The 119,123-nt window shown below is 42.5% G+C and overlaps 1 protein-coding gene across 1 annotated transcript; it reads right to left on the bottom strand.

Moving 5' to 3' along the window:
- Positions 1-8,243: 8,243 nt before the first annotated feature.
- On the bottom strand, positions 8,244-87,057 carry CATSPERB (cation channel sperm associated auxiliary subunit beta). Its single transcript, XM_066276665.1, has 26 exons — positions 86,969-87,057; positions 84,013-84,145; positions 79,755-79,895; positions 78,091-78,151; positions 75,614-75,709; positions 71,183-71,332; positions 69,062-69,157; positions 68,830-68,951; positions 67,646-67,678; positions 64,264-64,330; positions 63,585-63,631; positions 63,040-63,204; positions 60,935-61,081; positions 55,909-56,053; positions 47,022-47,176; positions 43,836-43,990; positions 37,060-37,247; positions 34,399-34,731; positions 27,566-27,705; positions 24,688-24,885; positions 23,373-23,483; positions 19,536-19,646; positions 17,398-17,533; positions 15,536-15,636; positions 14,736-14,810; positions 8,244-8,432 (listed from the first exon to the last, which is right to left on the bottom strand). The coding sequence occupies exons 1-26, from the start codon at positions 87,055-87,057 to the stop codon at positions 8,244-8,246; spliced, it is 3,384 nt and encodes a 1,127-aa protein (XP_066132762.1).
- Between the last annotated feature and the right edge of the window lie 32,066 nt (positions 87,058-119,123).

The following is a 119,123-nucleotide window of genomic DNA, read 5'->3' as shown; positions in this document are numbered from 1 at the left end:
CATTCACACAGCAAACCACTCACTCAGGGCCTCTCGGGTGTTTGCAGGCCGCTTTCCACTCACACACTAATTAACAAAGCCTGAGACCTCCACAAACACCTGATGAACACAAAGAAGATGTGTCTGGGAGTCCCTGGCAAGATCAATTAACCTGGTTAATTCAGTTTCCTCTAATGCAGGGGTCCCCAAACTTTTTACACAGGGGGCCAGTTCACTGTCCCTCAGACCGTTGGAGGGCCGGACTATAAAAAAAAAAAACTACGAACAAATTCCTATGCACACTGCACATATCTTATTTTAAAGTAAAAAAACAAAACAGGAACAAATACAATATTTAAAATAAAGAACAAGTAAATTTAAATCAACAAACTGACCAATATTTCAATGGGAACTATGCTCCTCTCACTGACCACCAATGAAAGAGGTGCCCTTCCAGAAGTGCGGCGGGGGCCGGATAAATGGCCTCAGGGGGCCGCAGTTTGGGGATCCCTGCTCTAATGCCTCCCGAGACCATGAACAAAGTCTCCACTATGCCTTCCTCTAAGAGCGCATCTAGATGCCTCTGGAAATCCTGGGCAAGACGAAGTCTCCCCTCCTTTCTTCCCCATAGTGCAACCAGACGTCCCCCAGAGAAGTCCAAGGCAAGTCCTAAACCCCCCCTACCGACGTCTCAGTCTTCCAGGGGCCCAATGTGAGAGTGTGACTGCGTCCAGTCCTCTACACACTGGTCCAAGCTGACTAGTCCAAAACATAAACCCTCGGAGTCCCAAATCAGCAAAGTAAAAAAATCAACCCTGCCTACAATCTCCAAGGTCCAAAATTTCACACTCTTTGATTTCTTTGCCAAATTGTTAAATTTAGGGACCAGAAATGGTGTCTGCCGAGAGACTGACCCCACCGGAGAACCGGAGCCCTGAAATGTTTCAGGAGGTGCCCCTCCTAGTAAGCCAGGGGGGTCAGGCAGTCCCCCGGAGAGGCCAGCCGATCCGAGTGTCTCTACTCATGGTAACACAGAATACCGCATCCGGGGATGAGCCCCCAAATGTTATAAAGTACTGTACCTCATTTCTGCGGTTCATGTAGAGACACCAAGTCCAATATGAATTTTGAGGAGCTTTATTATGTAAAGCCGGCGGCATACACGGGGCAATCCTCCTACCTAAATCATGCAGCCCTGATTACCTTTCAGAGGCTGCTTATATACTCTTTGACCACATACAGGTGGGGGAGGCATAACATCATGACACAAGCTTACCACTACATACAGGTGGGGATTCATAAAACATACATTTCACAGATTTCTCCAATGTCTCTCCCCTCCCTCCATTGACTAAGGGGCATGCTATTCCTAGGATTCAAAGAGGGGGAGAAAGAAAGCAATATACAAATTCTATCTCTATTGAAAGAGCAAGGAAGTTCTTCAAATACCTTACCACAACATATTTACTTATTATGAATAAAAAAATATGTGAGAGTCAGTATATATGAATGCTTTCAAATTAGGAAAGAAAACAAAGAGAAAATGATCTCTACCAAATTAAAACAAACTCTTAGAACCTGGAAGTTTTGTTACTTCATGATGTATATCCCATTTCCACTCTGAAATGAAAGAAAATGAGCATTTCAAAGCTGAAATACACTGCTCACAAAAATTAGGGGATCACGGCACATGATCCGATACTCCATGACTTTCAGCCTTTTGTACAGTGCATTTTCACCAATGAAATAGAAGTTGGTTTTAGATTCATTTGCATAATCAAACAACTTTCTTTGACTTGTCATTTGCTTTTCCGATGTTCTTAATTTAAGAAAATCAAATGCTTTTTTTAATTGCTTCATTTTCATTTTGAAATATCCTCTAATTTTTGTGAGCAGTATATATCACTGTATTAGGAAAAATGAGAAGCATCTTCAGTACGGAATAAAAATAAAAGTAAAAACAGAAGTACCACGACGAAACCTATCTGTTCTAATATAAAACAGGGTTCAACTAAGAAACAAAATGTCAATTCCATCACCGAGGAAAAAGGATCTACTGGCGAAGGGAAAAATCTGCCCCTTATCCCTTAGAAAGATCTATACAGATTAGTGGGTGCCCAGAACAATGCCTGATCCTTAATAAATATTTGTCAAATAAGTGAATAATATCAGATCAAGAAACTAAATTAAAAAAAAGAAAAAGAGGAAAGTCGTTTGGCCCTGGGTGGGTAGCTCCGGTGCAGAGCATCCTCCCTGTATGGCCACGGTCCAGGTTCCACCCACTGACCAGTCACATGCAGAATAAGGAATGTATAAATAAGTGGAACAAATTGATGACTCTCTCTTTCTAAGAAAATCAATATTTTTTTAAAAAAAGAAACTCAATTTATGGGGATAAATGGTCAAATTGATAACTGAAAAAGCAAGCAAGCTGAACAACAATGAGAAGACAGGTTTTTAGAAGGAACCGGGGTAGAAAATGAGAATGAAAAAGAGTACTCAGTAAAATTAAAAATAAGTATATCCAAGAGGCTGGGGGAAGTGAGGAGGAGAGTGAAGCCCAGGGTGGCCTACTGTCTGTGCTTTTACCAGTGGGTGTGTAAACTCGTGCCGGTGCAGACGTCCATGCCCTAAGTGATCGCTTCCATAAAAGAGAAGAGGGAGAGCGGCCAGATTCATTTCATGAGTGAACTACTTTTATGCCAAAACCAGATACAGACAGTACCAGAAAAGAAAATTACAGGATCATTTCAGTTACATTCACAGTCATAAAAGTCCAGAATAAATGACTAGCTAGCCAGACTCAACAGTCTATTAGAAAAATAAAACATCCACGGTCAATTAGGGTTTATTCTAGGAATGAAAGAATGTTCAAGGAAGGTCAAATTACAAGTCTAGAAGGCAGAAAGGCTATGGTTATAACTTTCCTTTGCCAGAAAAGTTCTTTTCCATCAGAAAAAGAAACCTTTACTTCAACACGTCCAAAAGCCTTGAGTCAGCACAGTGAAGGAGTAACTTTTCCAGGGTCGGAGAGGAGGCCTCTTCATTATGGACCCTGGCCAGCATGCAGCACAGCAGTCACCTGAGGGCCACTCCCTGCTACGCTGACCCTCCTGAATCCATGAGTGTGTTTGCTAGGTCTTGATTGACGAGGGGAAAATGTTTGCCATTCCTGTTGCCACAGAGTAAGGTCAGCAGCCATCATCACAATGAAGGGCTTTACAGTGTTACTGTGATTACCCTGAAGTTTTGCCAATATGCCCCAAATGTAAATGTCTCTAAATACCAGGCATTTGTCTTTGTTTCTTGTAGTCTTAAAGGTGTTTCTAGGATGCCAGTATCTTTTAACTGGAATGACGTGTATGACAACAAAAAACTGTGCATGAAAATAACCCGGTTTTGAATATGGAACTAACCAAAATTTACCTATAGAGCCTAGCTAAGCAACTCTTCACAGGCAAGGGCTGCTGTCTCTGTTCTCTGGTTTTCCCTACAGATTTCAAGACGGTGTAGCTGCATGGAGCTGATAAGTACCCGTTAAAACTGATTTGAACTGATTTGAGGTTGAGGGTAAATATGAACGTTCCTATGACTAGAAGAACAGCCACTTCATAGAAAGTTTAAAGGCATAGGTCCTACTAAAAATGTGGAAGTCAGAATCTCCTACCCCAAGTGAACATTTGAAGATTTAAGGTCAATCTAACTGACACTTCATAGAAACGTTTAAAGGCATAGGTCCTACTAAAAATGTGGAAGTCAGAATCTCCTACCCCAAGTGAACATTTGAAGATTTAAGGTCAATCTAACTGATGTAGCATAATTTTTTTTATTCACATGAAATAAGTACCAGATCATTCAGAATAGAACCTGTAATCACTCATCTCCTTGCTTCCAGAATCAATCTTTCCATGGCCATTCAGCTAATTTATAGTGGGGTTATACATGAACTGAAAGGAAGGTATAGATGAGGACTCTTCACAAGGTTGTTTACATTTATGATGGGGGCAAGGGACAGCGAGGAGCGGGCTGGCGCGCGAAGAAGGGGCCGGGGAGGAGAGGAGCGGGCTGGGCAGGAGGAAGAGCGGGCCAGGGAGTGGGAGGAACGGAGGAACGGGCTGCAGAGGAGGAGCAGCCGGGCGGGGGCGGAGTGGGCTGGCAGGTGAGGAGTGGGCCGGGGAGGGGAGGAGCGGGCTGGGCAGGGGAGGAGGGTGATTTGGAATCCCTTTCAAGCAAGCCGTGGGCTGTGGGACTGGCTGCAGACTTCATGGCAGGCAGAGGTTCTAATGACACTGCCTGATGTCTACTACCAGACCGGCTCAGAACTCACAACATGTTCAGTATTTGTTCCTCACACCAGTGGGGGAGGGGGACAACCAGGGGGAGGTGGGCAAACCATGGTGCTGAGCTGAGGTGACTGGCAGCACCCCTTCCTCAGCTGCTCCTGGGCTATAGCCGCCCACCTGGAACCACACGGGGAAAGGCCTAATGCGTGGATGGGGCCACCGGGGAGAGCGCACTACATTGGAGGTGGAAGGAGGGATGCCTGCACCCCTACGGGCCTTATCCACCAACCCCAGCTCTCCCTCTCCATCTGTGGGCACTGCGGTTGGCCCAGTGCTTCCAGGGCTCACAGCCCCTGACACCATCTCAGCCGTCCTCTCTGCTCTCTGCAGCCTGCATCCAACCTCCTGTTTGCACGGACCGCAGCCCTTGACAAGCTGAAAAGGGCTTTTTCTTCTCCTTTGGGAACGCTCCCATTGAACAGAAGAGCGAGGTCTGAGTCGTGTGACCCTGTCTCCTGCCGAGCTGATAGGTCTATGGATAACCATCTGATTTAGACCCTCAGCCAGTTCTTGCTGAGGGTTTTTAACTTGAGTCGGGGACCCCGAGATGGAAGTCGTGGTCGGGCGGGGCCCAGGCGCACAGTGACAGTGTGGGTGGATGTCTGGCCAGGAACGACCGCTGCCGCAGCCTGGAGCTGCCTGGGCAGCGGGGGTCACAGCCCACTGAGTGTGACCCGAGATGGGGGTGGGCCGGGAGGACAGGGGTAGATACTAGTTGACTACTGCAAGAGGAATGTTGGTGTTTCTGGTTTGATGGCCGCTTCTGATGGTGCTGAGAAACTCAAACTTCAAAATTATTGGTCTAAGGAGCCTTAGAACTATTTTGTGGCTCTCTTGAATGAAGCATTTGTTGCCCATGGCCAAAGCTGAGGCGCTGAGAAGCTGGCACAGAACTGATATTGGGGGTTTCTCAGGTAGACTACTGGTTCAGTTCACAGCCCAAGGACATTTCTTTGCTGAACATCAGAGTGGCAGGTTACATTTCCAAGCATGACTGCAACAATGTCTCCTGACCCGTGCGCTCTGCTTTGGTGTCAGCTGGACACCCAGAAGAGGTGGAGTGTCTGTCTTCCCTTTGAATCTGAACTGGGCCTGGGACTACCTTCACCAATAGAATGAAGCAGAGGTGATCATTTGAGACTTTCAAGTCCCAGTATTAAAACCCAGCAGCTCCCATTTTTGTGTTCTGGGGGAAGCCAACCTCCAAGTAAATAGGTACCACAAGTATGTGAGGACGCCTCCGCTAGCTCTGTGGACAGGCCATGTGGAGAGACAGGTGCCTGGAGAGCCCCCAGCTGTTCTGTCCAAACTGACTGTGGAACCAGATAGGGAGTTGGGAAGTCACCTTGGACATTGCAGCCCTAGCATACAAAGGAGCCTAGACTTGCTGAAGAGGGTTTCTGGTGGTCTGTTGCATTGGTGGCCTTCAGTGAATCTCACCTCTCAGTATTCACGGTCATGCACAGTTCTCCTCCCTTGAATCTGGGCTAGCCATCTTTTAGCCAATAGGATGTGGATGTTGTTGTGGCAGTAGTAGGCCTAGGTATGGCAGTTTCCCCTTTTGGGTTTTTAGGAGCTTTGAGCTGCCATATAAGGGGTCCAGCTACCCTGGAAGATAAGCCACACAGAGAGGCCATGTGGAGAGGTCTTTTGAAAAGGGGAGGCCCTGAGATCACAAAAAAGAAAAAAGCTCAGATATCAAGTGCTCAACTAAGCCCAGCCCACAGCCAACCTTCCTGCTGAAGGCTAAGCACAGATGACCAGTGGCAAGACCAGCAGAATCACCCAGCTAAGCTCCATCCAGACCACACCATCTTGAGTGAAACAAATGGTTGTTGTTTTAAGTCACCAAATTGCAGAGTTGGCCCTGGCCGGTTGGCTCAGTGGTAGAGCGTCAGCCTGGCGTGCAGAAGTCCCGGGTTTGATTCCCGGCCAGGGCACACAGGAGAAGCGCCCATCTGCTTCTCCACCCCTCCCCCTCTCCTTCCTCTCTGTCTCTCTCTTTCCCTCCTGCAGCCAAGGCTCCATTGGAGCAAAGATGGCCTGGGCGCTGGGGATGGCTCCTTGGCCTCTGCCCCAGGCACTAGAGTGGCTCTGGTCGCAACAGAGCGACGCCCCGGATGGGCAGAGCATCCCCCCCTGGTGGGCAGAGCGTCGCCCCCTGGTGGGCGTGCCGGGTGGATCCCGGTCGGGCGCATGCGGGAGTCTGTCTGACTGTCTCTCCCAGTTTCCAGCTTCAGAAAAATACAAAAAAAAAAAAAAAATGCAGAGTTGGTCACACAGCAATAGATAACGAGCAACCAGGTAAGAGTAGGGTCCTAAAAGTTCACACTTAGAATGAGAGTAGTGTAGCTCTCTGTCCACAGGTCTTGGGCTTGGCCACGTGATCTGATCTGGCTAATGGAATGCAAGCAGGGCATGCTGTGTATTCTGTGCTTCAGACAGTTCAGATGGTTTGGCTGTATCTCATGTATCTGGTCCTGTGCCATGAGAAGAGCTGCCATGTGACTCTGGCTCTCCAGCCTGTGTTCCAGAGTACAAACATGTTGGGCAGACCTGCTCAGAGCAGAACCAGCACAGCCAATGCACGGATCAATGAGCAACAAACATGTTAATTGTCATAAGCCACTGAGAGCTAAGATTTGAGGTTGCTGCTGCTGTAAAAATGGACTAAATGCTTGGTCAACCAAATATCTAAATCCTTCCTTCACTGAAACCGCTGCCACTTCCTGATGTGCCTCCCTTGCAGCTAAATTTCAAAATCCCTCTTTTGCCCCACTTTTAGTTGAAAGGTGGATTCTGACTCAAAACAAACTGGATAGTGTTAAGCATAATCAGAATAGAAAGGAGTTACATTATTGAATGCAAATGATAGAAATGTGTTCATCTTATTGCCAAATCTCTGAGGAAATTTTTGTGGGCTGGGAGTTTTGAGATGTTTGATCAGAGACTGAAGAATGTAACATGTTGTCAGTTTATTGTCATAGTGATACTGTATTCGGTATGCTAGCTAAGGCCGCTAGCTGGGGTTCTAAGGGATTGGATTGACTAATATAAATACTGCCCAATATCTGTACCATGCTAGGTGACAGTGAAGGGGCATATTGGAGAGGTCTGGCTCCTGAGTCTGATTCTTGTATCTACCTTCTTCTCAGACTTCTCAGAAGACCTTTCATGGTACACAGCAGCATGGCCATGATTTTCTGCTCTCCGAACAGATACCTTCTTCTCCTTATGTTGTCAAAGCAGTGTGCTGCTCCTTGCTCTTCCGGGACCATGGCTGATCTCGGAATGGACTGGCCATCTTCTGACGACTCAGGAACAGGTGCTCGGGCAGAGCACACAGAGGCACATCTTTGGAATTCTACATGCCGCATGGAGGTTTGTAAAGCAATACCTAATCCAGACACCATGTCCTTCCAACACCCCGTGATGGTGGCCACATCTCCCTCTCTTTAGGTACTACAGTGTTCTTGTGAAGTTGCTTTGAGAAACCCAAATGGCTCCAGTTTTCATTCTCATGAAGCTCTACAAGCAGCTCTGCAGGTGAGCCCCTCACTGCCTGTCTTATCCTGGCGGGACCGCGTTCCATGCATGCTCCCAGTGAAAAGAGCAAGGCTTACTGAAAGAGGGAAATGTTAGTAAAGCTGAAATTCCCAGAAAGCCCAATTTACACAGAGATGGTTATCATTTTATATTTTTCTAAGATCCTCAAGGAAAACCCTTTACATCATAAGGATTGACATAAGAATTTAAAATAAGGGAATAGAATGGTAAACATATTGACTCATTTGAGTTCAGTGGTAATTCAGGAGTATTTTATCTAGTGTTTATTAACATTTAAATACATTGTTCTAGGAACTGATAAAACTAGGAAATAAAGGGAAAATTTGGATAATCCTATGTTCGCTATTCAGATTTTCATGATTTAGCCAGTGGAGTGGCACCAACGTTGGCTTCAGTACTGAATGTTTGGCCGTTAGCCGTTGGGTGGGTATGACGTATTTTATACACAAATACTATAAAAATTAATCCCCCTAGCACCACAGCGGCTGCGATGGCAATAAGTGTGTGTCCTGGAAATGGTAGTGGCACTTGGTCGACATAAATCTGCAACAGAAAAAACAAAGTCTAAATCGAGTAAGTCAAAACACTGAACTTTATATGATTCCCACATGGTGGGGATCCTGTTTCTCATTTAGCAAAATCCTGCCCAGACTTATTCAGCATCCACAAAGCTTGGAAACAGTCTCTTTGACAATTTGGTAAGAAACAATTTGGTTACAATAGGCAGGGAATAAGAATTCTATCTATTATCCTGTACTGTTATCTAGTGGCAGAGGTAGGCAGCTGGAATCCTTAGATGGCAGGAAAACGTGCTGCATTGTTCTAGACCAGGGGTCCCCAAACTTTTTACACAGGGGGCCAGTTCACCGTCCCTCAGACCGTTGGAGGGCCGGGCTACAAAAAAAAAAAACTATGAACAAATCCCTATGCACACTGCACATATCTTATTTTAAAGTAAAAAAACAAAATGGGAAGAAATACAATATTTAAAATAACAAACAAGTAAATTTAAATCAACAAACTGACCAGTATTTCAATGGGAACTATGCTCCTCCACTGACCACCTATGAAAGAGGTGCCCCTTCCAGAAGTGCGGCGGGGGCCAGATAAATGGCCTCAGGGGGCCGCATGTGGCCCATAGGCCGTAGTTTGGGGACCCCTGTTCTAGAAGAATGGGCTGTGGGAACAGGGTTAGGGAATGGTCAGCAGGGAAGGTACTTCCTGAGCAGGAGCTTGAAAAATAAAGGGCTTCACAGAAGAAAAGGAGGAAAGGGACATTCCAGTTAGAGGGAATGAGCTGTGCTCTCTGGCTCTCACCACTTTAGAGAGTCCTCTAAGTGCTGACATATAGGAGAAAGTTCCCCTCTGCCTGAGTGGATAGTTAGTAAAATAGGGCCCTGGAGGAGAGGATTATTGACAGGGAGGCACAGAGATGTCTTTTGCTCTGAGACCTTGGGTAAGGGTGGGTCCCATTTATGCTAAACGTAGAAGTTGGGACATGTGGAGACCAGTGGCTTGTGTTTTCTCAGTGAAGCAGGAGGCAAGATCATCTTTTGAGATAGAAAAAAGTGAAGGTAAGTGGAAATAGAAGAATGGAGAATGTGGGGAAAACACTAATTGATAAAAGAAAGGATTGATATGGGTATAACTCCGATTAAAGGTACCACCGTCCTCCCAGGGACCCAAGGAGGTAAGTGTTTCTTAGAAACAGTCCCTATAGACTGTCATTTCCTTTACAACTCCTTTCCGATTCATTATTTCCAGTCCACTTTCAATACTGTGACTGTGAGCTTTACTACCTCCCTCTGTATAAATGAGCTGCTCTAATAGCTGCCTTTCCAAGCTGTCATCCATATGGACATACTAACATTGCCAGAATAATCATTTTAAATACCAGCCTGTCTATAAAACACTTTTTTTTAAAAGTGAGGTTGCTTTATTTGCAACTAAAAGAATCTTGACGATATAGAATTGGTACCAGAAGTAGGTGTTATGAGCAACAGAATTTAAAAGGTAGATCTGGCCAAGTGGTGTGGAAAGCAGAGAAACCATTCTTTTCAATCTTGAAATATAATTATCCTCATGGTAATAGATTAGCTGGTTTAACCATCTCCTGTTGTATGCTAGGGCTCAGATTATGTGTCCAAGGGTACTGGAATGTTAGGGACTTGATAGGAAAATGCTAGATATTGAATGTGATCTACTGCTTGTGGTCTTTGCTGTGGAACTTCAAGACAAAAATCTTCTAACCTGGATCATCAGAGGAGATTGTATAATTAGTTTTATTAAGAAAGATCTGGTTTGTTTGTGACCGATGAAGGAGACAATTGTGTGCCACATGTAATTGCAAACGTGAATTTTCTTTTCTATGCCAAGGTTAGGGAGGGAACTGTTCATTGTAATTATAATATCCCCCCCATCCCTCTGTCCTGTTTCCTCAAGGTTGGATATGGCCCCTCCTAGTCCAACAGCCCTAATGGCTGACAGTAGCTCCTGGAGCTACAAGCTCCCTTGTTTAATATGTTCAGGAAAGAGCAAGTCCATGTCCCAGACTCATGAAGAAAAGTCCTGTAATTCACTCTCATTGGACTGCTGTAGACCACCTCCCCATTCCTGAACACCTTTTTAAAAAAACAAACAAACAAAAAACATTTAATAGCTTCTCATTGATGACAGGAATGTTGGAAGGTTCTTATTCTGACATTCAGCGTCTTCCACAATTTGACCCTAACCTACCTGCTTTCTTGTATATAATCTTACAGTCCAGCCAAACAAATATAAGCTATTTAAGAGATGAGCTTTATGCTTTCCCACATGTGTCTTTGCTTCTGCTGTTCTCTCTACCCAGAATGCTTTTTAGTACCGTACCAGATGATCCAAAAATTTCATTTGCTCAATTAAGCCATCCATTATACTTTAAGAGTAGAAATCTCCAGCACTTCTGAATCCTGCTTTCTCCGGTGAAACTACTACCTCTAGAGTTCTGGAATACAGTTTTTCTTCAGATGTTTCCCCTCCAATCTTCTTTGTCCAATTATTCCACTCCATGTTGGAAAAAAGGTTATATCCCAGTGCCATAAAGGAGTATGTTTTAGACACCCTGTACTTCTGCCAAAATCGTTCAATTTGTACTTTTTTTTTTTTTTTTTTGTATTTTTCTGAAGTTGGAAACGGGGAGGCAGTCAGACAGACTCCTGCATGTGCCCAACCGGGATCCACCCGGCACGCCCACCAGGGGGCGATGCTCTGCCCATCTGGGGCGATGCTCTGTTGCAACCAAAGCCATTCTAGTGCCTGAGGCAGAGGTCACAGAGCCATCGTCAGCGCCCGGGCAAACTTTGCTCTAATGGAGCCTCGGCTGCGGGAGGGGAAGAGAGAGACAGAGAGGAAGGAGAGGGGGAGGGGTGGAGAAGCAGATGGGCGCTTCTCCTGTGTGCCCTGGCCGGCAATCGAACCCAGGACTCCTGCATGCCAGGCCAACGCTCTACCACTGAGCCAACCGGCCAGGGCCAATTTGTACTTCTTACAAAGAATTTATTTAAGTAATCATAGTGCAGTTAGCAAGATCAAGAATTAACACTGAGACAATGCTATTATCACATCTACAGATCTTATTCAAAACTTGTCAATTATCCCCAAAATGTCCAAGATCATGCTTTGTATTCTGTTGTCTCAGGATACTTTCAAAACCAGCTTTCAACTGTCATAAGAAATTTTTCACTTTTAAAAAATTATTTCTTAATGATTATCTTCCTTTATTAACTGTGCAATTACTTTCTTTTTACTTTTACTCATTTTTGTGGTTCTTCCTTTGTACTTGAAGCTTCATTTTCCTTTGTTTATACTTTTTTTTAGCTGGAAGAACTTTCTTAAGCATTTTTAAAGTTTTGTCTACAATGGATTATCTTAGTTTCCTTTATCTGAGAATGCCTTTATTTTTCTTTCATTCCTGAAGAATATTTTCTTTTTTCTCAAAAAAAAATTTTAAATTGAATTTAGAGAGAGAGAGGAAGGGAGAAAGACAGAATCATCGATTTGTTGTTCTACTTATTTATACATTCACTGGTTAATTCTTTCATGCACCCCGACACGGGGCTGAACCCTTAATATTGACATATGGATACAATGCTCCAAACAAGTGAACTACCTGGCCAGGGCCAAGGATATTTTCACTAGGTATAAAATCCTGGGTTGACAGTCCTTTCTCTCCCCTAGTCCCCTTCCCCCAGCACATTAAAGATGTTATACAACTTTCTTCTAGCGTTTTTGGTTTCTGATGAGAAATCTCTTCTGTGTAGTGTTGCTTTTCTCTGGCTGCTTTTGAAATGTTTTTTTTTTTTTATCTTTGATTTTTAGTAGTTTGATTATGATGTGTTTAGGCATACTTTCTTTGAATTTATCTTGTTCAGGATTCATTAAGCTTCTTGAATATGTAAATATATGCCCTCACCAATTTTCAGCCTATATTTCTTCAAATACATATTTTTTAAAAACAGGAATTTATTGTCTCACAGCTTTGGAGGCCAGAAGCCTGATATCAAGATGTCATTTGGCAGGGTTGGTTTCTCTTTGGGACTCGGAGGGAGATGCTGCTTCATGCTCTTAGCTGCTGGCGGTCACTGGCCATCCCTGGTGCTCCCTAGTGTGGCAGCATCACTCCAGCCTCTGCCTCTGTCCAACAGACACGAGCCATTCTCCCTGGAGCTATTCAAATATCCTCTTCTGCACCAATCTCTTCTTTCCTCTCCTTCATGGATTCTGGTGACATAAATGCTAGACCTTTGATATTATCACATAGGTCTCCAGGGCTAATCTCTTAAAAATCATTTTTCTTCGGGCTAGAATTCTACTGGTTTATTTTCAAACACAATTTTTTTTTTTTTTTTGTGTGTGTGTGTGTGTGTGTGTGTGACAGGGCCAGAGAGAGAGGCAGAGATACGGATAGACAAGGACAGACACACAGAAAGGGAGAGAGATGAGAAGCATCAATTCTTCGTTGTGGCACCTTAGTTGTTTATTAATTGCTTTCTCATATGTGTCTTGATTGGGGGCTACAGCAGAGCAAGTGACCCCAGCTCAAGCCAGCGACCTTGGGCTTCAAGCTAGCAAATTTTGGGCTCAAGCCAGCGACCATAGGGTCATGTCTATGATCCCACGCTCAAGCCAATGACCCCATGCTCAAGCTGGTGAGCCCGCACTCAAGCTGGCAACCTCGGAGTTTCGAACCTGGGCCCTCTGCATCCCAGTCCAATGCTCTATCCACTATGTTGTTGCCTGGGCAGGCGCAATTATTTTATTTTCTCTGCCATATCCATTCTGCTGTTGAGTCCATCCAGTGACTTAAACATTTTTAAATATATTTTCAGCTCTAAAATTTCCATTTGGTTCTTTTTTATAGAGCTTCAATTTCTCTGCTGAAAATATCTCCCCTTTCATTTACTTGAAAATGGTGCATGGTTATAATAGTCATTGTGCTGGTTTAAAATATCTGATAATTCCATTTGTTGTCATTTGCTGATTGTCTCGTCTATTCAGAATTGTTTATATTTTCTTAGATCATGGTATATTGAGTAATTTTGGATTGTATCCAGACATTTAAGATACTGTGTTGTGAGGCCCTGGTTCTGTTAAGAATTCTCTGGAAAATGTTGCTTTTCTGTTTGTTTTAGCAGTCAATAGCACTAGTTGCACTGCGATCACAAGTTATGCTCATCCTCTGAGGGTGGTGGCTCCAAGGTCAGTTCAGTGTCAAAGCCTCTGCTATTCTGTGTCTTCCTGGTTCCTGTGCCTCTCAGGTGATTCTGGAGCATAAGTGGTGTCTCTGTGATGCTTTTATTTTGAAGCCTGTGCTGTGCATCTTCAGGTGCATGCTGCCCGTGTGCTGTGTGGTACCTGTGCTAGTTCACATACAGAATCGGGGCTCTCCTTCTCCAGCGCTCTTCTCTCAGCGACCCCCACACCCACTTCTGCTCCCAGAGGCCCTTTCCATGTCCTCTGGAAAGAGAGCCAGGAGTCTATGAGGATTTTAGCCCCCTGTACTATTGTGTCATTCCCTGAAATGGGGGCTGCCTTTGGAACAGAAAGGCAAGAAAGAGAAGAGGGAGGAAAATAATGGGGGTTTCCTCTGACACTCTTCATATGGCAGGTGCCTCTTCCCCTAATTCCTTATCCGGTGGGATGGACTTCCTCAGCACTGCCCCGTGGCTGCCCAGCACCGTAGGTGTGAGACCCAGCACTGGGTGGCCCTGGGGCAGGGCCCCGGGGAGCAAACGGAAAGGAAGATGGGGGAGGGGGAGATTGCTTTTGTTATCAATAATGTGGTGTGAGTATTTGACATTGATCGATTTAATCAAATCCTCATTTCGTCCCATTTGCCCCAGGCAGATGAGCCAAGGCACATGGTGGGGTGATTCGGGGAAGCTGATTTTGATTGGATTCATTATTTCAAGCTTTTCGAGTATTTGAGACTTGATGATGGCAGCTCACCTAACCAAAGGTAGGACGACATGGGGAACTCCAATGCTACAGACGTAGGTGTCTGTGGGAAGGTGAGGGGGAGAGTAAAGGCATTAAAAGCCAGACAACTGAGCTCAATATGGAAGGCAGAGAGGGACAAAAATAAATACAGGTGCTCATTAGAATTTCCCTGGCATTGTCGGTCCTGCCAGCTGTCATGCGCCCTGCCTGCATCATTGTGACAGCATCACCACCCTTCTTCAGGACCCCTGTCTCCAAGCCTTGTCTAGCACACAAATTCTGCCATTTGTTAATCTTCAGTGTCATTTGGACAGAGGCTTGTCATGTTACTTCCTCAGCCCCCCCTTGATACCCGTGCGTTCACTGTACCTGAAATTCTTCTTCTAAGTTACAAAAGGTGAACCCCGAAACAATGGACACTCTGAAGTGAAAAAGCTCAGAGCCCTGTGGAAAAAACACACCCGGTCATTAGCAGTCTCGACCCGTGTGTTCCTTGAAATAAATATATACACCACTGGGGCCACTTCCCCGATAGATGGGGCATTAAAAAGCTCGATCCCCTGAAGGCTCTGGGCATATACTGCATTTTTCAAAATAAAAACGGAAGGCGAAGGACAAGAGTTTGCAGCAGGGGGATTCGATAGTTGCTACTGTACTTTATATTTAGGGTGAAGAAACAGAGATATGAAACCTAACATGTCCTTGACTCATGTTGAGCTAATCCTCATATTCATGGTTATGTCCTCGTGATATGTCCCCTCACTTTCACTGGCTTTCTCAACAGTTCCCTAGATTCTCTCAGCTGCGTTCTTAGGGGCAGCTGGAACCAGAGGGTGTGTCTGTCCGTGCATATGCAGGTGAAGGATACTGAGCCCATTTTCCCCTAACTTTTGGAAACACACTTTCTGCTTCACCTTAATAGATAATGTATTTGTTTTGCCTGCTAGCTCAAAAAAAGAAATCATAAGTGAATGCTAAATTCAACTTTCAGATACCTTTAGAAATGATAACATCGAAGGAAATGGAGGAAAAGTGAACACTCTCCATTATACTTTCAGGATGCTATTTCGACCATTCATGAATGCCTATACTTTAAAACCAGTCTTAGTTTGGACATAGACATTTTATCTCAACTCAAGCCAGAAAAAACAAAAATACTGCCCACTTACCGTTATACTTAAGTTGAGGCCTAAAGGATTATACACTGAAGTATGAAGAAGAGATTCTAGGTAAGTCTTCAGTTTTCTTATATTTGCTGGGACAGTGTGTTCTAAAAGTACACGAAGCATATTTTAAGCACACGTATGCTATTTTCTCACTTTCTATACAATTTTTTACATCCATTAAGGTGCAGTGACAGGTTCCACTCTGACATGACTAAGCTGTCCTATGCTTTTAGTTCTGCTTGTCTTTGTGGAGGATAAATTTAGGGGAGATTAGGCCTGTTTTTCACATTGCATCTTCTCCGGGGTATCATCAAAAAGGACAAGACCTCTGACCACCTTAATTTGGGCTGACTTTTCTTCCAGCTCCGTGCTCATGACCAGTCCTGACCTGCACATACTTTGTGTCTTTGGCAATGAGATAATTTCAGAACCACCTAAGTGGTTAGTAAGTGATTTTAAATTAGGTGGCAGAAAAGTTTCACAATAGGATCACTGAAACCTTTTCTCAAAAAAGTGATCAGTTACTTCTGCTTTTCTTATAATTCTTTCTAAACTGAGATGCATAGTGTGGGGGCTGGAGATTGCAGTGGTGTAATGGTATACAGGATCTAAAGGAGTAAAAAGAAAAGCTCTCATCATAGCATTTACGAATTCTTGTGGTGTAAATACTCTTACTATGGCTAATATCAAGTTACCAATGGTTTAACAACCAGTATGCAAAATGCTTGAAGGTTTAAGAATCAGTGCTCAAGAGCCAGTAACAGCAGGCTACATAAAATGGGATGTTAGTTAAAACAAAATAATAGTAGTTTTCTTTACCGATTTTTCATTCCAAAAATGCATATGTTGGGCAGAGTAAGATACACTGAATATCAAATGTCTGGATATTTGGTAACATTAATAACTGATCAAAATTTCACTTAATTCTATTGATCTATCTGTTTCCTTAAAGTGTTCATATATAAACAAACACAAAACATGCAGTAAAAGACTACATATTTGAGGTAAAATTGAGTTGTGGAAAATTTCACTTTTCTTATTTAAAAATATTTGTATATTTTTTCAATTATTTTACTATAAAATCTTTTTTCCCCCTTCTTTTCCAAGTGAGAGGAGGGGAAATAGAAAGACAGATTCTTGCATGCACCTCAAGGGATCTACCCAGCAACCCTTGTCTGGGGCTGATGATCTGCCCATCTGGGGCCATAATCACAATTGAACTATTTTTAGTGCTTGAGGCAGAGGTTCCACAGAACCATCTTCAGCACCCAGGGCTGATGTGCTCAAACCAATAGAGCCACAGCAGTGGGAGGGGAAGAGAGAGAAAGAAAGAGAAGGGGGAAGGGGAGGGGTGGAGAAGCAGACGGTCACTTTGTGTGCCCTGACCGGGAATTGAACCTGGGACTTCCACACACCTGGCCAGTGCTCTCCCACTGAGCCAACTGGCCAAGGCTATTTTACCATAAAATCTTTAAGAAATGTCCTCATATAAATAGAAGGTAAATCCAATAGAAGGTAAATCCAAAAGGCAACACCTTTTGTAGCCTCTGTAACATTGCATGCACAGTGATAGGAGACACTTAGGCCAACATATAGCACAAATTCAATCAGTCAGTTTTGCTGCTAATCTACAAGATAGCTTTCAAATACTTTACAGTTCAAATTCTTCAAAAATGCTTTTATGCCGTAGAATCCAGGTCACTGGAAGTGATGGTGAAATAAGTGGGAGACAACAGAATGAACAGCAATGTGCCAACTGATTTAAATTCTTTTCAAGCACTCGTGGCTGCCTAGTAAACCACTCATCTAGGTAATAGCAATATCACTTACAAGATAAAATAATTATAGAAAAAAAGCAAACCTACGGAGTTTCCAGTTTTCCCTCTTATTCACTTCCGTCACAGTGACCAGGTGGTGAGTTTTTATGGGGATGTGTCCATCCTCACTGGAAATATGCAAAGCAATTGGATATTCTGTCACTGGAAACTTATAACGAGGAACCTAAAGTGCAAATGCCAAGAATGAATGTCAAGTTGGAAAATTCAATACTAACTTGATTTCCTGGTAAAGAATACATAGCTTCATTCCCCAGAGTCTGGCTACTCTAAATGAAATGGGCTTCTCAGGGTTTCTGACAACAAAAATCTGCCTTACAGCAGAATCAATGTGAACTCCAAAAGTAATACAGAAACACTGTGGCAACAAAACTCCTAACTTTCTATGGGCCTTTTCCATAGGACTTTACTATGAGGATATGCAAACATTTTGGCTAACCCATATCCCATAAGGCACTGCATGACCTGGATCCTGTCTGGTTCCCTTACACCTCTCTCCCTGCTGGTCATGGTCTTTCAGCCACTCTTTAAACTCAGGCTTTGTAAGCAAGTTCAAATCTAACTCCAACTATATGAATGATGTGATCTTTGGCAAAGTACCTGGCTTTGCTGTGCCTCAAATGAAATCGTGGAGAAGGCTTAGAGCAGTATTTGGTAGATAGTAAATGTTCAAGAAATACTGTAATTCAGCAAGGGGGTAGTTTGTAGAGGTATATAATAATAACCCTCAAAATTTATCGATTGTGACTCTGTCCAATATTGTATTGTGATTTTATCTTTACATAAAAGATACCTTTCATATAAAATCACTTAATATACTGCTATGTATAGTCTTACAAGGCATTTGAGGTAGGCACACTTGAAAGATACGAAGTATACAGTTAACTTGGTTAATGCAAACCCCATCATGAACCTGATACATCTTTGAATTCTTTTAGACTAATAGGAGGAAACACTTGACACACTCTTTACCAACATATTACAGTGTCTGTATTTTGTCACTACTACCAGACTGAGCTTTTTAATAATAAGGATTTCAACTCCTATTATACTAGAACTTGATAGACATTAGATACTAAATTTTCTTTTTAGCAACAGAGACAGAGGGACAGATAGGGACAGACAGACAGGAAGGGAGAGAGATAAGAAACATCAATTCTTTGTTGCGGCACCTTAGTTGTTCACTGATTGCTTTCTCATATGTGCCTTGATGGGGGGGGGGAAGGGCTACAGCAGACCGAGTGACCCCTTGCTCAAGCCAGCGACCTTGGGCTCAAGCTGGTGAGCCCACGCTCAAGTCACATGAACCCATGCTCAAGCCAGATGAACCCATGCTCAAGCCAGTGACCTTGGGGTTTCAAACTTAGGTCCTCTGCATCCCAGGCTGATGCTCTATCCACTGTGCCACCACCTGGTCAGGCAACACTAAGTTTTCTTTAATCAATGTTTACCATATTGTAGTCAAGTGTTTGACAAGTTACAAATTGTTTTCACATAGATATGAAAACTATAAGAACTATAAGGTTCTTTATAAGAACCTGTGGCATGGGCAGGGAAGTGCAGGCATTCTCTTTTATAGATCATGTTAATTGACTTGTCTGGGGACATTTAAATCCAGGTCCTTTTAGCTCTGCATCAATATTTAGTTTTATGATATAATAAGACATTATTTCTATGGCTTAGTTTTCATATTTAACCAAAATCTTATTAATATGAAAGTACTGCCCTGGCCGGTTGGCTCAGCGGTAGAGCGTCGGCCTAGCGTGCGGAGGACCCGGGTTCGATTCCCGGCCAGGGCACATAGGAGAAGCGCCCATTTGCTTCTCCACCCCTCCGCCGCGCTTTCCTCTCTGTCTCTCTCTTCCCCTCCCGCAGCCAAGGCTCCATTGGAGCAAAGATGGCCCGGGCGCTGGGCATGGCTCTGTGGCCTCTGCCTCAGGCGCTAGAGTGGCTCTGGTCGCAATATGGCGACGCCCAGGATGGGCAGAGCATCGCCCCCTGGGGGGCAGAGCACCGCCCCTGGTGGGCGTGCCGGGTGGATCCCGGTCGGGCGCATGCGGGAGTCTGTCTGACTGTCTCTCCCTGTTTCCAGCTTCAGAAAAATGAAAAAAAAAAAAAAAAAAAAAAAAGAAAGTACTCTGTCTTCAAGTAATTAAAAGTGATCTTACCTTTTCTCTGCAGTCTGAGAAAGCAACATCATATGAAAACTTTTGTTCCTGTGAGCAGTTACACTTCGCCCGAGAAGACATGTTAGCACACTGTTTGAATTTACCATGTTTCTGCAAACAGAATTAATAAAGGTTGACTTTTTTCCCTCCGTGGCAGGATTTCTACCAAGTAAATCTTCAATAAATATTTGTTCCCTGAATAAATAAAATCCCTGAGAAAGTGGAAAAAGTCCATCAAGAATAAAGTACAGTATTTCTGAATTTTGTCCCCTTGCTTGATAATGTGAACCCAGTGTCACTCAGCTGCTTCCCCGTTTATAGATTGTCGAAGCTACCCTGACGGGTGTGAAGTGGTATCTCACGGTGGTTCTGATTTATATTGCCCTAATAACTAGTGACGTTGAGCAAAGGCGAGGAGCCCCCCTCCACCTCTGCCCTGTGTGCGTAGTATTTCCCGCTCCTGGAATGCTTGGTCTCCCTTTTACCCTAGTCTGTGCTGCTCCTGCGTCTCCCCTTGTCTGGCTAACCCCTACTCATCTTCCAGTGTGACTCCCTCGGACTAAGGGAGCATCCCTGAGCCACAGTCGTCTGGTGCGTTTTGTGTCTGTCTCTACTACTCGTCCATCTTCAACGTTAGGGTAAGCAAGGATCAACAGGAAGATGTTTTAAATATTCAGATTTCAGGACTGCACCCTATAGTGTCTGATCCAGTAGCTGCGAGATGAGCATGGGAAAGCTGCCCTGGAGAAACATTCCCAGGTGACGCTGGCTCAGGTGGCGCAGGGCCACGTGGTTCACACACTGAGCCGGATGACGCTATTTCATTTGTACAACTTTCTGTTTGATGCCTGTTCTCCCCCGTTAGAGTGAAGATCCATGGAGGTATCGTGTTTACCAAGCTCACTGCTATGTCCTCAGAGAATGGCTGCCAGTGCCTGATAACACTAGGACTACTGCAGTGGACATTATTGGATTTCAGAAGATGCATAAAAAACTTTCATCTATTTAGAGGTATATTATATACATTTCCTATTAATTGTCCCTCCACACAAAAAAACCTTAAAACCCCCTCAAAACCCCAAATCCTGAAGATCCCTACATAAAGCCGGAGTTCTACAGAGGAGGCTTGGCTGTGTGATACAACAAGGTTTATCTTTGTGACAAGCTGGAGTTGAACTTAGTATTATAGCTGCTCATTGCCTGGGACAGAGCTTCTTACCTTGATTTCCAAGGTTCGACAAGAAGTCAACCTCCGTGTGTGTGTGTGTGTGTGTGTGTGTGTGTGTAACAATATGTGTGTAAATGTGTAGTATTAGTTTGTTCAATATATTTTTTTGTATTTTTCTGAAGTGAAAAGTAGGGAGACAGAGAGACAGATTCCCACATGTGCCTGACTGGGATCCACCCAGCATGCCCATCTTGGGTGTTGCTCTGCTGTAACCAGAGCCATTCTAGCACCTCAGGAAGAGGCCATGGAGCCATCCTCAGTGCCTGGATCAACTTTGCTCCAATGGAGCCTTGGCTGTGGGAGGGGAAGAGAGAGAGAAAGAAAAGGGGGAGTGGTGGAGAAGCAGATGGGCACTTCTCCTGTGTGCCCTGGCCAGGAATTGAACCCGGGACTTCCACATGCTGGGCCGATGCTCTACCGCTGAGCCAACCTGCCAGGGCTGTTCAATAATTTTTAATTGTTCCCCATACCTGGCACTGTTCTTGGTACTAAAGATATAGTAGAGAACAAAACAGATTAAAAACAACAGCCCTGCCTTATGTAGCTTATCTTTTTTATGAAGTACAATGAGTAAAATATGTAAAACTGTATAAGTGCAATAGGGAAAAATAAGGCAGGGAAGGGGGTTAGGAGGTAATAGTGGAGATGGGAATAACAATTCTAAATAGAGTGGTTAAGGAAAAACCTAAGGACAGTGACAAAGTGTGCCATGTCATATCTGTCAGAAGAGAATTCCAGAGAAATTTTTTGAAAGTGTGAAGGTCCTGTGGTAGAAATATGTCTGGCATAGTTGAAGAACAGTAAGGAGGCCAGTGTGGCTAAAGCAGATTGACCTGGGGAAAGTCAGGCCAGGTGTAATGCCAAGCCATATCATGGAGGACCTTGATCCAGTGTGAGAATGTGTTTTTTACTCTGAATGAGATGGGAAGGCAATGCAGAGTTTTGAACAAAAGCAATAATTTTATGTCATTGTTTGTGCATGTTCATGAATGGATATGAATGTCTGTACACTTATATAGGCATGTAAGTACATTTCTCTAGAGGGAGCTTGCATAGGCATCTATGACGTTTCCTCAAGAAGCTACCCCTTAATGTACTTTTCTCTACCTGGTTCACTCCTTACTCTGGAGAGACAGAGTGCTGTTGGGCTATCTTCTAGGCAAAACCTTGGCCGGAGTTTGTGCCTGTGTTGAAGCAAACATAATTCTTTCCTTTTGGACACTGTTTTTTTCCCAGGGCTGGAGATGTGAGATGGGCCTGGGGATACTTTTCATTTGTGAAAGGATACTTTCACCCTATTTATCCCATTTGAAATTCAAATGGGAGTGAGGGAGAGGTCAGGGTTAAAGGGTCCATTTAGATTTCTTGATTCTAAAACTGTACCCAGGAGTATCAGTAAAATGAGAGGAGAGGGACTAAAATAGTAAGAGAAATGAGTAACAGTAGTAGTAGTAGTAGTAGTAATTACCATCACTACCATTACCACCACCATCACCACCATGACCATCATCACCACCACCACCACCACCACCACGATCATCACCATGACCACCATCACCACCACCACCACCACGATCATCACCACCACCACCATCACCACCATCACCACCACCATCGCCACCATCACCACCACCACCATCACCACCACCACCACCACCATCACCACCATCACCACCACCACCACCATCACCACTACCATCACCACCATCACCACCATCACCATCACCACCACCACCACCATCACCATCACCACCACCACCACCATCACCATCACCACCACCATCACCACCATCACCACCACCACCACCATCACCACCACCACCACCATCACCATCACCACCACCATCACCACCATCACCACCACCACCATCACCACCATCACCACCACCACCATCACCATCACCACCATCACCATCACCATCACCACCACCACCACCATCACCATCACCACCACCATCACCACCACCACCATCACCACCACCATCACCACCATCACCACCACCACCATCACCATCACCATCACCATCACCACCATCACCACCACCATCACCACCACCACCACCATCATCATCACCACCACCACCACCATCATCATCACCACCACCACCATCATCATCACCACCACCACCATCACCACCATGATCATTGCCATCACCACCACCACCATTACCACCACCACCATCACCATCACCACCACCACCATCGCCACCATCACCATCGCCACCATCACCATCACCACCACCATCACCACCATCACCATCACCACCACCACCATCACCACCACCACGATCATCACCAACACCATCACCACGATCATCACCACCACCACCATCACCATCACCTTCACCACCACCATCACCACCATCACTACCATCACCATAATTACCACCATCACCACCATGACCACCACCATCATCACCATCACCATCACCACCATGACCACCACCACCATCATCATCATCCCCATCACTATCATCCCCAACAAGGGGAGATGTGGTATTGTACTAAATGCACCTTCTCATTTAATCCTTGTAGCTATGTTCTGTAATTTTATTCAGTGATTTCTTGAATTCAGATAAATACTGGTTTATTTGTAGAAAAGTACTTACCTTTGACTTGTAAAATAGATTTCTTGGTATAGGTTTGCTAGGATCTGCATTATAAAAATTGTCTGTAATTGGTATGGCAATTCCCATGTTAGATGGAGGCCTGTAGTTTGTCTGCAGGTGATTAAACAAAGAAAATGTACAATTATTTATTATATCTTCATTTAAATATTTTGATTTTCCAAAAAAATCAATCAAAGCAAATATCTTGTTTTTAGATCCAGGTGTTACAGTACATTTTTATTCACTTTACATTCCCAACCCAATATTTTCTGAAATTTCTACAACCTCAATCCATGTTAATATCACTTGGACATTGTAAATAAGTGAAACACTTTTTAGTACCTAAAATAGTGGCCATAAAGTCAATGCAAAAAAGTTAAACACCTTATAAAAACTCCTAGTGATGTATTTAGTAAATAATTTTTCAAGTTTGGTTATTTGCTTTTTTATCACAAGGAAAAGAATAAGTAATAAGTTAATAGAGTAATGATTTAAGAAAAAATTTTTTCTTTTTTTCCAATGAGAGCAGGGGAGATAGAGAGACAGATTGCCACATGTGCCCCGACCGGGATCCATCCGGAAACTCCATCTGGGGCTGATGCTCTGCTCATCTGGGGCCATGCTCACAACTGAGCTATTTTTAGTACCTGAGGCGGAGGCTCTACTGAGCCATCCTCAGTGCCCAGGGCCAATGCGCTAGAACCAATCGGGCCATGGCTGCAGGAGGGGAAGAGAGAGTGAGAGAGAGAAGAGGAAGGGGAATGAGTGGAGAAGCAGATGGCTGCCTCTCCTGGGTGCCCTGACAGGTAATCAAACCTGGGACATCCACACATCAGACCAATGCTCTACCACTGAGCCAACTGGCCAGGGTCTAGAGTAATAATTTATATGTTAAAAAGAGTCAGATTCTGACAAGGCAAAACTTAAAACTGTTACTACATTGAAACAGGGCCTGTAATATACGTGTGTGTGCATGTGTGTGTAAGCTCAGGACAGGTCAACATAAGGGCAAATAACTTTATATATTGCAAAATCCCAAGATTATACCACCATTAATGTACATAAATTATATTAGTAATGATGAAACTAAGTTACTAAGAAAAATCATTATTTCAGAAAGATTTTACATTTTAGAAATAAATCATCACCACATCTTTGAAATGACAGGAGGACTGAAAAATAACTGGAGTGTTTTGAACATCTTAGGAAAGAAATACTAAGACCAAATGGTTAGTCAGTTATACAAAGTAATATATCACTGGTAGCCTTAAAACAATCTGCTTAGGTTTATTTATTTATTTATTTATTTTTTTACCGGCAAAGTTTTGATCCTATTGAAACCCTGGCTGTCTTTGTGGATTCCACTGATCCAGTCTTTCAATGGGATAAGTATACTAGGAATGTGATGCATAGTTTTGAGATAACTACAGCTGCTTTTCAGTGTTGCCACAAATGTTGTCACAAAGCAGTTAGTTGATGCTCTCCACATAACAAATGCCAGTGAAGTTGAACCCTGGAAATAGCCAAATATATAAATGAAGGTTATTTAAAGTATTATAGATGCACTATGTTTACTCAAAATTCATATGCTGATATCTTAACCCCTAGTGTCTCAGAATGTGACTGCATTTGGAAATAGGACCTTTAAAAAAGTAACTGAGTTAAAAGGAGGTCAATAGACTAGGCCCTAATTCAATATGATGAACGTCCTTATAACAAGAGTAAATTTGAACACAGATACACACAGAAGGACGATGATTTGAAGACATAGGGAAAAGGCAAAGAAAGAGGCCTTAGAACAGGGGTCCCCAAACTATGGCCCGCGGGCCATGTGTGGCCCCCTGAGGCCATTTATCCCGCCCCCGCTGCACTTCTGGAAGGGGCACCTCTTTCATTGGTGGTCAATGAAAGGAGCATATTGACCATCTCATTAGCCAAAAGCAGGCCCATAGTTCCCATTGAAATACTGGTCAGTTTCTTGATTTAAACTTACTTGTTTTTTATTTTAAATATTGTATTTGTTCCCATTTTGTTTTTTACTTTAAAATAAGATATGTGCAGTGTGCATAGGGATTTGTTCATAGTTTTTTTTATAGTCCGGCCCTCCAACGGTCTGAGGGACAGTGAATTGGCCCCCTGTGTAAAAGGTTTGGGGACCCCTGCCTTAGAAGAAATCAGCCCTGCTGAAACCTTTATCTTAGACTTCCATCCTCTAGACCAGGGGTCTCAAACTCGCGGCCCGCGGGCCGCATGCGGCCCACCGAACAATTTTGTGCAGCCCGCAGACTAATCCACGAAGTTCAAAATATTTTGGATAAAATTAAGTAAGCCTAGGGGCCTACTTGTATTTTTCATTTCTCTAGCATCCTAGCTAGATATTAGCTTAGTTAACAGCAGTTGTGATGCGAACTATAGTTTCTGGTCGTTTTGTGACACTGAGTAAACTGCATGTACGATTGTGCTTGTTGTACTGATTTTTTTTTGTTTTCAACTGCAGTGAGAAAAGTGTTGCGTAACAGTTGCCTTTTGTAGACCTAGAGCGGCCCGCCGAATGGCTGTGATCTTGCTCTGCGGCCCATATGCTGAGTTGAGTTTGAGACCCTTGCTCTAGACCCATGAGAAAATAAATTTCTCTTGTTTTAGCCACTCAGTCTGTGGTATTTTTTATGGCAGCCCTAGCAAAATAACACAGTAATCAACTAAAGAATATAGAAAAGGAAAAGAGATAGAAAAAGAGCCATATAAAAAACAGAAATAGAGTGATAAAGTTGATAGACCATAACAGAAAACACACTCCTTTCCAGGAAGAAATACATTGCAATCTAATGGAATGTGGACATTTGGAAATGAGCAAGAATCAGGAAGGATTTATGAAATAAACACCATAGTTACATCTAACTCACATCAATGGGGTTCCCCCCACCCAGTGAGCACCTGGACATTTGCTTTGATAATATGAAGACAATAACTTCAATTGGTACACATTTTGAGAATAAGCTATTCACTTAGCAATCACTGTATTTCACAAAGATCTGTTTTTGGTAAGAATTTATGCACAGTAAATGTATTTGAACCTGGAACAGTATTAAACATTTAGCAAAATTTGATAAATTCTGCTTGAAATTTTAAAGTATTTTGCAATTTTAAGAATGTAGAAATAACTAATAACTAGTGGTATCGTAGATTCTGGTGGTGGTAGTCTTGCTCCTATTCCTGTATTCTGTAGCCATTTAAAACGATCTATTTTAAATGAATTTTAGCCAAAACACATTGAACGAGAATCCAAGCAGGGTTATACTATTAAGGGAAATTTGGGGGAGGGAAGCACATGTTAGAGACAAGGAAGTGAACAGAACAAGCCAGAATGTTGGATGTTCTATAAGACAATGGACCCAATCCATAATGCAACAGCAGGGGAAGAAATGAAATAGTACCTTTCAACTAAGAGAGACTTTAGAGATAAAATCATCACTTACTGTATGAATCTTGTTGGGATCCCAGTTTAAATAAACCAACTATAAATTTTTTTGAGACAATTGGGGACATTGGATTAGAGACTGAGTTTTATAGTACAGAGATAAACACACATTAGAGATGTCTATTGAAGCATACAGGAGTGAAAGGACATGATGCTTGTTGTTCATTTAAAAATGTCAGACTATAAACCAAAAAATTAAACAGGGATGAGAAAACAAAAGTAGCAAAATCTTGACTATTGTTTGAGTGTTAAGAGATACATGGAAATTCTACTTTATATCTTAAAATTTTCATGATAAAAAACTTTAGAATATATAGAAAAGACTGTGTGGATGTGAAAGAATAAATTTCTTAAAGTGTATATATGATACTCTACCAGTTTTAGGGGGAGTAATGGGGGAAATATTGCAAGTTCCTAGTGATTGAGCATTTTCTATGTTTTAGATGCCCTACTTGAATTATCACATTTAATTCTCAAAACTACCCTGTGAGGTAGAAATTATTATTATGATCTCCATTTTATAGATAAGGGAATTTAGCCCAGTAAAGTAACTTTCCCAAGTTCATGTAGAAAGTGTCAGAAGTGAGATCTAACTCAGGTAGTCGTTTTCAGAGCTTACTTTTTTAACCCTTAACCCTAACCCTTCTTTTCCTTAGTGGACATTCTAAATTTTCTATAATTAATACTTCTTTTTGTAATTGAAATAAAATCTTACCTGAGTTAAAGTCTTGCTAGTTATAGAAATGTCTAATATGTAACTATCAGTATAATCAAAAATGCCTTCAGCTTGAACGTCCAACAAATTTGGGTTTCCAACAATTATTTTTAGGAGTGGCACTTCACGTATTCGAATACCTGTAAAAACAAGGCTAACGGTTAATGGTAAATCATAAAAACTTAAAACAATTTAATAATGATTGGCTAATCAGGATTCTAAAACATCTACAGAATCTATTACAAAGACTTCATAATGCCTGGGAATACAGTTAAAAATTTATGTAGAGTTAACTTTTATAGTTATCAGAAAAATTTCACTGTGCAAGTATTTTCTCCAAATTTCTCACAGAAATACTGCTCTGGTGCGCACCCCTATTCCTTAGCCAGGTTCTCCAGTATAAAGGTCAGTTGGTTGGCACTGGCTGCACCAAGTTGGATAACTCGGTATAGAAACTGAAGGGTAGGCTCAATTTGAAGGGCTGTCAGTCAATTTTTCCCCAAGAGGAAACTTCTAAGACAATTAACACAATATGGCACCGGGGCAATTTCTACCTACAGGCCACTTGTTTGCAAACTCTCCATATTGAGAAATTTAATGGAAAAAGAGATTTGAAAAACTGTAGTCTAACTGCTATCTTTACTCATGAATAAATCCTAAATGAGAAGTAATTTTAAATGATTTGTCTAAAGTCTCATTTGCAGTTCTCCTTAAACCAAGGTGACCTGACCAGTGCTTCCTGAACTATGAAGTGGTCATTTTGTTAAAATGCAGATTCTGATTTAGCAGGTCTGTGGAGGGGGCTGATAACTCACATTCCACCCTCTAGTTTTATTGAGGTAAACTGACAATCAAATTGTATATTTTATAAGTATGTAATGTGATGATTTGAGATATGTATACATTGTGAAATGATTATCACAACACATTTACCACTTCACATGTAGTTGTCTTTTTTTTTTTTTTTGTATTTTTCTGAAGCTGGAAACGGGGAGAGACAGTCAGACAGACTCTCGCATGCGCCCGACGGGGACCCACCCGGCACGCCCACCAGGGGCGAGGCTCTGCCCACCAGGGGGCGATGCTCTGCCCCTCTGGGGCGTCGCTCTGCCGCGACCAGAGCCACTCTAGCGCCTGGGGCAGAGGCCAAGGAGCCATCCCCAGCGCCCGGGCCATCTTTGCTCCAATGGAGCCTTGGCTGCGGGAGGGGAAAAGAGAGACAGAGAGGAAGGAAGGGGTGGGGGTGGAGAAGCAGATGGGCGCTTCTCCTATGTGCCCTGGCCGGGAATCGAAGCCGGGTCCCCCGCATGCTAGGCCGACGTTCTACCATTGAGCCAACCGGCCAGGGCTGTAGTTGTCTTTTTATGTGTGGTTAGAATGTTTAAAATCTCTCTTATCAAATTTCAAGTACACAATACAGTATTATTAACTAGAATCACCAGGCTGTATATAACATTCCCAGAACTTAGTCCTTTGTAACTAGAAGTTTGTACTACTCTCTATTTCTATGAATTAGACTTTATTCTTTTTTTAGATGCTACATATGAGTAATACCATACAGAATTTGTCTTTCTTTGTCTGGCTTATTTCACTTAGCACAATATCCTCCTGGCTCAGCCATGCTGTTGCAAGTAACAGGATAACTTTCCTTTTTACGGGTGAACAAGATTCTGTTGTGTAAATATACCACATTTTCTTTGTCAGCGGACGTTTATATTGTTTGTATATCTTGGCTATTATAATACCGCAAGGAACATTGGACTGCAGATATCTCATCAAGATAGTGATTTCATTTCCTTCATATATATACACCCAGAAGTGGGATTACTGGATCATATGGTAGTTCTATTTTAAATTTTTTTTGTGTAATTCCCATACTGTTTTCCAAAGTGGCTAAATTAATTTACACTCCTACCAACAGTGCACAAGAGTTACCTTTTCTCCATATCCTCACCAACATTTGTTTTATCTTTTTGATAACAACCCTTCTAACAGCTGTGAGATGATATCTCACCATGGTTTTTTAATTAATTAATTTATTTATTCATTATTAGAGAGGAGAAACAGAGGGAGAGAGAGGAGAGAGACAGAGAGAGAGAAGGGGGGAGGAGCTGGAAGCATCAACTCCCATATGTGCCTTGACCAGGCAAGCCCAGGGTTTTGAACTTGCGATCTCAGCATTTCCAGGTAGATGCTTTATCCACTGCGCCACCACAGGTCAGGCTCACCATGGTTTTGATTTGCATTTCTCTGATGGTTAGAGATGTCAACCATCGTTTCATGTACCTGTTGGTCATTTGTGACTTCTTGGAAAAATGTCCAGGTCCTTTGCCCATTTTTTAAAAATTTTTTATTTTTTTTTTATTTTTTACAGAGACAGTAAGTCAGAGAGAGAGAGATAGACAAGGACAGACAGACAGGAATGGAGAGAGATGAGAAGCATCAATCATTAGTTTTTCATTGCGCATTGCAACACCTTACTTGTTCATTGATTGCTTTCTCATATGTGCCTTGACCGCGAGTCTTCAGCAGACTGAGTAACCCCTTGCTGGAGCCAGCAACCTTGGGTTCAAGCTGGTAGGCTTTTGCTCAAACCAGATGAGCCCACGCTCAAGCTGGCGACCTCCGGGTCTCGAATCTGGGTCCTCTGCATCCCAGTCTGACGCTCTATCCACTGAGCTACTGCCTGGTCAGGCGTCCTTTGCCCATTTTTAAATTAAATTATTTGGGCTTTTTTTTTTCTATTCAATGTATGAGTTCCTTATTTTTTTTAGATATGAATTCCTTTTCAGGTACACAATTTGCAAATATTTGCTTTCATTCCACAGATTGCTTTTTCATTTCATTACTTATTGTTTTTTATTATTATCAATATTTCTTTTCGCTGTACAGAAGCATTTTAATTTGATGTAGTCCCACTTGTTTATTTTTGTTTTTGTTGCCTGTGCTTTGGGTGGCATTTCTTAAAAAAGAAAAATCATTGCCAAGACCAATGTCAAGGAGCTATTCCCTTATTTTTTTTATTTACTTTTTTATTTTTATGTTTTTACAGAGACAGAGTCAGAGAGAGGGATAGACAGGGCTAGACAGACAGGAATGGAGAGATGAGAAGCATCAATCATTAGTTTTTCGTTGCGCATTGCGACTCCTTAGTTGTTCATTGATTACTTTCTCATATGTGCCTTGATCGCGGGCTTTCAGCAGATGAGTAACCCCTTGCTCAAGCCAGCGACCTTGGGCTCAAGCTGGTGAGCTTTTGCTCAAACCAGATAAGCCCACGCTCAAGCTGGCGACCTTGGGGTCTTGAACCTGGGTCCTTGGCATCCCAGTTCGATGCTCTATCCACTGCGCCACCGCCTGGTCAGGCCCTTTGTGTTTTTGTGTAGGAATGTTATGCTTTCAAGTCTTACATTTAGTCTTTAATCCATTTTGAGTTTATTTTCTGAATGATGTAAGACAACAGTCCTGTTTTATTCATGTGATTACCCAGTTTTCCCAGCACCATTTAATAGGGACTATTTTTCCCCTAGTGTATGTTCTTGACTCCCTTGTCAAAGGTTAGCTGACTAGAAATGTATGGGTTTATTTCTGGGCACTCTATTCTGTTCCACTGGTCTGTATTTATGTCAGTGTGTTTTAATTAACATAGCTTTGTAATATTGTTTGAAATCAGGAAATACAATGCCTCCAGCTTTGTTTTTTCTCAAGATTACTTTGGCAGCTGAAACCTATATAATTATGGTAACCAGTATCACCCCAATAAATTCAATTTAAAAAAGATCACTGGCTATTCAGGGTCTTTAATGTGACATACCATGATAACAGAATAAAGAATAAAAATTATTAATCATCTCGATCGAAGCAGAAAAGGTATTTGAGAAAGTTCAACATCTATACCTGATAAAGCCTCTCAAAAAATTAGATAAATAAGGAATATACTTCCGTTCAGTAAAGGCCATATATGACAAGCCCATAGCTAAAATCAGATTCAAACCCATAGCTAACACACACACACGTCATCATATTCATCGTGCTCAAAGCATAGTGCTTTCCTTCTAAGATCAGGAACTAAACAAAGATGCCCACTCTTACCGCTTCAGTTCGGCACAGGTCAGGAAGTTCTGCCAGAGCAAGTAGGCAATAAAAAGAAATAAAAGGCATCCAAATCAGAAAGGGAGGAGTGAACTTGCAGTTTGCAGATGATAGGATCTTATATACAGTACAGGAAACCCTAATGACTTTACCAAAAAACTGTTCGAATAAACAAGTTTGATAAAGTTTCAGGAAACAAAATCAAAAAACAAAAAGTTGCATTTCTACGCAGTAACAGTGACCTATCTGAGAGAGAAATTGAGGAAGCAATCACATTTATAATAACATCAAAAAGAATAAAATACCTAGGAATAAGTTTAAACAAAGAGGTGAAAGACCTGTCCACTGAAAACTATAAAACATCAGTGAAAGACATTGAAGAAGATGCAGTAAGTGGAAAGAGATTGTGATATTGTGATTTATAATAGGAAATATATATGTATCTTTGGTCTTCTGTCCCATTTCTAGCACAAGGCTTTTTTTTCTTTTCTTTTTTCTTTTGTGTGTGTGACAGAGACAGAGAGAGGGACAGATAGGGACAGATAGGAAGGGAGAGAGATGAGAAACATCAATTATTTGCTGTGGCACTTTAGTTCATTGATTGTGTTTTCATATGTGCCTCGACCGGGGGAGCTACAGCAGACCGAGTGACCCCTTGCTCAAGCCAGTGACCTTGGGCTCAAGCTGGTGAACCTTGCTCAAACCAGATGAGCCCGCACTCAAGCTGGCGACCCTGGGGTTTCAAACCTGGGTCCTCCACATCCCAGTCTGACGCTCTATCCATTGTGCCGCCTGGCCTGGTCAGGCTAGCACAAAGCTTCTGAAACCTTTGGGAGAGCAGCAAAGCTGCCTTTTGTTATGTTAATAAGGTGACTTTTGGATCACACCTGATGATGGAAACCACTTGCCAGGAGAACTAACCACTGACTACAGGGTTGGAATTTTCAGTCCCTGCCCCCACCCCACACCTAGGATGCATCAATCCGATGGCCAAAGATTTAATCAATTATGCTTCTATAATCAAGCCTCCATAAACAGTCAGAAGGTCAGGATTCGGAGAGTCTCTGGGTTGGAGCACGTTGGGGGCTGGGAGGGGAGTGTGCCTGAAGAGGGGATGGAAACTGCACCCTCCCCCCATCCTCTGAACTCTGCACCTGCTCTGTCGGGTGTTCCCCTGTCCTTCAGCATATCCTTTTGTAATAAACGTAATCCAATCCATAAAACCTTTGAGTTCTGCGAGGTGCTCTAGCGAATTAACTGAACCCAAGGAGGAGGCCCTGAGAACCTCCCACCTGCAGCCAATCAGTCCAGGGCGCAGGGAAAGGTCTGGGCTTGCAACCGTGTCTCCAGTTGAGTGGGACCATTTGGCGGGACTGGACTCTTGTGGAATCTGATTCCGTCTCTGGGAAGACAGGGTCAGACCTGAGTTAAATTGTAGGGCAGCCAGCTCACGTCCGGAGCAACGTTCCATTCATAAAAATTAGATTTGGTTCTGTTTTACAAATAAGCGTTTTTTAAAGATTGTGGTTTTCCCCCTTTCATTATGGTTCATATATCTCCTTTTATCTCTCTAAGAGTTTTACATACGCTTAGTTTGTCGTGTCTTCTTGATATTTCTATTTTACAAGTACTTGGAGGTTAACATTTTCCATTTCCTGTGCCTGTTGATCCCCTCCTTGTGCTGCATCATGTCTTTGCATAGCTTCAAAATTCTTTTCCTCAATCCATGTTTAATGAAGGTTGATGTTTTTCCCCATGGAAGTCCATGTTGCCTGGGTTATGAAAATACTCTTACAAAGAGTTTTGTGCTAGCTTACACTGGTTCTCTGGGGTGATAATGATTTCTCAGCTTAAGATGCCTGCATCTGGTGGGCAGTCTGGCGTTTCTCGGTCTTGGACTTAGGGTTTTTACAGATCGTCTTTTTTCTCCACTCTGAGCCCCATGGAAATGACAGTCTCCCTGGCTCCTCTTTTGGGTTGGTGGTATGTAGAGTTTCCCTAATCCGAACTTTATGGTTTAACAGCCTGAGTTCCAATTTCCTAACGCAAAGTAGAAAGGCCCGAAGACCCATCTGCTAAGGCTCTGGCATTAAAATCCACCCCACTGTATATCTAGCCTGTATCTGAACCTCCTGCCCCGCAGGAAACCACACATGAGTTCATTTTTTTTTTGGCTGTGAGATCCCTCTTCATTTCTAGTGACAGGCTTTTCTTCTCTTTCTCTCTCTTCCTTCCATCTTTCTCTGCTCTCTTTCTAGCTCAGTTAATACTAAATTTTTAATTTTTTTCCAGAGTGCCATTTCTCCATCATTGTTACTGTTTTGTTCTTTCTTTCGTAATAAATAAATGCCTGGAAAAGTATAGAATTTTATATAAAAGCCATTGTTTGGTTTTAAATAAACACTAGGAATAGTTATAATAATCCATGGTAGTTAAAAGGGTTTCTTTATAGAGGAAAGGAAAAATCTAAACTAAAATTCCACGTCAACTTGGATTGTAAAATAAGGATTATAGTCGGCTTTTAGGGCTGTTATAGACATTAAATTTTAAAATGTATTAAAAGTCATTTAAAACAGAGCCTTGCACATAGTAAGTGCTCAACAATTAGAAGTTAATACTGCTATGAGTAGAATGCCAGCCATTACAGAGACCAAAGATAAAGGAACCTATCAGAGTGTATTTCACATTCAAGGTAAACAAAACCACTTTCTTCTGATGCTCCTCAGTAAAAATAAACTTACCTCTTGTATTAGGTATGACCTTGAGTTTTAAATTCTTAGTTTGCCCCAGATCAATGTATTTCAGGACACTGAGGGACAAGGAATCATCATGTTGTTCAAACCAGTAATTACACGGTTTTGCCTTTATCTTCCATAATCGTCCATTCTTTTGCCCAAAGTTGTATAAAAACCAGGAGTCTTTTAGAAAAGTCTTATAATTGGGTATGATTCCAAGCATGGTAGGAATAGCTAGAGCATTGGTGTCGTCTAGGACTTCTATGATCAGGAAGCTGCAGTACCCAGGAATCACCACCGTCTTCTCAAAGTCCGTATCTTTAAACCTGGAATCGACACCTGGAGCTGAAAGAGGATGATCTGATGTAAAATAAAACAGCCGACGTTCTGCAAGCACACTGCTGGATGTCGCTGATAGACACACTGAGTTTTTTAACTATGGTCTTAACCATAAAGCACATTTGCCAGATTTCAGGTTATAAATGAAATTATTATATAGAAAGTGTATCACGAATATGTCAAGCACAAACCTATACTATGAAATGGATTTTATAAAATTATCAGCTGGGGGGGAAAAAAACCCTGTAAAGCTAAGTAATGATTTTTAAAAAGCTAATTTCTTTACTATAAAAGTATCAAGAGCCTTAAGAACCTAGATTCTTTATTGTGATTCTAAAGAGAAGGGTAGTGTTGCCATGTTTCACCTAAAGGTCTGCCTGTTACATAGAAGGTGCTCAATTAAGGTTTGTTGAATGGATGGATAATTAATGGTCTAAGGAGAGCATGAAGATTCAGAAGCAAAGAAGGCTCCAGGGCAGGACCATAAGGAACGCCATCATGTAAGGAATGGAGACTCCACAGAGCAGACGAAGAAGAAATGGCTGGAGAAAAGCCATCGGAGGGAATAGGGGGGAAGCCAAAAAAGGCTGTTTCAAGGAGAGGGAGGCCGTCATTATCAAATGTTTCTCTTTGTTTTCATTATCAAATGTTTCTGATAGGTCTCAAAAATAAAAATACTGGCCTCATTATGAAAAAATAAATAGAAGTAGAAGAAAACCTCAAAATTCCCATTGTTATGCACACATCTATAGTTTCTTCCATTTTAGACACAGCAACAAAATTCTTTCCCGGGTCCCCTCCCCCACCAACTGCCCTGTAAGTTCTCACCTTCCCTTCAGAGTGAAATTTCCTCAGTGGCCTTCATTCATGGTCTTCAGTTCCTCTCCCCTCATAAGTTTTTTAATTTAATCCAATTCAACTTTGGTCTATACTATGCCCAACAACAGCTTTTGTCAAGGTTACCAATGACTTTCACACAGATCCATGGCCCAGTTTTCTTTCCTCATCTTACCTGACCTGTTGGTAGCATCTGAACTCACCCTCACTCAGCCCTCCTCTGAGCAGACCTTCCAATCGCCTTTCCAATGCTTCCCCGTCTCCTGGACTACTAATTGTTGGAATGCCAGGGATTGGACCTCAGACCCTCTCCTCTCTGCAGCAGCAATCATTTTCCGGGCGATGTCCTCTGGTCTCATAGCCTTCATTGACTATCATAGGTATGCTGACTGCTCAAATGTATCTCTCCGGTTTAGGTGTTTTTACTAAACACCAGGCTTGTCTTTCCAGATAACCAGCTTATCTCTCCCCTTGGATGAGGACAGGCATCTTAAATTTCCTCTGACCCTCCCCTGGTTACCGGAGCAGCCTCCTGTTGTCTCCGCCTTCCTTCTTGCCCTTCTCCATCACCTGCCCAGTCTGTTCCCAACACAGCAGCCAAAGTGATTATGTTCAACTGTAAGTCCAGTCTTTTCATTTTCTGCTCAAAACCTCCAACGGCTTTCCATTTACTCAGGGTACAACCCAAATCCTTACAATAAATTATACCAAGTTTTGCTATGTAGCTATCATATAACCCTTTGAAATAAAAAAGACCCTACATAGTAGTCAAAGTTGTTTCATTATGGAGGTCAAAATCTACATGAACTACCTACTTTCCTTCTTTTTTCCTGAATACTGTTAATATAAAAATAACATCATAGAAATAGTAGATACTGCTATTGATGTAATATCAATAAAGTTATAGCTAGGTTCTGTTATACTAGAAATAAAAAAAAAATTACTCCAGAAAACTACATAGATGCATACTTCTGTAGATTGCCAATTGGACTAAATTTTGAAATTTCCTGATCTATAGATGAGCATGAACAGTTTCAAGAGAACTTTTTTTTTGTAGGTTTTTTTTTTGGGGGGGGGTATTTTTCCGAAGTTAGAAGCGGGGAGGCAATCAGACTCCTGCATGCGCCCAACCGGGATCCACCCAGCATGCCCACCAGGAGGCGATTTTCTGCCAATCTGGGGCATTGCTCCATTTCAGCCGGAGCCATTCTAGCGCCTGAGGTGGAGGCCATGGAGTCGTCCTCAGCGTCCGGGTCAACTTTGCTCCCATGAAGCCTTGGCTGCGGGAGGGTGAGAGAGAGCTAGAGAGGAAGGAGAGGGAGAAGGGTGGAGAAGCAGGTGGGTGCTTCTCCTGTGTGCCCTGGCCGGGAATCAAACCTGGAATTTCCACACGCCGGGCCGAAGCTCTACCACTGAGCCAAGTGGCCAGGGTCTTAAGGTAACTTTTCATTTTTATTAGCCATAAGAGCTATATTACATTACTATACTTACGTGGTGTTTGAAGATTAAGTTTATAGAACTTTCTCTCTTGACTAATGTAAAGGGAACTCAATATAGCAGAGCTCCATTTCTCATTTTCTACTGCAAAAGGGTCTATTATTTCCACAATAGCTGCAGACAGAAATCTTTCAGGAAGGTCATGGTATACTACATTTTTTACATAAGCCATTCCAAATTTCCTAAACCAAAACACATGAAGAAATTGAGATAAAACTGTGGCCTAAATAGACAAGTTTATGAACATATATAATTTATAAACAAAATATACCACACATAAAATAGCTAACAAATGAACATTTAATTAGTATTTCTTCAACTTCATTAGTTAATTAATAAAATGTCAATTACAGCAATGGGAATATAGTATTTCACCTATCAAATTAGCAAAGATATTTAGTGACGGTTCAGGAGTGGTAAGAATTGAGCGGAGAAAGGCATTAATCCACTACTGATCGAATTATATGTTGGTATAAACTTCCCAGAAAGAAGTTTGATATTATTCATCAAGAGCTATATAGCATTTCCCTGGCTGGATAGTTCAGGTGGTTAGAGCATCGTCTGAAGCACAGAGGTTGTGGGTTCGATACCCGGTTGGGGCACATACAGGAACAGATCAATGTTGCCATCTCTCTCTCTTTCTCCCTTCCTCTCTCACTAAAAATCAATAATAATAAAAAAGAGCTATAGCATTATTTGTTTCCTCCCTGATTCCATGAGATAAAAGACGGATCAACACTAGAAAACAAAGTGTTTTTTTTAACGTGTGTCACACTTATACACAGGAGAAAGTCAGTGATAAGTAAGTCAAAAGGGCCATTAGAACCTGCAGCTTACCCAGCACCTCAGTAAAGATGGTTGAAAATCTAATGCCCAAGGTGATGGTATAAGGAGATGAGGTTTTTGGGAGGTGATTTACGTCAGGGGCGTAGAGCTGAACGGACTAAGACACCCATGATCTTCCTTTCTATTAAACAAGGTACTATAGACACTGTAACAGAAAAAAAAGGTACAAGATGCTAAGAAATATTAAGGCAGAAACAAAGCAAATTATTTGCAGAGGATGTGATTATCTACTTAGAAAAAAAAATTCTACTCGGAAAACCCAAAGGAATATATAGAAAAAGTACTGGAATTAGCCCTGGCCGGTTGGCTCAGCGGTAGAGCGTCGGCCTAGCGTGCGGAGGACCCGGGTTCGATTCCCGGCCAGGGCACACAGGAGAAGCACCCATTTGCTTCTCCACCCCTCCGCCGCGCCTTCCTCTCTGTCTCTCTCTTCCCCTCCCGCAGCCAAGGCTCCTTTGGAGCAAAGATGGCCCGGGCGCTGGGGATGGCTCTGTGGCCTCTGCCTCAGGCGCTAGAGTGGCTCTGGTCGCACCATGGCGACGCCCAGGATGGGCAGAGCATCGCCCCCTGATGGGCGTGCTGGTGGATCCCGGTCGGGCGCATGCGGGAGTCTGTCTGACTGTCTCTCCCTGTTTCCAGCTTCAGAAAAATGCAAAAAAAAAAAAAAAAAAAAAAAAAAGAAAGAAAAAGTACTGGAATTATTAAAAGAATTTAGCAATTTTGAAAAAATTTAATATACAAAAGTCAATTGCAAGATTTCTGCTTTTGCTTTAAATGCAGAAAGACACAACCCAACAAGAAAAAAAAACAGATAAAGCACAAAGTCATCCCTTTTCTTAAGCCCACTAGAGAGCCAAGGCCACAGATAACCCACTAACCGGAAGTCCAGGGGAAGAAGCTATTCAAGGAGAGTCTGGACACTGGGCCAGTCTTACCTACTATGTAAAGGCATGGTCGGCAGAAGCACAGCGTGGGCCACAACACAAGAGGTAAGATTTAGCTGAAGTTGTAAAAAACCGCCAAAGGCCGAGTTTGTGCTGGCACACCAGTCTGGAAATGCTGAGGCACCTTTAAGTGACGTAAGTCAGAGAAACACAGTACCATATGATTTCACTTATATGTGGAATCTAATGAACAGAATACAGCAACCAACAAAATAGAAACAGACTCAAAGATACAGAGAACAGACTGAGGGTTACCAGAGGGGAGGGGCTCCGGGGGGGCTGATAAAGGTGAAGGGGTTGGGAAGTAGAGATTGGCGGTTACAAAACAGTCATGGGGGTGAAAAGTACAGGGTAGGAAATCCAGTCCATAACACCATTAATAATTATGCATGGTGCGAGGTGGGTACTAGGCTTACGGGGCAGGGGTCACTTTGTAACTTATATATCTAACCACTATGCTGTACACCTGAAACGAATATAAAATAATATTTAATGTCAACAGTAATGAAAAAGAAAAGAAAAAAAGAGGAAGCTTGAAAAGGGGAGTCTGCTCCTTCCCCTGGGTCTCCCTGGAGGCTCAGGGGAAAGATCAGTACCGGATAAAGACAGGAGGGAGCACCGGGAGGCAGGCAGCACAGAAAGTCAAGAGGACAGGGAAACAGGCAGAAGCATCACCCGCTTTCCTGAACACCCTTTCCTAGAAAGCAGAAGCCTAAAGCCACAGCGGGGCTGGGCATTAAACACTCTTGCAAATAGGCCTCAAAAGAGGCTCTCAGTGCTGGGGTACAGTGCCTGCAGGGTGCTGGCACTGAGCACCCCTCCATTCTCCCTGGAAAGCAAAAGCTGTAAGCTACCGGGAGGGAGGAAGCGAAGCCACTCCACCACAGGGCAGAGGCAAAGAAACAGTACGGATGCGGGCAGGATGAAATAACCTCTACCCCTGAAGGAGGGTCAGGATGCTGTCTTGGTCCTAAACTTCTAAGAGAATGAAGTAGAACTGTCCTCCTGCTAGGAGAAGAGCAAGAAATGGCCACCCAAGATCTAACTGCAGATGTAAGGCAGAATTTGGCTGCAAAAAGTCATTTCTATGAACAATTCTTGTGAGTTTTTTCTTGATGAACTTGACATGCTGAATCTCACATTTCAGTGCAAGAACAAAGGCCAAGGAAAACCAGGAGTGTGTGCTATTAACGTGTTATATAGTTAGAGAAATGTAGTGTGACACAGAGAAGACCAATATAGCAATGAAATAGAACAGGGACCAGAAAGAGAACAATGCATATATGGAACTACGACATATCACGTGGTGAAACTGCAGATCAGAGAGGATCCATCAGATGATTGACTGTGTGCGTGTGTGTGTGTGTGCGTGTGTGTGTAGAGAGAGAAAGAGAAAGAGGAAGAAAGGAAGGAAGGGAGGGAGGGAGGGAGGGAGGGAGGGAGGGAGGGAGGAAAAGAAACCAGGTTTCCACTTCCCACTATACACATCAATTCTAGACCAAGTAAAATCTTAAGAATAAATAGCAAAAGTTAAACACTACTATCAGACAACACAGGAGAATAGGCAAATAAATTGTGATATGTTCATGAAAGTGAACTGCAGATGCATGTATCGATATCGAGTAATTTGTGAAGCATATGAAAAATTTAAAAGCATAGTGTATGAAAAAGGCAAATCCCAGGAGGTGTGCGTAACTAAAGAATACATTTAGTAAACCTGAACAATACATTTTGATGCATATGCCTGTGTGAAAGCTATAAAGAAAATATGTTTTAATAGCTCACAACAAATTTCAAGACATGCTATCTCTGGGGGCTGGCATAGTCTTGGGGGCAGGGGAGAGGCAGGGCGGAAGAGAAATGCTGCCCAGCCGGACTGTGAAAGGGGCCCAGACAGTTGCCGGCTCCCAGAGCTGTGGCGGTGATCAGGCGGTTGTCACCGGTTAGAAGAGTGGCATTGTCCCCTTCAAAGGATTCTGGAGGTCTCCATCAGGAGGACCTCTTGCCCCCTTTTTTGACCTCTTTTCTTTCATGCAAACAAGAAGGGCTAGAAATCATAGGAGAGAGGATGATGTGAACCAGAAAATAAGAAACGCTCTATGTTCCTACCCTGCGGCTTCCCAGTTTGGGCCAGGTTCCAAATAGAGTTTGGGAAACAAATTTAAAGTGGTTAAGAGGGCCAAGTTTATTAAATTTATTTTTATTATGCATTTATTTAGTGAGAGAGAGAGAGAGAGGGAGGGAGGGAGAGAGAGAGAGAGAGAGCCAGACAGGAAGGGAGAGAGATGAGAGCATCAACTTGTAGTTACAGTCACTTTAGTTCACTGATTACCTCTCATACAGGCCTTGACCAGGGGGCTCCAGCTGAGCCAGTGAGCCCTTGCTCAAGCTAGTGATCTTGGGCTCAAGCCAGCAACTTTGGACTTCAAGTCAGTGATCACTGGGTTCATGCCAGTGACCATGGGTCATGTCTATGATCCCATGCTCAAGCGAACCGAAACTCTGTGCTCAAGCTGGACGAGCCTGTGCTCAAGCCAGTGACCTCAGGGTTTCGAATCTGGATCCTCAGTGTCCCAGGTCGACAGTCCATCTGCTGCACCACTGGTCGGGCTGTAAAGTTTTGTTTGTTTGTTTGTTTTTGTTTTTTTAAACAGACAGGAATGGAGTCATGTGATTACTTTTTTAAGTCAAGGAAATATTTATTTACTTTCTCGGAGAAAAGCTCTGGTTCTTGCCTGATATGGAGGTAGTAGGAAGCAAATGCACAGAGGGGATTTGAAAAGACACAGTAGAAAGAAAAACGAAGTTGGTTTCTCTAGCTTATTCAGAGAACGAGTCGCACATAAATCATCCAGTTGTCCACCTCGTTAGAAGTGTCTGATGCTTCCTTCTCTCTTAGAATAAAGCCCAAGTTCCTGCTTGGGACCCAGAAGGCCCTGCCTGACCTTGCTCTACCTCTTGAATGACTTCCTCCTTGGCTTATGACACCAAAGTCACTCTGGTTGTTGTTGTTTCTCAAACACCATGACCCTCTGGCCCGGTGGCCTTTTACCTTCTGTACGCTGGAGCCGGGAACCTTTTTGCTATCCCCCTCCCTCGCTCTTCCTCGTTCTTCTATCTTCCATTACTGCCTCCGAGCACCTTCTAAAAACCTCACACAGGGGCTCAACCCCCAGGAAAATACTCTCTCAATGCTCGTTTTTCCTTTGTAGACTTAGGTCAACTGTAATTACATGCCTGCCTACTTCTGGTGCTGGACTGCTAGTTCACGGCGCATCTTCCTCACAGCTCTGTCACAGCACCAACCCTGGTGCCTTCATGTTCAAGTGCTGAGTGATTATTTGTGGAAGAGATGAATGAATGGCTCGCTGTGCTCTGCCCTCTGCCTTTGGCCTATTGCTGACAGCAGAACTTCGTGCTCCCTAATCCTCAAGACTGGCCTCCTTGGTGTCTCACCTTCCCCAGTTCTCTGATCTTGGCTTTCTCTTACTTCCCGCCTTGGAAACGCCCGTTCCCTTGGTTTCTGTGACAGTAGAGCAAAGTTACTGCATCTGATCACAGAATGGGCTGGGCTGGTGTTCAACTATTCTGATCCTTAAGAGAATTTTCATAAGCTCTCAACAATAATTTTTAGGTGATAAGAAACTTATATTAACATTGAGAGGATATGAACATATTAATTTTTTAAAATGTGAGCCTACGTTTTTCTACAAGGACATACTAATAATATAAACATGAACGAACAGACCTGGAATGTCACACGTACAAGGGCCCTGAAAACAAAAAAGTTCTAGAGATCGTGATACTTTCCTTAGAGACAGAAAGTTCCACAATCCTCATGGAAAAACAACAACAACAAAAAACTACTGCCAGCATTTGTTCTATTCTGATTCCAACTTTTATCTACCTCGGAGTGTGTAGCCGCATGGTGCCTGCGCTGCTGGCTGTGGGACAGAGTGTGGCTGGACGGACCAATTCATATATAATAAATGGACTTCAACCTGGCGGAATAGGGCCCACTCCATTTGGAATAGGTGAGTTTCTGGTCAGCTGACATTGTTCTTTTTCCAATCGTTAGTTTTGAGGGGTTGGAGAATTCATAATGTTCTTCAAAGACAGTATTCAGACCTTACAGATAGCTTTTTTTAAAAAATTTATTTATTAATTTTAAGGAAGGGAGAGAGAGAGAGAGAGAGGGAGAGAGAGAGAGAGAGGAAGAGCAGGAAGCATCAACTCCCATATGTGCCTTGACCAGGCAAGCCCTGGGTTTCGAACCAGCGACCTCAGTGTTCCAGGTCGATGCTTTATCCACTGTGCCAGCACAGGTCAGGCCCCTTACAGATAGCTTTAAGGGTCATTTGCTTTTGCCAATATCTTAGAAGCAAGCCTTCCTGAGAATTCTGCATACTCCGTTGTGCAGTGATTCAGGCAAGATGGCCTTCACAGTGTCAGAGGTGTTTGTTTTAGGGTGTATGAGAACTGCCATGTGAGAGAACACTGTGGATACCCAGTATAACAGTGTAGCCCTCAACATTTTTAAAACATCCATTTTTTAAACAATTTTTTTTAACGTTTATTTTATTGACTTTAGAGAGAGGAAGGGAGACCAAGAAAGAGACGGGAACATCTGTTCCTGGATGTGCCCTGACCGGGGATCGAACCGGCAACCTCTGTGCGTTGGGACAATGCTCTGACCGAGCCATCCATCCAGGGCTGGCCCTCAACATTTTCTATTCAAGGTGGCAAAGGCACGTTTCTGTGCCTTGGCCTCATGGTGCTGATGTCACTAGCTCCAAGTTTCTGAAATTGTGGCAACATGTAAGGCATCTTGGAGTCTACAAATATATGTGGCCTTGTGAGATGTCAAAAAAAAGACTGACTCTATTTGATCAAGAAGATTACTCAAAAAAGTAGGCTCAGAATTGAGAATCTAGAAAGCAGTGTGCAATCTGCCGAAACGCGAGGCGCAGCGGCAGCTACCTGTGCGTCAGCTGTTTCCCAAGGTGCATCTTGCTGAATTGCTTGGTATGTATACTTTTCATAGGTTCATTTTCGGGCACATATGCATAAAAGATCATTTCATTAATGTTGGTAAACTGTGGGACGAGTGCAGTCTGAAAGCCCATATCAGAATCCTGGAGTAGGGGGGAAAAAAAAAAATATATATATATATATATATTGTATTTAAAGTATTTTACACTTCAGTCATGAGAAAATTAGATAACAGACTTCTTCCCAGTCCACATCAGAGCAACACTGGTTCGCTACTCCACAGGAGGAGTAACAGCTCCACACGGTCTGTCTGAACGCCAGCGGAGGGCGAGGAGAGGGCTGTGTCTGTGGAGGAGGAAGGGAGCTCTGAGGAGGAAGGCAGGGCCTGGAGCGGAAGGGGCGTGGGGACCGGTGTGTCCTCTGCTGGGTGTGTCGGAGGAATCGATGTGCAGGCTTTAAACACGGTTCTTGTTTTTGGTTTTTTTTTGTATTTTTCTGAAGCTGGAAACGGGGAGAGACAGTCAGACAGACTCCCGCATGCGCCCGACCGGGATCCACCCGGCACGCCCACCAGGGGGCGATGCTCTGCCCCTCCGGGGCGTCGCTCTGCTGCGACCAGAGCCACTCCAGCGCCTGGGGCAGAGGCCAAGGAGCCATCCCCAGCGCCCGGGCCATCCTTGCTCCAATGGAGCCTTGGCTGCGGGAGGGGAAGAGAGAGACAGAGAGGAAGGAGGGGGAGGGGGGTGGAAAAGCAAATGGGCGCCTCTCCTATGTGCCCTGGCCGGGAATCGAACCCGGGTCCCCCGCACGCCAGGCCAACGCTCTACCGCTGAGCCAACCAGCCAGGGCCAAAACATGGTTCTTATTTAGAGTTTTACTCAGGAAAGGAGCTGGGAACTACCCCTCCTCTCGCCAGTGACTCTGCACAGCTACTGCGCGAGTCCCCAGCTCTGGTGGCACCTGCTGTTCCCACTGCCTGTGGCTCACAGGGCTTTCCCTTGCAGTCAGCACAGGCGTCTCCGCCCGATTTCTGACCCGCAGGGTTGTCCTTTGAACACCCCCCTCTCGGACTCTGCTCCTGTTGCTTTGGGGACCAGCCCCCAGGGGGTTGCTGTGACCTGGGGAGGGAGGGCACCCCGTGTGCAGGCTGGGTGGGGCTCAGCATCAGAGCCTGCCTCCCAGACCAGACCGGCTTCTGGGTTTCCTCCCGCCTCACCCTGCTGTCTTGGGAACCCACCCAGTAGAGTGGGGAGCGGGAAGCAGAGCAGGTAAATGCAGGATGTGCAGATGGCCAAAGGGCGCTGACAATGCTTTGGAATTCGGTGTGCCATTCCAGCCTGCAAGTGCCCAGAAAATGCCATGGAACGCATGCGGTCTGGTGAGAGGCGGCAGAGTGAGGAGGGGAGGGCACGGGCCTGGCACCAGGAGCACCGGTGGCCTGGATGGACGCCTGGTTCCAGCCACGAACCAGCCGTAGATGCAATTTGGGGGAAATTATTGAGTCTGGCAGCGCCTCACTTCCTCATCAGGAAAAGGAGGATAAATATTGTTACTAACATGAAGAGCTCACAACAGTGCCTGACATACAGCAGGGCCAAATAGAGGCTAGTGATTGTTGCCGTGCAGATGGGGCACAGGTATAGTGTGTGTGTGGGTGGGGGAACAGGAGAGGACGGTGTGTGTGTGTGTGTGTGTGTGTGTGTGTGATTATATTGAGTGTGAGTTCCCTGAACTCATCCTGACTACAAAAGCCTTTATATTGGTGCTTGATTTTTTTTTATAATTTAAACTTGCACGTAAGAGATATTTTCTACAAATTGTGAAGATAGTGAAAATTTGCTTTTTTGGTTAGTTCTACCGTTCTGTTCACATCATTAAATTAGTGCACCACAGACTGGCAAACACACAGGGAGTCACATGGTGGCATCTCATGGGTAGAAGGAAGTCCCCACCTCTCTCTCTACTACTTAAATCTCAGATGGGAAACTAAAACACAGTGTGTGGGGGATTTTCTGTTTTGTTTTTTTTTTACTTTAATTTTTTATTTTTCAACCACGGTTGACAGTCAATAGTATATTAGCTTCAGGTGTACAACCCAGTGGTTAGATACTATGTAACTTATGAGGTGCTCGTCCCAATGGATCGAGTACCCACCTGGCACCATAGGTCCTCATTATGGTATTGAGTACATTCTCTATGCTGTACTTTACAGCCCCATGACTATTCTCTAACTGCCAATTTGTATTTCTTAATCCCTTCACCTCTTCCACCCATCCCCCACCCCCTCTCCCTCCTGGCCACCGTCAAAATGTTCTCTCTCGGTGAATCTGATTCTGTTCTGCTCATTTGTTCATTTTATTTTTTAGATTCCACATATAAGGGAAATCACAGGGCTTCTGTCTTCTTCTGTCTGACTCGTTTCACTTAGCACAGTACCCTCAGGCCCTTCCACACTGTTGCCGATCAAAACACCCTATTTCCAACTGCCCTCTTGGTCTGGTGATTTGGAATGCTCTACTACAACTAGGGTCATTCTTTATTTTCTTTCCTTTAGGGAGGTTTTATTAAACCCCAGTCAAAAATCTGTTTGATTCTTTGCCACTGTGTTGATGAGAGCTTGTTTTCATGACTGTGTACCCAATGAGGAGTTCTTAGGCAAATGCAGCTTCACCAGTGGCACGCTACACGTTATAAAGATCTACAGGTAGTATCACCTGTGGAAAAGACAATAACTGCTTCCTGTGTTAGCATTAGAAAAGCAGGAAGTGAGAGGGGCAGGGTTAGTACAAAGAAGGGCCAACCAGCAGGAAAAACAGAACTCATTGTTCAAGGTCAATCTTGGGAGGTAGAGAATCCAACCCGCCACGAACCTGGGTTGGCAGTAACGGATCTAGCTTAGACTGTCCGGTGGTGTTCTGCTGTGAAGATATTTGTGTGAAGCTACCCAGGGTGGAGTAAATCTATATACCCCTGAGTGGGATGGGACTTGTAAGATTTGGGAGATGTTCTCTGGTATATGGGGGTTTACCCTTTAGTTAAATAGAGCAAAATCCAATAGGAGACCGTCTCAAAGAATTTACTTTCATTTACTTCCGCATTTTCCCATTCTGTATATGGAATGTGGCATTTACTCTTAAAACGAAGCAAACTGCTTCAACACATTATATCACCAACCTCTATAAAAATACTTTGAGACGTTCCAGTGTCTCCGGGTGGTCCTTCAGCTTTAAAATAACCTGGAGTCAGTTTATGGATGAATCCCATGTGGTCATAGTATAATGTGAAAACTCTATCAATAATATATCCAGCTTTACTATAGCTTTCTAATCCTGTTGGGAAAGAAACAGAAGTCTCTTGACATTGATCTAAAACAACTAGAGATCTTTGAATAGCATACTTTGCAAAAACCCCTTCATTTAAACTAAGGGGTGGGAATGGGGCTCGAGACGCCAGCACTGGTCAAATATTGATACATACTCTTCTTTGTTAAGTCCCTAGGAAGTCTTTCCCAGGCTCCATGCCATTACAGAGCCTGCTCGCTGACACAGGTGAAGGACAGAGCAAGCAGATGTTCAAGGTGTCTAGAAGGAAAGAGGTTAGCTCTGTCTGGTGGTGGTGCCTCTTGCTAATACCAGCATGTCAGATGCCTGGGTAGGTAGCAGGCAATGAGAAAAAACCCCTCAGGGAGCGAGGGCAGTTTTAGTAGAGAGCCCTGGATAGAGTGGAGAGCACCATCCATCCCGGATGGAGGACGGAGTCAGAGTGAAAGCTCCGGTCTCGGGATGAACACAGTGACGTCCACACACACACCCAACCCTCCCTAGCTAGCCTGGCTCTGCTGACGGGCCGACGCTCTTGTCCCTGACCCCTCAGTGCTAGAATGCTCCAACTCTCAGGTCTTAACTCTCTTTTCTATCCATCTCTGGGCTACCTCTGGAAATCTTGTCTGGTTTTAGGATTTAAAACCCATCTTTATGTGGACAACTCCCAAATTTAACCCCTGCCCCCCACCATTTCATTCTCTTCCCTGAACCCCAGATTTATATCTAACTGTCCACCGACAGCCCCAGATCCGTGTCAGCCTGGCACCTCAAATTGGACTCATCCCGAACCGAACTCCTTATCCTTGTGCAAAACCCCTCCCCCGAGGCTTCCTCATCTCCATTCATGGCAACTGCACCGTTCCTGCTGCTCAGTCCAAAAACCTTGGTGTCGTTCTTAACTCTTCTCTTCCTCTCACATCCTATCTCTAACCCGTCAGCAAACCCCATTGACCTAAGCCTCCACCATAAACATAGAACCACTTCTCACCACCTCACCCTGCACCAGCCAGCACGGTATCAAAAGGAAGAGGTTTAGTATGAGGAATTAGCTCATGCAGTTATGGAGGCTGCGAGGTCCCCTGCAAGCTGAAGACCCACAGGCTCGAGCAGCAGAGGAGCCGATGTGGTGACTCCCAGTTGTAGGCCAAAGGCCTGAGAGGAGGGGGGCGTTGATACAAGTCCCCATCCAAGGGCAGGAGACCAACGTCCCAGGTCACGCAGACAGACAGGAAGCAAAAGAGGTGAACTCCTCTTCCTCTGCCTTTTGGTTCTACACAGGCCCTCCAGGGACTGGGTGGTGCCTACCCCCAATCTATTTGACTGGGTCTACCCATTCGAATGCTCATCTCGTCCAGAAACACCCTCAACAGTCACACCCAGAAACAATGTTAAATCTGGGAATTGACATGTCTTACGACTATTGTCCAGCAGGTGGCACTCATGCCATAGTGGTCAACTGGCTACCCAGGCGTGTACTTGGTCTCAGCTGGCTCTTTGTATTGTCATTGCTTTGAGTTTCCTGAATCACTGGTGTAATGCATGTTGAATTTTACTGCTGCTTACTATGCCTTTAAAAATACTACATTATAAGCTGACATCAAAACAGTTACGGTGGGTGTAGCACAAGAGGAGAACAAAGGAGGACATAGATTTATCAATAAAGCAAAATATTACTAGAATAACCACACTTCCAATTTTTTTTATAGGACCTAAGAATGGTGGAAGCTCACAGTTGATGAAATTTGATTACGTTTTATTACTAAGATGACATGCAAAATTTGCCTTATCACACACCAAGCAACACAACTCTAGGCAGGGAAATAATGCCACGGTAAGGATCTATTCATCACCCAGGACCACTGTTAAAACACTGTGTTCAAGTTTCATTGGAAGATTCTTCTTTCATGCCTGTGTTAACAGGGTGCATCTCATAGTCAGTGAAGCTCAGATCCGACAAACGATCGTGTTTATAACATTCTTCTGTTGGCCTTGCCTCGGAATAACTAGTGGAGGTGGCTCCAGGTTCTAAGGTAATGTTATTTTTTCTTGGAAGGTTCTTTAGATGAATATGTGATCATATTGTTGCGGCAGAAAAACCCAAGGCTGGTTTTGCTTTTTTCTGCATTTAGAATGGACTTACAGCCTGACCTGTAGTGATACAGTGGATAAAGCATCGACCTAGAACACTGAGGTTGCCGGTTGGAAACCCTGGGCTTGCCTGGTCAAGGTACATATGATGCTTCCTGCTCCTCCTCTTCTCTCTCTCTCTCTCTTTCTCTCTCCTCTCTCTCTCTCTCTCTCTATCCCTTCCCTAAAATAAATAAAATCTTTTAAAAATTTGACTTGCGTTTTCTATTTCAAATAATTCAGAGGTGTTTTGTTTTTGCTTTCATGATTGGTTTTGCTTTTAGTTGTAAAAACGTAATTTTTTAATGATCAGTTTGGGTTTCCTTTGTTCTTGTTTTCAGTATTGATTCACTTATCTGTATCGAAGGGCTACAGTGTGCCAAGAAGTGTGGATGAAACGGAGAAGCACGGAGTTGCCACCTCTGCGTCACTGGAAAGCCCTACAACTTGCTGTGTCTCCATCGTTAGCATCTTTGTTTGCCATTTTTGATTCTTTCCACTGACCGATTTTTCATTCTGCATGTGGACATGCTTCTGGAGATTATATCTGTAATTTGTAAGGGTTTAGGATTTCTATTGCCAATTTAGTTGAGTTTTCTTAGGTGTTAATCATTTTTCCCATTTCCAAAGTCATCTTGCTTGGTCTGTTTTGATTTTTGTATCACAACTTGCCCATCCCTTCTGTCCGGGTCACTAGGAGTCTGGTCTGTGTGAACTATTATACTTGTGCTCTAGTTCTAGCTGTTCTGACTGGGTTTGACCATTGAAAAGGACTAACTAGCAGGAGATATGAACAAGGGAAGGAGAAAGAAGTCTGTCTGTCTATCTATTTACCTATCTATCTGTCCATCCATCTACCTACCTACCTACCTACCTATTTCTCTATCTACCTACTATCCATGTATTATCTATTTATTTGCATTACCCCTTTAATCAAAGGGACCATAATGACTCCTTTCCATTGGCAGTCTTTGTATGCTTTACGGTCATTGTTGGTTTCTTGAACACTGGCCACTGCTCTACAGGTGAAACACTTGAGTGTAATTATATTTCCAGTCAGGACCAAAATTGATCTGATATTTTCTATCAGAAGGGTCCCTAGAAAACAATATCAAGGTGGAAATCTGGGACTGAGTAGCTCACACATTTAAGGAATGCACAGATGACCTCCTGTGCCTGGTAGATATGTGACCCTCACAATCCCTAGCAAGCAAGGGTGCCACAATTGCTCATATTATTACTGGTAGTAGCATAGTAGCATGGGATCAAGTGCCTATGGAGGGCAAGACTTAAGGGAGGTCATGGGCCGTGTATTTGATTACAGTTACAGGCATGGTTTTTACAAAAACTGTGGGTTGGTATGATTTTTATGGATATATTAGAGAGCTTAACAAGAGTTTTTTTAAAAAGCTTATGACCTTGAATATCCAACTCAAGGCCAGAGTAGAGAACCTAACAGCTTTATGGGGGGAAATAAACCGTACCTCATACCACACACACAAAATTAGAAATTTTACATAGACCTATATAAGAAATCTAAAACAATCTGCCAGAAGAAAACAGGAGACTTTCTTTTTCACTTTGGAATAGTCAGAAATTTCTTAACGGCACAAGTAGCAAAATACAATAATCATAAAAGTCAGAAATTTAACTTTTGAAAACTAGTAACTTTGTTTATCAAAAGATACAATAAAGAGAATGAAAAAGACAAGTGATTGGTTGGGAAGAGATGTTTGCAAGTCATAGTCTAAGGGACTCCTATCCATAATACATTACTAGCTCATAGAAACCAGTAAGAAATGTCAATTCAATCGAAACTTGATTTAAAAAGACCTGAAGGTGTAAGTTACCAAAAGAGATATAAAAATTGTCCAATGAACATACGGAAATGTACTCACCATTATCCATGCGAACTAAATCTTTAGTGAGCTACCATTACATACTCATCACAGTGGTCCAGTGTTGAAAAGACTAACAATACTAAGTGGGGTAAGAAGGGGGGAGGGGGTGCAACTGAAATTCCTTCCCATTGTTGGTAGGACCATAAATTGATGCATTCACTCTGGGAAAATGTTGGCAGCACTTAATTTTTTTCCCACCCAAAGCTAAACAAACACATACTGGATGATGAAGCAGTCCACTCCTGGGTGGACCCCAGACAAATGAGAGCTCTGCCCAGCAAAAGTCTTATGCAGAAATGTTCATAGCTACTTTATTTTATAATAGGCCTCAAAAGGAAATGACTCAGGCCCTGGCCGGTTGGCTCAGTGGTAGAGCATCGACCTGGCATGCAGGGGACCCGGGTTCGATTCCCGGCCAGGGCACATAGGAGAAGTGCCCATTTGCTTCTCCACCCCCCCTTCCTCTCTGTCTCTCTCTTCCCCTCCCGCAGCCAAGGCTCCATTGGAGCAAAGATGGCCCGGGCGCTGGGGATGGCTCCTCAGCCTTTGCCCCAGGCGCTAGAGTGGCTCTGGTCGAGGCAGAGCGACGCCCCGGAGGGGCAGAGCATCGCCCCCTGGTGGGCAGAGCGTCGCCCCTGGTGGGCGTGCCGGGTGGATCCCGGTCAGGTGCATGTGGGAGTCTGTCTGACTGTCTCTCCCCGTTTCCAGCTTCAGAAAAATAAAAAAAATTAAAAAAAAATAAAAATAAAAAAGGAAATGATTCAAATACCCACCAGCAGTGGAACGGATAAATAGTATATTCACACAATGGAAGACTACACAGCAGCGAACAAGAACAAGGTACAAACCCAGGTACCAATATGAAGGAATCGCAGTCATGATGTTGGCTGAGGAAAGTCAGACACAAGAGAATGTATACTATGTAATCCTATTTATACCAAGTTCAAAGACAGGCCAAACCTTTAGGAGCCAGAATACCGGCTAGCCTGAGTGAGACGCTGACAGGGAAGGGGCTTCAAGGAACTTTCTGGAATATTGGAAGTGGTCCATGGCTTGCTCTCCTTCTCAATCCTTCCTCACGACACTCAGAAGTCATTTTTGTTTATTTCATAACCATATGATGACTGACATCAGATTCTTCAATGCTACTGCACAAATGCTGTCTCAACAAATGATTCAGGCAAATAAACCACAAAGGTAACCTTGATACTGGCATAAACTCAGCAAAAGTTTAGCATAAACTAAACATAGTGGTGAAGACGTGGGGAAACAGAATCAGAATTTTGTGGTCTCTCCTTACCCTTGAATTCAGAAGGACCAACAGAGATTTTATGGCAGTAAAACTGATTGTGCCAGTGAGCAGTGAGCAAAGAATTCTGAAGTCATATCAGAAACCTTTAGAAAGCTTGTTGTTTAAAATTGTATCAGAGACTTAGAAGACCAGGAAAAAACAAAGAAAGACTGGTTTTAAGCTCGACAGTCAAGAATGCTGACAATGTTCAAAACAAACCAAAAGAAAACTGGTCTCATGCTTGTCTTGGAGACGATCAGTATTTTTCCCACTCTGATTAGACCTTATCAGAGATCTCCAAGTTTACCCCAATCTCCAAACTTACTCAGTATTCTGTAAAAGTGCTGCTTAAGTATTGTTGGGGAGATTGTAATTCTGAAGGGCATCTCCCTTGCCTATTAAGTTACTGAATTTCAACATTACTTTTATACAATTGGTAGCTTCATCATCTTATGAACACCTAACAAAATGAACCAAATATATATACATATATATATGATATGTATGTATGTATGTGTATATATATATGTATGTGTGTGTATATATATATTTATATATATAACTATAACCCTCTTTGAAGAGAATATTACCTTGTATTAGGCAATAGTTTCTTAGATATAACACCCAAACCACAAACAACAAAAGGAATAATAGCTAAATCAAACCACCAAAATTAAAAATGTACTTCAAAAAACACCATCACAGAAGTAAAAAGATTACCCACAGAATGAGAGAAAAATACACGCAAATCACATATTTGATGAGACTTATATCCAGAGTACATAAAGTGTTAACTCAACAATAAAGACAACTCACCCAGTTTTTAAATGGGCAAAGAATTTGAATCTACACTTCTCCAAAGAAGGTACACAAATGGGCAACAAACACACGCAGAAATGTCCAACATCATTAGTCATTCAGTGCACGCTAATAAACAGGAGATGTGATTTCTCACCACTAGAGTTCCTAGACCAAAGACAGCAGCAACCGTTGGTAAACATACGGAGACAATGCTTCCGCCTTACTGGCGGGAAGGTAAAGTGGTGCAGCTGCAGTTTGGCAATTCCTCCAAATGTTAAACACAGAGTGAACATATGGTCTAGCCACTAGACGTAGGAGAACCGAAATGTATTTCCACATAAAAAATTGCACACAAATGTCCATAATGGCATTATTCATAAGATCCAAAAGTAGAGAAAACATCAAATGTTCATCAACCCAAATATCCCGATAAATAGGTCGACAAAATGGGCTATATCTATACGATGAAATATTATTCAGCCATAGAAAGAATGAAGTGCTGATGTATGCTACAACATGAATGAAGCTTGAGGACTATAGGCTAAGTGACATAAGCCAGTCACAAAGGGACAAATACCATGTGATCCCACCCATATGAGGCACACAAGAGTAGTGAAGTTAATAGAAAGAGAAAGTAGTTGCCAGGGGCTGGAGGCAGAGAGCGGGGAAGCTGCTGGTCAGGGGCACGGAATTTGGTTTGGGAGGACGGGAAAGATGGAGATGGGTGTGATGATGGTGTAAGCCCGTGAGAATGCACTTAATGTCACTGAACTGTGCACTTAAAGATGGTTAAAAGGCTAAATTTTATGCCATGTATATTCTACCATAAAAACCAACAGGTACATAAATAAATAAGAGCGCAAAAACCGAAAACAAAGCTGCCAGCAGAAACCAGAGGAGGAAAGGGAACAACATGTTAAAATGGAAGACAGTAAGCGCTAAGGAAGAGAAAGAACATTCTGGTGGAACAGGTCGTGTTTACTCTACGTCCAGCCCTTTGAAGCATATTGGGAGAGGGAAGTACATTAAAAATTCCCGAGGACTGCCTGACCTGTGGTGGCGCAGTGGATAAAGCGTCAACCTGGAAACACTGAGGTTGCCGGTTCAAAACCCTGGGCTTGCCTGGTCAAGGCACATATGGGAGTTGATGCTTCCTGCTCCTCCCCCTTCTCTCTCTCTCTCCTTCTCTCTCTCTCTCCCCCCTCTCTAAAATGAATAAATAAATAAAAATTATAAAAAAAATGAAAAAAAAAAATCCCAAGGACTGTCAGCAGTACCCTCCCAACAAGAGAGAAGCCGATGGGGGAGCAGACGTCATTCAAAGGCAGAAGTACAGGGCAGCCAGGCCTCCCTGAGCCGAGTCAGACTGACCGTCTTCCCGGGTGCTGCACTGCGCTGAGGAAAGGAACCCACGCTCCGCCTGAGGACAGGAAGCAAACGGGGCTCGAGAATAATTCGCTTACATTACAGTAAAGCAAAGAGCACAGACACACATACACAAAATAAGAAAATAGCAATTAATTTAACCAATGAAGTTAAAGGTAACTCACCAAGTGGGAGAAAATGTTTGCAAATAATATATCATATAAGGGATTAATACCCAGCATATATAGAGAACTAAAACTCAACAATAAGAAAAACAGAAACAATCTAATTAACAAATGGGCAAAGGACTGGAATAGATAGTCCTTCAAAGACGGTTTACAAATGGATAAGCAGCACGAGATGAGCAACATCACTAAGGAAAACTATAATGAGGTCCTGCCTCACACCCAGCAGGGTGACTATGATGGAAAAACAAAGTAGCAAGTGTTGACAAGGATGTGGAGTAACTGGAACCTTTTACATGGGTCAGAGGAATGTAAAATGGTTTGGCACTGTGGAAAAGATATCCATACCCATATTTTTGAGCTGTCTCAAAAAATTAAAAAGAGAATTACTCTATGGCCCAGCAGCTCCACTTTTGTATAGACACCCGAAATAATGCAAAGAAGGGCCTCAGAGAGATGGTTGTATAGCCATGTTCCTAACGGTGTCATTCACATAGCTACACCGTGGAAGAAACCCAGGTGCCCATCAACGGGATGAATGAATAGCAAAATGTGGTATATACATGAATTGGATATTATTCAGCCTTAAAAATGAAGAGCATTCTGCAGTATGATGCAACATGGATGAACCTTGAGGACATCGTGCTAAGTGAAATAAACCAGTCACAAAAGGACAAATACTACATGATTCCACTCATGTGAGAGACCTAGAATAGCCAAAATCCTAGAGCCGGGAGGCAGAACGCTGGTTGCCGGGGACCGTGGGGAGAGGGAAATGAGGATATAGTTTGTTTTACAAGACAGAAAGAGTTCCTGGATATGCAGGGTAGTGATGGTTACTGAACATTTTGAAGGTATTTAATATGACAGCGGTATACTGAAAAATGGCTAAGATGGTAAATTTTATGTTTATGTATATTTTACCACAATTAAAAATTTTTTGAAATCTATCACTCTTAATAGGTTTCAGACTTTAAGATCAGTTGATTAATATGGCAGATTTTTTTATGTATCTTCTAATCCCTGGCCCACATATAGTGCTTACACCAATAAAAGTGAGTTACTCACCTGCCTTTGTCTTGTAAACCTTTCCACTTCGGGAGACAAAAGCAATAGTGGAAGTATAGAAGCTGTGATACGAATGCTTTATGATGTCTTCATGAAAGTCAGCTAACAACTCAAAAGTGTTGCCACCATCCACTGAAAGCCACACCTAAGGGAAAGAAAGGATACCGCCCAGTAAAGAGCTGTCGTGAAACAGCATTCACCTGTCAGCCTAACCTTCCTACCTAAGAAAATTCATACAGCATGTTCCCTCCCATATTCCCACATCCATCTATCCCCTCCCCGTCTCTCTTTCTCCCCCCCCCCCACAGTCACACATACACAAGTACACATTCCTTACTCGGCTACTCTGTATTTGCTCCCTAGAATTGGTATGGCAGTGTAGGTAGTGGGCTCAGTTCTATACAGGATGCATGGTGAACGTATAGAAGAATGAAGTTATTCCCCTCATCTCCCAAATGGGATCTCCTTATCCATAAGGGTTGAAGGGCCAGGTACATTTGGGTATGGGGGAGAGTTGTCCCATATTGACATGAGACTTCACGCTCTAGGAATCCTGTGAAGGGGTATGTGAACATGCTGTGTGTGGAGGAGCCCCCTGGCATCTGCAACGGTGTGTCCTGGGGCCTTAGGAAACCCTCAAATACACTCTGCCAGACAGAGCATGTTAAGTTCTCTATTTCCACATCTTTTGGGGAGCGTTGCTTTAAGATAAATCAGATAATATTATGAATGGATCCTGCTGGGTACTACTTTTAATAGCCTAAGTCTTACTCAAATAAAAATTTCTGGGGTACGGGAGGTGGTTTTTAATTTCTTCTTAAAAATGAATTTTCCTTCATTTGGAGTTAACCCTCAAGGATCCCTACCAGGACAACTTTGGCAGATGGATGTTACTCATATACCTTCATTTCGCAAACAGTCGTATGTCCACATTACAATGGATACATATTCTGGATCTATAGTAACTTCTGTCAGAACAGGAGAGGCTGCTAAGCATGTTATAGCTCATTGTCTGTATGCATTGTTCTATTATTGGATTTCCTAAACTGGCTAAACTGAAAATGCTCCTGCATATGGAGCAAAAGTATTTACTGTATTTTGTCATGCTTACACTCTTTAAAGTTAAGGTATTATTAAAGTGTACTCAGCAAACATTTTAAGGTCAATTAAAAAAAATTTTTAAAGGAGGTAGTTATATCCTGGAATTCCTACGGGTCTACCATATCATGCTTTTTACTTAAAAAAAAAAATTACATTTCTTTTGAATGCTGATGAACAGGAGACACCAAATCTTTTTCGCCTGCAAACTACTACCTTCTTTATTAGATCCAGCTAATAACACTGTTTTGTCTTTTTCCAAATAGCTCCAGATATATGGAAAAGATTTATATAGGCAGATGGGGATCCTCAAACCCCTCAACGAGATCTTCTGAGAATGGCTTTTAAGATACCTAGAGGCAGAAAAAGCCCAATAGAGATCAGGGGAACTACCTACCAGCTTTTAGGATACACCCTTAAAGGCTCCAACGCCCCAAAGGGGTCTCATAGGATGTCATCTGGGTTCTGTTTCAATAGTGGAAAGGAAGGTCATTGAGCTAAAGCCTGCCAGGCTTACACGCCTCTGCTGTGAGGAAACAGGGACACTGGAAGGTGGGCTTCCCCCTTGCTCCTCTAAGGGAGGGTTCAGTCTCTTCCAGCCCTGCTCCAGCCACCTATGACCTAACCTTGCCCAGAAACCTGGGGTTTGCCACTGAAGGCTGAAGGTGCCAGGGCCGTCGGCCCCATCTACGACACTGTGGACGAGCCTAGGGTATTTCTTCCAAGAAGCAGGTAAACTGATCTCATTTGCACAAGGGCCACTTAACCATGTCTTACCTGAATAGTCAGGTTTTTTATTCTTCCCTCAAAGATCTCGGTTGTGGGTGTTGATAGTCCTATTTTCTGCTGCTTTGCTTAATATACAGTGTTTCCTTTATCCCTCCTACCTCAATGCCCCACTCATATTTCAGGCTGGGACCTACTCCTAATTTAGAGCTCTCTTTCCCCCTTTTGCCAACTTCTATTATGAATCTACCTTTGCCACCCAGCTTAGTGTATACTAAGGTTCTCTTTACCATGCCACAGTCACAGAGCTCCAGGGAAAAGTAACCTGCTCTCATCTCTCCAGGCAGAGGAGAACAGAAGCTCCATATCCACGCATGCTGCAAATGGCTTTTCCAGTCTACCTGAATCGTTACCAGCTAGAAGCAGCGGTCATTGGGACTTGGACATGAACTGCAAAGTATAGAATGGTGACAACAATTCCAGTGCCATGCGGACTTTTCCTGGATGTGGACTTTTCCTGGACTTCTGCTCCCTGTGACAGCTCCTAACAGACTGAACAGTGGTTAGGTTGCATTGGTGATGGGGCCAACTTGGACTTGGTGAACATGTTAAGGACACTATTCTTTTATGGATTCTTGCTGTATTGGCCAAGAGTTTGCTTAAAGGCTTTTAATCACTGTAAAAAAAATAGAAGACTGGATAGGGAAGATGGGGCACATATACACCATGGTATACTATTCAGCTAGAAGAGGTGATGACATCGGATCACTTACAGCAGAATGGTGGAATCTTGATGGCATTGTGTGGAGTGCAATAGGTGAAAAAAAAAAAACAGGAACTGTAGGATTCCATATGTTGGGGGGACATAAAGGCGAGACTAAGAGACATGGACAGGAGTGTGGTGGTTACAGGGGGTGGGGGGAGGGGAGGAGAGAGACGGGGAGAGGGAGGGGTACAAAGAAAACTGGAGAGAGGGTGACGGAGGACGATCTCTCTTTGGGTGATGGATATGCAACAGAACTAAATGACAAGATAACCTGGAAATGTTTTCTTTGAATATATGTACCCTGATTTATTGATGTCACCCCATTAAAATAAAAATTTATTTATTAAAAAAATGAATTTTAATGGCAAGTTATAACTGAAAATTGTCTTTTTTTGTATGTGACAGAGGCAGAGAGAGAGAAAGAGAGAGGGACAGATAGGGACAGACAAGAAGGGAGAGAGATGAGAAGCATCAGTTCTTCATTGCAGCATCTTGTTTGTTGATTGCTTGTTCATTGATTGCTTTCTCATATATGCCTTAACCAGGGGGCTCCAGCCAAGTCAGTGACTCCTTGCTCAAGCCAGCGACCCCACGCCCAACTTGGTGATCCCATGCTCAAGCCAGCGACCTCAAGGTTTTGAACCTGGGTCCTCTGCATCCAGGCCAATGCTCTATCCACTGTGCCACTACCTGGTCAGGCACTTTATACTCTTTTTGATAAAAGGATATCATACCATATATTGTCTTCTAGAACTTACTTCTTCCTCCCAATATGATTTACTTATATTCATACATTTTATATATGGTTCAGTTAATTTGATTATCTCTTACTGTTTAATAATAGTTCATTTTGTGAATAAAATGCAATTTATTCATTCTCCTATTCATGGCCATCTGGATTATTTTACATTATCCAATGCTATTATTAATAGTGCCATGATGAAAAATTTTAAATGTTTCTTCATATATGTTTCCCTTGCTAAAAAAGTGACATTAGTGGGTCACAGAATATACGAACACTAACATTTACAGGATAATAATGCCAAATTGCTCTCCTAAACAGTTACAGTAAATTACTGTGCCACCAGCAGTGTCTAAGAGACCCACATACTCTTCAACATGTGCATTGTCAGAATTAATTTTGCCAGTTAAATAGCTGAAAATAATATTGTATTGCATTCTTGATTTCTAGTTCCCTGATGGTTTGTGGATTGTATCATCTCCTCACATGCTTATTCCATTTGTATTTCCTTCTCTGTGAAACACCCATTTGTATATATTTCATGGATCAGCTAATTTTTAAAATCAATTTAGCTTCTTTGGTATTGCATTGTAGGAAATCATTATTTACTCTTATTTATATAATGCTTTTTCAGTTAAATGTGTTGCCAATATTCTCTCCCAGTTTGCATTTTCACTTCTCATGAAGATTTATTTATTATTTATTTATTTATTTATTTATGACAGAGACAGAGAGAGTCAGAGAGAGGGACAGATAAGGACAGACAGGATGGGAGAGAGATAAGAAACATCAATTCTTTGTTGCGGCATCTGAGTTGTTTGTTGATTGCTTGTTCATTGATTGCTTTCTCATATGTGCCTTGACCAGGGGGCTACAGCAGAGTGAGTGACCCCTTGCTTAAGCCAGCGACCTTGGGTCCAAGCTGATGAGCTTTTGCTCAAACCAGATGAGCCCACACTCAAGCTGGCGACCTCGGGGTCTTGAACCTGGGTCTTCCGCATCCCAGTCCAATGCTCTATCCACTGCGCCACCACCTGGTCAGGCCTCATGATGTTTTTAATGGACAGAATTCTTCTCTTTTTTTGTGTTAGTAACTTGCATGTATCTTTTCTTTATTTTTAATTTATTGATTTGAGAGAGAGAAGAAGGGAGAGTGATAGAAACATCAACTCATTCCTGTATGTGGTCCTGCTGTGAATCACAAGCACAGAGCCCAGGCCACGGGATTGCGTTCCCTCAGTTAATCCTTCCATCCTCCGCGGCAACAACTCCCCTCTGCTCTCTTTCCCCAATGACCCCGGCTCTCTTCCTCCATCCTCACTCTCAAAGAATCACTTTGCTTTTTTTTACTGAGAAAACAGATAAATTCCTACGTGCTTCCATTACCACATCGCCCCACCCACCAGCTTTGAACCCAAGCCCCCTCCCCTGTTGTTACTGTGGGATAATTCTCACCCCAAGGCCAATCTCTCCACGAGCGCCCCTTTCTCCTTGCACTCATTTAGAACTATCCATCCCTCCAGAAGTGTCTCCTCTTCCTCTCTTTCCAGTAGCATCCATTTCCCCTCCCGCTGAACAGTTCCCATCCGCACACAGCAGTTTCTCCGATCTGGAGCAGCTTCTCCGTATGAGCACTCGGCCCAGGCAAAGGGAACGATTCACACTCACACCAGAGTGAATTTCCGTGCGCGCACCTGATTGCCATAGGCGTACAGGAAATGGCTTCGTGGATGGAATACCATTCCCACAGGGTAAGAGAACGATGGAGGAAACGTGAAAACTGGAAATTTTGGTTTAAATCTTGGTATGTTGTTTTTCAGGTTGCTCACAGAGGCAGTGGTCTCCTTCTAGAAAGAGATCAAGCATGGGCAAGTCGTAAGAAATTTTCCATTAATAATATTAGTCTATGTTACAATTTTCAGACTTTCCTGTTACTCAGATTTTTTTTTTTTCAGGGACAGAGAGAGAGTCAGATGGAGGGATAGATAGGGACAGACAGACAGGAACAGAGAGAGATGAGAAGCATCAATCATCAGTTTTTCGTTGGGACACCTTAGTTGTTCATTGATTGCTTTGTCATATGTGCCATGACCGCGGGCCTTCAGCAGACTGAGTAACTCCTTGCTCTAGCCAGTGACCTTGGGTCCAAGCTGGTGAGCTTTTTACTCAAGCCAGATGAGCCCGCGCTGAAGCTGGCAACCTCAGGGTCTCGAACCTGGGTCCTCGGCATCCCAGTCCGACGCTCTATCCACTGCGCCACCGCCTGGTCAGGCCTGTTACTCAGATTTTAAGATAGGGACACACCCAATAACCCAGCATAGAACTGGAAGGAGTAGCGACCACTGATACCTCTTCACTCTGCCCTCCCCCATATACATCTATTTAATAGCTGATGAACATAAAGTTCAGAAGATGAACTAACTTCTCAAAAATGCTATAATAAATGCCAGAATGACTGAACTCAGCAGAAAGACCCCAAGGCCCAGGTTCCTAACTATCACTTCAAACTCCTTTTTGAAGGTGCAGAACCCTGGGCCACACTCCAATTCTATTGGATCATGATCTTGAAGGGAATCAGAATGTGCACCCCAAGATATGCCACTTGGTTATAAAGATTATTTTAAGATGAAGACATTTGAGATTCAACAGATGCAGGGGGGAAAAAAGACAAGCCTTCCTTTATCTGACTAAAAGCAGCAACTTCTGAGAACTAAGACTGCCATATATTCCTCTTCAGGGTGAGAAGAGAGACTGAATAAGATGTACCCCACACCCTCCTTCACGGAAGATGAGCCCCTGAAGAGACAGAAAGACCACTCATACCGGTTTAAACAAACCTCATCACATACTCCTGTGTGCTCTCCTGTAAAGCCATTATCATTTCACTTGGTTTTTCTTCAATTCCTTTCTCACCCCTCTTAACATATGAAGATGGTATATAGCCCTCCAATTTTAACCACCTTTCTGAGCTACTCATCGCTAACTTTCACCTGCCTAAATAGGCACTGCACGCATAAATAGTTTTCTTATCTCCTGTTACTCTGACTTTTGTCAGTTTAATTTACAGAACCCCGGTTACTGTACCTAAGGGGGTAGAGAAAAATTATTATTTTTCTCCTCTAAAATCATAAGGGTAGGGCTGAACATATATATATATATATATATATATATATATGACTGAACTAATAATTTATATATAGATAAATGGCTCTAAGACAAATTCTAATTCACACCTGGGGTTAAGACCTTTTGGAATAGAAAATATAGCTCTGTGGCAATTTAGTTTTATTATTTGTTAATCTAAACTAACCACTCTTATGAAAACTTACATTTATATAGACCAGCGGTTCTCAACCTGTGGGTCGCGACCCTGGCGGGGGTAGAACAACCAAAACACAGGGGTCGCCTAAAGCCATCGGAAATACATATTTTATTTAAAAATGTATTGTATAATAAATATGTATTTTCCGATGGCTTTAGGCGACCCCTGTGTTTTGGTCGTTGGACCCCGCTGGGGTCGCGACCCACAGGTTGAGAACCGCTGATATAGATAGATCTAACTCAGTTTATATCCTCAGGGAGAATTAGCAAAAAAGAATCACTATGCAAATGGCACCCTATTTTTCATTTCCATCAAACTGAGTGACCGTTGGAGGCAAGAAATCTCTAGTTTCTTAATCTATATTAGCCTTAAGTAATTCTGCTGTAGCTAATCTTACCAGCTTCACCTGCAAAAAATTTAGAAGTAGTTTTGCTTAAATTTTCACTGTTGCCGTATCAAGAGCAGTCAGCTCCGGGCTGTGAGGCTTACCTCGTTATTAAAGAGGTAGATTCCAGAATAATGTTCTTGGTCAATAAGAAATGTTATTACAGTTGAAGGAGTAGTTTTCATTGTTTTTGAAATGTAAGGTAAGCAAGGTAACCAATCAAAAAATGGTTCTTTACTATAAAAACAGGAGCTTGCCTACAAAAAGAGAAAAGAAAAGTTAATGCTGTTTTTGACATATATAAGCTCTAATTAATTCTTTTACTTAAGCACATAAACTAATGACTGACTACATAGAAAGTGTTACATCTTTACTGTCTGTGCTTCTCTTGTGGGGGATGTGAGTTCAGAAAGAATCCCTTTCTGGCATGGATGGTTTTTCTGGAAGCCCTGCATAGGTCTAGAATAGATTTACCATAGTGAGGCAATTATCATTAAAAGCAAGTCGAGGCGCCACTGAGAGTGAAGAGAAATGTTAAGCCTTTCTGTCTGTAGAGCTGCTATTCTTTTTTTTTAGATGAATTATTAAAATCATACACAATAAAATTTCTTACCTTTAAAAATATTCAATGCCATACCTCACTTAAGGTCCTGTTTCTCTCAAAGGTGATAGTAATATAGTCAACTATAAAATATGAAGGCACAGAAATTACAGGCAGCACATCTATTGCTAAATGTATCATTCAGTATACTCAAATTGGCCCTGGCTAGCTAGCTCAGTGGTAGAACATCGGCCCAGTGTGTGGAAGTCCCGAGTTTGATTCCCAGTCAGGGCACATAGGAGAAGTGACCATCTGCTTCTTCCCCTTCCCCCTCTTCTCTCTCTCTCTCCTCCCTTCTTGCATTGTTTCAAGCGAGTTGGCCCCAAGTGCTGAGGATAGCTTCATGGAGCCTCTTCTTCAGGCACTAAAAATAACTCAGTTGCCGAGTAATGGCCTTAGATGGGCAAAGCATCTAAGGTAGGGGGCTTGCTGGGTGGATTCTGGTCAGGGTACATGCGGGAGTCTGTCTCTCTATCTTCCCTCCTCTCACTTAAAAAAAAAAAGTATCCTTGAATCAATTTTCTTGCACTTCTATCAGGGTATGCCTGTTGTCACAGATTTAAATAAATTTTTCCACTTGGTTTTAAGCCATTAACTTACACAGAACAAATTTATCTTTCATTTTATTCTATTTTTATTTTGACATTTTCATTTAATCTGTATGTGTTATTTATGTTGAAAAAATCCTGTTAACATTTCTTTAACTAAAATTTACCTTCAAAACGCTCTCTGTTAGCAAAACATCTTTCGTTATACCATAATTTTCCTTTGACGTAGTCAATCTACATAAAGAAATAAATATATCATTTAGGCAATATGTAAATTTAAGATATAAAATAGGAAAAACATTTTTAAAAAGTACAATAGTTGAGAAATGTGAGTTAGAGAAAAATTATATAAAAGTAAAAGGAAATAAAAGGATGAAAATAAGAAATAAGAAAAAGGAAATAAAAGGATGAAAATAAGAAATAAGAATAATACCCTTTGAACTACACACATACACACAAAAGGAGTAAAAAGAAACGTCACACAAATTAGCATGTGTTAATGGAGATGACCCAGCCTATGAACTAGTGTTTTTGAAGCTACCAGAAACTATTAGCTTTTCATTACAGTGACAATGGGTCACATGTTTATCTTTTATTCTTCATTCGGTGCAGCTAGGCTAAGGACTCTTTATAGAAGCCTAACAGCAGCAAGAAGCAATAAGAAAAAAGCCACCAAAATATAGGTTTGGAAAAATGGGTTAGAAGAGGGAAGCTTTCAATAAAGTGAGATTGTATATGTTAGATATGAATTATACGCAAATGTTTGAGATGGTTTTCTGTTATAGGAAGATTTTCACTTTCAAATTATTGCTGAAACAAAAGGGACCTATTTTTATAGGTCAGTAATAAAATCTGTATAATCTGTGCATTAAAATCCTTTTAAATGTTCTAAAATTGATACTGGTAATGGTTGCACAACTATGTGAATATATTAAAGCCCATTGAATTCTACACTTTAAAGGGTTGAATTTTGTTATGTATATTATCATATATCTTAATAGAACTGCTAAAGAAACAAACAAACAAACAAACAAGCCTTTTAAAACAGAATGCACAATAATTTATTTGAATGGTATGGTATCTTCAAACCAAGGTGTTAGATTGAATGCACCTTTTGAGTTCTTATATAAATCTTCAGGTTTGTAGGACACCATATGTCATTATCATGTCTGAGAAATTAATCTAGAATCTTTATTGGGCCCTGACTTATTCTTTTTCTTCCTCTTTAGATTCTTTCTAGTTTATTTCCTACTGGGAATCGAACTGGTAACAGCTCAGTCAACATCTTAGGGGACAATTTTATCTGAGCAGGTTGATCTCATTCCAATGGATGAGCTCATGACCCAGGTCTGACTCAAAGTCACAATGATTGGTCAGGAATGAACACATAATACAAATAAAGTTAATGGGTCGGCTACAAAACTTGCTGGAACTCCTGGGAAAGAGATACTATATTCCTGTTGTGATTACTAAACTGATCACTTCTGAACCTGGTGGTAAGGTCTCACCATTGGAGAGGACTTACTGAGAATGAAACTAGTGGCTGGCAAGGATGGCTGGAGGTGAGGGGGTAGAATGACAAGAATAAAGATGGTAGGGAAGACCCTGACCATAAAGGGTCTTGCATGTCTCACAAAAGTTAGAATTTATTCTTGAAAAAGTGACTCAAAGTCCCTGCTATTGCTATTAACAGATGCAACTTGGCTAACAGTTTCCTCATGCTAATTTCCCAATTTAGCATCTTTGTGCTTACATTACCTTCCTCCGAATGTGCTTCTTCAAGTTCATTTAAATTTCTGCTTAAATTTCACCTCCTTGGAGAGGTCTGGTATCACCATCCCATTTAATGTAGAATATTAACTTCCCTTCACTCTCTATTTCCTTTACCTGCTTTAATTTCAATAAGCCCTGATTACTATCTACAATCATTTTGTGCACTTGCTTGCATAATTGTTTGGGATCTATCCCCCTCACTAGAATCGTAAGCTACATGAGAATAGGGACTGTGTCATGTTCATTAGGGAATCTTTCTTGTCAAACAAGCATGGACTATAGAAAGTATTCAACAAATATTTGCAGAATGATTGAATAAGCAAATGGATAAATCATCAAACATTAACTCCTGCAAATCTGCCTGAACAGCCACACACGTCATTCTTTTTTTTTTTTTTTTTTTTTTTTTTTCTGAAGCTGGAAACGGGGAGAGACAGTCAGACAGACTCCCGCATGCGCCCGACGGGGATCCACCCGGCACGCCCACCAGGGGCGAAGCTCTGCCCACCAGGGGGTGATGCTCTGCCCCTCCAGGGTGTCGCTCTGCCGCGACCAGAGCCACTCCAGCGCCTGGGGCAGAGGCCAAGGAGCCATCCCCAGCGCCCGGGCCATCTTTGCTCCAATGGAGCCTTGGCTGCAGGAGGGGAAGAGAGAGAGACAGAGAGGAAGGAGGGGTTGGGGGTGGAGAAGCAAATGGGTGCTTCTCCTGTGTGCCCTGGCCGGGAATCGAACCCGGGTTCCCCTGCACGCCAGGCCAACGCTCTACCGCTGAGCCAACCGGCCAGGGCCCACACACGTCAGTCTTACCAACCTTCCTTCACTCATTATTAAAAAGGTCTGATCTAAAGGTAAATCCCTATACTTTTAAGAATAATTTCACTCTTGAGTGTGTGTGGGTGTATGAGGAGGGAATGAGGAGGGGACATGGCAAAAGATAGGAATACTCAAAATATTTATTGTGGTTTCCAAACAAAAGCATGTTTATATGTTGATAGAAATGACCTACTGAATCATGAAACTTGACCTTGTAACAGAGAGGGAAGATAACTGATAGAATCAAATTTCCACCAAAAGGAGAGGTGTGGCTAGCTTTAATGGCACTTTTGTGCAAATTAGAAAGTGACTTTAGGTCCTGGCTGGTTGGCTCTGTGGTAGAGCTTTGGCCTGGTATATGGACATCCCAGGTTTGATTCCCAATCAGGGCACACAGGAGAAGCGACCATCTGCTTCCTTGCCCTTTCCCCTCTCCATTTTATCTATCTGTCGCTTACTCTCCCACAGCCATGGCTCAGTTGGAACAAGTTGGCCCTGGGCACTGAGGATGGCTCCATGGCCTTGCCTCAGGTCCAAAAAATAGCTTGGTTGCTGAGCAACAGTCCCAGATGGGCAGAGCATTGCCTGATAGAGGGGCTTGCTGGGTGAATCCCAGTAGGGGCTTATGCAGAAGTCTGTCTGTCTCCTCGCTTCTCACTTAAGAAAGAAAAAACATGACTTTCTCCAAGTAGGCACAGAAAACACCTGAATACGCACAATTCTGGATAGAACATATAATAAAAAAGGGGTGGGGATGGCCTCAGAAACAGGAGGGGCACTTTGTTCTTTGAAATAGAAGTGGAGATCACTGCTTTATAGTTGGCAGTAATATAATTTTTAGCTCAAATGGTAAATAATCTCATAGGAATACTCTGTATGGTGAATTCTCATCTTGGATCTCATCTCTTAGGCAGCAAGGAATCTTATCTTTTAACCAATCCTTATAAATTTAAAGCTTCTTACCCTTTCGAAACCACAAAACTCTGCCCTTGAAAGCTAGAAGGGGAAAAACAGGAACTTTAATTTTTTGCACGCATAGGAGAAGGCGTAACAAAATGTAGCAATTTAAATTATACTAATGGAAATGTTTCTTTTATATCCCAGCAGTTAGGAATGTCACACTGAAATCAGCCTCTTAAGTAGTTGACACAATATCCTGGAGATTTCCCCTTCAGTCTCTGCCTTGTTTCACCATTTGATTATTTATGCCTTAACTTGATTCCAGAAAGGATTTGGGATCAAAACCCCATCTGTTAATGATTTAAGTGGAGGAGTTAAGAAGTGTGCAGACATACATTCAGCCTGCCACCCACTGGGGATTAGGAAGGCACACCCTTAGCCTATCATTCTCTCCGGGGCCTCCGTCTGCCCCGCCCAGTGCAGCCCTACAGCAGGCCCTCCGTACTTTGAACTTGAGTCACTGCTCCTGGCGTCTACAACTCTCTGCTTTGGCAATCACATGACAAGCACACAGAAGGCCAGATCTATTGGCTGTCTGAGCAACAAATGTTACTTTCTCAGAGATAGTGAGGAGGAGGGGGAGGCTGTGCATGTTTGCAGACCTGAAGAAAGGTAATAATTACCATGCATAAGAAATACCTGCTTCTCAACCAATACAACTGCCCCTTCCATACTTACCCTTACCTTTTCTCGGACTGTTCCTAAGTCTTTGTTACTATTCTTATTTCTGTTGCTATTTTTGAGAGGTATTTATTTACATGCTTGAGAATTTTATTCTGTGTATTTTGTACATCTTCACCAAAATGTATATTCTCCTGCTTTCAATTCCAAAAGTTACTTTAATTTGTTACTTTGGAGTGCTAGATCTAGCTTTATAAATTACCCTAAAGTGTTTTGGGAACATATATAACTATAGATAGATAGACAGAGAAAGTGTTTTCTACTTGTATGTATTTAAAAGTTTCTATAAATTTGGATAGCAATAAAACTAGCGCCATTTCCAAATGATATAGCCAACACTGTAAGGCAAAGGAAGAGGTTCCCATGCGGTGCTTTTACATTTTTTAAAAGGAAGAAGCATTTCAAGTCTAAGATACACTACACATAACTCAATTATTCAATGTTTCTACTTAATGCCATGAAAGATATTCAAAGTTAACTAATTTATCACAAAGCAGCTCACATACCAATATTAGGGCAGGTTTCTTTGGGTAACGAAGATCTCCACTTACAAAAAGTCCCAAAGAGGTGAGGATAACAAAGAAATGGTTTGTCAAAACCATATCCACCACTGTAAGCCCTAGGTGTTCTAAAGGAAGAAATCACACCATGGATTATAAAGGAAGGAAAAGTTGACATATTGATCAGATGTCACAATAAATGAAATGCTGAAGACCAAGATGTTACTAGAGGAATTACCTTCTCCAAAGTGGGAATAGATCATGTCCGTCAGGTTATACCAGAGGGTATCATTATAATTCCAAAATCCACTAGAGGTGAGGCCTATGTAAACACCTACCATGAGAGAAAAGGAAAATCAAGGCTAAGACCACTTTGCCAAGCCAGTCACTCACTTCTACGGTGCTAGGTCTTCAGGGGCCAGGACCTGCGACAGCGCCACCTTCCAACCATTTTCTGCAGGTGCCCAGCTCCACGCCCCTCCACTTGAGTCTCATTTCCCCAAGCACTAGAAAGATGAAGTAACTTTAGTTTACACCACAGGATTTTAGCCGACCATCTCATTTAATTATTAAGTATTTTGTTTTATATTATAGGGGGTCAGAATACGCCACCCCTAAAACATCCCACTTTGTCATTAGGATTATTCTGAGCAGAGGCAACTGAGAATCAATTGGGCCAGTCTGTCTGTCCCTATACCAATGCACAGTTTGACGCTATCACTTTATAATTAGTCATGGCAGGGAAAGTTTTTGTTCTTCTTTTTATTCTTCTTTAAAATAACGTTTGTGTTTATGTTGTTTTATTCTGCCATATGAATTCTGGGGTTGGCTTGTCAATTTCCACACACACAGAAATACTGCTATAATTTTTCTTGAAACTGTATTGAATTTGATGGGTAAATTTAGAATAAATATCTTTGCAACATTAGAAATTCCTGTTCGCCTGACCAGGTGGTGGCACAGTGGATAGAGTGTCGGCCTGGGATGCTGAGGACCCAGGTTTGAAACCCCAAGGTTGCCGGCTTGAGCATGGGATCATATACATGACATCATGGTCACTGGCTTGAGCCCAAAGATCGCTGGCTTGAGTCCAAGGTCACTGGCTTGAGCGAAGGGCCACTCTCTCTGCTGGAGCCCCCTAGTCAAGACACATATGAGAAAGCAGTCAATGAACAACTAAGGCGCTGCAACGAATAATTGATGCTTCTTATCTGTCTCCATTCCTGTCTGTCTCTCTCGCTCTCACTAAAAAAACAAAAAGTTCCTGTTTATAAACATAAATATTTTATTTATTTTAGTCTTTCTTATGGCCGTTGTTAAGCTTTTATCATTTCTCTGCCATAGGCCTTGCAAGTCTTTTGGTTTGTTTTGTTTCTTTCTAGGTACCTTTTGGGGTTTGTTACTTTCTGAATAACAATTTAAAAATTAGAATCCCTGGTCTTTGGTGGGATGTCTTTCACAAATTATCCTTCGAGCCCTCTATTCTGCAGCACTCCCTTATTTGTTCTGATCATTTTTCTGTAGATTCTTTTGGATTTTTTTTTTTTTTTTTTTTTTTTTTTAGAGAGGCAGAGATAGACAGGGACAGACAGACAGGAACGGAGAGAGATGAGAAGCATCAATCATCAGTTTCTCCTTGCGCATTGCGACTTCTTAGTTGTTCATTGATTGCTTTCTCACATGTGCCTTGACCGCGGGCCTTCAGCAGACCGAGCAACCCCCTGCTGGAGCCAGCGACCTTGGGTCCAAGCTGGTGAGCTCTTTGCTCAAGCCAGATGAGCCCACGCTCAAGCTGGCGACCTCGGGTCTCGAACCTGGGTCCTTCCGCATCCCAGTCCAACGCTCTATCCACTGCGCCACCACCTGGTCAGGCTCTTTTGGATTTTTATGTGGATACACATATTGTCTCTGAGTAACACAATTTTGTTTCTTATTTTTAAAGCTCTTTTATTTAATTATTTCTTCCTCTGTATTCACTGGTTTTTGGGGACAAGGAGGCCATCAATGACCTGGGAAAGACAACTAGAACAATACAACCCATAGTTGAAACGTGTGAGGATGCTATTCAGTATTATAGTAGTAACGCAACAGCACATACTTAACACGTTAAATAATGTTGTGACGCCTTAGAACCACAGTGCGTGAGTCATCTTCGGGAAGACGTAGGTACCCGTGGAGGAAAAAATAGTAAAACATAGTTGCAAGTAGACAAGGTGCAGCAACAAAAGGTGATTTCTTAGGTATTTTTAAGAAACTTTTTCACTCGATTATGTCTCCACAGGTAGCATGTACTGCCAGTTAAACATAACTGTTATAAAATACAAACGCTACTTCCCATTCAGGACAGCCGTGAACTTACCATCAAGGTTCGAGTTCAGAATGAAGCCAAGCAGGGCTACGTCATTGGCGCAGGGGACTTTTGTGACTTTCAGGCCCACCACGTGTGGATATAATGTGCTGACTTTTTCTTTTGCTATTAAATGCCCAAGAGTCCACTGAAGAATAGGTTCTGTGAAAATCAAGGTTAGTGTTTAAATTGAGGCAGCCCTCTTGAGAATGGAACATCACTTCTTTCCTGTAAGGGTGAACTACTCCATTGTTCAGAAAATGGGGGCATTACCTTTCTCTCCATGGGTTAAAAATAGATCAATCCTTATTTTTCCAGAGTAGGAAGAATGAAGTCTAATCGCCCTCGATGGGGGCCAGGCAAGGTCACATGCAGAAGCGCACGTGAGAAGGGATATGGTCATCTTTGGAAAATATAATTGGCCACAGGATCTATTCCTAGAAACCGAATTTCTGGGTCACAGGATATGCACATGTATAGTTTAGCACAACTTCTGCTTCAAGAGCGTGGACATTTACTTTTTGTTCTCTTCCTCCACCCCGTCTAAACGGCAGTAAAATGAGAATAAATCCAGAATGGCAGCAGAGGACAGGAAAGATATCATTAGTGGTCAAGACACTTAAAGGGATTTCTGGCAGAATTAAAGAAGTGAAGGACGTAGAACCAACAGGAAAAACCAATCAGTGGCGGCACATCTGCAAGCCAGCAATCTATTCTTGGATACGCGAAAGGTTGGGGCTGGATAAACTCAAACTTTCATGCATAAGAAAATGGGAGGATGTTTTTTTCTTTTGAAAAAATGAGAAAAGAGTGTACAAAGAGCAAGCCAGGGAAAATAGACAGACTACTGCTGTCTGAATTTCAAAATTAGCCAAAGGATTTAAAGAAAAGACACTAGTAATCAATTCTTGAGCTGTTTACATTTTTACAATGTCCATCTCCTCCGTCTCCCCAAACTTTTAATAAAATCTGCTACACAACCAAAGACTGTATGTGATATATTTTTCAATGTGTGCAAAGCCAGGAAAGGAGCTAGATTTCTATCTGGCTTGACATAATGCAGGGATGGCCAAGAAGGGAAAGAGACACAATTTATAACCAAAACTAATCCACTTCAAACATCAAAGAAATTTGGGACAAGGCCGTTGGCTTTCCAGGGTGTTGCATGTACGTGCAGGCAATTAATAACCAGATCTGAGGAGACAGGGAGAGCTGAGCTTGCATCTGGGGCATGATTGCATTGAACTGAAAACGCCTCTTATGTACAATCACCTTAAAGTACTATATTTTAAGCATTTAAAAATGAGGGAGTAATTATAAGTATTGACCGCTACTGAGAAACTAAACAGAGACAGAAAAGTGACCAATATGAAGGTGGCTAGTGATAGTGATTAAGAAGTTTTAGTGGCTTGATCTGGGGTATGGACCGGAGATTAGGAAGTGGGGAGAACATTTTTAACCATCTCTTTTAGTAGTGAATAAATATTTCCAACTGTAAACCTGACCGTAATTAACCTTGACTGCCATTTCCCAGTGTTCTCTCCCCAGGTCTTCTGCATCTCAGTAAGTGATCCCATTATCCACTCATTGCTCCGGTAAGAAACCTGGGATTCATCCTCCATGCCCTCGCTTCCCCACAATCCAGTAGGAGATCCTGACAGCTCTACTTCCAAAATGCATTCTGAAGACTCCCGCTTCCCCCCACCTCCACTGCTAACCCCACAGCCCATGGACTTCCAGATCACGTCTTGCGTGGAATATGGCAACAGCTGCCAACCAGTTTCCTTTAGTCTGTTCTTGCCATCGTTCCCCCAAGAGTCAGTTCTCGACCCAGCAGCCAAAGTGATCTTTTTTATAAAGCATAAATCAGAATTTATCACTCTCCTGCTTAAGACACCCCAACAGCTTTTCATTGTAACGAAAATAAAATCCACACTTTTCACCACGATCCTGGCCAGCCTCTCTGAATTGAACATACACGACTCTGTCAACTGTGCTTTCGCAGTACTGGTCACCGTTTAGTGCCTTCTAAGAGATGAACCTCATCTCAGCCTCTGGGACCTTTAGGAACAACTAATCTGGGACGCTCTGTGCATTCTAAATAAGTGTACATGAAAAATTTAATGTAGTATGTAATATTTTGGTTCTATCACATCATGTAAATGATTCAGATATCAGATTATTTTTGAAATTGAAATAACTTTACATTGTTATTTTACTTTTTAAAAGTAGCACAGGACATCAAAAATATCAGCATCTCAAAAACTTGTAATGACTGTTGAAAAACTGACTCACAATTAAAAAAAATTTTTTTTTAATTATTGATGTTAGTTAGAGAGGAGGGGAGAGAGAGACACACACAGGAACTTCAAGCTGTTCATGTATGTGCCCTGACCAGGGATCAAACCGGCAACCTCTGTGCTTCCAGATGATGCTCTAACCAACTGAGCTATCCGGCCAGGGCTATCTTTAAAATTTTTGGACACCCTCTCAAAATATAGGACAGCGTAACATTTTGTCATTTTTGTTTTAGATATGTTAATTTTGGTTAAAGAAATAGATAATACAGATATGATTGAAGACATCTTCTGCCCTCCACAGACTAATTCCCAAATTCTCCCCGAATGCAACTATCATGAAATTGCTGTTCATGTTTCTCAGGCTTTTTCTACTTTTACTACTATATGTACCTTTGAATGACGTACTGTATTTTTTGCTCTACAAGACGCATTTTTTCTTCCCAAAAGTGGAAGGGGAAATGCCCATGCATCTTACGAAGCCAATGTTCATTTTTTTTTTTTTTTTAGCTGCTGCGGGTTCCTGGACAACTAGAAGAGTATTTGAACATTAACGTCTCTTCTCATTTGTTAGTCACAGCGCTAATGGTTGTTAATACTGCTGTTGAGTTTACATTGTTGAAATAGTACTGTGGTATATTTTATTAAATATTTTAACACACCATTTGATTCAGAATATTTTTTTTCTTATTTTCCTTCTTAAAACCCTTGGTGCGTCTTATGGTCAGGTGCATCTTATGGAGCGAAAAATACGGTATATCATTGCTTTATGCATTTTCTGAAATTTTCTATAAACGCTTTCCTACTCTATTCTGAAACCTGCTTTCTCACTCAATGTTTCTGAGTTCTGTCCCTGATGATACCTATGGGTCTATTAATTAATTTTTTTGTGTGTGTGACAGAGACAGAAAGAGATGGAGAGAGGGACAGATAGGGATGGACAAACAAGAAGGGAGAGAGATGAGAAGCATCAATTCTTTGTTGCGATACCTTAGTTGTTCATTGATTGCTTTCTCATATGTGCCTTGACCGGGGGGCTACAGCAGACTGAGTGACCCCTTGCTCAAGCCAGCGACCTTGGGCTCAAGCTGCTGAGTGGTGAGCCTTGCTCAAACCAGATGAGTCCGTGCTCAAGCCAGCGACCTTAGGGTTTCGAACCTGGGTCCTCCATGTCCCAGTCCGATGCTCTACCCGCTGCACCACCACCTAGTCAGGCTCTGTTATTTAATTTTAACAGATTACACCACATGTGTTTGTCCTTTCCTCTGTTGCTGTACATTTATGTTGCTTTCCATTTTTCTTATGAAAAATAATGCTGCATTAAACAGATCTGCATTTGCCTCTTCATACGGAGGCAGCCTTTCTCTAGAGCAGTTCTGCACATCAGAATCTCTTGGAAAATTTTTTGTTTTTAACACAGACGCCCGGCCTCACATACAGGGATCGATTTTAATTGGTATATGGTGGAGTCCAGACATCATTGCTTTTCTTAAAACTACCCAGATGATCCTCTTCATAAAATGTAATCATTATTTTTACTCTGCACTTTACATAGCACTATGATAAAGTGGGAGTAACAGAATAAAAATAAAAAGGAAGGTGAGGATAAATACAAGATCCAGGACTGAGGATTTAAAAAAAAATTATACTATAATGCTATGGGTGATCCAAAAATCTGAGCTATAAGTTAGACAACTGGAAAAAAACCCACAAAACTTAGTCAGTTATATCCCTAGGTGTTCATTACCTTAAAACAAAACAACCAATTTTTCATGAAGAAATGCAAATGTTCTTACTCAAGACTGAACAAGTAGTGGCCCTCATAAAGACGACTGTGGTACAATAAACAGTATCTTCTACAACATCTTAATAAATGAAGACGTAAAAACTAACTTTAGAAAGCCATTGTTCATTATGAGCTGCAGTATGGATATAGAGAAAACATATTTCCATTTTTCTCCAGCACTCTTCGCAGGCCTCTATTAACAACTCCAGGCATTTAATTCTTTGTCTGCCGCAGTGGGATTCTGAGCCCCTCAAGGGTCACAGTCATCTCTTAGTTGTCGCTAGGACTCAGCACACAGTCGGCACACATTTGGGGAAAGAATATCACCAATTCCATTCCACTTTATATACCGACACTTACCTCGGACCTGATCCAGGAGTGTTCCTCCAGTAGTGTAAATATTTAATCCATTTTGTAAAGAAATCCTTACAAACCACTCTTCTACAGCTGCAATATCTGTTTGAGTACAAAAGGCAAATTATTAACTATTCTTAATATGTCGTTTTGGTCAAATTGAAGACTATATGAACATTACTAGCAATGATTACCTGTCATCTTGCAATCATTTGGATTGCATGTTTTTCTATAAACATTTTGATGATACAATAAGGAGAAAGAATTGTGAAGCAGTCTACCACCACAGCGATGAATCCAGATAATATTTTTAAGCCAAAGTATTCTCTGAGAGCAGCGATGGCTCGGTAGGAAGCTAATTATGCATGTCAGGTGAAGTGCTATAATATTATTTGAAAGGACTGTAATTAATTAAAATATGTAGTGTAAACCCTAGGGCTGACAATAAGAACATTTTTTTTTTTTTTTTTTTTTTTTACAGAGACAGAGTCAGAGAGAGGGATAGACAGGGACAGACAGACAGTAACGGAAAGATGAGAAGCATCAATCATTAGTTTTTCGTTGCAACACCTTAGTTGTTCATCGATTGCTTTCTTATATATGCCTTGACTGCTGGCCTTCAGCAGACCAAGTAACCCCTTGCTCGAGCCAGCGACCCTGGGTCCAAGCTGGTGAGCTTTTGCTCAAACCAGATGAGCCTGTGCTCAAGCTGGCGACTTCGGAGTCTCGAACCTGGGTCCTTCCGCATCCCAGTCCGATGCTCTATCTACTGTGCCACCGCCTGGTCAGGCAACAATTAGAACACTTTAAAGCATAAATAATATACAAATAGTGAAGATAAAAGGGATTCATAAAAATTAATGAATATGGCCTGACCAGGCGGTGGATAGAGCGTCGAACTGGGATGCAGAGGACCCAGGTTCGAAACCTTGAGATTGCTGGTTTGAGCGCAGACTCATCTGGTTTGAGCAAAAGCTCACCAGCTTTTGGACCCAAAGTCGCTGGCTTGAGTAAGGGGTCACTTGTTCTGCTGTAGCCCCTCAGTCAAGGCACATATGAGAAAGGAATCAATGAACAACTAAGGTGCCACAACGAAGAATTGATGCTTCTCATCTTTCTCCCTTCCTGTCTGTCCCTATCTGTCCCTCTCTATGTCTCTCTCTGTCTCTCTCTCTCTCTCACACACACACACACACACACACACAAAATTAAGATATATAAATGAAGACAGAAAAGAAAAAGGAAAAGGGACGAGATAAAACAGAGAGAACACAACGTGATGGTAGGTTTTAGTACAATCATGCCAACAATTACATTAAATATATGTGGTCTAAAAATATCGAGTAAGAGCCAGAGTTCCAGATTTAGATGTATAAATCAAGACCGAACTATATGCTAACGCTAAGAAACCCACTTTAAATATAAAAGCACAGATGAGTTCAGAGTATGGGTGGATCTGGGGAAGCCATGGATGGTGAACTCCGCCTGGGGGTGCCGCGGTGGTTGCCCCCACGCGCCAAGACTGAGGTTGAGGCCGAAACGAGGGTGCACCCATGAAGACCACGCCGGACCCAAACAGCGCGACTGCACACGCTCTCACGTCCGCCCAGGCCTCTCGGTGGACCTATGCATCACCCTCGCGAGGATATGGCTCTTCTGGTGACTGCTGAGGCACCTGGTACCCAAGCAGATCAAGTGCTATCTGTGTCCTGCTCTCTGCCAAGCCGTTCCTGGACTTCGGGGAAGATAAAGGTGTGAGAAACACAATATGCTTCTACAAAAGGAGCTTCCAGCACAACTGGCTAACACAAGGAGAGAAGTCAATCTTGTGATGGAGAACTTCCTGTATGGCCTTCAATGGGACTGGATCAAAGTGGGCATATGCATAGCTTGCATAACTTTTAAACATACTAAGAGCCCCGAGAATCCACAGGTCTTGGATAACATTTTCCAAGTCTTGATCAAAGTCAGAAATAGAAATTCAGTCTTGGTAAAATTAATTGGTATACAAATTTCTCAACACCCTAATTTTCAAGTTTTAGAAAATAAGTTTACTTTAAATAAAGAATAATATAAATGTTATATATGTCAGAACAGTCTATAAAAGAATTGTCAGAGAAAACACAGAAATCTCAATGAAATTGGAATTTCAGATTGAGCACAAAAAATTTTTAATCTTTTTTTTTAATTTATTCATTTTAGAGAGGAGAGAGAGAGAGAGAGAGAGAGAGAGAGAGAGAAAGGGGGGAGGAGCAGGAAGCATCAACTCTCATATGTGCCTTGACCAGACAAGTACAGGTTTCGAACCGGCGACCTCAGCATTCCAGGTCGACGGAGCACAAAAAATTTTTAGTATGACCTAAATACTACATGAGATATTTATATGGGAGAGCAAACAATTTTGTAACATAATCAATATTTTCATTTTCTGTATTTGTCAATCCAGACCCATGCCTAAAATAATTAATTCAGATCATTCTTACCTGTATTTGTTGTAATGTTTTCTCTGGGAATTTCAATCAACCAGGAAACCTGATCACTGAACTTAAATAAAGAAAACAGTGTGTTACAATGTTAATAATACTTATTCTGGCACAGTACATCTCATCTCTTAAAAACAAAAATAAAACAAAAACATCCACAGGCTTCTTTGCAAAAATTGACAAGCTCATTCTAAAATGAATATGAAAACTAGCGAAATTTGTATGGAGACCAGCAAGAACAATCTTCAAAAAGAACAAAGTTGTAGGACTCATTCTTCTGATTTCAAAACCCACTACAAAGCAACAGTATCATGCCAACATGGTACTGACTTAAGGATAGATGTACAGAACAAAGCAGTATAATGAGAATACAGAAATAAACCCTCATATTTACAGTCAATATATTTTTTAACAAAGGTGCCCAGGCAATTCAGTGGGAAAGGAAATGTTTTCAACAACTGGTGCAAGGGCAGTTAGATATGCACAAGCAAAAGGGGATGATGGGACACCATCTCACACCACACACAAAGATGAACTCAAAATAGATCAATAACCTAACGGTAAAAGGTAAAAACTAGGATGCTTTTAGAAGAAAATATAGGGGTTGCATACATTATGAATAGACTAAAAACCATTTGATTGTACACTTTAAGAGGTGAATTATATTTTAATGAAGTTTTTACCAAAAATAGGTAAAATGAAGACATTTTCAAGGGAAAAAATCCCAGAGAATTGTTGCCAGCAGACCTGCACTATAAGAAATGCTGGAAGTTCTTCAAGCTAAAAGAAAATGATACCAGATGGCAACTTATATCCACTGGAAAGAAAATGAAGAGCGGTGGAAATAGTAAATATGTAGGTAAATAGTAAACGCCCATATATATTTTTTTCTTACTTTTCTTTAAAAATATAGATGAGCCTGACTAGGCGGTGGCACAGTTGATAGAGCATAGGACTGGGATGTGGAGGACCCAGGTTTAAGACCCTGAGTTTGCCTGCTTGAGCGCGGGCTCATCTGGTTTGAGCAAGGCTCATCAGCTTGAGCCCAAGGTCGCTGGCTTGAGCAAGGGGTCACTCGCTCTGCTGTAGTTCTCCGGTCAAGGCACATATGAGAAAGCAATCAATGAACAACTAAGGTGCCACAACAAAGAACTGATGCTTCTCATCTCTCTCCCTTCCTGTCTGTCCCTATCTGTCCCTCTCTCTGTCTCTTTGTCTCTGCCACACACACTATATATATCACTGTTTAAAGCAAAAAGTATAACACTGTATTATTGAATTTAAAACATACATTCATGCAATATTACTGGATTAGCTATTTTTTAATTTTATTTTTATTTTTATTATTTTTTTTAATAATTTTATTTTTTTAAAGGGGTGACATCAAAAAATCAGGATACATATATTCAAAGATAACAAGTCCAGGTTATCTTGTCATTCAATTATGTTGCATACCCATCACCCAAAGTCAGATTGTCCTCTGTCACCTTCTATCTTGTTCTCTTTGTGCCCCTCCCCCTCCCCCTTTCCCTCTCCCATTCCTCCCTCCCCCCCGTAACCACCACACTCTTTGGATTAGCTATTTTTAAAAAGAACACATCCTATAAAAGAAGGGTATGCTTCTTGTTAGTAACATATCACAGAAGAAAATAAAATGTAATTACCGATGTCAAGTTGAAGTGGAAGGTGCCAGAATAGGTACTATTTATGATTCTCAAGCTGGGAGCCAGTCCTCCTGAGGTGAACACGCTTAGAAATTCATTTGCAGAAACCTCACTGTAAGATTGGAATAAACACTGGATTTTCTTTAGGAAAGAGGAGGAAAAATGTAATGACAATTCAATAGAGAGAAGCATATTACATTAATTCAAAAGTGACAAGAGGCTTGACCTGTGGTAGTGCAGTGGATGTAGTGTCGACCTGGAATGCCAGGGTCGCCGGTTTGAAACTCCAGACTTCCCTGGTCAAGGCACGTACGAGAAGCAACTACCCATGAGTTGATGCTCATAGGTAGTAGCAATTACCCCTGCCTTTCTCTCTCTCTCTCTCTCTCTCTTCTAAAATCAATAAATAAAATCTCTCTAAAAAGTCAGAAGAAATCTGTGAAAAATAGATGCTGCTAACGACCACTATATTCAGTAATTCTAGCCTCTAGAGTCTGTTTTGAAAAAACACACTTTCAGAACTCAGTAGCTTATTAAGCTAGTGTCACAGTAGGTTTTATTAGTCCTTTTAAAAAATATTTTTATTTAGAAATTAAATTTAATGAGGTGACATTGGTTAATAAGAGTACATCTCTATAGCGTTTGAATTGCTGATTGCGTTGTGTGCCCATCACCCCAAGTCAATTCATTTTTCATCACCATATATTTGTCCCTCCTAATAAACTTCCATCTGGTAACCACTTCACTTTTATCTATGCCATGAGTCTCAGTTTTATATTCCACTTATGTGTGAAATCATATAGTTCTTAGCTTTTTCTGATTTACTTGTTTCACTTAGTATAATATTCTCAGGGTCCATCCATGTTGTTGTAAATGGCAATATGTCATCATTTCTTATGGCTGAGTAGTAGTCCATTGTATAGATATACCATATCTTCTTTATCCAATCTCCTAGCAAGGGACACTTTGGTTGTTTCCATGTCTTGGAAACAACCTTATAATAATCTTTTCTGTCATGAGAATGGTCATAAAATTACTATACCTAATAAAAGTAGAATCAAAGGCATATGCTATCCCATGTAGAAATCCCTATTTCATTAAAATATTTTGCGACTAAATAAAAAAGAAGAAAATGTATAAAGCAAAACTCATTTTACTGCATTTCATTGGATATGTCCCAGTTTTATAAGTCATATGAAAATGTAGTGATCATAAAGGTGATAGATACTAAGAAGAGTTTTAACTCATTTGTTTCTCCTACGAGTTTGCAGAAGTTAGCAATCTAAGTTTCAGAGTCCCTAGCTATAGAGTGGGGGAACTTACTCATTCTGAACATATTTCCTGAGCCCTTTCTACTAATTAGGCAGTGATGCAGCGCTGGGGAAACAGAAGTGAACAAAACAAAACCGCTGCCCTTGTGGCACTTACATTTTAATGCAGATTGGCAGGAAGATAAACCCAAGTCCCTTTTCCTTTGTCTTGTCATTCTCCACAATTTATTGCCCTTTGTTAAGAAGGTATGAAGCCCTAAATTCTAACCGCCCCTTCGAGTTACTTATCATTGACTTCTCCCATGGGTGAACCCATCGCACAGATATACAAATTCTTTTTTTTTTTTCATCCTGTTAATCTGTCTTTTGTCAGTTTATTTTACAGACCTCAGCCAGTGAATCTAAGAGGGTAGGGTCAGGACTTCTCTTCAGTTCTTATCTTAAAGATTAAATGCCATCACGGACATAAAACGCTGAAAAATTTCTGACACACATAAGCAGTTTATAAACATTATTTCTACTAACACCACTTCTAGACTTGCTACATCACAACTATTCAAAGAGTGGGTTACAATTCCCTTGTAAAGAGGACAAAGCCGAGGGTCGAGGGTCGAGGGTCGGAGGGATGAAGGAGCCTTCCCCAGGGCACACAGCCCTCCGTTCAGGAAGGACAGGATTTGACCCAGCTCTGCGGGTCTCTTCCACCAGAGCCCTTCTTTCTCCGCAGCATATAACCGCAAGTAGGAAAGGCTTCTTTTTTTTTTTTTTTTTACTCAAAGGGTATGCACTTCAAAATAGTTGTATATACAAAAACCAAATATATGTTTGGCATATCAAGAAGGAACTGGAAGTATGTCATAGCAGACTTAGGGTTCAATGTATTTTTCCTTGTGGTGTTTTTCTTCTTCTTCTTCTATTTATCATAGATTTTTAAATAATCTGTGCATTTTTATTAACATGTTTTTGTTAGCATTTGCTGCATGGTAATCTTAGTAGCACGTTTTATTTTATTCTGGTGTGTGTGTGTGTGTGTGTGTGTGTGTGTGTGTGTGTGAAATATGCCATTATTTGAATCAAAGGAATTCAATCATTCCTCACCACAAATGACAATGGTAACATGGTACTTGTTATTAAAGGGAAAGATTCTTTCTTAAGCTCAGTGAGATAGTTTTCTTTTTTGATTGAGTGATTGATTGATTTTAGTGAGAAAGGAAGGAAGGGAGAGAGAGAGGGACAGGAACATAGATCTGTTCCTGTGTGTGCCCTGACTGGGGGTCTAACCAGCAACTTCTGCGCTTTGGGAAGATGCTCTAACCAACTGAGCTATCTTGCCAGGGAAGTGAGATACCTTTCTTTGTCTACCAGGCTACATTTATCAAAATTCAAAAGTACAGGCCCTGGCCGGTTGGCTCAGTGGTAGAGCGTTGGCCTGGTGTGCAGGAGTCCCAGGTTTGATTCCCAGCCAGGGCACACAGGAGAAGCGCCCATCTGCTTCTCCACGCCTTCCCCTCTCCTTTCTCTCTGTCTCTCTCTTCCCCTCCCACATCCAAGGCTCCATTGGAGCAAAGTTGGCCCGGGCACTGGGGATGGCTCCATGGCCTCTGCCTCAGGTGCTAGAATGGCTCTGGTTGCAACAGAGCAACGCCCTAGATGGGCAGAGCATCGCCCCCTGGTGGGCATGCCAGGTGGATCCCGGTCAGGCATATGCGGGAGTCTGTCTGACCGCCTCCCCGTTTCCAACTTCTGAAAAATACAAAAAAAAAAAGAAATTCAAAAGTAAAAATCATATCCATAATAAATAAAATCATTACAGCTGATCTTTAAGAAAGAGAGAAAGACAAGGCATCTTTTAAAAAAAAGTAAGAAAGAAAGAAAAACAATCCAGGGCATTTAATGACTAAATGCAGTGGTGAGATTCAAATAATTTAACAATCAGTTCTCTGCCTTAATAACCGTTTTAGGTATAAAAAAGATATACTGAAAGGTATTTTATTATTTCATGCATTAATATTTAAATAAGAACAATAAAAGAGGTACACAAAACTATATTATAAGAAAGTTTTAAAATATTAATGAAAAAATATTAAATAATATCTGACAAAAAACAATAAAACTGTTATTTAAGATATTTCCACATTGCTTCTTTTTTTTCTTTTCTGTGACACAGACAGAGACAGAGAGAGACAGATGAGAGAGTACCTGATAGGGACAGACAGACAGGAAGGGAGAGAGATGAGAAGCATCAATTCTTCGTTGTGGCTCCTAAGTCTCCTAGTTGTTTATTGATTGCTTTCTCTTATGTGCCTTGACTGGAGGGGCTACAGTAGAGTGAGTGACCCCTTGCTCAAGCCAGCAACCTTTGGGCTCAAGCTAGTGACCACAGGGTCATGCCTATGATCCCACACTCTCAAGCCAGCGACCCGGCACTCAAGCTGGTGAGCCTGTGCTCAAGCCAGAGACCTGGGGGTTTTGAACCTGGGTCCTCTGCGTCCCAGTCCGATTCTCCATCCACTGCGCCACTGCCTGGTCAGGCTTCATACTGCTTCTTGATTGGTGGGCTCACTTGCAATTTTTTTCAGCTATGAATGGAATGAACATTACTACGAGTGCTTAGAATACGCTGTTGCACAGATGAACTTTTAAAAAGAGTAAGGAATGTAAATTTGTGACTTCCACATAGGGCAGCTGCCCAGGTGCTCACCTTAGAACTCTGATTACAAGTGCCATTTTAACAACCGGTTCGCCAAACTCAACAAAAAAATCAGGTGTCAGTTCTGCCAAACCAGTGCAAACTGGCTGAATCCCACCACTGACTAAATGAAATATTTTACCTAATCCAAATGGAATAGAATAGAAATAATTCATTTATATAGAATTTTACCTCCCTAAGTCTGAATACAATAGAAGGAAGGTATGTGAAAAGGGCACAGTGCATATGGAGTTAAAAGGAATGTGCAAGGTTACAACATGCTATTAGCGGATCTTACCAAGACATCCAAGTAAAGATACAGCTTGACGATTTCACTATTTGTGGGGTGCTCTTGGCTAGCACAAGCAAAGCGCTGCTCCAGATCAGCTAAATCATACAAATAGAGACATATAAAGTTACTGATAGAATTTCTATTAAAAATCAGATTTTTTAAACTGACAAAATAATTTTAAAAGAATAATTTTAGGCCTTGGCCGGTTGGCTCAGTGGTAGAGCGTCGGCCTGGTGTGCAGGAGTCCTGGGTTTGATTCCCGGCCAGGGCACACAGGAGAAGCGCCCATCTGCTTCTCCACGCCTCCCTCTCTCCTTCCTCTCTGTCTCTCTCTTCCCCTCCCGCAGCCAAGGCTCCATTGGAGCAAAGTTTGCCTGGGCGCTGAGGATGGCTCCATGGTCTCTGCCTTAGGCGCTAGAATGGCTCTGGTTGCAACAGAGCAACGCCCCAGATGGGCAGAGCATCGGCCCCTGGTGGGCATGCTGAGTGGATCCTGGTCGGGCTCATGTGGGAGTCTGACTGCCTTCCTGTTTCCAACCTCAGAGAAATAAAAAAAAAAAAAAAAAAGAATAATTTTAATTTTGTACTAAAATTCATATATTTCTAGATAAAATTCAAATAGCCTACAATTTTTCATTTTAAAGATACAAAATCAGGTCACTGAAAAGGAAGGCGTGATTGAACACTAAAATAAAATATACCACATTACAGGCCCTGGTACAAATTTTTCAGAGATGGTCAAAAACAGTCCTTGACCCTTAAGCTCTTCAACCTTGGTGAGCCTATAGAAGGGACAAGAGTTGGAGAGTGCAAAAAACTTGTTTTAATATAGAGCTATTAATATAAAGGTGACTCCTCTCCAAAAAAGGGGGATAGGGTGGGAGAAACATCCTTTTTCCTTATCTGGATCTAAAGTAAATCTCTTGTACATAGCTTAGAGTTGGATCACATGGAGTTTTATCCATATTGCCAACCTCTGTCTTTTGATTGAAGAATTTAATCGACTTACATTTAAAGTAACTACTGATAAAGAGACTTATTTCTGTCATTTTGCTATTAGTTTTCTAAATGTCTTATAACTTTTCTCCTCATTTCCTGCATTACTGTCTTCTTTTACAGTGAGTTTATATTTTTTGTAGTGAAACATTTAAATTTCTTTCTAATTTCATTTGTATATATTCTATAGCTATTTTCTTTGTGGTTTCCATGGGAATTGCATTTAACATCCTAAAGGTAAACACTCTAATTTGAATATATAGCAGCTTAGCTTCAGTAACATACAAAAACTATTCCTTTAAAGTTCTAACCCCTTTCAATTGTTGATGTCACAAAATTACATCATTTTACATTTGTGTGTCCCAAAACATAAACTAATACTATTTTTAATGCATTAACCTGTGTGTGTGTGTGTGTGTGTGTGTGTGTGTGTGTGTGTGTGTGTGACAGAAACAGAGGGAGAGAGACAGAGAGAAGAAGAGACAGGCAGGAAGGGAGAGAAATGAGATGCATAAATTCTTTGTTGTGGCTCCTTAGTCTCCTTAGTTGCTCATTGATTGCTTTCTTATATATGCCTTGCCCAGGGGGCTCCAGCAGAGTGAGTGACCCCTTGCTCAAGCCAGTGACCCCGCACTCAAGCCAGATAAGCACGTGCTCAAGCCAGATGAGCTTGCACTCAGGCCAGCGACCTTGGGGTATTGAACCTGGGTTCTCCGTGTCCCAGTCCAACTCTCTATCCACTGCGCCACTGCCTGGTCAGGCAATGCATTAACCTTTTAAATGATGTAGAAAACAGGATCTGGAGTTACAAACCTGTTATAAAGTTACAATAATACTAATTTTACACTAATATTTTTACATTAATTTCTTGAATCATGTAAAAAAATTAGAATTATAACTTATTGTTACAGTAATTCTAGCTTTTATAATTGCCCATGTATTTACTTTTACTGAGATTTTTATTTTTCCACATGGTTTCAAGTTACTGTCTAGTGTCCTTACATTTCACCCTGTAGGACACCCTTAAGAATTTCTTGCAGGGCCCTGGTCGGTTGGCTCAGCGGTGGAGCGTCGGCCTGGCGTGCAGGGGACCCGGGTTCGATTCCCGGCCAGGGCACATAGGAGAGGCACCCATTTGCTTCTCCAACCCCCCCTCCTTCCTCTCTGTCTCTCTCTTCCCCTCCCGCAGCCGAGGCTCCATTGGAGCAAGGATGGCCTGGGCGCTGGGGATGACTCCCTGGCCTTTGCCCCAGGCGCTGGAGTGGCTCTGGTTGCGGCAGAGCGACCTTCCAGAGGGGCAGAGCATCGCCCCCTGGTGGACAGAGCGTCGCCCCTGGTGGGCGTGCCAGGAGGATCCCGGTCGGGTGCATGTGGGAGTCTGTCTGACTGTCTCTCCCCATTTCCAGCTTCAGAAAAATACAAAAATAATAATAATAATAATAATAATAATAAAAAAATAAAAAGAATTTCTTGCAGGCCAAATCTAGTGGTAACAAAGTCCTCAGCTTTTGTTTATCTGAGAATGTCTTAATTTCTCCCTCATTCTTAAGGGCAGTTTTCCTAGATATAAAACTCTTGGTTAGCTAGTTTTCTCTTTTAGCACTTTGAATATATTGGCATATTGCCTTCTGGCCTCCAAAATTTCTCATGAAAAATCTAATACTATCTTACTTAGCATCCTTTGTATTTAATGATTTGTTCTTTCTTGCTGCTTTCAAGATTCTCTCTTTATCTATGGTTTCCAAAAGTTTGACTATAATGTGTCCAAGTGTGGATCTCTGTGAGTTCATTTTACTTGAAGTTTGTTGCACTTCCTGAATGTTTATGTTCATGCCTTTCATCAAATTGGGGAAGGTTCCAGCCATTATTTCTTCAGCTATTCTCTCTGCCCCTTTCTCTCTCTCTCTTCTGTTATTCCCATAAGGTTTATATTGGTCCATTTAATGGTATTCCTCAAGTTCCTTACTCTCTGTTTGCTTTCTTCAATCTTTTTCTTTCTGTTTCCGTCTCAATTTCTTTTGTTCTATCTTCAAATTCAGATTCCTTATTCTCCATTCTCAAATCTGCTTTTGGATCACCTTAGTAAATTTTTTATTTCAGTTATTGTATTTTTCATGTCTTCCATTTCTTTTTGGTTTCTTTTTAGGTTTTCTATCTACTTATTGATATTTCTAGATTGTTCATACATCATTTATTGACCTTATCCGCATCTTTAATTAGCTCTTTCAAGATCTTTTTTCCCCCCTTTTTTCCACGTGAGAGAAAGGAAGATAGAGAGACAGACTCCCGTATGTGCCCCAACTGGGATCTACCCAGAAATCCCCATATGTGGTCAGTGCTTTGCCCATCTGTGGTCATGCTCACAACCAAGCTATTTTTAGCTCCTGAGGTGGAGGCTCCATGGAGTCATCCTCAACACCCGGGGCCATGCACTTGAACTGATCAAGCTATGGCTGTGGGGGTGGGGGAGAGAGAGAGAGAGAGAGAAGGAGGGCAAAGGGTGGAGAAGCAGATGGTTGCTTTTCCTGTGTGCCCTGGCCAGGAATCGAACCCAGGACATCTACATGCCGGGTTGACACTCTACCACTGGGCCAACCAGCCAGGGCCTCAACATCTTTAGGATGGTTGTTTTAAAGTCATTGTCTAATAGATCTGCCATCCGATCTTTTTCAGGGAAAGTTCTGTTTGATTTGTTTCCCTCTGAATGTGCCATCCTTTTCTGTTTCTTGGTATACCTTGTGATTTTGTTGTTGAAAATTAAACATTTGAATCTAACTGTGAATTCTAGAAACCAGATTCTCGCACTTCCCCAGGTTGTGTTTTTGTGTGTCATTTTATCATTAGTCTTTATGTTGTTGTTGTAGACTGTCTCTGTGTATGGATCAGCCTAAGGTGTAAACTTAAAGTCTTACCAGGACTTTTCTGAGCCAGGTGTTTCCCCAGGCATGTGCAGTCACTTTCTAGTTTGCCCCCATATATTCATTTTTTATGAATGTCCTAGTCCTTGACATCTGACTCCCAGAGAGGGAAAAAAGTGAATAAATGAAGGAGGTTAAAGAAAGCCCTTTAAGTCCCCTGAAAATCATTTCAAAAGGGAGCCATTATGGTAACAACGAGGGGGGTGGGTTAACAACAGTGGCTCCCTGCCTTTTTGCACCTCTGTGATCAGAAGCAGCAATCAGTAATCAAAGCACATGGCCCCAACACTCGAAGATAGGGTTCTTTTTGTCCAGCCCTGGCTTCTGCAAGGTCTGTGCAACTGCTCCAGAAACAAGTACAATTGCCTGCCCCGGGGATGAGGATAGGGGGTGGGTTGCTTCCTACTGTGATGAGTCGATGATGACTAAAACTGACTGCAGTTGACTATACAAGCCTTCCCCTGGAAGTAACTAGCCTTCAAAATATTTTCAGGTTCCAAAATAGTTACATCAGACAGATTCTGCCAGTACAGTTATTATCTAGGTGGGGAGACAGAGTCTTGGTGCTTCCTACTATGCTATCTTGTCAGAATCCTTTATTCCTTCTCCTTATCTTGAGTCTGTGAAAAGAGGTTTTGATGGGACCACTCCACAATGTAGTGTGTATTCCTTTAATTTAGGGCAGTGGTAGTCAACCTGGTCCCTACCGCCCACTAGTGGGCATTCCAGCTTTCATGGTGGGTGGTAGCAGAGCAACCAAAGTACAAATAAAAAGATAGATTTAAGTATAGTAAGTTGTTTTATAAAGATTTATTCTGCCGAACTTGGCGAAAATCCGACATAAAGTACTTGGTAAGTAATTATTATTATATGCTTTAACTTGCTGTAACTCTGCTTTATACATTTTATAAAGTAAAGTTACTTCCCTACTTTATAAATCGCCATTACTGTGGAACCGGTGGGCAGTTAGAAAATTTTACTACTAACAGAGATACAAAAGTGGGTGGTAGGTGTAAAAAGGTTGACTACCCCTGATTTAGGGTATCAACTCAGACTCCTGCTTGGGAAAAGACAGGTGATTTGGTGGAGAGGATGGAATATGCTTTTATGATACCACATACAACTATTCAGGGAGGAGGTGACTATGTTGGGAGATCTACACAACCTAAATTTTCTAGGTCAAAAGTTGCACGAATGCTGCCGGTGGGCCAATTGCGAGAAATACCTAACATTGGGTCATCTAGGGTCCTGTCCTCAAAGGTCTCTTTGAGTGGCAACTGGGTCTCAGCAAAAAAAATGTGAAGGCTGGATGTTTAGGAGTGGGCAAAGAAATCAATGACCAGTCAAAATAGAGAAGCTTTAGCCCTTGTTAGAACTGTAAGTAAGATATACCCAGTAGTTTAATGGAAGGGAGGGGACTCTGAAGGACCCGGTCAAGTGCCCAGAGGTGGGGGGTCAATGTTATACATCTACTGGAACCAGAGATGGCTGATGTCAGATGGTCATCTTAGACTCTGTTAGGTAAGAACAGCCACTCTGACCCCTCCCCTCGCTTCTCCCTCTCTGCCTACAACCCTGAAACAGGAAGGGTCAAAACTTAAAGTTCGCAAGTTGGTGAGAAGGAACCTAAAGTCCAGGTGGAGAGAAGGGAAAGTGACCTTAACCCTTCTTCCCTAACTACAGGCTTCCCAGCTGAACAGACCCAACCAGGCAAAAGGGAAAAGCTTCTAATATAGGAGAAAAGTTCAGTTATGATTGTTACGTGGCCTGGGTATTTTAATTACAATGAAAAGCTGTGTTTTATAATTTGAAATCACTGGAAAACTGTTTAAATCACCTCATTGTAGCCAAAAAAAAAGACAAAACAAAATTGAGGGGCCTGCCCAAATATTTGTCCAAGGACAGAGGAGGAACTAACCGGTCCCAAGGAGTGGGAGGGGAAAATAATTCTCCTTCATAACTGAGTGCATGTTATTCTTTCACAACATAACAGTTTCAATGCTATTCTGAAAATCCTATAAGAAAACATATTAATGCAAGTATCAAAAATATGGCTTAAGCCCTGGCCGGTTTGCTCAGTGGTAGAGCATCAGCCTGGCGTGCAGAGGTCCCGGGTTCAATTCCCGGCTAGGGCACACAGGAGAAGCGCCCATCTGCTTCTCCACCCCTCCCACTCTCCTTCCTCTCTGTCTCTCTCTTCTCCTCCCACAGCCGAGGCTCCATTGGAGCAAAGATGGCCCGGGCGCTGGGGATGGCTCCTTGGCCACTGCCCCAGGCACTAGAGTGGCTCTAGTCGCAACAGAGCGATGCTCCGGAGGGGCAGAGCATCGCCCCCTGGTGGGCAGAGATATATATAAGATATATATATATATATATATCTTAAAGTATATATATTTCGAGGTTATAATGTTAAACAGTTCTCAAAGTACTTTGATCCCATACGTTTACTTTGCCCAAACTTGACAATGCTGCCAGATCTATTTATTAAAACTGTAATTTGATTCTAAAGTCTAAATCCCTTCTCTGCTTAAAACATCTTACTGACACTACATCGCCTAATGAATAAGCTCCTTAATTGAAGAGAAGCTAAACAGAAAAATCGACCTCCTTTGAGTAACATACTTTGAGCAAGACTCTGGCTGTACATGTGTATTCTTGTCTCCTCTTTAAAGAGGATCAAACCAATGCTCAGGAAGATTAAGGTATTACTAAAAGATCACCCAACTCCCAATGGTAGGTCAGAGGGGAACCAAGATGTTTCTGTATCTAAGGGCTATTCTCTCTTTATTTTTGTGACAGAGACAGATAGAGAGAGACAGAGAGAGGGACAGATGGAGACAGATGGACAGGAAGGGGAAGGAAGAGAGATGAGAAGCATCAGTTCTTTGTTGCAGCTCCTTAATTGTTCATTGGTTGCTTTCTCATATGTGCCTTGACGGGGCGGGGTGGGGAGGCATACAGTAGAGCTAGTGACCCCTTGCTCAAGCCAGCGACCTTGGGCTTCAAGCCAGCAACCATGGGGTCATATCTATGATCCCATGTTAAACCTAGTGATACTGTGCTTAAGCTGGTGAACCTGCACTCAAGCCGGCGAATTTGGGGTTTTGAACCTGGGTCCTCCACATCCCAGTCCAAAGCTCTATCCACTGTGCCATCACCTGGTCAGGCAGGGCCATTTTCTTTTTATCTTGTTAGACAATGTTAAATGATCAAGCACCTCTTTCAAACTGCCCTGTACACAACCTGGATAGACTCCAGCATTCCTGAAGTGCTGGTGGGGTTCTCTCTACTACCATTCTTTGCCTCAGAATTTAACACATTTTAAGATCCAGTCCAAATAATATTTTTGATCCATCATTGAGAATGGCAGGTGCAGGATATGGATCCTAATGTATGCATTCTTCTTATTTAACAAGAGACACTTGAGCAGCTGCAAATTTAGGTATCCACAGCGGTGCTCTAGAACCAATTCCCCGAAGACACCTAGGGACCACTGTAGTTAAATTTGGTGGGGAGTCAAAAATTATACAAAGATGATCAGCTGCCCAGCAGGTCAGTGCCACTAACCCCCACGTTGTTCAAGGATCACTGTATCTCAGGACATCTTCTCAGTCTCAGTCTACTAGGTTTATAATTCAGTTTACAATTCATGCTATCTCCAGCCATTCATGAGGGGAAAATAAAAACAAGCTATTCAAGTAGTTTTGCAAATGCAAAATGCTCCTTAAATTTTAAAGATTCTTTGACTTAAAAGTAATGAAATACTATAACAAAAGAAAAGTATCTACAACTTAACGACAGATTCACAGTGATGTTAACAGAGACTCTGAACCAGAGTGCACTAGATAATCCTTCAGAAAACTGGACGATAAGATAATGAAGTACTAGAAGAAAAGCATTTTAACTTAGAGATGAAGGGATATAAAGAACTCCTGAGAAGAAAATAAGAGTGCAAGAGAGTCTGAAACTTACCTCTATTATTATATATTATTCCTGACGAAAAGTCAAACATGTTCAAAAGTAAAATTATAGCATATAAAAGTAGCAATTCCATCTGTTAGAAGAAATAAGAATTATTTCCATTTGATAACCCTGAACAGATTTTTTAGTTCCTTTGCTATAAACAACTACATAGTCAAGAGACACATCTTCCTTTAAATTAAAAAAAAAAAAAAGTCCTCATTATGTGACAAAAGCTTGACTAAGCTCTATCTACATTTATACTTTATTAGTATTAAAAGTATCTATTTATAAATATAGTTGTTGCAAACTAAAGAGGTCTGGCTCGGGCTTTTCTTCAATGTAGAGAACTTCTGGAGAGGTGTGATAAACTCTACAGCTGTGTAAAAGCAGGTCCTGACTCAATAAGGACTCTGAGGACAGTCCAGCTGCACCGTACTCCCAGATTCCCATGCAGTGTTTTTGGAAGAGACAGTCCACATGGATCCGGAGCATTCCTGCACAGTCTTGCAGTGTGACAAAAATGCAAGGCCTTGACCACTCTTTCCCCAGGCCTTTTCTGAGCTGCGTTTGTAGTGAGAAACCTTGAGGGATGAGCTTGTCTTCCCTGGACAAGAAGAGCAGGCTTGTTTCCATGCTGAATCTCGCAAGTTCAGCGTTCCTCTCCTGTAAACCACCCAGTATGAGTATAAGCAAGTGTCCATTACGGGCTGATGTGTGACCCTTCAAAAATTCATATTGAAGCCCTGAATCCCAGCAGCCTAAGAATGTGGCTGCATTAGGAGAAAGTGTATTTCTGTAGAGATGTGATTAAGTTAAAATGAGATCATCAGGGTAGGCCCCGATCCCATATGACCGGAGGCCTTGTACGAAGGGCAAGTTTGAACACACCCTCGGCCACTGAGAGGAAGGTGTAAAGACACAGGGAGAAGGTAGCCATCTACAAGCCAAGGAGAGAGGCCTGGACATTCTTCCCTCATGTCCCTCAGGAGTCAACCCTCCTGACACCCTCAGCTCAGACCTGGAGCCCCCAGAACTGGGAGACAGTAAGTGTCTGTTGCTGAAGCCCACCTGGTCTGCTGTCGTGGCCCTAGTAAACCAATGCAGCGTCCAGAACGTTTATCCACTCCCTGGGCCTCGGGGGACAGTGACTTGGAGTGAGCGCCATGCTGATACCTGGCTCCGGCTCCTGCTGCGGGTGGTCAGGGCCTTGTCTTGATGCCAGAGTCTCCCGTTTCTTGCCAGCTTCCCAGAAATGGGAACAGACTGACTCACCAGCTGTAGGTAGGTGGAGGAAAATCCAGATCTCGTGCGGCCCTTGACCACTGCTGAGGCCAATAATGTAACTCATGCTTTTTCCTCCCTTGAAATCGATTTGCTTGATTCAGTACTTTTCATTGACTATGGGAGCTCAAACACGTGTTGGGTTTTTAAACTCACCACCCTTCTCACATAGGAGAAAGTTTTTCAAAGTGAATTTTGTAGTCATCTGAGAAAGCAACTTATTTTCACAAGGTAAGAGGAAATAAACGGTTATCTAAATTCTATCAGCTGGGTGCTATGCTTAATTATATTTTGAGTGTCAGAATAAATTTAACATTAACTGGAGAGGTTACCACAGCCAAACTTACAAAATAGTCCCCTTACCAGGAAAATCATGTATTATTTTGCTGAACATTCAGATTCAGTGAGAAAACACCGTTAGAACCCGTCAGTATTCCTCACCCCTGAAACACTAAAACACGTCATGCTCCAGGGCCCCAGTGTAGATGAGCTATTATTAAATTATCCTCAAAGTTGTTCCAATTCAGTTTTCTCAAATAAATATAAAAAGATCTCTAATTTCATTTGCATGGATTTGGTTGTATCTAGCTTTGACCAAAGAACTAAAAACTTACTTTGAAAGTTTGTTTTTAAATGCTTTCATTAAGGAAAGGAAACCTGAGATAATTCAAGGGAGAGGCAACCGAGGAGCAGTCTGTGGGCTCCTCAGGGCTTTGCTGCTAGCTCCCCATGCCCGTCTCCTAGCCATTCAGCATATACAGAACTTTAGAGACAGAACGTGCATTAGAGTTGATAGATGAAGCATTAGGTAACATGTTCCAAGTCTATTACTAGCTAGTGACAAGGCTGGCTGAGAACCAAGTTCTCCAGACTCAATCACTCTAGTCAGCATGCAAAGATGCCACAATGTAAAAATTTTAAAAAGTGAAGAAGAGTGGAGATATAAAATACATGATTAGATTCAAACTCTCACCCAAACCACTAACTGTGTCCACCATAATTCTGCATTAGTCTCATTCTTTAATATTTACAGCTTTTCTTGGTTGGGTACTACCTCCTTTCTATAATCATCTCTGGTGAAGAAAAGAACCAGATTTTGGCCTAAGATCAGCTCTGCCCATTGAGATGTTCAAAAGTTAAAAAGTTGCTGAACTCCTATAAGCTCATTTTCTCTTCAGTAAAAGAGGGATGACACATCACAGAGCTAATTGTGAGAATTAAATGAATAATATATTCAAAACATCCAATAGCTACTTTATAATGAATAAGCCCGTAACAAATATTATCTCAAAATCCATATCTTTATACACTGAATCAACTTCTTTATCCTCATCATACTTCCCCCACTCATCCTCTCAGCAGTGAAATTACCCCCAGTTATCATTCCCATTTAATTATTACGAGTTTTACACAATTGTCAGATACAAGTCACATACTGGACACTTTTTCTTATCTGGGCCCAGGTGAATGAATATTGGGTCACCTCCAAAGAAGAAGCCGACCTCCTCTACCATCTGGTTCCTTAGCAGTTACTCCGTTATCATGAGGTAGTTATAAATGATAAATTCCTACCAGAGTAGGCTCTTTATCTCTTTCTGTAATCCTCTTCTTATGGGATGCCCAACTGGTTGCACTTTGATTTTTGTGTTCCCCCAACCTATCTTCCACATAGGCTGAGCGAGAAGGCTCAAAAGCAGTAGCCGGGTTTCGGTTGACTGGTCCAGTAGTCCGCTGAGCTTTGTGACAGCCAATCAGCTGTGCCCCAGGACAGAAGCCTGCTTAGAAAATCCGAAGGAGGGGCAGTTGGAATTTCCAATTAACTGTCTCTTTCAGAGGACCAAAGGCCTTATTCTTTAAAAACCTACAAGAGGTGGAGTTTCTCAAAACCTACTATCTTTAATTGCAACCTCCATGTAGGAAGGTTTAGAAAACGACCTGAGATTGTCCATAAAATATTTCATCGTGGGATTCTTGAGTGTCCAAGAAAAACATTCATGTTAAAAGACAAGGCCAACTCCATACAGTGAGATTTAAGAGAAGACAAACTCTCAGAGAGGCTGCATCACTGTGTCTCATAGGAAGAGTGGGACTTCCAGACACAGGGAAGGCCTGAGAGAGAGAATAAGCAAGATGAGCCAATACACAAAGCACAGAGATAGAAAGGGGCTGTGTGCGCATGGGGACCAGTAAGACAGAACGAAATGCCAGTCTGTTCTCCAGAATTGTCGCCTGAAGGTCCTTTGCGGGTCTGATGATACCCACTCGGGCTGCTTTTGACTAGTGAGCCCAAACCACACTTCTCAAACCCCCTCGGTGCCCTGACTAGTCATGAATGGTCACAGAGGCTAACAATTTTTTTAAATGATGATAAAACCTGTTTTCACTCACGTTCCCCTTCAGAAATTTCTTCATGTGGCCACGTAGAACCTGCTTTACACTCATATCATCCAAGACAGCTGGATCCGGGTTTCGCTATTCCTGGGGGAACCAGTGTAAGAAACACCTTTCTGTCACCTTTTCTGGTGACCTGGGTCCAAAGAAGAAAGTTACTCCTCAATCTGAAATAATGTGTCGAACTCAACAAAATCTCTCCCCTGATAAAGACTCATTTCCCAGAAATCTGGGGCTCTCTCGTTGGCTGCCTGTCCCCCACTACAGGAGGTGACCAAGCTTACTAATGGAAGCAAGTTGTAGTTTTCAGTCTTGGTAGCAATACTAGTTGTTTCCCTGAACTGCATCAAAACAGAGATGCCGGCACAGCGCGGAAGGCACACATGGATGACCTGCACCGTGTCTGCCTGATACAACCGGGCGCTGAGAGTTTATATCCCACGCATCGTTCCTAGGAAGCTCCTGGCAGGTGCACGCAAGCCGCAGGAAAGACCCGGGATCTGGAGAGAGCTGGAGCCAAGCTGGTAGGACGGTGAAAGAGGAACGGAATCTCAGGGGACAAGCGGCAGCCAGCCTGGGGAGTGAGCAGGCCAGGCTGGGACCTGGGACGCGGCGACAGAGGGCCCCTGCTGCCAGGGGCGGTGGGGGCAGAAACCCCGGGCAGCGTGCAGCACGACTGAGGGGCAGAAAAACCTGGAGAGTCACATTATTCTCTTGTCAACAAGAAAAAAATGACAGGGGATAAGACACTCGAGGAAAAGCAAAGTGCTCTATCATGAAACAATGTTCCAACTCAGGATAAAAGATGGCACTTCTTAAAGAAAGTGTGCGGCGTGTTTCTGGTTTCCCTTTTTATCGAAGCTGTCCACGTCCATGGTTAAAAGAGCCGCGTCGCACAGAACGGCGGCCCCGTGCCCAGGTCACCGCTGCCCGCCCTTCCCAGGGACAAGGTTTTCCATCGTCTGCGCTGTTTGTTTTAGCTTCAGGCGTTTTCTGTGGACTTTCCGTTGGGCAAGGGGTCAGTTCCCTCTTCCTCACTCACTCCACACACATTCCTTCCTTCCTCCGCCCATCATTCCCTGTGTCCTGGTCTGGTCTTGGTCTAGTTTTCTTCCCGTTGCCATTTTCCATCCTTTTGTTTTGTTTTGTTTTGTGTAATTTTCTAAGCCTTTTCTGAATATTGTCTCCCGGCTCCCTATATTAATTTTACGAGTTCTGTAATAACTTCATTTTCTCATAGTTCTGTGTTGTTCTAACTTGTTACAGATTGTGGCCTTGTCTCGTTTCCGTGGTATTCTCCCTTCTCTCAGACTATACTGAAGGCTGCTCTCTTTCTCCTTTTATCTCCTTGCATTGTTTGATTCATCCAAGTCATCTCTTCCTTTTTATTTTGTTCTGCTCTCAGTCTTCCAATTTTGAGACTTTCCCAACACTCTGTAGGACCCGTGGCTGTTTGCTCAGTTACAGAAGCTTACTTGAAGCTCCGAAAGACCAAAAGAATGGTCTGTCAGCCATGAAAAGGGACAAGGAACGGCAGCATATTCTGGAAGAACTGTTTCATTGAGGAACAATCTCAGCTTTTTTTCTTCAGCTTCTCAAATGTCCTGTGGTCATCCGGTCTCCTTCATAAGGAGTCCAGGCCCAGCTGCTAGCATTCGGGGGCACCAGTAGTATTTCCCCATTCATCTTGTCCCTGTTTTCAGTGTGGCACCCCTTCCTCAAACTTTTCCACCAGTCCAGAGATCCTCCGTTCCACCCTCTCCCAAGACTAAACCTGTAGCCTCTGCCTGGGTGGGGGAAGGGCAGGTGCTAGGCCCCGAGTGTTGGGGAGAGGACCTAAACACATCAATGGGTATTCAAACCATCCCCCTTTCAGTCCTGCTTTTGTGTCTGCATCAAGAGTGCTGCCTGGTCCTCAGCCCCTGGTGTCCTGCAGCACAGATCCCACCGCTTCCGCTCTTCCCTCAGTGTCAGGATAGGACCTGGCCTTCCCGGGCTGCTGAGTCAGGCGCCCTTGGTCCATCCGCTTTCTAGCTTTGTAAATGTTGTTCCTCTTCTTCAGGTTTCTCCGTCCTTATGGGTTCGTGTCACTTTAGAAATCCCTTTAGTATTTATTTCGGTAGGAGTGAGAGTAAATATATGTGTTCAAAACCAATAAACAGAAATCTTAAATGCACCGTGAATTTAAGCATCATGAAATTGATGGAGGGTAGTAAAGAAGCAACTCCATTTGATTTTAATGCTAGGAACGTTCTTTTTTAAATTTAGATAGAATTGACATATAACATTATATTAGTTCCAGGTGTACATGATGATTGAATGTTTGTATATGTTGTGAAATGATCACCACAGTCTAGCTAACATCTATCTAGGAACATTCCCTTTTTGATGGCCTAGTAGGTATGATATTGAAACCATAAAAGAGAAAATATAATTCTGGCATGCTACTTGGCCTGGAAATGAATAGTCCTTACACAATTGTGGGGACATAAGCTAAGGTGACCCACAGTGATCCATGTTCTTATATAATCCCTTCTCCCTGAGTGTAGGAGGGGCCTCTGACTTGCTTCTAACCAATAGGCTATTGCAAAGATGAGATGTCACTTCTTCATTTAGGTTACATTGTATGATGAAGGTGATGGGATGGTGCTCCTGTGATTGTGTTTCATTATATAAGAAGACTGAGGCATTATAGAGGAAAAGGGACCCTTCTGCGGGCTGTGAGGAAGCAAACAGTTATGCAGGGGATGGCCTGTGGAGAGGGCCATGCCACGAGGAAACGCAGACAGCCATTAGGAACTGAAGGTGGCCTCTAGGCTGGAAGAAGCGAGGACCTGTCATTGTACAGTGACAAGGAAATAAATCCTGGGAACCAGCTGAACTTGGAAGTAAATTCTCCCCCAATTGAGTCTGGACTCCTGTCTGACAGAAATGGCAAGCTAATAAATGTGTATTGGATTAGGCTACAAAGTTTGTGGTATTTGTTATGTAGCAATGGAGGGTCAGTAGAGATCACAACAATGTCATCGAACTTCAAGTTGAGACTGCTACCTGGCCAGTCTGGCCTCTTCTGACTCTGAATCAACAGGTGAAGAAGGGGGTGACTCTGCTGGCTGGAGACTGACCGTGACTACCAAGAGGAAACTGGGTTGGTATTCCATAGGGGGCAAGCTGGAGTGCGATGGCTCACGGGAGACTCCCCCAGGGCTTCCGTAGTACTCCCATCCTGTGATTAAAGTCAATGCAAAACAACCGATTCAGATAGGACTGTGAATAGGCCAGACCTTCAAGAATGAAGATGAGGTCACCCTAGTAATAGAAATAAATAAAAGCCAAGGTGTTTGCTGATTAAAGTCTGGAACCATTGCTTTTTATCATTACAACTACTTTGTTACATGCTTGTATGTTGCCAAAAAAAAGAAAGAAAGAAAGAAAGAAAGAAAGAAAGAAAGAAAGAGAAAGAAAGAAAGAAAGAAAGAAAGAAAGAAAGAAAGAAAGAAAGAAAGAAAGAACATTTGGGCAGTTTAAGAAAAAATTCTCCTCCCTATTAGAGACAATATAGATGAGGTAAAAGTAGGGGCTCTTTAGTTAGATTTCCTGGATTCTTATTCCTGAGGTCTTTGTTAACTTGGAAAAGATTACTTAACCTCTCTAATCCTGTTTCCTTATCTGAAAAGATTGGGAAGATACTACTACTTATTCCACCCAATATATAAGTGTGTGTATACACACATATATTGTACTTTCCCTTTCCCTTATTTGAAGTAGCTTACAATATACCCTGTTATCTCTACACTTTTGAACCAAACAATACATCTGGGGGCTTCTTCCTTAGAGCCGCCCGTTCTCTTTTAGTGGCTGCCTCTTACTCTAGCGTGTGGATGTACCATAATTTGTATAACCAGCCACCTATATTGAGAGACATTTCAGCCATTTCCAACCCTTTCTATCACAAAGAATATTCTCATCCCTGTGATTTCACACATGAGTACCTATAGCTACAAGATACATTTCTGGGAATAAAATTGCTAGGTTAAAGGAAAAGTGCTTTAACAATTTTGCTATTCTCAAATTGCTTGTACTGCTGTTGTAGAAACGGTCGCTCCCACTCTGGCATGTGAGTGCCAGCTTCTCCCATCCTCACCAACCAAAGCATTAGATCGTCATTGCATTTGCACATCTCCTGTTACACACTTTCTCCTGAAATGTTTATTCATAGGTTTTGCACATGTTTTTTCTGGATTGTTGATATTTTCTTACTGATTTGTAAGCATTTAGGAAAAGTAGCCCTTTGTCTGTGAAGTGAATTATAAAAAATTTCTTCCATCTGTTCTTTGTCACTTGATTTTTTTATGGTGATGTGATTTTTTTACAGTTAAATAAATGGATTTTCTCTTTTATCTTTGGTAATTTATGGTTCTGCTTCTACAGTGACTGCTTTGATTCATCTGGAAATCATTTGGTATAATCTGTGAAGTAGAGATCCAAGTTTTTAAAAGGTGGCCACTCAGTTGTCCCAACACCATTTACTACACTAGCCTTTGTTTCCTCACTGTTTGGAGTAAGACCTTTATTTAATTGTTTTATATTTGGGTCTGTTTCTGGGTCTTCTGGACCGTTCCTTTGAATTATCGATCCATTCATGTGCCAATATCTCATTACGTTCATTATTGCAGAATAAGTTTTTATATTTAGAAGTCAGACCCTTTCATTTAGGACATATAATATATATAGTTAGTACATCTTTCCAGAGTTTTCCTCCTATCTCTTTCTTTGCCCACTTGATGTTCAGAGGCAGTGTCCTGCTGGGGTTGCTTAGATGAACTCAAAGAGAATGGATACTATGATGTCAGATGCTCCAATCCGACAGCGGCAATGCCTTTCCATTTAAGTCCTTTCTTTTGTCCTCTCCACGATGTTTTACAGTTTTCTTCGTATAGCTTCTGCATGTTTCACGTGAAGTCAGTTCCTTTCTTTTCATCTTTTCAAACCTATGCAATGAGACTTCTTCCATCTCTACTTCTAACTGGTTGTTGTTTGACTACATGAAGTTCTGTTTCTGTGCTTTCTGTCTCATTGACTTTACTGAATTATCCCACCGCATAACCTTTTCTTTGATTCCTGGGGTCTCTAAATATTGGTTTAACTCCTTCCTTTTATAAAATCTTGTTTACTGTTTATTTTTACTTCAGCGAACTGCAATGGCCAATTCCTTCAGAACAAAGATAATTATGATGAACGCATCATTATCTCATTCCTGAGTTTAATGAAAGTGTTTCTAGTGCTTCCTCGTTAAACGTGGTGCATCCCTAGTCTTCTGCAACGTACGGTTTGATTCTACAGTTGCTGATCGGTTAACATCATTCCAGTTAAATGGACTCAATTCATCTCAGTCCATTACACCCCAGCCTACTGGTTTTGAATCTATACTCTCAAAGAGAGTGGAATGGAGAGCCTGCAGCTCTATGGAATGGTGGTGGCAGTATGAGATACCTGAGGGTGCACGCACGTGGAATGGTGGTGGCAGTATGAGATACCTGAGGGTGCACGCACGTGGAATGGTGGTGGCAGTATGAGATACCTGAGGGTGCACGCACGTGGAATGGTGGTGGCAGTATGAGATACCTGAGGGTGCACACACATGCAGAAGACTGTGAACTTTGATAAAAGGGATACAAAAATGGTATCAGGGTGAAGGTGTGACAGGTTCATAGTAAAACAAAAAATAAACCAGTTTTACACATGGGGCAGGATGCCTTGGCTCCTGGGGTTGTATTTAGACTAAAGCAAGATGGCTATTAGAAAAATTACAAGCAGTATATTTCTAGTAATTCCTAGAGCTTCTCAATCAGTTTGATCTTCAGTTCTTAAAAAAGAATTTAGAAATAACAGTTAAAAAAAAAGGTCACCTACAAAGAAATAATTAAAAAGACAACTAGCTTTTCTTTAGTGATAATTAAAGCCAGAAAGCAAAGGGAAAAAAGACCTCCAAAGTGTTGAGAAAAGCAACTGTCAACTTATAATTATATACCTTGCAAAAGTATCTTTCAAGAATGAGAGTGAAATAGTCTTGAGCAGACAAAATCAGAGTGTTTACCATCAAGAGTTCCATACTAATGGAACTTCTAAAGTATGCATTTCAAGAAAGAAAACAACCCCAGAAAGATTATTTTTAAATACAAGAAAGAATGGTGACGTAATGGGAAATAAGAGAAAAGGAGTCCATTGCAAGCATATTGTTTGACTCACAAAATTGCTGAAAGACTCCTGGGTGCCAAGCTCACAGGTAAATATCACAGCACAGAAGACAGCATGAGCACACTACTATTGCTGTAACTGAAACCACCAAACACCTACTACTTACCAGGCAGCCTCGCCCAGAACTGAATGTTGGGTGTGGGCTCTGGATTCTGCTTAGATGCTCCACTGCTGCAGCCTCTTTGTCACCACAAGCTCCAGAGTTAAAGTTCACAGGGATGTTCCTGGCTGAGCAAACCTAAGTCATATGCCTGGGCCTAAGCTGTAAGGAAGGTTGAGATACTAACCGTATGGCATTTGGGGTTTCATTTCACACTGAGACCCCTATGTAAGGATGTCCCAAATATAGAAAAAGAGGTTTGAGCAACACAACACACCTGACAAATCTATAAAGGCAGAAATTTTAAATAGCAATCAGACCATTATAATTAAAAATAAAACTCAAGGGGATACACCATAATTAATGCAGAATATTTTATTTAAGATTTTTAAAAAATAACTAAGGTTGTAGTGGGTAGAATCAGAGACAGAATTCAAGCAAAATATCACAGCTGAAGGCCCTCTGAAAGTGATAAAAACGTAGGCATACATCCATAAAGTTCCAGGACAAATCTGTTTGTGTCCAAATACTACGCCTCTCCAGGCTCTTAGTTTTAAATATCATGTGTATGTCAGTGACTCCAAAATTTACATTTCTCACCCAGAACCTGTCTCTGAACTTCTCACTAGGGTATATGCAGCTGTTCCCTCAAGTCCCTAGACAGCTCACATTTCAAATTTAACATGATCAAAACAGGAGTCTTTATCCTGCCCCCCAGGCCTTCTCCCCCGGCATGTTCCCCCCCCCCATCACCTACCCAGGAGCATAAGTCAAGAACTTGGGAGTCGCCCTCAGTTCTCATTCTCTCTCGCCCCTCATCCTGTTGGCTGACTTGTCCAGTGGATCGTGCCTCCAAAGTTGATCTCAAATTCTCTCCACTCCATTCCACTTATCATGCCATCACCCTTCCAGAACTTGTCACCATTTCGCAAATAGACTACTATCATATATTGGTCTCCTGACGTCACGGCTCCCATTCCAAACCATTCCGCATAGAGGAACAACTCAAACTCAGTAGAGTCTCACTGTACTTCAGCTATTCCTAACCACGGCCAGTGAGGCCATCCACTATGATCTGGTCCCTACTGTATTTCGTACTTCTCCAGCTGTTTCATTCCATGTCCATTCTCCTGCTCGATCACTGTGCCCCGGCCACGTTAACCTTCTCTGTTCCTCAGACACATCGAGCTCTTCCCCACTCAGGTATGTTCCACCGTCAGCCGCTGCCTAGAAACCTCTTCCCTGGGTCTCCACAGGACTTCCTTTCTTGGTGCTCGGATCTCAGCTGACCTATCACATTCTCACACAGGACTCTGGTTGCTCCAATAATCCACAGTGCACAGCAGCTCCGTCAGATCTGCTGAGTTCTTTCTAGTACTCATTATTTAGTTTTTAAGACAAATTCCACATTACACAGCATGGGTTACAGATGGGCTCTTTTGGGGAAGGAGAAAACTTATAAGTCAAAGGCTAAGACTAACGAGTGAAGAAAAGATATGGGCATCCCAGCCTCTTTTTTGCAGAAACCAGCACACTACTGGGCTTTGCTTCCTGAAGAGAGACAACGAGCCCCCCCCCCCCCCCACGCCTGCTGTTCTCCCTGTTTACAGAGCTTTGACTTCAGAGCAATGCACAGACTACCTGGTGCCAGGCGGGCTGTTTCCTGGAGCTGTCTAAGCACACCGGCTTCCCTGAGGAGTTGCAATCACAAAGTCACCAGTCAGGTAAGAATTGGGCACAGGTCCTCCTGCTGGGAGAAGAGGGACCCTCAGTTTTCACTGTCCAGGAAACCCTGAGTGAGAACTCATGGCCATTTTCAGACGATCCTGCTCCTTACACTACAACTTCTTTCCTGTTTTCCCCCCTCCGAGACTGGACGTTCCGTGGACCCAGAAAGCCACCTCTCTCCGTCTCCTCTTGCACCCCTAGCATCTAGCAAGGTGCTGGGCATACATTAGGCACTCGATAATCACTTGTTGTATAAATGAATGGATGGATAGGAGGAAGGACAGAAAGAAAATAGGTCCAAGATTAGAAAAACACAGTTAATACACAGTGCTTTTCTGCGAGACTGCAGAACAGCCAGAAATGCTAGTCTTGCAGGGATGGCTCCAAGTTCTAAGTGCTGTCTCAAATCAGATTTCTGATCAGACCACCTCCACAGAGATTCAAACGAGCCCTAGTGGAGCAGTTCGGATGTGCGGTGGCCACAGGAGGGTGACTCCAGTGCTATTGCAGTGGGGCTGACTCAGACAGGTCACACTCAGTTGTCAATCCAGTACAAGCCCTTAAAGGAGATCCGGCCCTTCCGATCCGATCACTCCCTCCTGCTCACATAGCTGAGGAGTAGGGATTTAGTAAGCTCACATCCGTGCAGCAGATGATGTCAGTGCTGCCCCCACACCCGCCGGGACTCGCTCACCTTGCCTGCACCCTGGCCCCCCCCTCCCCCCCAGCCAGTCGGCCAGTGCCTGAGCCTCTGCCCGCTGGCTGCTCAGGCCACCCAGGGCAGCCCGAAGTTCCCGGGAATTCCTACCTCCTCAGGCACAAGGCTCTCTCATGGGGGCAGTTCTGACCTCCAGGGGTCAAAATGCCTAGAAGCAGTTCTGGCTGTGGCCGGCGGAAGCCAGACGTGCTCCTTACTGTCCTACAATGCCCAGGCCAGGGCGCCGCACTGCAGAACGAGGGGCTATTCTCAAAGTGGCAGCAGTGTCCAGGTTAAGAAACTCCACCTTAACAAGGACTGATGGGCCAGGAGTGTAAACACTCCAGTTCTCTGTGCCTGACCTGGGTAATTCTGAGTATGCTCCCCTCCACACCATCTCCAGAGCGCCCCTGGGGGACAGGGACGGAGCTGGAACAACCTCCTTGGGCGTTTGCCTGCTGTCGTGTCCTTCTCTCCTTCGCCCACCTTGCCGCCCCTACCGACCTCCCCTGAGAACACTTCCTAACCAACTGCTTTTTTTTTTTTTTTTTTTTACATATATTTTTTGGGTTTTTTTTTTTTTTTTCATTTTTCTGAAGCTGGAAACAGGGAGAGACAGTCAGACAGACTCCCGCATGCGCCCGACCGGGATCCACCCGGCACGCCCACCATGGGGCGATGCTCTGCCCATCCTGGGCGTCGCCATGTTGCGACCAGAGCCACTCTAGCGCCTGGGGCAGAGGCCACAGAGCCATCCCCAGCGCCCGGGCCATGTTTGCTCCAATGGAGCCTTGGCTGCGGGAGGGGAAGAGAGAGACAGAGAGGAAAGCGCGGCGGAGGGGTGGAGAAGCAAATGGGCGCTTCTCCTGTGTGCCCTGGCCAGGAATCGAACCCAGGTCCTCCGCACGCTAGGCCGACGCTCTACCGCTGAGCCAACCGGCCAGGGCCTAACCAACTGCTTTTACACAGATTCTTACCTCAGGGTTGCCTTTCGGGAAATGACCCAAAATGGAATGTACAAGTGGATATTTAAGGAAAACTGCAGATTTTATGTACACAGTGCGGAGTAGGTTACTAAATGGTTGGCTGGCTCTAGCAGAACCCAGGTAGTTGGACAAGCCCCTAAGTAGGCGTCAGAGGATAGTAAACCCAAACCAGGAAAGCATGTCAATGGCAGGAAAAGAAGCTAGCTGAAAAGTTGGAGACCCTTGTCATCTCTATGACTACGAAGTCACGAGAGCTTAAGTAAATCAAAGCCACGGGAGAAGAAGAGAAAAGAAAAATCGAGATAATTGCTAAGGTCTAACATTCTATTTTGTCTTAGAGCGGTGGTTCTCAACCAGGGACATTTGGCAATATGTGGAGACATTTTTGGCTGTCATACTGAGGACAGTGTGCTACTGGCTTCTGGTGAGTAGAAGCCAAGGATGCTGCTAAACATCCTGCAATGCGGCAGACAAGTCCCTCCGTCCCACCACCTCGAGCAAAGACTTATCCAGCCAAAATCGCCAACAGCGCTGAGGCTGAGAAACCCTGTCTTACAAGATAGATTAGAGAGTAACGAAAGGAATTCCTGGTGGTCAGAATTTATTAAATGAGGCAACGTGCTATCGAAGGGGACTGTAGCACGGCCTCTAAATGCGTCCCTGAAAGCAGCATAGAGTATAAATGCTCTTCTGTACAAGACTTGGAAGGACTTATCCTAAACAGATCTGGAAGTGTTATGTGGCAGAACTAAGCGCCCATCCAGGTGGCTAGAGGCAGAGGAGGGCAGGGGCCTGAATCATAGCAAGTTGGACATTCTCCTGGAGGGTCCCCTTTCAGCCTCGTGTACTGGGACTTAAATATACTGTGAGTCCACAGCCCTGCCCCCTTGTGATCACCAAGGAAACCTTGCTCACATGTCCATTAACCTGTGGATACAAGTTTGGGGGCCAAGTGTTCTCCTCTACACATTTCCCTGAAGTGAAAAGGAAGACATTTCCCTAAATCATATTCAGGTAAGAGTTAGAGAAAGTTAATGATGTATATAGCTGGCTTATCTGAGCTGATAAAAAAAATTTAAATGTACAACCTATTCGCTTAGGAATCCGGGTTTATTTATGTGACAGGTGGTAAGATGATGCCATACTAACTTGGACTTCACATTCCTGTTGGGCCCAAATCTCTCACACCCTTATTAAACAAAGAGCTGGCAGTAAAACCCAACGTATTACATAATCAGCCAATGTGACATCCATATTGCTCAGAAAACTCTATGCTCCACACAGGCAGTTCCAGGAATGAAAGAGTTCTCTGTTCCAGTAACCATAACAGGTGGGCTCACATGAAAACACGCATCCCAGGACTGCTGGCTTCTTTCAAAGCGATTTAAGAATAAACTTAACAATTGTGGAAGAAGGCCTGACACAATGAATTCTCTCTCATCTTTGACAATGGTATATTCACATGTGCAACAAAAAAGTCTAAGGTGCTGAAAATTTTGAAAGACTCCCTTTACTTACCAGTAAAGGTAAGGTGACAGCAGAGACGGAGCCCAAGGCTTTCGTCTGGTTCCTGAGATGGGGGGCCCGCACCCTATCTGTACTTCCCCCCAGCCTTGCTCGTCAAGCATCAGGCAAGGGGAGGCACACCCCCCTCGTTCTGCTGGCTTTGGTAGACCCCGCCCTGAGAAGGCCCCAGGTACCATCTTCCACAACTGACACCACAAGGCACTTTGACTACCTGTTATCAGTCGACAGACCAGTGAGTGTTTCACAGAAACGCAGAGATTTGACTTTCCAGATCCAGGATCCTCAACGTTGAGCGTTTGCGCTAATATGCCTGCCCGGCGTTCAGCCAGCAGCAGAGCAAACCTTTCAGGCTGTGAGTCACACTGCTTGTAGTGACTAAATGCAGAAGTTTAAAATGAAACAGCAGTGATTTCTTTTAAACCTATACGATCATGCCTCTCATCTCATGGGGAACACTGTATGCCGTCAAAGAGAATGGAATTGACATTTACTGACATTCAATTCCAATTTCCCAATATCTTTAAGTAAAATGCACTTCTTGAAGGGGTGGGCAGCTGAGCGTGAAGAGTCACACGTTTTGGTGTTTCTAAATCAGAATAAATACTGACATGTCAAACTGTGAAGAAATAAAGGGAAACTTGTTTTCACATTTATCGTTATTTCTTACATGTTCCAGTGGCAGTAAAACAGCCTGCATCTGACCAGCCTCCATGAGGAAGAAAGAGGTAATCCCTGGGGGACCGACTGCCTTCAGACCTCCGCTGCAACATCGGCTCCCTGCCCGCTGGCCGCGGGACCTGAGCTGCACCATCTGCTCCCGTGGGTCCGGAGCCACCGGCCCGCACTGCACATGTTCCACTTCCCAGGATCCACAATGGGGAGGCCACTCCTTATGGCTTATACATAGACAGTACATTATTTTAATTATAAACTAAATAGATTTTAATCAGTAAATATATTTTAAAATATATTATCAATCATATTAAATAATTTAAATATTTTATTATAAATTCTATATAATTTATATAGAATTATAGTTATATATCATAGATAATACTTTATAAATTTATATGTTATATATAATTTATAAGTATATAACATTATATATTTATAGATATAATTTAAATATATATATATATATATATCTCCTGTGGGTCCTGTTCTCTAGCAAACACTAATGCAGAAGGCTTCCTGGAGGAAGTGATTCTAAGCTGAGACTCACAGCACATAGACACTAGGTAGGTAAAGTGAAGGAGAAAGAGGAAGGACTGAACGCAGTGTTTCAGGCGATGGAAAACAACCTAAGCAGAGCCCCAAAGGCCAAGACTGTACATGAGACACCCACATATAAAACCCAAGACCTGAGCTAACGATACCAGGTACTGAGATTTTATCACAGTCTGTGCCTTATTCTGTATCCTGAGAAAAGGAGAACTAAGCATTCCCAAGGAATATGGATTTACAGATCATCAAATTACTTCCCATTTTCTCAGGACAGACTCTTTCAAGAGACTTCTGGCATGTAATTAATCTTCCCTAGTTAATATTAACGATTGCTGTTTAATTTGAGTCAGATAAAACTGGAAGGTATCCAACCATTCATGGTCATTCTGTTACACAAAAGTCAGCTGAGCATTTTTCCCACCACTTTCTCATAGACGTGCATGTCAGTATATACACATATGCAAGATAAATGAAAAATTAAAAATTTTAAGCCCTGGCTGGTTAGCTAAGTCGGTAAGAGCGTCAGCCCGAAACACCAAGGTTGTAGGTTCAATCCCTGGTCAGGGAACATGCTGGAAATGACCAATGCATGCACAATTAAATGGGACAACAAATGATTACTTTCTCTCTCTCTCTCTAAAATCAACCGATAAAATAAAAAACCACTTTAAAATTTTTAAATGACTAGTACATAGATTTAATTATAAACCAGAAAAAATCATACAGAAATACATACAGTCTTCTCTGAATCCCACATATAATAGATATCTAGTATACGTTAGTTGACTTGAAAGCTACATTTTCTGGATTTCAAGTCATTTACCTATATAAGATAAACCATTAATGTGCTTAAATGGTTCTTTGGTATGGACATGAATTAAACTCTTTAAGTGGACATGATTATACCTATGACCAAATTGGCGTGGTTAGTCCTGTTTTATCTCTGTGCCTGGAACTTTGTAATGTAGTGTTTCCTTATTATTACTCCATCTCCATGATGAAATTATGTGGCATCATAACATATATAGCCTTTTCCATAAATGTAAGCTTCCAGCTCTCTTTTTTTTATGGGGATACTACAGTAACCCTTTCCTCCTCATCATAAAAAAAATCACTGATGATTTCTGTAATTGTGACCATACAGTAAGCAGAAAGGTTCAGTAAACTCCTCGGTAGTGTTAGCTCTAAGAACTCGTAAGTTCTGTAGCAAATGCTGCTGTAAAGGTACACTGATGATGCACTTGTCATGTCAGTTAGTGATGTGGGAGATAAACTGTTTTCAGGTAACTGAGCACACACACGCACACACACACACACACAAGAGGTAAAAGACAGCACTGAGTGAGGAAATCTCTTTTCTTAATGTTTAGTAACATTATGAATTAATGCTCTCATAATGAAGAAACTCTACTTCTAAAACTTGCAAAAAATATTGTGGCAGTCCAGGGAATCTCAGCAAATCTTTAAAACATAATACCAACGTAAGACTACATTTCTTTCAAAACAGCTGTACACCATACTTGGAATGAACAAGCTGTTTCTCATTATTTTCTTCCTAAGGCAGAGAATTAGGACATTGTCACTTTCGGAGAAGTAAACTAAGATGCCAGATAGTATCAATATGCACTTCTAACGCTTCCAAAGGACCGTGTGATAAAAATGGAAACCTTACTGGAGTGCTGAGGAGCACACAAAGACAGCACAGGTGTTTGACAACAACAATTTCCCTATATCTTTGGAAACAGATCACTATTTGGAAACTCTGAGCTTTGGTCATCCAAATCCAAACCGACATGTTCTAGGGCAGTGGTCGGCAAACTCGTTAGTCAACAGAGCTGAATATCAGCAGTACAATGATTGAAATTTCTTTTGAGAGCCAAGTTTTTTAAACTTAAACTATATAGGCAGGTACATTTCTTATTGAGGTAGCGCTTGCACGTGGTATTTTGTGGAAGAGCCACACTCAAGGGGCCAAAGAGCTGCATGTGGCTTGCGAGCCGCAGTTTGCCGACCAGAGTTCTAGGGTTACATATTCACACAAGGATGACGATGACCTGAGATGTTCTTTGAGAAGCCAGAGAGGAATTCTGCACTGATAAATTTCTCTTCCCTTGCTAGTGCTATGAAGCCTCCCAACCACGCACAATGTAAACCATGTTCAGTTTCCTTACCCTTTGAATGACAGTGCCATATTTTCCTTCATGTCTTCTACAGTGCTCAAAGCTATCCCAGCAAATGGAGTAATGAATAAATCAAAAAGTTTTTCAAAAATGAAGAAGAGCCCTGGCCGGTTGGCTCAGCGGTAGAGCGTCGGCCTAGCGTGTGGAGGACCTGGGTTCGATTCCCAGCCAGGGCACACAGGAGAAGCGCCCATTTGCTTCTCCACCCCTCCGCCGCGCCTTCCTCTCTGTCTCTCTCTTCCCCTCCCGCAGCCAAGGCTCCATTGGAGCAAACATGGCCCGGGCGCTGGGGATGGCTCTGTGGCCTCTGCCTCAGGTGCTAGAGTGGCTCTGGTTGCAAAATGGCGACGCCCAGGATGGGCAGAGCATCGCCCCCTGGTGGGCAGAGCGTTGCCCCTGGTGGGCGTGCCGGGTGGATCCTGGTCGGGCGTATGCGGGAGTCTGTCTGACTGTCTCTCCCTGTTTCCAGCTTTAGAAAAAGGCAAAAAAAAAAAAAAAAATGAAGAAGAGTGTTTTTTTTTAAAGGAGGATATAAGTAACTGTGTCAAATACCTCAAATGCTATTGATAGAACAAAAATCACAGACCTAGAGACTTCATTCATATGTTACCAAACATATGTCTATATATTACCAAAGAATTGGGGGAACCCCTAAAACTATATATCAGATGACCTGGGTATGTCTGGGAGACATCAGAAAATGTGACAATAACTTAGCAAGCTGAGACTCCACTGATTAAATGATGGCCTGCTTGGCCAAAGAGTCTGTAAATCGGGGGAGATGATTAGAACGGCAGGATGAACTGTCTGAGCCCTGTACTCCCCAGGAGAAAGACACTAAATACGGGTATTGGGCAGTAAAGCCATCTCCTGTTCGGGGCAGGATGTTAATTTTAGACCAGCTATACCAGAGCCTGGATAACGGTCTAGAAGCCACTTCCCTTTGCTTTGGTTTAATGCTCCAAACTATTATCTGGCTTCTAAAATTCAATTTTGTAGGTGCCTTGATACAAAACAGAGATTGATTGTGAAGGCAGGCATAAATATTTCTGTCATTGGAAGGGACCATCCTCCCTGTATAAATCAGGAAACTAGTATTGTAGTTTGTACACCAGCCTTTGGAAAGTTTTGTTCGCTGAGCCAATTCCCTGAATTTATTAGCCTTCTGGCAGAAGAAAGCCTCTAGCCTTGTGAACTGAGGGCCCAAACGCTGCACTGGGAGACTTCATTCAGGTGAACCCGTCCTGAGCAGCCTTGGTCTCCCCACGTCACTCCCACCTCCCTTCTCAAACAACAACCCAGTTCACCTCCTGTCTTAGGGCAAGCAGCAACAGTCATACAAGGTCCTGACAAAAGTTATTTCTACTTTACAAAGGAATCACTTGATTCAATCCATATTTTATAAATAAATGTGGCCCAAAGACCAAAAGATGAACAGCTTCCAACACCCTATTTAAAAAACAAAATATTGTACCTACTTTACTTTTCTCCCTCCTAGGACATGAAATACCTACACAATAATATTAATAAGGAAGAGGCACCCCAGAAACCCACAAGGACCAAGTACATTTCAATGTGTGAACTGCCTGAGGGAAGAAACCAGCTGGCCAAGGACGGGGACCAGTGTCCTGGGGTCCGCACCACAGGCACGGCAACAACGGAAAAGCGGTCCACCGGACTGCGTGGGATTCAAAACATCTGTGCCTCAAAAGACAATATCAACAGAGTAAAAAGGTAGCCCACAGAGAGAGAACATGTTTGCAAATCATACATATGGTAGGGGCTGAATATCCAGAACAAAGAACTCCCCAAACTCAGTAACAACCAAAACACCAATTTACCAAAAGGACAAAACACTTGAATAGACATTTCTCCAAAGACGATACACGGACGGTCAGTAAGTACATAAAAAGATGCTCAACATCACTACTCATTAGGGAAATGCAAATCAGAGCAACAAGGGACTAACACCTCCCGCCAATTAGGGTGGCTATTATCAAAAACAGGTAACAAGCGTTGTTCCCACCCTGTTGGCAATGCAAAGTGGTCTGGCGACTGTAGAAACTAGTACGGTGGTTCCTCAAAAAATTAGCAGTGGAGCCCTGGCCGGTTGGCTCAGCGGTAGAGCGTCGGCCTAGCGTGCAGAGGACCCGGGTTCGATTCCCGGCCAGGGCACACAGGAGAAGCGCCCATTTGCTTCTCCACCCCTCCGCCGCGCTTTCCTCTCTGTCTCTCTCTTCCCCTCCCGCAGCCAAGGCTCCATTGGAGCAAACATGGCCCGGGTGCTGGGGATGGCTCTGTGGCCTCTGCCCCAGGCGCTAGAGTGGCTCTGGTCGCAACATGGCGACGCCCAGGATGGGCAGAGCATCGCCCCCTGGTGGGCAGAGCGTCGCCCCTGGTGGGCGTGCCGGGTGGATCCCGGTCGGGCGCATGCGGGAGTCTGTCTGACTGTCTCTCCCCGTTTCCAGCTTCAGAAAAATGAAAAAAAAAAAAAAAAAGGAAAAAAATTAGCAGTGGAATTCCCACAGGATCCAGAAATTCCACTTCCGCGTATACACACAGAAGAATGAAGGCAGAGTCCTGAAGAGAGATGTGCACACCCATGCTTGTAGCAGCCTTGTTCACGGGAGCTAAAAATTGGAAGCAACCCAAGTGTCCACTGTCAAATGAATGGGCGACCAACATGTGATAACACACACACACACACAATGATGGAACATTATTCATCCATGCTATAACAGGATGAACCTTGAGGACATTATGCTAAGTGAGATAAACCAGTCACAAAGAAACAAGTACTATATGGTGCCGCTTAGATGAGAGGCCTAGCTAGAGTAGTCCAAATCACAGAGACAGCAAATAAAATGAACGATGGCTGCCAGGGCTGGGGGCGGGCGGTGGAGGTAGGAATGGGAGCTATTTTTAATGGGCATAGAGCTTGGGTTTTACAAGATGGAGTTATGGTGATGGATGGTGCTGTCTGCAGAACTTGATGAATATATTTAATATCACTGAACTACACACTTAAAAATGGTTAAGATGGTAAATTTTATGTTACATGTATTTTACCACAAAAAATTGAACCCACCCACCACAAAACTACATAACCTAAGTATGTGTATTAATTTCCCAATTGTCTAGCTACATCATTAATTCTATAAGAAGTATATAACAAAATCACCTAGGTGGCTTTATTCGAGATTCACAACCTGGGTGCATATTATTACCACTGTGACTGACTGTTGGCAGTGAAAGTGTGTCACCACCTTCACATATGTATGTTGGGGCAGAAAAAAGTAAAAAAAACTATTATCTTGTTTCATATCCGTAGGTATTATCATTAGGAAAAAAGTGTTGTTGTTTTTTGTTTTAGCTCTCTCAGCTTTCAAGAAGGAACCAGGAATAGGAACCCCCAGAGCACTTATTACAATAATATCTACACAGCAAAGAGAGAATGAATGGTGGACACATGAGCAACTCTTGCCCATAAGAAAACCGTATCCTGTAGATCAGCAATATTCAACCTTTTTCATCTCAGGGCACACATAAACTAATTACTAAAATTCTGCAGCGCACCAAAAAACACATCTTTTGCTGTTCTGACAAAAAAAATAGGTATAATTTTGATTCACTCACACTGAATGGCTATTGTTGTGCTGGCTGTTTGTCTTTTTTTTTTTTTTTTTTCCACAATCTAAGGGAAAAGAGGTCAGTGCCCCTGACTAAACAGTCAGGTATTGCACGTTTTAAAAATTCTTATGGCACTCTGGTTGAAAAATCACTGCTCTAGGCCAAAAGAACAAAGCCATCATTCCAAACATTTTCCTGTTGTTTTGTTATTTTTTCTGCAACTTACTTTCTTTTGGACTCAGAAAGGGAAACTTTTCCCCTTTGTTATTTCTCAGAGGTTAGTTTTATTTTAGATTGGGAAAAGATACAAAGTTGACTATGATCAAATCTATCCTAATGTTCCCGTCACTCTTCTAACCCTGTTGGAATAATTTATTCCCCTCACTTTCAAGAAAACAGATGTTATTTTTCTAGTTCTACAAGATAAAGAACATGCATGTTGTGTGCATGGGCGTGTGTGCACCTACCCACAACCGAAACTAAATCTTACCATTGAATGTGACTTTCTTGACCTTGGATGTCATCATTTCCCTGCAAAGCCCACTATCTTTAGATTAGCCTTCCTTTTGCTTTGCCCCTATGCTTCCAAAAATATGTATCTTTAAGGAAAAATAAATGACATGTGACCAAGCTGTGGCACAGTGGATAGTGCATCGGACTAGGATGTGGAAGACCCAGGTTCGAGACCCTGAGGTTACTGGCTTAAGCATAGGCTCACTTGGTTTGAGCAAAGCTCACAAGCTTGAGCCCAAGGTTGCTGGCTTGAGTATGGGTCACTAGCTCTGCTGTAGCTCCCCCAGTAAAGGCACATATAAGAAAGTGATCAATGAACAACTAAGGTGCTGCAACAAAGAATTGATGCTTCTCATCTCTCCCCTTCTAGTCTGTCCCTATCTGTCCCTCTCTCTGTCTGTCTCTGTCATAAATATAGAAATCAAACTTACCTGACTCCCTGCAAAAACAAATGTTTTATATAATATATATATAATAAATGAAATGTTTTTAGAAAAGATAAGTACTTTTTTCAGTACCCCAGAGAAGAATCTCCAGTTAATAAACTATCTAGTTTTAAAATTTTAAAGAAATGTCTTTTGTTTTTCGTTTTTCTTCTAGCCCTAAAAGCTAGAAAAAGGTTTAACTGTGCAACTACGCTGAGGAGTATTACTATGAATACACACATGGAAAAAGTAGATGTAGGAAACTGAACTGTCTTCTCTTTGGCTTTCCCAAATACTCTAAAAAGAACTCTCTACAATACAAAGATATCCATTGTCTTTTTCATCGAAAGTCAATAAAAATAAATCAGATTCAGAAAATCGATTTTCTCTCTATTATCTTTTAAAGCCAGATTAAAACTGATTTACAAGTGGGTTGTTCTTAAAACTGTTGTAGCTCAGAGTAGCTGAAGGAAAATATCTTTAAATGTATTTTAAAAAACCCTAGATAATAATTCTTCAATATATTATGAACATGAGTATGTGAAGCAAACTAAGATAGAAGGAAATTAAACGATGACAATTAGCTATGGAACAGTCATACAGAAGGAAAGACCAGGAATAGACTTTCTTTCTATTCGGTCATTCATTGCATGAAATCCATCCAATTGTATTGGACAACATTCTGTGTGTCCTGATATAGGCACTATAATATAACCTTATGAGGGCAGAGTTTTTGCTTAGTAGGTATATCCCAGCACCTAAAATGAGTGGCATACAATTGCTATCAAATACATATTTTTTGAAAAAAAAAATGTATTTTTTGAATAAATATTCCTGTGTTCTAGGTAGATGGACTTTTATACTAGTGGACTCTTCTGGTCTTTTCCAGAATAAGAGTCAAAGATTTTATTGGAATAGATCAAACTAGTTTTCAAATTTTCTGTGAAGAAAGCAAAAACTGAGCATGCATTAATGGTAAACAGCAGGGAGGGGGGAGAGAGAGAGGAAGGGGAAGAGGGAGGGAGGTTGGAGGAAAGGAGAGGGAACAGTATAAGCATTTGAAGGAAAGCTGGATTATAACAAGGTGACTGATGTGAAAAGGAAGAGTGTACCATTAGGAAACATACAAGGCACTCACTGGGAGCACACGATCCACCTGCACCCTTACCTTGCTCCCTCTCCATCCTTAACTGTTCCCCGTAAGCCTTCTTCCGCTTACAGGCCCCTCTCCTCTCTAGCTGCCACCTGTTCTTCTTCCCATCCTGAGTGAGACAGCGTCACTCAGCAATCCTCCCATCTTCCTTATCTCCGGCTTATCTCGGGGGGGCACGCCCTCGGCGCTGACGTGCACGCGGGTCGCCCTGGGCGCTGACGTGCACACGGGTTAGGCCAGCTGGTCACTCAGCCTCTTCCTCGGACCCCTTGTCTACCCGCTGTCAGGAAAGGTCTCCCAACACCTTCTTCTGCCCTTCCAGAGAGAACTGTCACCTGAACAATCTTCTATTTGTCTTCTTCTCTGTGAATCCTGTTTGGGCTGCTAAATAATTTAAATGTAAGGTTATTAAATCTCCCAGGATAATTTTCAAAGCTGGACACAATTCAAACATCTTTCCAATTTTATACAGAACTCAAACTTACCCAACTCCCTGCAAAAACAAATGTTTTAAATAAATTAATACAATTTTTGTTAACATGCAACAGTAAGATAAAGTCAGATGAATAGCTCAACAATCTATAAAATTTAGCATTAATTGTAGCACTGCCCAGAATTTCAGCAAAAAAACTTTTTTTCTAGGCCACACCTCACAGTGAGAGACCATCATGTTTCCCTTTTCTATAATTAATACGTCAATGAATTATGAGAGTAAATGTACTAATAATGTGTACTCCAGCATTATCTCTTTCAACAAGAAGATCCTGGCCTTGACTACTTCGCTGAGCCATAAACATGACTCAGCGTGTTCATTCACGGCTTTGATTACCCATGCTGTATCCCTAACTCCCCAAACACTGCCAGTCAGTTAAGTGAATGAATACGCAAATATTTACCCTATACCTCGGACATGCCCCGTACCATGCTACCCTCAGGAATGCAGTGTTGTGACCCAGTTTTCATGAAAACTGCAGGCAGTATAGGAGAGAGATTGAGTAGGTATTGTTTAGTAGGTATTGATTTACTCACAATTATAATGAAAGCTATATGAAAACAAGATTTAGCATCGCCTAAGATGTTTGAAAACAACAACAACTTGACTGAGGAAGAGTCATTTAAGTTAGCATCTGAAGGAGACCAGGATTGAGTGAGGGGAAGAGTGAAGGAGAACACGCTTCCACACAGACAAAACCTGTGTCAGGGTCCTGAGGACGCTAGGCTGTGCTGTCTTCCAAGACAGGAAGATGGACCGGTGGGAACGGTTCGGGTGGAGGCCCGCACGGGGCGCAGAGCCCAGAGCATGCTGGGCCTCGCAGACTGAGTGAAGGCTTTTGGACTTGACATCAAGAGCAGGTGGAACCGTAAGAGTGATAATCACACTTGCCGTGGATGGAGAAAGAGGGAAATAAGAGGGAGGCGGGAAGACCAGTTTCGGGTGAGGACAGTACTGCAGGCGGGCGGGAGATGAGGTCTCTCTCTGACGAGGCTGGTTACAGTGGCTTCCACCTCGGTGTCCATTTCTAAGGAGGGTGTGATTGAGTCACGGGAGGTGAGAGGAAGAGGAGCTCCAAAGTGACTCCCAGGTTGCTGAGACGACCCACCAGGGGGTGATGGTCCCTTTGATTTAGATGGGGAACAGTGAGGGTCAGGCTTGTGGGAGGCATGGGAAATCAAAAGTTCGGTTTGGGAGACTGTCCACATTACCCAGAGGACAGCAAGCTCACCGGTGAGACCTGGGGAGAGATGGGAGTGCGACAGCCTTTGGCCGCTACACAGCACTGGAAGCCACGGGGAGACGCAAGGGCCGCACGGGCACGTGGGGTGAGAGGGGAGAAACACGCAGCTTGGAAATATCCGTAATAGCCGTAATGTAAAAAAGTTGGGATTGATCACAAATTTCTGAAATCCTTCATAAAAAAAAAAAAAAAAAAAAGAAGCCATTATTTGGTTAAACAAACAGTGGAAATTTTTGCTGGGAAATACAGTTTCAACACATTTGTATCAGAGATAGTCACATAACTGAATTCAAACAAAAGTTCAGTTTAGGTTATTTTCAGACCACAATTACATAACAGATGTTTAAAATCCCACTGGTTCCTTCTTAACAGTCTGATAAGAGCTGGAACTGATATGCTTCAGTGGTAATTTCCCTAGGAGTTCGTGTAACGACGCGGGCTGCGGATATGTAATTGTATCAGTCTGAAAGCCTGTGAGTGAACGCACTGTTAGGGAACAGCTTTTGGCCGCTACTCTCTCCGCGAACTCTCTGCTGGTGGCACGGACCCTTCAGCGGCTTTCCGCGGGCACTCAGCAGCACTTCGGTCCCTACTCCCTATTATAAGTGAGCAAAGGTTAAGAAACGCCTGAACAAATACAGAGAAGTGATTTTTTTTTTTTTTAACAGAGACAGGGAGTCAGAGAGAGGGATAGACAGGGACAGACAGACAGGAACGGAGAGAGATGAGAAGCATCAATCATTAGTTTTTTGTTGCGCATTGCAACACCTTAGTTGTTCATTGATTGCTTTCTCATATGTGCCTTGACTGCGGGCCTTCAGCAGACCGAATAACCCCTCGCTCGAGCCAGCAACCCTGGGTCCAAGCTGGTGAGCCTTCTGCTCAAACCAGATGAGCCCACGCTCAAGCTGGCAACCTCGGGGTCTCGAACCTGGGTCTTCGGCATCCCAGTCCCATGGTCTATCCACTGCGCCACCGCCTGGTCAGGCCAGAGAAGTGATTTTTGCATAGCATCCCATTTTTTTATTACCAGGGGCTAATGTTTTCCTCATATGAGTAGCTATTAACAGAAAAGTGTGTTTCTTTTTATATTTCCACACAAAGCTTCAAAGAAACAACCAGAAAGTCTCAGTTTGGCACCTCTTCACCTGAAAAAGGCTTCAGTCAACACTAATGAAACTATTTGGGATCTGAGTTGTGTCAACGCTTCTCAAACTGAAAGGACTCTTACATGAAAATGTTTTCTTGTTATTGTTTTATTGACCCAGGAGTCTAAGACATATAAGAAACCATAGTGTTCCCTGAAATTATGCATCATACACATATTGTAAAAATATTGGAAATTAAATAATTAAAAATTGAGTTAAATACATAACTACATGTAATAAACTTAGACAGTGAAAGCAATAAT

The sequence above is a fragment of the Saccopteryx bilineata genome, chromosome 4 (assembly GCF_036850765.1).
Source record: "Saccopteryx bilineata isolate mSacBil1 chromosome 4, mSacBil1_pri_phased_curated, whole genome shotgun sequence".
Classification (NCBI taxonomy): Eukaryota; Metazoa; Chordata; class Mammalia; order Chiroptera; family Emballonuridae; genus Saccopteryx; species Saccopteryx bilineata.
The sequence above is the reverse complement of the archived record's forward strand: the minus strand, read 5'-3'. Positions and strand labels throughout refer to the sequence as shown.

Coding starts and splice junctions, on each gene's coding strand:
- CATSPERB (XM_066276665.1), bottom strand. CDS start 87,057: ATGGAGAATAAGGAATCTGAATTTGAAGATAGAACAAAAGAAATTGAG. Junction 79,896..84,012: donor ATCTTTACTTGGATGTCTTG/GTAAGATCCGCT, acceptor TCTTTCCTAAAG/AAAATCCAGTGTTTATTCCA. Junction 34,732..37,059: donor ACTTAATCTTCAAACACCAC/GTAAGTATAGTA, acceptor TTTCAGCTCCAG/GTGTCGATTCCAGGTTTAAA.